Source organism: Mesocricetus auratus, unplaced genomic scaffold (assembly GCF_017639785.1).
Source record: "Mesocricetus auratus isolate SY011 unplaced genomic scaffold, BCM_Maur_2.0 Super-Scaffold_6730, whole genome shotgun sequence".
NCBI lineage: Eukaryota > Metazoa > Chordata > Mammalia > Rodentia > Cricetidae > Mesocricetus > Mesocricetus auratus.
In genome coordinates, this window is record NW_024429184.1 from 68303047 (window position 1) to 68447225 (window position 144179).

The 144179-nt window shown below is 40.5% G+C and overlaps 1 pseudogene; it reads left to right on the forward strand.

Moving 5' to 3' along the window:
- Window positions 1–109109: 109109 nt before the first annotated feature.
- On the forward strand, window positions 109110–109903 carry LOC101831549 (annotated as a pseudogene).
- The last annotated feature ends 34276 nt before the right edge of the window (window positions 109904–144179 follow it).

Sequence of the window (144179 nt, forward strand, 5' to 3'; positions counted from 1 at the left end):
CACGCGTTGCTTTTCGGCCCTTACTCCTCCTTGCCCACATTTTTTTGCATGGCTGGCAGGCACACATTCTGTTTCCAGGTCTCCATGATGCAGTTCTGTGTGACTAAACTCTTATTTCTTTGTGACTCCTGTGTCTTCCTGAAGTGATTTTCATTGTTGTCCAGAGAGCAGGCACATTGTCTACCCTCCCTCTGTGCTGTATACCCCATTCATAGAACAGAGACCAACAGTAAGCAGTTGTTTAAAGAATAATACATGTATGAAAAAGATGAAGCCTTCTCTTGATGGACTCACGCAGCATTGAAATAATAGCCACTAATAAATATACATTTGCTATGTGGCAAACACTTCACACAAATGACCAAGTAATAGGAATATCGGATGAAAATATCCTCATATTCTGTATTTTATAGGTTGAAAGTATAGGTTAATTATTGTTAATTAACTTTTACAAAATAATCAGACAGCAATGCACGAAGCTATATATGAACACAGGCTCCTGGATCCCAAATAACACCTTAACTGAAGGATCCCTCCCTCCCTCCTTCCCTTCTCTTTCTCTCTGTATATCTATCTTTCTGTTATGTCTATCTTCCTGTCTCTATCTTTCTTTTTCTCTCTCCACTTTAAATTAATTTTCTTCTTAGGAATCCATGAATCCTTAAAGCCTGAGTCTTATTTTGATGAATAATAATGATAGCAATCTATAATATTAATTGAATTCATTACAGCTTATATAGCAAATTCCCATGTGTTAAATCTTTGTGGATCATCCTTGCTATCCTGTGAACTAGGCAGAAGAACATTATTATTATCCCGGTCACTCAGTAGAGGAGATAGTCCACATAAAGGAAAAAATTATTTTTGCATGTGAGAAAAACAATGTCACCCTGATTTTAAATGTCACCCCAATTTCTGAAATGGCTTCTGGCTTCTCCGTGAAATCATTGAAATGAATGGAGGAGACAAGAAGTGCTACTCCACATGAATAAACCATGAAATATATTTGACAATAAAATTTTCAATTAATGTGGAAATATTTGTACTGAAATCTTGGCTCTTGAGGATTTAAGTCCTGGCCAAATATTAAAAACACGTTTTATTTCATTGCACAAAGTACACTGCAGACTTTCATATGCCTGAGAAACTACCATTTTTGAAAATTCTGAATATGAGTTAGGCAGGTGAACTCATTCTGTGGGGGGACTAGGTTTTGTAGGGCACCCACAAATGACCTTTAACCAGTACAGTGGGGATATCTTAAAGAGAGAGACACTTTATTCTGACCAGCTTGTAGATGGATATTTTCCAGGCTATCTTGTCACCCATGAGCATTTCTGTAGAATCCTTTCAATTTTGTAAGTGTGCTTTAAAAAAAAGACAAGAAAGAAAAGAAATTGCTTTAAGAATTTTCCTTGGAATTTTATACTTTAGAAAAGATCTTTGTCATGTCTCGGGTGATTACAAAAGCACACTTTCAATTCTTCTTTTATGGAGTTCAGTACTGGCATTTTACACATTGCCTTAGCATATCTTGACAGTGAGAGTGTTGCTTTCCAATGGGTTAGAAATGACTAGTGAGCTTTCTCCAGTTTAGTTTATTTGTAACTCAGCTTGGACATGCAGAGAAGTTCCATGCACCCAACTTTAATACACAGCAAGGGGGAAGATAATGGAATAAAAAGGGGAGAAGAGAGATGTGGGAGGCAGAGAAAAGATGAGTGCTAACTTCACTTACTGTGGTCACTTCTGTCAGCCCAGCATTTCCTCAGGTAAATGCATAAGTATGCAAAAGGCCTTAGGCTTACTAAGAAAACCATGAATACCCTTCCTCAGGACAGGAAGTACCCTATTGCTCTGTGTCACCATACACATTCTTGTTTTGTGTTTGATTCAGTCAGGTATAATTTGAAAACCATACAAGAAATAGGAATCTCAGGACTAGAAACTATTTGAAGGATATTTCACTAAAACATTTTAGCAAAATGGGTATTTTCAAGTTTTTCTTTTCTGAAGTAAAAATGATTCTAAAACACACAGGATCCACCGCATCAGTTGATAACAAAAACATCTCCTAAATCCCCCATTCTTGAAAACCTGGGTTGCTGAGTGCTGGACTAAGTGGATGATCTGTTGCTTCAGCTATTCTGACCTCTGCTGTTTGACTCATGCCACAATCATGCGTTTGTTTTTCTTAATATTAAGCAAATATTTACTATGTGTATCCAGACTGGAGATACATTAGTGAACGAAAAAAACCTCAGACCCAGGTTTAGAGGAAGATGCACACATGTCATTGAAACACAGTATGATTTGTGCTCCCTCATGGTTGTTTTCACACTGGTCAGGGGCTGTGGCCACCTGTGGTAACTGAAGAAATTGATGACCTCTGGATAGAATGATGACATTAGTCGATACAACCAGTTAGAAACAATTAAACTGATAAATTGTGAATGGTGATAAATGTATGTAATTTGTTTATCTGTAGTGTAAAAATTGTCAACTTAGAAAAATTGTGACAAAGTTAGAAATTTAGGTTAAGTCCTGAATAATTCCAACCAATCAAACAAAAATTCCATGACTTTGAAGAATGTCATTTGCCTCAAGGTGTGTTTCACCTCCATCAAAGTTGGCTGTAAATAAAATTCTGAAGATCAGGACTAGACATGGAAATCAAGAAATGCTTAAACTGGATGTTAGAGTTAGAGCTGGACTTTAAACAACCTGTAAGTATTGTTTCTTATTGTATGTATGTATGTATGTATGTATGTATGTATGCATTTACTTTTATATATGTATATATGTATACTTGCAGGTACATAAAACTGTGCATGTGTTTGTAGAGGCTAGAAGTAGATGTCACTCTTTATCACATTTTTGGAAACAACATCTCTCACTGAACCTGGATCTCACCAATTATCTAGAACAACTGGCCAACAAACTCCTGATATTCTTATGTCTCTAGTTTCCAGTGCTGGGACTACTGGTGTGCACTGTCAGGCTTAGCTTTTTCATGGGTGCTGGGGATCTGAATTCAGGTCCTTATGTATATATATATAGCAAGCACTTCACTGAATGAGTCAACTTCTTAGACCAATGATGTCTAGGAGGCATTTAACAGAGAAAAACAAGAAGTGGTGGAAAGATTCTGAGAGGACCATAATCTATAAAGTAATAGAGGAAAAATCAGAATTGGTGTTGGAAACCCTACTTCTCTATAGCAGAGATTTCAAGATGGGAAATATTTGATCTGAAATCTAGGAATGGCATTTTGACAAATGGCCCTCCTTAAGTGTAATAGAAATGAAAATCACAGAGGATAACCTACAAGCATATAGATGTAATCATGTATCACTTAAAAACAGGAAATCATTTAGTAACCAATGAAATCTTTGTGTAGGGATGAATATCCACAAGCATTCTCTCTTCCATATTTGTTGGATCTTTGGTTGATGAGACTTCATAGTTGTAGCCTCTTAACACATGTACTGTTTTAGTTAGAGTTTCTACTGCTGTGAAGAGACACCATGACCAACTCTTATAGATGAAAACATTTAATTGGGACTAGTTTACAGATCCAGAGGTTTAGTCCATTATCATCATGGCAGGACATGGTGGCATGTAGACAGACAGGGAGCTGGAGAAGGAGCTGAGAGTTCTACATCTTTATACACAAGCAACAGAAGCAATTGTGTCACTAGGCATACTTGAGCATAGGAGACCTCAAAGCCTACCCCCACAGTGACATACTTCCTCAAACAAGGCCACACCTACTCAAACAAGGCCATACCACCTAGTAGTGCCACCCCTTATGGGGGCAATTTTCTTTCAAACAACCACAGTAACAAAATTAAAGAAAGAGGCCATGCATTTGAGAAATAGAGATCTATTTACCATTTGAATTCAAGAGGGGGTGGTACGTGGGAGGGATAGGAAGAAATAAAGGGAAGGGGAAAATTATGTTATTGCAAATTTTTTTAAAGAAACATGAACTCAGAGAGGTTGTGAGATCATGCACAGAACCTGTGCAAGTCCAAAGCAGACCAAATCCAAGCTTAGAGAGAGAGGGTGGGCACACAATTCCACCCCAAGCTGTGGAGCTGCTGATAATTGTTACCTGCTGGTAAGGGGAGAGGCAGTTTTCTCTAAGCTTGTAGCCTCTGGTAAGCCAAAAACTCTCCAGTGGAAGATCATGTGACATAGTAAGACAGTGAAGAGCTTTATCCATCTTGTATGCCTGCTGAATCCATTTCAGATTTGAGTAGAATTTAATCTCCTCGCTGAAGAACCTTTAGAAAATTATCCAACTCTATCTAGAAACCCAAGGTCAAGATGTACTAATTAATTTCTGTTAAACTGCCTGCTTGTACAAACCTCCCTCTCTATCTAACTACTCACTCATCTTAGCTTCTGTCAAATTGCTTGCTTATGTGAAGACCCCCTCCACAGCTGCCAATAGAGAAGCCAGGATGAGTTTTTCTGCCTTCAAAAATCTTGTGCTCTGAACACTCAGTGGACACTTGGGTCTTGAATACTTGAGTGTAGTCCCATCTGGGTAGAGTAAAGACTTTCCCTTGGCTCTTAACTGTGTCTCAGGTGGGCTTCTTGCAACAACCACCCATGTAGTAATTCCTGGACAGTACAAATTGGTCTCAAAAAATTAAACAAACAAGCAAAAAAGAGACCAAGTTGAGAGGTTAGGGAAGGGGAACAATGAATTGGGGAAGAGTTGAGGGAGCAAATCTGATCAAAACACATATGGGATTTGTAATTCAATTGCAATATGGTGGTAAGTAGTGGGTAGCTAATCATATATCAATGGAAAAGGTACAGTAAAAAGTACTAGACAACAGGAATCTTCAGCTCTCTTATAATTTTTAGACTGTATTCAATGACTGAGTGCTGTTATGTGGCATGTGCTTGTATGTATATGTTCATAAAACAGCGTATGCTCTTTCATGCCAACTTAACATAAGTTAGAGTCATTTGGAAAAAGAACCTCAATTGAGAAAACTTCACTACCAAATTGTCCTATGGGACATTTTATTTATTGACTATTGATGTGGAAAGATACAACTCACTGTAGGAATTGCTACCCCTGGGCTGGTGCTGGGTGCTATAAGAAAGTAGGTTCAGAAAGCTATAGGGAGCACCCCACACATACAGCCTCTGCTGCCCCCAGATTCCTCCCCTATGTGAGCTCTTGACCCGACTTTCCTCACTGATAAATTGTGATGTGGAATTGAAATAAACCCTCTCCTCCCCAAGTTGCTGTTGGTCATGGTGTTTTATCTCAGCCATAGAAATGCCAGGACACCATTCTACTAACAATGAAAAATTCATCAATAAATTTCAATAATAAAGTAGATTTGGGCATTAAATAATATTCTTGTTCTCTTTTGTAATTCTGAATCCATTGTTAATATTTACTTGGGTAAACCATTTATTTCATCATTTTTAAGTATAAATATCATATTGAAAATTGGAAACATCTGAATTTTTACATTGTGTGTATTTAGATCAGAGACAACAATGGACGTTGTTTCTCAAGGACCATCCTCCTTGATTTTCGTGACAGGATCTCTTATTGTCTTGGAGATTGCAAAGTAGGCTAAGCTTTCTGTGGGACTCAGGCAGCTTCCTGTCTTTTCCTCCACAGCACTGGGATTAGAGCTACTTTTTAAAAAGTAGCTCTAATCCCAATCAAACAAGCAAACAAAGAAACAAATTGAATTCTAGGGCTCAATCTGAGATCCCCATGCTTGCAAAGCAAGCACCTTACTAACTCAATTTTTCAGTATTGCTATAGTACTTCAGATCTTTGTATTAACCAACCTGCCTTCATCTTGGGCTTGAAAGACATCTTATAATAAAAACAAACTAGATTCATTCCTATTTATGATTAACTCTATTTCTCAAGAACTGGCCTATATACCCAAATGGTTCTATTGTTCCAGGCAGTAGTAACCATACCTTTGTTTTAAAAAGGTTATTATGGCTACCTTGTTATGATTATCTTGCTATGACACCTTGCAAACATGCCCCTGTTTTAGGAGGTTGTTATGACCAACTTGTTATGCTTACGTTCCGCTCTGTAACCTCAACCATTTGTCTGCCAAATTCCCCATTTGGAAACCCCCTCCTCCTGAAATATAAAAACCCTTATCTTACCCATATCCAATGCTGATCTTTGAATCTCACCTTTAGGGAGAGAGAGAGACCATGTATATGAATAAAAAAATGCTTGCTTTAATTAATTGCTTGCTCTAATTAATTTGGCTATGCTTTGGTTCAGTGGTCTTTCTCTTCACATTTGTAGAATTAACATTTGGAAGCTTCAGTGAGATAAAGGCCCCGACCCAAATTCCAAAACTGGACCCTTGGCACTCTAGAATTGAAGATATGCTCCCTAGGGGGAATACACCTTGGTCATATTCCAAGGCCCTGGGGCACACCTCCAGTTCAACAGAATGTCTGAGCAAAAGGATGCATCAAAGGAAAGCAGCAAGCACCCATTTACGGAGGCTTCCTCTGGTAAATAACAGATACTTCCTGTGACATCTGGTTCTGTGAGATCCTGATGTGGGGACATGGGGACAGTAGTGCCTGATGAAATCCAACATTCTCTCTTTCAAGGCAATAAGCAAAACATCACATAGCACATCTGGTTACTTGAGAGTAGGGCCAGAGCAACTAGTTCTTTTTGTAAGTGAACTTGCATCCTTGAGGATGCCCTGCTGAGACTGGGAGCAGTGATGGAAATTGGATAGGCACACCCTAACTGAACCAGGGAAGCCCAACACTTAGGAAACACCTGGTGGGTTCGCAATGCCTGGGTTGTGCAGTTAGGAAATAGTTGAGACAAAGGTTCTTATTTGTTGAAAACCTCCTTTGGTTGAACTGGCGGATCTCTGAATGACCCAATTGTTATTTTCATTGTCCCTATCACTACTTTTGTTCTGTGTCTTGTCTTGTGTTTTGCTTGTCTTTGTGTGTTTCAACTTAGACAAAATACATGGGTAACAAGACTAGTAAGCTGGACAGTACTCTGTCTGTGTTCTGTGTATTGGTTTATTTGTTGTTTCCATTCTTTGTACATGTTTCTGTGCCCCATTGATCTTTTCCAGTAACAGGCAGACATGGGAGTTAGATCAAGCTCTAGCTGCCACCAATTCCACACCACCAGCCTGGGACAATGAGGGAACACACCACTCTCTGGCATGTCACCCTGGGCACCTTTGCTCATTCCCCCAACCCAGGCCCAAATCTGCTTCTGACATTTGCCATGGGTACTTTATTATCCAGAGTTAAATATTCCTTATCCTTAAGGAAAGATGCTGGATTTAGTTTAGCAGGAATTCGAATGTCTTTAACTATGGCTAGTGTTAATATTGTTTTACACTATTCCACTGAATTGAAAAGCCAACTGGAGTTGGAAAGTTTCTGTCCTCTGTCAGGCAAGCTACCTGACTTTGTGGCAGAAAAGAAAAGGAAAAAGGTAGAGCTGCTAAAAAAATGGACTATTGGTTTCATTTAACTGCTTGAAACTTTACTAAGGTATAAACTTCATCTCAAGATTTATTATATGACTAATATATGAACTTTTTGCATCTCAATCCTTACAAGAGTATTGTATATAGTTGAAAATCTATAGAACTGTTAACAAAAGTTGACTTGAAATTTATAACAGAGGGTTAATAATTAGAAATTTATATGTAGGTAATATTGCTATTCAGGCTGTAAAAATGAGCACATAGATAGCACCAACAGCCAAAATGAAAACTAAGATCCAATTCATTAAGTCTGCAGTTCTAGAAATATCTCTGAATGTACTAAGCTTGCTTTTTAACTCCTGTAGTACTGCTTCTGGCTAGCTATTCTTGTTAACCAAGATATGTCAACCCAGGATGTAATTTTTTATGCTTAGCAGCACAACTCGAGAAAGGCTCAAGGCTACATTGGGACTCCAAATACCCAGTATAATCTCCAGGTGACTAAAGTTAGGGTCACAACTATAGACACCAAACACTAAACATCGGAAACTGGGATCTACCTATCTTGTGATGCTGCAAGACCTGAGCAATCTGATAAAGGCCTAGAAAGTGCCTCTCCTTACATCTATTCAGGCTAATAGAGGCTAACTTGACAAGTATGTTTAGCTTCTGCTTGCTAATTTTATTAAGCTTTAGCTATTTTGATAAACTGGGCTATAGAAGAAACTATAGTATTCTGCAATGGTACACCATAAAAGTTCCTGAAAAATAAAGTTGTCAGTTTCCCTATGAACTGTACTTATGATTTATACTAAAAGAGCTTCAATTCATGAATTGTATTTTTATTTAAGAAGTTAAGTTTAGAAGGATAAAACTGTAGAATCCTAATTTAATAAAACCTACTAACTTGTGGTAAACTGTCAAAGAAAAATAAACATGTAAATTAAATCATGACTGAGGCCTTACTTTTCGGGAGCTGCTAGTACTCCTGAGAAAGTCAGACAAAGACCATTTACCTTACTGACAGACTTCACTCTGAAAAAGACAAACTCACAAAACTCACTATCTCGAAATCAGCTGAGGACTACAAACGGCCAACCACATTGCATTTCAGCAGAGAAGCAGTTACAGAAGAGAATACATTGCCCCTTACCCTCAAGAGAAAGGTGGAATATTTGATCAAATAGAAACTCTGAGGCAAAGGGGACAGATGGCTGCCTATAATATTTATTGCGATACCAAGATTATATATCCTGTGGTATTTTGAATAGGAATGGCCCCCACAGACTCATGTGTTTGAATGCTCGGCCCGTAGGGAGTGGCATTATTAGAAAATGTGGCCTTGTTGGAGGAAGTATGTTACTGTCAGGGCAGGCTCTGAGGTCTTACATGCTCAAGTTATACCCAGTGTGGCACACAGTCTCCTTCTACTGCATTCAGATCAAGATATAGAACTCTCAGCTTCTTCTCTAACACCAAGTCTGTCTTTATGCTTCCATGCTCCTTGCCATGATGATAATGGACTAAATCTCTGAAATTACAAGCCAGCTCCAATTATGTTTTTCTTTATAAGAGCTGCCATAGGCATGGTGTCTCTTCACAGCAATAGAAACCCTAAGACTTGACCTTATAAAAATTTGTCCTGTGTTAACCAAATAGATGTATGACTAGGCCATGACGCTTTTGATCCATCAAAATTTCGTTTTTTTGCTAAAGAATGCTAAGATCTGATCAAGGATTTGACAGGGAAACATAAGACAAGGAGGTAATGATAAACCAGCATACCTCTGTCTTAGGTTTGGAAGCCTAATAAAATAAAATCAAACTAACTTCATCCCTGTTTATGATTAAATCTGTTTCTCAAGGATTGGGCTATACCCTACCTGTAAGTTTAACTACAAATGGTTCTGTACTGATTGCTCTAGAAAATGGTAATCATGTCTTTGTTTTAAAAAGTTGTTATGACTGTATCATTATGATCACCTTGTTATGACCACCTTGCAAGCATGTCTTTGTTTTAGGAGGTTGTTATGACTCAATTGTTATGCTTATGTTCTGCTTCTGTAACTTTACCTATTTGGAAATCCCTTACTCCTGAACCATAAAAATTCTTTTCTTAACCATATCCAATGCTGGTTTTTTGAGCCCCATCTTTAAGGAGAGTCAGCCTATGTACATGAATAAAAAAAGCTAGCTTTAATTAATTGCAAGCTTTAATTAAGTTGCCATGATTTGGGTCGGTGGTCTTTCTCCTTGATTCAGTGGGATTAACATTATTAACTTCTTATATAGTAAATATATGTTCCCTGAGTCTGAAATTTGCTGGAAACATTTTCTCAGTAAAATATACAGAAGAAAAACATAACTCTATGGGAGTTGTTACTAAAGCATTAGCTTTGATTTATATCTTAATTATTCATTTATTCAGTCCCTCCATTTTTAGTTCATTTTAATAATTTATATGGTAATGTGGACTCTAGAATCAAAGAACAATCTGTTTGAGACTCAGATCTACTGTTTGCCAGATGTCTGACCTTGGGAAATTTACTCAGCTTCATTAAGCCTTTTTTTTTTGGTTTATAAATGAGACTATGATGTAACTCACAATTTGTCATGATAACTAAATCTCAAATAATAATATTATATGTGATTTCTAGTTTATACTTTCTAAATAGTTCAATTTGAAATCAAAATCATGAAGTCAATGGGCTATTATTGATTATATACTGTATAGCATGAATCATGTAAGCTGCCTCCAGGAGTCAGACAGAGTCTGAGGCCACAAGTACATGATGACCAACATGTCCACAACAATGTGTAGCTTCAAGTTATGACAATATGAGGTATTAAAAACATAGTAACCTCTTGTAATCATATACTGGAAGTTCCATAATTTGCATAAGAGCTAGGTAAATCTGTAAGGCTAAGTGAATGTTAACATAAATCAAGAGACCCTGGTAACCTTGGTAACCAAGCCTTTGGGCTTGAGGGCCATTCTTGGGTAGGAGATGAGGCACCAGCACTGTTAGGAATCCTTGGATATCTTCTCAATTAAAACGGAAGCTAAGGTATATTTGGCTATTACACCAGGGATGTGAAGGGTTACATTGGCCTGAGCGTGGAGATGAGATATGAATTAGCTCATATAATTGTGGTCTGAACAGAACCCACAGGACCAGCTTGATCTTGAAGATGAAAAACTGTAATCAAAACATAAAAAGAACAAGCTCACATAGAAAGAACAAAACCTTACTCTAAGTATTTAATTTTTAAGCACAGAAAAAGTTGAAGGAATTTTATGCAGACTAAAATTTTACTGTTACAAATGTTTTCTTATATTTAATTTAAAATGTGTTCTTGTTTATTAAGTTTACCCTATTTTCAGATTGTTTTAGGTTGAGTTGGAGGTATTGATATTCTTTATATCCAAATGCTTCAGAGTATATTCTTTTAATATATATATATGTATATATCATAAAGCACATACACTGTGTTTAATTTTGTACATGTTTTGGATATGATTGTAAATGAAAAGATCTATGGTTTCTTTTTAAAATTAAAACATACATTCAGTGAAATTAACAAATTCTAACTGCATTATTTGATAAAATTTGACAATTGTATCCGGTTGTGTAATAATCAGGGTTTTTTTTTCCTTTCACACCTTTCTTGGAAGTTCCCCACATTCAAACCCACTCCTAATAAATTGATGTTTCTTTTCAGTAAGTCTCCAGGGGGTAAAAGCCCTGAGTCACAGGGTAGGTGCTCATTTAATTTTATACAGAAACTTCTAGGTGTTTCCCAGGAGTACTTCCTCCCAAGTGTGCATAGAGATATTACAGGATAAAACACATCTAGTTGAAGATCCAGAGACATTTGGGAGAATTGGAAGAAGCAGCTGAATTTGTGAATAAATGTCTGAGTGACTTAGATCAATAAAAAGAAAGAGTGTGTACCTGTAAATCCAGCCTCCAGCAGGCAGAGGCAGGTGGACTGATGTGAGCTGGAGTATTTCTTGGGTTCCACAGTGAGTTCCAGCCAACCTCAGCTGTGTAATGAGACCAGACTCAGAGCAGCGGCAACAGAGGAATGGTGACATCTTAAACATGACTGATTGAAAGATTAGTGAATTTGCTAGAGCCAGAAACTATGAAAACAATCAAATGTGAGTTCTGCTATATGACGTTGAACACAGAATCCATACTCCTTGCTATTTATCTCTTTGACTTTATTTTTTAGAGTCAGATTTCTCGTATTAAAAAATAATTCTTTAGTCACATTTGTAGATCATCCTAAGCAGTATTTTAAAATGATTTTTAAATTGTTATAAATTTGAATTTTAAAATTTGAATTTTTCATTATATTTTATTACTATTTCTTTTAGAAAAAAGCTTGCATCATATGTCAATCCCAGCTCCCTCTCCCTCCACCCCTCCCACACCCCTTCACCATCCCCCTGACAGCCTCCCACCCTATCCCCATTTCCTTCCATATAGGGGATATCCAGAGTCTGTCATTTCATTCAGGGCAGGGTCCAGGCACTCCCCCAAGATCCAGGCTGAGAGAGCATTCCTCTTTGTGTTATGGACACACAAAATCCATCTGTATGCCAGGGATAAATACTGATCTATTGCTCAGGGCCCCATAGGTTGTCAGGCCTCTTCAGTGACAGCCACATTCAGAGGGTCTGGAACAGTCCCATGCTGGTCTCCCAGCTGTAGGTCTGGAGTCCAAGAGCCCCCCCCCCCTTGTTCAGGTCAGCTGTTTCTGCTGGTTTCACTAGCCCATTATTTACCCCTTTGCTCATAGCTCCTCCCTCTTTGTCACTGTGTTCCAGGGTTTCAGTTCAGTGTTTAGCTGTGGGTGTTCGCCTTTGTTTCCATCAGTCACTGGATGAAGGTTCTAGGATGGCATATATAAGGTAGTCGTCAAACTCATTATCAGGGTTGGGCATTTATGGTAGCCTCTCCACTATTGCTTAGTTTGCCAGTTGGTGTCATCCTTGTAGATTGCTAGAGATCTCACTGGTGCCAGATCACTCTTCAAACCAATAATGACTCCCTCTTCTATTATGGTATTTCTCATCCCTCCACTGCTGGTGAGAGTGCCAACTCGTACATCCACTTTGGAAATCAGTATGGAGATTCCTCAGGAAAATGGGAATCAGTCTACCACAAGACCCAGCAACTCCACTCTTAGGCATATATCTAAAAGATGCAAATTCATACAACAAGGAAGTCTGTTCCACTACGTTTATAGCAGCATTATTTGTAATAGCCAGAACCTGGAAGCAACCTAGATGCCCTTCAACTAAAGAGTGGATGGAGAAAATTAGTACACTTACACAATAGAGTATTATTCAGCGGAAAAAAAACAATGGAATCTTGAAGTTTGCAGGCAAATGGACAGCACTAGAAGAAACCATCCTGAGTGAGGTAACCCAGTCACAAAAAAGACAAACATGGTATGTACTCTCTCATATATGGATTTTAGACATGGATCAGGGGAGTGCCACCCTACAACTCCACTGACAGAGAGTCTGGGGAACAGGAAAGAACCTAAGAGATATGCATGGTACCCCCAGAGAAAAGGAATGAGGCAAGATCTCCTGAGTAGATTTGGAGCAGGGGGGAGGGGAGATGGAGCTGGGAAAAAGAGAGGGGGAGAAGAGGAGGAAAGAGGAGGTCATGGGGGAGCAAGAAGATTGAGTTGGGGAAAGAATAGGGGGCACCAGGATGAAAATTGAATTTTTAAAACAATTCTTGTATTAAAAGTTTATTTTTGAGGCAGGGCTTCACTATATCCCCAATGCTTGATCATTTTGCCTTGAGTTGAAATGATCCTCCTGCCTTTACTTCACAAATTCTGGGCTTGCATGCATGTTTGTGTCACCATTCCTAGCATTCATGTACTAAGAAAAGGGTGTGTTGTGCCAGTAAGAAGGCTCAGCAGGTAAAGATACTGACCACCAACACTGAAAATCTGAGTTACATCCCTAGGACCTACATAGTAGGGATGTTCAATGAATTCAAATAACTTACTGGGAATAAAGTTGTTAATGTACAATGACAGTATGCTTACATACATTTGATTATGAAATTCTCATGCTTGGGGAAGCAGGACACTAGCAGAATTCACTGTAATTCATTCACTGCACAACTGTTGTCCTACTCAATGGAGGCAATTGTGCATAAGCCAAACAGACCTATCTAAATATTGAAGGTAATTTTTGCTACCAGCCCCCAACCACAACAGATACCTCTGTAACTGTTCACAAGACCAACAATTTGGCTTTATATGTTGGGGGAGAACTAGATTAAAAACTTACTATTTTTTAGTTATATTAGTTATATATAGTTGAGTTCTTCATTAGACTGATGCTAGCTCACCAGGAACAAATCAGGCTAGGCTGGACTTCCTGATTTAAACCCATCTTCTGTTGGGGAAGTCCTGTGTATATGTCAATAAAGTACTGTCTGGCCAATAGGAATCTAGATAGGTGGGGCTAGGAGTCCAGGAGGATTCTGGGAAGGAGAAACACGAGAGAGTTCGAGATGTAATGCCATGGGGTAGGAGGCCGGAACTATTCTCCGGTAAGAGACATACTTAGATTAACAATTATGGGGTAATTACTTAAAGCAGAGCTAGCCAGTAAGAGACAAGCAAAGCCAATAGCTTCATAATGAATATAGCCTCCTGTGTGTTTATTTGGGAACTACAATGCGGCAGAGCCCAGGCGGCTGGCGGGTGATATACCAAATCAGCTATCAAAGATAAAGCTTCTCTTAACAAACTTCACATATTAAGATGTAACAATTGTATGTACTCACAAGGTACCGTGTGATATTTTAGCATAGGAAAACAATACATGCTGATCAAATCATGGTATCCATGGACTACGTACGGTATAATTTTAGTTTTTGAATAAAAACTATTATTGTTCTGAATGGAGCTCAAATTATTGATATATTTATAAACTGAATGAAAGTGGCTTACAGACTTATCTGGAGCTCCTCCCACTCTGTGTGTTTGTATGCCTGAGCATGAAGATCAGAGAACACACTTGTGGAATATTGTTACTTAAGTGCTGCACCATCCACTTTCATTTTTGAGGCAGAATTTCTCATTAGTCTGAGTTCTCAGAGTAGTCAAGAGTGGTTGGTCACTGAGGCCCAGCAATCAACCTCTGTGCCACCCCTGTAGGTTTTTCCACAGGGATTCTAGCTCCAATGGAACCGGAGGTAAGAGAAGGCAACCAGGAACAGGAGAAAACCCTGGAAAAATTTCTTGGTGCAGTGACTCAGACAAGAAAGTAGGATGGAGAGAGAGTTAGAGGTCAGCTTGGACTATGTGGTGAGATGTTTTCTCAAAGAAACAAAGCAAACAAACAAACAAATGAACAATTACCCTGCCTTTTCCTAGGCATGTGGCCACAATGAGAACCAAGATAAATATTGAGTACAGAACTATGGAGCAGCTGTGGGACTACATAGTCTCCCCAATCCAAAGAAGCTTATGTCCTAGGTGGGGCTGACTGAGAAGTAGCCCTGGTGGGCACAAATTTCAGTAGCACACAATTATATCAATGTTAAAGTTAGGGGATAGTCATATTAATAACTATAAACCCAAGTCTCTAGAGATAGCATGATTCAATGTATTTGCTTAAAAAAAACAAAAACCTAACAAAGTATAGTATTTTTATCATTTTAATTAATTCATTGAGGATTTCATACAATGTATTTCGATCACATTCACCCTCCCTTCAACACCTATGTAATCTATCCCTTTCTCTACTTAGCCAATTTTGTGTCTGATTCTTCATTGTGCTGCCCAAATACCCTTCATCCTCACTGGCTTGCTTTCATATTGCAGGAAAATGCTATTATTCTGTCACAGGGAAACATAATCATTAATCTTTCCCAGCTGTGAACTCCAAGAGCTGTGAGGACACCAGGCCCAGCAAGACATACCCACTGGTATAAAAGTGACATGGAAGTAACCAGCTACTTTATGATTAGATGTAAGGTCTGTTCTACAAGATGAAACCCATGCCTGTTGCTATTATCAGGGCCAAGAACCCATTGCTGAGAGAAGCTACCACTCTCATTGTGTTAAATGGCCCCAGTGGTAAACTGACTCCTAGTGACTTACTGTATTTATAGATTAATGCAGCTGTCAGACCTCACCAGAGAAGTTTCTTTCTGTAGCAGATATCTATCTATTAACTCAGAGACTCACATCTGGTCAATGTGCAGAGAATAAGAGACTATGGACTGCTCAGACCCAGTGTGGTGTCTATATTAAAGGATCTCTTCCAAGATTCTGTTGTAAAAGAAGGGGTAGAAACATTGGAACAGGCAGAGGCAGTAGGTGACCACAAGGAACCCCTTTTCTGGACACACTAGAACAGCTGCACATTTGAATTTACAACAGTTGTGAGAATGTGTGTATAAGACCTAGAGAAGAGAAAAGAAGTATGAAGTCCTCTTCTCCATGTGGAAAAGAGAGAATTATTGGCAACTGATAGTTACTGGGAGAGGAGTGTCAGTTTTCTTTAAGGGTGGAAGCTCTGGTAGGTTCATCACATTCCAGTGGAAGGTCACACATCCAAAATTATGGTACATTAAAAAAAATAATTCATTTAATACTCTCTCTCTCTCTCTCTCTCACACACACACACACACACACACACACACCTTGATGTCCTGTTTCAGAAAATAGAACTTGAATAATGTAGAATATTTATACAGAATAGTCCTAATATTATGCATGCCCAAGGCATCCTCATATACAGCATGCAACTAATCTACACTCAGACAAGGAAGTCAGGAGTGGTGTTATATACGAGTAATCCCAGAATTTTGAAGATAGCTGCAAGAAGGTCAGGAGTTCAAGGACAACCTCAGCTACTTAATGAATTCAAGGTTAGCCTGGATCATAGGAAACCCTGTCTCAAAACAAAAATGAAAGAAAAATCCTCACATCAAATTGCTGGATCTTCATTCCTATCGCTTAATTTATTTCCACTCTCTTTGGGAATGGACAGCTTTGATTTGCAATTCATAGAGTTTCTTTGATTATACTTGGGTACCAGTTTGTGTCTGGCAGTGCCTTGATCCTACCCTTCCTGTTTCAGTCTTAATGCAGTCCCCTGACTGACCCTCTGCTGCTGAATGTCTGGGTAGAAAGGGCACATTTCTACCTGTCACATGTGCGCCTGGGGCTTTTTTAAGTAATAAAGTTAAGACCTTTTGAAATTGATGGCATCGGGGCTTCCTAAACCACAGACATCCTGAATCAAGGCTTCCAGTAGCTTGAATTAAAATGTACACTTTCGTTTTGTGGCTTAATTTCCTTGTTAACTAAATGTACCTTCAACACTAGCATTGGGTAAATTGCAGTAAGAGGTTGAAGGATGGGTAAGAACTCTTGTGTTCAGGATTTCCTGTTTTCAAACGCAGGCGTGGATATGCACATTTCATAATGAATCGTTGAGAAATCGCTGTGATGATCTTACACAAGAGGGTCAGCATATAAAAACATTTGTGTATTTTATATGAACGATCATCTTGATTTTGAAATAGGCTAATCAAGGAAATTTCATTACATCTTACCATTGTATTTCTGAGATTTTTAGAGATAAAAAATGACATATGATAAAAGGGCCTGAATTTTGGTGATGAATATTTGGTAATGTTGCCTTTTATGTGCTTTGGTATGGGCCTGAAAAATGGGAAGGCCTGTACCCTGAGGTGCTCACTGGTGCTTCTGAACACCATCAGCTCAGGTTTCATTCAGAGAGCCTTGATTTGTTATTCCATGATGAAAAGGCCCTGTGTTTAAAACTCTGCAGTCTACAATCTTCTAAGCACAGAGAATTGTCATGTCCTAGGCTTCATCTCTCTTAACAAATTTCCCAAACACTGTACCTAAAGAAAATGAACACAGGAGAATAAATGCTGCCTGTGACTTCCAACAAGTGTATCATTTCACTTCTAAAAGAGAATCAATTGATTTTTTAATTTCTCAACATTAAAACCACTGACAATTAGTATCATGAAAGAAAATGTGAGATCAGCTTTCAGTACATGCGTGGAAGTCTGTCTGTTGCTGTTGCCTGGAGATGGAAGTTGCCTATTACTATGTTTTTGATTGGAACATTCCAATTAATTATCATACTCATGGATGGATAATGTCTTTGCTGTGCCGGGCCAACAAAACAGTTACTAATCACATGAAGTTATATAAGGAGCCTTTGGCTTGAAAGTGTCTTTGTGTAAACCTCAAGAAGCAGAAGACCTTTGAAAAGGACCTTTTCAATGAAGTTGTGACATGTTTATCCAGCTTGGCTCTAACACCATTGTTTCCTGAGTGTTCTTCCTTAGCCTCTTGTTAAGTGTTGTTAATCTTACATTAGTTTGTCCAATGTTTAATTTGTACTAGTAATTTCCATATATCATAGCTTGTTCCATCTCTGCCCTCTCTCCTCTTATCCTTTCTCATATTAACCACAAGACTACTTTATAATTTATACGTTTTCTTGTTTCTAGCTTTAATATTCATGGGCTATACACAACTTATCTTATCTTTTCATCTGCTTTACTTCTTGTTAGATTCAAGGACACAGACTAGGCAAATCACAAGTAACAGTGAAGGGAAGGGAAGATCACCAAACTGACTGTTTCCCCATATGAAATGGTTGCAGTCAGTGCTGGGGAAGAGAAAGCAGCATCTTGTAGTCTATAACTTGACTTGAATCTTCCTTATTTTTAATTATTTTTGGAGAGCGATACCATCCTGCTGTATAACACAGGTTGGTCTTGAGCTCTTGATCCTCAAGCTTCACCATCCTGAGAGTTGGATTTAAAATTCTGAAATACCACTCCCAGCAGGGTTCAGTCTTTAAATGCACACATGATGTGTGCTTTGTATACCAGATTGATGGATCACATAGAAAAATAGTAGATTGAAGATTGGAACCCTTAGGCAGAGCTGCACTGCTTCATGGGAGAAAGCAATGAGCACACAGTGTGATGAGAATAAGCAGAGGTATGGGGTGTGTTCTGAAATAGGCAAATATTCAAAACTTGACGTTTGAAAGATGACCCAAGAAGACATACGTCATAGGAACAGTGCTTTTGTGATAATGTGTCCATTAACAGGTACGTTGTTTAACAAATACTAAGTTTCTGCTGAGTCTCTGGAATACACTTGTAGCATGTATAACACACACACACATACACACACTGGGGTGGTGGTGGAGATCTATCTATACTTTCAACTACTCAAGGGACTTAGTCTTATACAATGCTTTGATCTAGCATCAGGAATTCTGTGTTTCTAGGTAAAAGAGATAGCACACTAGGTAAAAGAGATAGCAAGCTTTAGAGAGTTCAGGGACTGTAGAGAGACAAGTATGAATGAGATGGAATAGTAGGAATGGGGCATCAAAGGAACCAGGGTTAGATAATAGTCAGCAAAGCTGGAGGACACAGTCTACAAAGGCCTGGGGGTGGTTACAGGATGGAAAGCTCACTTGAAGCACAATGAGAAATCTTTCAGTGGTTGAAAGGGTTCAATCAGAAGTTTCCAGTGTAGAGTCTGAGAGCTGGGTAACAGGAGATCCCTTTGTGTGGTGATGCCATGAGTAGGGATGAACTCAAGTTTTGTAGAGTTATTCATGTGTGTGTGTGTGTGTGTGTGTGTGTGTGTGTGTGTGTGTGTCGCGCACACGGGTGTGCACACGTGCGCGCCCATGCACATGCTTATAAATGCTAAAGAAGGTCCTAAAGTGTCTTCTTCTGTCACACTGTTCATTTATTCCCTTAAGATGTTCACCAAATCTGAATCTTGTCATTTGGGATAGGCTAGCTGACCAGTGCGATCCTGGGATCTGCCTGTCTCCATGTCCCAGTGCTGGTGTTACAGACAATCCTGGACACAAATGGCTTCTACATGGAAGCTGGAGATTCAGACACAGGTCCTCAAGCTTTTACAGTAAGTGCTCTCATCCTGTGATGCATCTCCATAGCCCCCTGCTGTCCAAACTCTTTAGCTAAACTTGCTTATGACCAGAGACATGGACATGGGAATAACAAGAAGGAATCTGTGACAATAACAAGGCAAGGCTAAATTCTTTTCATTTGGCTCATATTAACACTATTATCCATTCATCAGAGGGAACCAGAAATAGACATATATATAATATTAGCTCTGAGGAGTATCTGATGATATTGTCTGCAAACATTCATGCATGTAAATGGATAAAGATGGTTGGATTAAAATGTGAACACAAATTTAGGATTTTTAACAGATGAATGCACATCAAAGGAGATGTTTTATTTTTCGAATGGAATGTATTTTAAAATTATTTATAATGTGCAAACTTTCCTTCCTATAATCACTACTAATTTAATGACGTTTGCATTTAAAAGGACCTTGTTAGTTCTTTCATTCACTCAAATAAACATTTACTGAAGGCCCATTATGGATAGGAATAAAGCCATTACGTTAGTCAAAGTGCAATTATTCACAAAACACAATTATTACTTACCTAATTTTAAGATTAAATAGTTCTTTCATTCATCCATCCTTTTCTCTGCTTGCCTTTTTCGTATGCTCATTGTCCTTTATTATCTTTGCCAGATGATGGGCAGGAAGAGAAATGAAATCAAAATCAGATCAAATAATCCTGCTACTTCTGTGCAAATCTTGTAGGAAAAGACATTATAATATTTTGTTCTCTTCTTTGTGATTTTCATCATGCTTGGTCTCTGAGTGACTAAATATTTTAGCAACATTGTTACAGCATCATCCTTGTCTCTATCATCTAATGATTTGGTTAAACTCAGACAAGCCAATTCAGATTTTCCTTTTTTGAGTTTAGTACTATTGTAATTATACTGCCTTGGGGGAGGTGTGATAGGACCAGATGCAGACCAAGAGAGCAATGAGAGTGTGATCTGCAAAATTAGTATGGTCTGTCTGCTCATGGTTCTCAAGAATACAGCACAACACAGCATATGGGGTCAAATGAGGAAGCAGCAGGGCTTTCAGGCAGCAGAATTAAGTGTGTATTACCTGTAGGGGCTTCTGTTGTGGCATCTGTGAACTGGAGAGACAGGGCACACAGATTAGAAGTAGCTGGTTTGCATCTTTTGTTAAGAGCTTTTTTTTGGTCATTTGGTACCTGTTAAGAGAAGCTTTTTCTTTGCTAGCCGCTTTGGTTTATCCCCCCGCCAGCCGCCTGGGCTCTGCCGCATTGTAGTCCCCAAATAAACACACAAGACACTGTATTAATTATGAAGCTATTGGCCTTGCTTGTTTCTTACTGGCTAGCTCTGACTTAAGTAATTACCCCATAATTGTTAATCTAAGTATGTTTCTTACCGGAGAATAGTTCCGGGCTTCCTACCCCCATGGCGTCACATGTTGACTCTCTTGTGTTTCTCCTTCCCAGAATCCTCCTGGACTCCTAGCCCCACCTATCTAGATTCCTATTGGCCAGCAGTAATTTATTGACATATACACAGGACTTCCCCAACAGGTACCTGGCTGTCAGATGATTAGTGAGGCTGTACAGTGGTTTAATGTCTGAGTCCTGAGTAGTGGAGATGGTTGCAGGTGTTCTTCAAGAGAGTTACAGAAGAACACTTAGTTCTTAGTTCTTCAAGAGAGGGGTGGCCAGATTGCTAGCCAGGCCTTCAAAATATGAGAAGACAAGCATTTTCAAATCTATATTGTGTACTTAATAAAATATTTTAAAATAGTTCCATATAATGTCCACTCTGCCTGTCACCTTCTAAGCAGTTCTCAACCTGTGGGTCACAACCCTTTGAGGGTCAAATGTCAGATATCCTGTATATCAGGTAATTACATTAGGACTCATAATAGTAGCAAAATTACGGACATGAAGTAGTCATGAAATAGTTTTTGATTGAAGGTCACCACAACATGAGGGAGGGGCTGTATCAAAGGGTTACAACATTGGGAAGGTTGAGAACCACTGCCTAAGTCCTAAGTCCTACCTACCATTTCTATGGTTTGCTATACTTCATCTGATTTTTGATCAGAGGTCATTTGCTCAGTGTTCATTTGGGGCCATTTCTCTACCCTGCAGCCAAAGAGAACTTTAAAATAAAATCCTTCTTTCCGCTTATGCCCTAATTCATTTATGCTGGAAAAGTTTTGTGGTATCCCAATACTTGCAAGACACAACACCTGCTTGGATGAGGCCCGGCATAGCTAGAAACTCATTTTGCCTATCAGTTGACACTGAGATAAAGCTGCCCAACCCAGAGAGAAGACAATTGGCACAAAAGATCTTCGCAGGGATGAAAACAATAGGCTGCTCTAAGGGGAGGTGAAAGGGTCCATCCTACAGAAGCAAATAACTTAATACAGATTCAGAAGTAATTGACATTTACCAGATTCTCTATGTTGCTGTGTCTGAGGGAGTATTAATAACAAGCAGTAAAGATGGCTGAAATTCCCTCTCAGACAAGCTGAGAAGCAAAGAAGTAGAGACCAGCCAAACTGCCTAACTCTGTAAGTGACTCCGGTAAAACCCATTGGTTCACCAAATTAGAATTTGGCAGCTTCCATACTTTGATCTGTGATTGGTTCCTTACCTGGGATAAGCAGTCTCTGAAGGACACAAACAACATGTCTCTAATTTTGTCGGTTCATCCTATACAGCCTTTGTCCTGTTTCTTCTCTCTCTCTCTCTCTCTCTCTCTCTCTCTCTCTCTCTCTCTCTCTCTCTCTCTCTCTCTCTCTCTCTCTCTCTCTCCCACCATCTCTCTCCTCTCTTTCTGTACATCTGGAGCTTTTTTCATACACTGTTCTTTGGTTCTCCAGTACAACTCACTGATCATACTTTTTTTAAGCTGGGCATCCCAGTGATTGTAAAGCACCATTATAGTCCTTCACAGGAAAAAAAAGCCGTTTATTAAACAGTGACCCAGTCTCCCATTTGTAATTCTGGGTAGTACAAAGCTAGTCCTCCCAGCCCATCTCTGTACAAAACTTCTTGCGGTTGAAGGGTGGACACACATACTGCTTTCACTCTTGCGGGTGCTGTGCTATGAGCCAGAGTTTTTCACATTGCTCCACAACAACAAGATGCTCTAGCTTCCAACATGTGTAAGGATCATCTTTTCTTATGTGGTGCATTCTGTTGCTGTTTCCAAAGAAAATACTGATTTACATTGATTCCTCCAGTGGCAACGCTTACTTTGTTAACCCCAGGACATGCAATTCTCCATTGTTTCCATATCTTTCTGTTTTCACAAAAAGCTTTTATTTCAATGGCAGGTTTTAAGCATCTCAAAACATTTCGACACCTGTCAAAACAACCGTTCACACAAGCCAACTAAGAGCAGACAACATGAATACTAACAGTGAGTTCATATGCAAACATGTGATGATAATAATGCTACTGTGGTTTTTTTCTACTTTCCACTGGAACCCATCCTCTCACAACCTTTGTTCTATGGGTTTCCCTTTGTATTTCCCTTTTGTCTTTGATAACTACACTTGTCAATTTGGATGCCATGGCTTTGTAAGGCCTGATCTATGGTAGCCAGCTTGTTATTTAGTAGTCTGGAAGTTGGGGAGTGTTCTCTGACTGATGTGTGAAACTGTTCAAGTAGATGGTTCTAATTAAGGTTTCTCCATATCAAGGTATGTTTTCTTGTTGCCTCTTTCTCATTCAAACAACGCATCTCCTCCTAATACTGTATTAACTGATTTGAGATGGAAAAGGAGTCCTTGTGCAAAATCTCTTATCAGCTAGTTGAAAATCTTTAAAAAAATTATGATACCAAATGATTGCTTTTCTATACTTTCATACTCAGAAGTGATTTTCCTTTATTTAAACAGCTTTTCCCCAATAGGCCATGATTGCATTACCATCACCATCAACTTTAGCACTTCTATGGCATTTGGTACTTTTCAAAAGATTTTAACATATATTATCTCATTATGTGTTCCTTCTGTCCATTTTACACTAGCTAGTAATGGGTATGCAAGAAATGTATCCTGCTGAATAAATGGATGAATGAGCTGATCAATGCTCACCTTTGCAATGTTGCAGCCTTAAGAATCCAGAGGGTTCACTGGCAGGTAGCATCCTCAATGGCATCTTCACCGTGTTACCTCCTTTTGCTAGAACTTGGTCATAATTGGCAATGGGCTTTGAATTAAACGTACTTTACATTGCGAGGCAATGAGAAAACCACACCTTTCTTCCTGGTACTTGCTTTGAAAGTTTGATTTAGGTAAACATAACCATGATCAGAAATGAATAGAAGCTGAAACACTATCCTTAAGATGTGTCAACTTCCATATTACCCATCATCCTCTAGCTTCCATGTGGCTAAACCTGCTTTAGCACATTAGAACATCTGATCTGATTGCATGGCACTTTCTTCTTTCAATGGCTATTAATGACTCCCAAAAGTCATTTCTTTACTGTTTATCACAAAAGGACAGATTCTAGACTTGGTGGGTAGTAGTTCAATCACAAAATTGCTTGTCATATAGGTTTGAGGACCTGGGTTTGATTCCTATAACTCATGTTAAAAATACTGGTCATGGTGGTGTATTCTTGTAACCCAGCAGTGAGTTAGTGGAGACAGGACAATCCCCAGAGATAAGTGACTAGTCAGATTAGCCTACTCCCTGAATTCCAGGCCAATGACAGACCCTGTACCTCCAAATAAGGGAGTATCACCTAAGGAACAATACCTGAGTTTGACCTTGGGGACCCACACACAAATACATATATATATGCACATGTCCTTGCACGTGCATGCTCCTGCACATACATGAACATATACATATGCAGACTGTTCCCCAACCTCACCTCCCAAAGAGATATAAATTCTCTCCTGTGTGCTGTCAGTCTGTTTCAGTGTGCCATGCCTCCTCCTTTGTTTCCATCCTGTTTGGCAAACTGCTTCCCATATGAATTGCTCTTGCTGTCACCCTTGTCTTGAACGGCTGACACTCTGTTTTCAGTGACTCAGTTCCTGCTTATGCACTGAGGCCTCTGTCATTTGTTGCTCTTGGTGAAACCAGAAACCCTAAAGAATCACTGTTAGGCTGGAAGAAACATTTACTATGAGCTGTATAATTTATTGTCTCCTCCATGGGTTTTTCCTGCTGTGGAATATTATTTTAAGATGTGTTACATTCGTTTATTCTATGGAGTATCTGTTTAGTGATAAAAAGATGTGTTGCATTTTTTTTAGGTTGCATTTGTTCAACTCTGTGAAGCTGTGTTACTTTGCCTGTCTAAAAACCTGATTGGTCTAAGAAATAGCTGGATGGTCAACAGCTGGGCAGGAGAGAGAAATAGGTGGGGCTGGCAGTATGAGACAATACATATGAGGAGAAATCTGAGAAGGGGGATTAAGGAGAATGAAAGAGGACACCAGGGACCAGCCATAGAGCCATAAGGCACGTCACAGAGTAAGAAGAGAAGGATAAGAGGCCAGGGGCAAAAGCTAGACGGGATAATTTAAGTTAAGAAAAGCTGGCTAGAAATAAGCCAAACTAAGGCTGGGTATTCATAAGAAAGAAAGAATAAGTTTCTGTGTATTTACCTGGGAGCTGTGTTTCAGGCCCACCAAAAGAGTCAAAGAGCAAGAGACAAAATAGTAAAGAAAAAACAAAACAACAACAACAACAAAAAAAAAACAAAGCAAAACAAGCACAAACACCAACAAACAAAAAACCCCACTACATTTTCCTTCTCTTTTGGTTTCTGAGAGGCAGTTTTGGAAGGCAGAGGAAAAACAATGACTTATTTACCAAAGAGGGCTTCACCCCAGGGATGTGAATCTTGGGAGTAAATGAACCACTTATTGCATGTTTGTTTTTTGCATTAAGAAAGAAAAATTTATAACCTAATAAGTCCAATGAATGCTGCTCTTACCTATAAGCATGGCTGTGAGGTTAGCCACTGGTGCAGGGGGGTATCCAATTGCAATTCCTCTAAGAAAAGTGTCTCTATGTTCTGTAGCATTCAGTAGGTCCTCAGCCAGGGGTGGGCCTTGAAGTGGGAAGGGAGATATACTGGGGAGGAGAGGCCTGGTCATGTGAGGGGAGAGAGCAGGGAATGATTAAGATACATCACTGGATGGTGGTGGCGGTGCAGGTCTTTAACCTCAGCATTTGGGAGGCAGAAGAAGGCCAATCTGTGAATTTGAGGCCAGTTTGGTCTACAGAGAATGTTCCAGGACAGGTAGGGCTACACAGAGAAAACCTGTCTCCAAAAACAAACAAACAAACAAAAATATACATTGCATACATTTGTGAAAGTTTCAATGGATAAAAAGCCGTAACTCTCCAATATTAATAAAAATAAGGAAAGTTATGTTGTTTGTTGTAGAGCATTTGGTACATTCAAAATTTGTCTCTGTTGTCATGGCCTGTACATGGCAATATTCATATGGCATTACACTACTAGTTTTCCTAGATGTTTTTAAAAATCAGAAATACTGTTTGAAGTATTGATGTGTAATACATTACGATTTAATATAGTATAAACTAAATTACTAAAAATGAAATATTTGGGATGCTGATCTTGGTGTTGAATTCAAAACTTTATGTTAGAGATAAAGGTGAAAACGAGTGAAACAACTTCCTTACCCTCCATCCATGATTGTAAGGATTTTTCTGTGACTAAGGGTTTAGAATCCACATATTAGAAAGCCGTCCCCTTTTTTTCTGCAAGTAGTTAAAATTGGGATGAATCAATGACGGATAAGCATTTTAATTGCTAGTCACAGCACCTGCATTCTCAAGGATCTGGCTTCAGGAGCTGTTTCTTTGACTTTCTTCCATAGCATCTTACATTATTTTTACTGAACATTTTGTTTTGAAGTGGCTCTCAATGGAAAGTCCATTCTGTACCCTTGTGATTTAGCTAACCCTCAGCTGTTTCCATACAGCGTCAATGCACTCACTGATTCACTGGGTTGTTAGTTGTGTCTTCATTTGTTTCTGATGTTTGTACATTTAGCTTGCTAGGAAATAAGTTTAGCTTTTTCTCTTCATCTTTCTGTGTTTGCAATTTATGAGGCAATCCACAGGATTTCACTGATGCTATCTACATCACTTACAATTTCACATTTCACTTTCCATGGGTACAATTTTCAAGATGAATTCTTTATGTCCGATTGGCAAGAAAATTGTTTCTCTTGGCACATCTACAATTTCATAACTTGTGTGTATGTGTGTGTGTGTGTATGTGTGTGTGTGAGAGAGAGAGAGAATGCGTGTGTATACAGACATATGCACCTGTGTTTAATTTAAAAACTTTGCTGAAGAGATGGTAATTTAAAATAATCCTTACTTTGCCTTAATTAAAGATTTGAAGGTTTATTTAACAGAGGAATTTCTATAATTTGATGCTGAAGATTTGATTTTCCACAACTGATTCTTATGTGGAAGCAAATGCATGATGCTGACATCCTAAGGTATTCCCAAAGCTCTCAAGTGTGATGACAGAGACGCCTAAGACTTCTATTCGGCCATCATTGTGTTTCCTGCTGTTAGCTCCTGATGAGCTGGACGTTTTAACTGTCTCCATGTAGATCCTGTAAAGTGGTACATTTATAAAACCACTGAGAAGACTATACCTTCTAAGTAACAGTGATGAAACTGTCACAATCACCTCTCCAGGGACACTGTAAAAACATTGCAATTGTTTGATGATATAATAGGTAGCCTTTTCTGTATTAGAAACTTGAAAGAGAGAATATGGCACAGTTATCCGGTGTAGGGTAGATGAAGAGTCACAGGACTGAAAGACACACAACATACTCTGCTTGTTACCTGTCATACAAGTGACAAACTACACATTGGGATGGTTGGTCTTCCTTTTAATATTTCGAGGTATGTGAATTCTGCTCTGCTGCAGGAGTTATATAGGTGGGATGATTTCTCAAGCCTAAACAGAGCACTGAAGTCAAGAAGTTCATGGAATGAGTATTCCCATGCCTCGAGTGACTGCAATCTAGTCAGGGTCTGTTGCTATGTCTTCAGATAAGAGTGCAGGGTCTAGGCCCTGCCCTATATGAAATGACAGACTATGGACACCCCCATGGAGGGCCTCACCCTCCCTGTGGGAATGAGGGGATAAGGGGGGATTGGGGGGAGGGCATGGGAGGAGGGGAGGGAATGGGAGAGGGACCTGGAACTGACTTGTTTAGCAACCTCGTTTCTTATCTAAATTTAAACTGGAAAAAAAAAGAGTGCAGGACACAGGTTGGCCCTGGAAGAGGTTAATTTCCTTGAGGGAAAAATGATTGTATGTATATTTAAAATAGCCCAGTGGAAGAAGTCAGCTAGCACTCCTGGGATCTTTGAAGAGTTTCTTGACTTAATTTTAAAAATACTTTTTCATTTTTGGTACTACATGCCTTTACATCTTATTCTTTAATCCAAATGGATACTTGATGGCCATTAAAAAGGTATTTTGTTGCCCAAGGAATATCTCTTTCCAATAAATTTACATTTTTAGTCTATAAACCAGCCCTTAAATGTTTTGTAAAAATAAGACTTGGTGATGTAGTCCTGTATTGACTGGTTTTGTGTGTCAACTTGACACAAGCTAGAGTCATCAGAGAAGAAGAAGCCTCAGTTGAGGAAAGGTCTCCATGAGATTCATCTATCAGGTATTTTCTCAATTAGTTATCAATGGGGAGGGCCCAGCCTGTGGTGGGTGATGCCATCCCTGGAATGGGTGGTTCTGGATTCTATAAGAAAGCAGGCTGAGCAAACCATGGGAAGCAAGCCAGTAAACAGCTTTCCTCCATGGTTTCTGCTTCAGCTCCTGCCTCCAGATTCTTGCCTTGCTTGAGTTCTTGTTCTGACTTCCTCCTGGTATGGACTTATAATCTCCATGTATAAGCTAAATGAACCCCTTTCCTCCCTAACTTGCTTTTCAGCCATGGTGTTGCATGGAACAAGTAGAAACCCTGACTAGGACAAATCCTAAACATCATCTTATCGTTTCCTGGACAGTAACAACCATCAGCTCAACCTCAAAGTGCTGGGGTCTGTGTTCTCTGGAGTGCTTTCCCTGGTTTTGGTATCAACACAACTTCACTTCCTTTTTTAATGTCTTTATTATCATGAGAAGGGGTTTGTGAGTCTTTGACATTGCAGCTAGATATTCTGTAGTTTTTAATTCTAGTTGCTTCCCATTCAGACTGTGGCTTCCCACTGCACCTGCTGTCACTTCTTTCATCCTCTGCTATGTTAGTCAGGGTTCTCTAGAGAAACAGACTCATAGAATGAATATCTAAATCTCCCCACCCCTCTATCTCTATAAAACATCTTGAATAAGATTGGATCACATGATGGCATTCAGAGGGTGAAGCTCACAGTTATACGTGGAAATTTTAAGCTCACAGTTATATGTGGAAATATTTTTCCAAGCCCAAGTTGGGGTCATGACAGGACATTTGTTCTTTCTGGTTCATTCTACAATGTTGATGGTATGAACTAAAACATTCCAGACCCACAAAGCTTGCTACTTGTAGAAGACGATTATAACATTGGTTCTCCTCACTAACTTTACTATGCTTCTGTCTTCATTAACATGATTTTACTTTTCTAGGAGATGCATGCTTCTGAGCATAAAAAATTTTCCAGACCAGAAACTTTTGGAAAAATACATTTAAACAGGCATCATAGGATCTCTTCAAATGACTGCTTATTATCCACAGTTCTGTTTGTGTGCTAAAGCCCTATGTGTTTGTTCACCAATTTGAAATTATTATATTATGATGTTTATCTAAGTCCAGATAAAGACCCACAGGAAAGCAGCTGTTTTGAATATGAATGCCAGCTTTCCAACTCCATCATGCCACTCAGACTCATCTCTTCACAGTCTGACAGGTCTGTAAAGTGAGCAGTTGGACCTTCCTTGCATTTCTTTGATTCTAAAGTTTCTGGGCTACAAATACTGAGTGGCTATCTATTGGTTACTTATGGAAGAGACCACAAATTTTCCTTTTGTTTCTATTCCTTGATCTTTTTGATTGAAAAACTTGAAGGGAGCTGTTGACCTATAATTTTGTCCTCTGGGAGATGACATGGGGTACATATTGGATGTGATAATTAACTAGACAGTATCTTTGAAAATATCTTTTGGAGGACAGCATAAAGGCAAAACTATGTTATCATTACTGGTATTTTTTCATGGTATACTTACTAACCACTCATATCAAGCAGAATATAGATTTCTGGGTGAGGTCTGTGTGCATTGGTGGTCAAGGTCTTATAACTACAAATGTTTATTTAGATTTCTACATAGTAGAGAAATAAGTTTATGTTTCATTTGTTGCAATAGGAAGGAAAACAAGGAGTGAGAGGCAGAGGTAGGAATGGGAATGGAAATAAGTAATGAGAAAATGTAGAAAGCAAATGATAACTTCCTTGGCATAGAATTAACTACTGAGAAATGAAAGTTTTCTTCAGACATATCTCCCTGCTTCATTTTTTTCTTCTAGGTGATCCATATTCTAAAACTTTGGACATGGCTGGCTAGATATTAAAAACTTGTATCCCCCCAATTCACACCCTGAGACCAAATCTCTTATGCCTTTGTATTAGATATGGTGGTGTGGGGCTTTGGAATATGATTACATTACAATGGCCAAACCTTTATGAATGAGATTATTGACTTTGTAAAAGAAACTTCAGAGAGTACCTTTGCTACTTCCCTCAAGGGACTACATGATGACTCTAGGACCCAGACATGCTGGCTCCTTCTCGTGGGCTTTCAGCCTCTAGAACTATGATAAATAAATGTTTGTTATTTAAGTCATTCAGTCTATGGTATGTTTACTATAGCAGCCTGAACAGACTAAGGCAGATACTAGATCTTTAGTTTGATTTAAGTCCTATCTACCTATCTAGAAATTTCTATTTGACTTTCCCACTGCTGCTTCAACTGTGACCTGTCAAATAATGGACTAAAAATCTCCCTCTTCTAAGTTATCAGGATCAGTGTCCACAATGATCCCAACATTTTCTTTTCCCTCCCTCTGTCTCACATCAGACATTTACTGACCATTTTCAGTGTCTGGTCATTACTTAAGTGTCTGGAGACAGAACCATTAAATCACGCAGAACGATTTCTGACCCCTTGGAGCTAACAGTCTTCAAAACCAAACCAAACCAAACCAAAAAACCAAACCTCTTCATTGTATTTTCTACACTAGCTTTTAAACATTAAGGTGGTGTTTCTCAAAGTGTGTGCCATAGAGACTCAGGTTACTATTAAGTGTTAAAAAAACATACATGGGAACAAAGACCAAGATCATGTGAGATGAGAAATGAAAAGGTCTAATGAATGTGAAGTTTTCTGTAGAGCTGGATTTTCCCGAGTTTTCACTTTGTCTTTGGACTTGACACAGCTTGTCAGTGATATTGGCAGTAGTGCTGAGCTGACTCAAACACAAAGCCTTTGGGGACAGACCACCTAGCAACCATGATATACTTCAGAACAATATTTACAATGTTGCCTTAAAATCTGAAGACACTCATGCCTACTGTGTGCTTGATGTAGGGAGATGAAACGCAAATAAAACAATTCTCAAGGCTTCTGTTTTGAAAGTGTTTTTTCCAAGCTAATTCACAATCACTTAATTCAGTTACTGTGAAATACATATAGAGAAAGGTTTGCATATTTTCATGCAAGAGTATGTGTTGGTGGAATTGCATATGACTATCACTTATTTTGTGGCATATTTTTGTCTAATAATAGGTATAATAGCTATAATTTCTGTATGTATTTTCAGCTTTCATGGACCAAATATCCATATAAGTTCTAGGGGAAGGTGATGTTAAGGCCAGGGCCACATCTTTCAAGTTCACAAAGTTTTAAGGACATGATAATAATTAATTTCAATCCTGGTTACTGTTAGTCTGAAGTTTCTGACCCAGAGCAAGAAACATGTGACCCAGCAGCATGGGCAGAAGACACAGGCCCACACCGTTTTAGTGAAGGCAAAGAAACACACGTAGCTGTCACACACCCCCAGGAAATAATTACTCTAAAATGTTGTTTCAGTAGGAATGATTGCCTCAGTTCTCTATAACATGTTCTAGTTACCGTGAGAGGTGGCTGGCAGGATGGATTAACCATGATTAAATAATACTGAAATAGTTAGATACCAGCCACTGTAAGCTTTTATTCTATCTCCCTTAATTTATTAGGACCAATGGTCTTTGTCCTGAGCTTTGAACAAAACCATTTCTGGTACTTTAAACCATATCTGGTGTTGTGATCTGATGCATGTCTCTGTAAAGTTCACCTGCTGGAAAGCCCCAATGTGGTGGGAGACGTTAGGTCTTGTGGGTTTCCCGCTCATGGATGGAGTTAATACCTCAGGAAAAGGCCTGCAGGACCTCTTTGCCCTCTTCTACTACGTGATGCCCAGGCTGTGACTTATAGCGAGCCCTCCTCAGACCTCTCCCTAATCTGCTGGCAGCACCTGGACCTTCAACTTCCTGGCCTCAAAACTGAGAGCAAAATATGCTGTTTAGAAACTACTAGGTTTAAGGTATCATTGTCATAGCTTCTCTAATGGACTAAAGATGACAATCCACTAGAATACACAATGTTTACTGGGCCATGGTGGGGCCATGATTGATGGGCCTGTGAAGGAAATGCCCATTGCTCTGTCAGGTAGCATCCATCCCTGTCTCTCTTTCCTGTTTTGTAGTCTGTGGCCATAGAAATAGCCCTATTTTACGAATGTTCATTGGTATCCCACAATCATGGAGTTTGAGTGGATTAGCTGTTTCCTTGTTGATTCCTGTATGGTCATCGAAGATTGGGATTGAAGAATAAATTTATGAAGTAGCCAGTCATACTCACTCCCCCAAAGTTCAGTAACTTGAAGCAAGAGGAAAGCTAGAGTCTCAGGTGTGATTCAGCAGTGAGATTCGAAGTAAAGAAGCAGGAAGGCATATTTCCAACAAGTAGGAGTAGGTCAGAGAGAATGGCACACACAGGCTGGGAAAATCACCAGTCACCAATGGAGTGCCTCAGAAGACAAACCGCCCTGTTACTATGTGTTTCTGAGTTCTAACTCTACTTGGGCCTCTTTGTTGTTCCGTGTCCATATTTTTATACCCTTTCCCATCGAAGGACTAGATTATGTTTCTCCAATGTGCAAGTAACAGTGCTGAGTCATGGAGACTTCAAAACATAACCCAAGGAGAGTATTTTAGGGCTCTGAGAGATGTTAGTTCTGGTTGAACTAAATAGGCTTGTTTTACTAAAACAGTTATTCTCTTGTTTGAGTGTGGTGTCATTCCAGGTACTAGAAGATACACAACAGAAGAGTAATTAGATAGGGAGCAATAAGAGGGGAAGGAGTAGGATGGGTTTAAGAAAACCATATATGAAACTATAAAACAACACAGAATAAAATTTGACATGTTTTCAAAGAATATAAAATCTTCGTATGTTGAGATACATTATATCTCAATATATTTATACTTCTTAGGGAATTCCTTGGTTAACTGCTCTTTCCCAAGTTACTTTTGGGATTTTTAAAATATTTTCTTTATTCATAGCTATATCAACATTCCTAGAATATACCTACATAATAATATACTCCTAGATATACCACCCTTTTTTCTTTTTTAATTTAAATTAGAAACAAGCTTGCTTCACATGTCAATCCCATCTCCCTCTCCCTCTCCTCCTCCCCTGCTCCCCCTACCAATGCCTCCCAAGCCTCCATCCCATCCCCTCTCTGCTCCCAGGGAGGGTGAGGCCTTGAGAATGTACATTCTAAGCATCATGCTTTCTGTGTTTTTACACAGATGCATCTTCAACCTCTGCAGAAGAGACATCATTTGATAATACTCTCTATCACATTAATTAAAACCAATTTCAGTCTTTCTCCTGTTTAGCAAGTGGATTCAGTTGTGTATCTCCTTTTGATTTCTAGATATGACTTCAACCTCAGCAGAATTGACTTCTACAACTGATAAGTTCCCCTGTTCTGCTGCTTAAAATACTGAGCTGAGATTCTAATCTGTCATGTTAAATTTAATGATCACTTTGGCATCAAATACCGATCAGTGAAAGATGGTCCACTTTAAAGCACCCTGTTCTCTGGCTTCCTACACAGATACGTCTTCATCCTCAGCAGGAGCGATGAGCTCCTCTGGTAATGTTTTCTGTTGTCACATTTCTTTTTTTTTCATTATATTTTTTAATTTAAACTAGAAACATGCATGCTTCACATGTCAATCCCAGCTCCCTCTCACACACCTTCTCCCTTGCTTCTCCACCAGTCCCAGCCCCCCACCCAATCCCCACATCATTCCCCAGGTAGGGTGTGGCCCTCCATGGGAGATCTCCAGAATCTGTCATTTCATCTGGGGCAGGGCCTAGGCTCTCCCCCATGTGTCCAGGCTGAGAGAGGTTCCCTCCATGGGGAATGGGCTCCCAAAGTTCATTTTTACCCCATAGTAAACACTAATCTACTACCCAAGGCCCCAGAGATTGCCGAGGCCTCCTCACTGACACTGCATTCAGGGGGTCTGGATCAGTCCCCTGCTGGTCTCTCAGCTATCAGTCTGGGGTCCAAGAGCCCCTCCCCCTTGTTCAGGTCAGCTGTTTCTGTGGGTTAAACAAGCCCAGTCTTGACACCTTTGCTCATAACTCCTGGGTTCCAGGAGTTCAGTTCAGTGTTTAGCTGTGGGTATCTGCCTCTGCTTCCATCAGTCACTGGATGAAGGTTACAGGATGGCATATAAGGTAGTCCTCAATCTCATTATCCGGGAGGGACTATTAAGATAGCCTCTCCACTATTGCTTAGTTTGCCAGTTTGTGTCATCCTTTTAGATCTCTGGAAATCTATTGTCAGCTCTCTCCTCAAACCTATAATGACTCCTTCTATTACGGTATCTCTCATCCTGCTCTCTATTCTTCCAACGACTCAACTTTCCTGCTCCCCCATGTCTTCCTCTACCTTCTTCTTCTCCCTCTCTCTTTTTCCTGGTTCCCTCTCACTTTCTCCCATGCTCCCAATCTGCTCAGGAGATCTGGCCTCACTTCCCTTCTCTGAGGTATCATGCATATCTCTCTTGGGAAACTCCCTGTTTCCCGATTTACTGGCAATGGGATTATAGGCGGGCACTCCCCTGATCCATGTCTAAAATCCATATATGAGTGACTCATACTGTGTCTTTTTGTGACTGGGTTACCTCACTCAGGATGGTTTCTTCTAGTGCCATCCGTTTGCCTGCAAATTTCAGGATTCCATTGTTTTTTTCCTACTGAATAGTACTCCATTTTGTATATGTACCACATTTTCTCTATCCACTCCTCAGTTGTGGGGCATCTAGGTTGCTTCCAGGATCTGGCTATTACAAATAATGCTGCTACGAACATAGTGGAACAGATGTTCTTGTTGTATGAATGTGTATCTTTTGGGTATATGCCTAAGAGTGAAATTGTTGGGTCTTGTGGTAGACTGAGTCTGCAAATAAATTTATCATCCCATTATATTCGTCATCTCTTTATTGTATTCTGAATGCAGTGAATCATCTCTCCATTAACTCTAACGTTTTTCAAGTTCCTTTGGTTTTATAGAGGATAATGAATAATAATAAAAAGAAAGCAGAAAAAAGCCTAATTTGTGTATTCATGGATATAGGTATTAGAACCAGAAAAAATTTAAAATCCTACATTATGTACATAAAATTAATGTTTTTTCATTTCTTCTTCTTCCTTCCCAATCCTGTCACATGAAGCTACCCCATTGAGGTAAACTCCCCAAAATATTCCATAGCACACTAACTCTTTAATTCTACTATAGCTATGGTGCTACCCCAACACACGTGCATTTCACACTATACTGCTGATCATATTGTATAACGTAGGTAAGAGATAAATCAAGTTCTCTCTATAAGACCCATCCTAGAATTTGTGTAAGATTTGCTAATCAGTCAGAAAAATCATATATATAAATTAAAAACACTTTAAATTTATAGTATAGCATCCGCAAGCATTCTATACCTTCTTTTCAACAAGCATGGTGGGGGGTTGTGTCTAAATCTAGAATTCTCATGGATCACATGACATGTCACCCCAGGGGGGATGTTCCCTTTGGAACATCTGCTTTTAGGAAATGATGGTGTCCTCAAAGCTCCTCCCTCCATCTTTCTTTGCTACACTCACCTTGATTTTGACTGTGTTTCCACATTGGGAGACAGGATTATGTCTTAAACTAGAAATCAGAGACACAGTATATAACATAACCATTCATTTATTCTGAAAGTACACAGGCTTCTGAGACTTTTTTATTCATTAGAAAGAAGTACAATAACATCTTCCTGAAGTTTTTATGAGACAAAATGTAGCTCTTACTGAGAACACTATTAGTTAAGAGTACTCAGACATGGCAGAAAACAAAGATGGTGGCAGCTGGCAGCACCTGTGTGGAGCTCTGAGGAGTCTGAGAGAACCATGGATGCCCTGAAGAGAGGGAAAGGAGTATACAGAGCCCTCAATAGCTCTGGATGAACTAAGAAAAGTCTTTTAGGGAGATGCTTCTAAAAACTGGACTCATGAAATTAGAAAGAAAGAGCAGAACAGAGCAGGCAGAGAATGAGCAATCTATCCCTTTGCTTCAATGTCTCAGTTGGCGGGCTGCAAGTACAAAGTGCAAGCCCAATGAGCCACTGGGCTTCCAGTACCTACGACAGGGAGATGTGTGGCCTGGAGCTCTGGCAGAAACAGGTCATTACTGAGAAGGACCAGCCCCAGGCCCACTGGTCAGCTGGCCCCCAAAATGGAGCCTCAGCAGCTTTGACCTGTACTGCTCACCCTGCTGGAAGACACAGAGCTTGATGCAATAATGAGGCCCACAGCCTACAAGCTTTTCAGCTGTACCTGGTGAGCCATAGGACTGCTGCACTGAGGACAGGGTGGTGTGCAGCAGCCTTCAGCTTGTACTCTGACTCAGTCTCCAAACACTCTGCTCTGCTACATGATCACCCTAGTTCTGAGCAATCCTGCCTGAGATGAACAGTTGATTTTCCAGACTGAACCTCCTCAAAGATCTCTATGGTCCCTGCTGCCTCTGGAGGCCACTTTGGTATCCATGGTCTGCTGCCCCAGACCACGCTGAAGCTCAAGGCTCATGTGGATGTTTGTGGTCCTATGGTAGCTGGAGGCCCTCTTGATGTTCGTGGCCCAAGATACCAAGAAATGCCATGCAGATGTCTATGCTATCATGTGAGTGGCCTGCATTGCCATCTGGGGCCATGTTGATTTGAGTGGCCCACACTACCATCTGGGGCCATGTTGATGTCAGTGGTCTCTCTTGCTGCCAAAGGTCAAGTCTGGGTCCATGGTGCTACTACAGATGGGGCTGTGTTGATGTAAGTGGCCTGTGTTATCACTGAAGGCCACGTAGATGTCTGTGGTCTGTGCTGTCTCCTAAAGCAATGTGGAAGTCCATGATCCGTGTTCCAGCTGACTGTAAAAACAAGGAGGCTACTTTTTGAACTGGCATGGATAACTGAGACTCAGAGTTGAGGAATATGGACATAGAAGGCTTCTGTGACAACCCCTATCCCCATCCAATCCCCCCACTCTAAAAAGTAACAGCTTAGATAGAAATCCATCGAAGAGAACTCTTAAACATCTTGCTAAGGATGCTGGAGTGCAGCTCTCCACAACTGATGGCTTCTGGCAGGTGTGCAATGGGGAAGGACTCAGTTTTCTCTAAGAGGCTGGTCACTGGGAGTTTGATCATGCTCCAATGAATATATGGCCAACACAAATGGTACTTTTCTTCTTTTTCTTTTTGGGTCACAAGGGTCAGTGGGCAGACCTGGGATGACTGTGAAGTGAGTGTGATTGGGGTTCATGATGTGTAATTCTCAAGTAATCAATAAAAATATTATAAAAAAATCAAGCGAGTGAGGATTACAAATCTGCTTTTAAAGCTTATCACCTAATTTTATGTATGACCTGTATGAGAGTGACCACTGCTAAGGAAGAAAATAAAGTGAATCATTGGATCAGGAAGTACTTGTCTACTTGAGGTAGTCTAGAGTCAGCTCAGGGATCACCCACATCAGGCTGCCTTCGGCATGTCTGTGAGGATTTTCTTCACTATTAACTAATATAGGAGAGTGAAGTCCACTTCTGGCATTGCCATTCCCTAGGCAGATGGTCATGGGCCATACAAGAGAATTAGTTAAGCATGAGTTCGTGAGCTAGATTAAGCAGCATTCCACCATAGCTTCTGCTTCAAACTCCCACTTTCTCTAAATAGTGGATTGTGACCTGTAAACTGAAATAAACCATTTCTTCCCCCTATATTGCTTTTGGACAGAATGTCTTGTAATAGCAGTAAGAATCAAACCAGAACAGTAAGCCCATAGGAACACTGCCCTGATATGATGAGGAATGGAGAATATCATAGGTGAGTCTAGGTCACTGTAAAATTCTTTGACACTTGCTTTGAGGGAACTCTTGAAATATTCTGCACTGGTTTCCTTAAAAGTGCTAAACCAGTTCTGGCAGGTTGTAGGTTGTATTTTATTGAATGAAAGGTTTGGTTTGGTCTTACCCTGGTGTTTCTGTTTCTGCTTCTGTAGGTGCATGAAGGGTTGGGTTCAGGGCATCTTGTATCAGTCACGGTCTTTACAGAGTATGTAGAGTTCGTCTAAACTTTCTGGGAATGCCTGAAGAAGCTTGCTGCTCCTCCCCCACAGCCACCATTTCTGGAAAAGCTGAGAGGAGGTGGTCAATGCTGGCTTAGCATCTGCGACACCATAGATTGATATTTCTCATTAGCACTGGCACATTTTCTTGAAGGGAATCTGATAGCTGTTATATTTTCTCTAGCAGCAAGGACAGGAGCTTGTTAAATCTATTTAGTAGTTTTAGAGCCATTATGTAAGTTAATTATGTGATGCTCAAGAGAGCATAAAAATAGAAAAACAGAGGGTGTTAGCAGTGAGGACAATTCATACCTGCTAGCTTCCTTGCTTGACCTTGGTCTTAGATAGAATTGCAAAGGGAGGGAAATTGTCCTGTCACTTTGAAAGAGGTTTCCACTGCCTCTGTTCACAGATGTTCCTCACCCCTGAGAAAATCCACCCATCCCTGGAGAAAAATCAGAAAAGTAAGGTTAGAGATGTGTTCAAATGAGCACTTGCTACTCAAAACAATAATCTGAGAACTCTCCTGATGCACTCAGTAAACACAAAGCAATGTGACTTCCCTGGCTTTATTAATGTGCATTTTGGAGTTGTTTAACCAGAATTTGCTGTTTCTGAGTCTTACTGGTTAATGATTGCTTGGCCTATTAAACATGACCCCAGTGTAGGCTTTATTTAATATTGTTTGTATTTTTAAACCTTACTCATCACTCTATGTGAGTTCATGCTGTATGTGTAGGCATTGAGTTCCTCAGTACACATGTGGAAGTCTTAGGACACCTACATGGACAACTACATGGGCATGGTTCTTTCCTTTCACCTTTTCCTGGGCTCTGGGGTCCTAACCCAGGCTTACAAAGGCTCACAAAGCAAGAACTTTTAACCACTGTCTTGTTAGCCATAATGTGTCTTTTAATATCATATTGTTAGGAAGGATTCTATACATATAGGTGAACAAACAGCTAAGTGAGAAATAAGAGAATGAGTTTTTGTTATAAAGAATTGGCTACAGGGATGACTAGGTGGTTAAGAGCACTGGCTGATGCTCTTCCTGAGGTCCTAAGTTCAATTTTCAGCAACCACATAGTGACTGACAACCATCTATAGTGAGATCCGATGTCCTCTTCTGGCATAAAGTTGTAAATGCAGATAGAGTACTCATACATAAATAAATAAATCTTTCAAAAAAGAATTTGATATAAAGCAAAGGATAACCAGGCTATAATCCATAACCCAAGAAAAGCCAGGTCAAAAGGGGGACCCTAAGACGGCCACACATAGAGGGCCCCAGAATGGGAAAATAGTTAAGATCTCCTGGGTAAACTGGCAGGTGGAGTAGAAGGAAGGGGATGGGGGATGCGAACTTGAGTGATCAAGAAGACTGAGTCGGGGGAGGGACAGATAGAGGGGGAGAGCAATGAAAGAACTATCTTGACAGAGGGAGTCATTATTGGCTCAGGAAATCCACAAAGATGACCCCAGATAAGACTCCTAGCAATAGTGGAGAGGGTGTCTGAACAGACCTTCCTCTTTAATCAGATTAGTGACTACCCTAATTGTCATCACAGAACCTTCATCCAGTAACTGATGGAAGCAGATGCAGTGACCCCCCAGCCAAGCACCAAGCAGAGCTCCTGGAGTTCAGTTGAAGAAAGGGAGGAGGGGTCATATGTACAAGAGTACGATGGGGAAAACCACAGAGACAGCTGACTCAAGCTAGTGGGAGCTCATGGACTAGGGACTAACAGCTAGGGAACCTGCATGTGACTGAACTTGACCCTCTGAAGGTGGGTAACAGTTATGTGACTTAATCTCTTGTGAAGAGGGAGGCTGGCAGTAGCACCAGGACCTATCCCAGGTATACAAAGGGTCTTTGGAGCCCATTCCCTATGGTGGGATGCCTTGCTCAGCCTTGATACAAGGGGGAGAGGCTTGGTTCTGCCTCAAACTTGGTATGCCAGACTTTATTGAATCCCCAAGGAAGGCCTTTGAGGACTGGATGGGGGATAGGGAGAGAGGGAGGGAGGAAATGAGAGAAGAGGAAATTGGATTTGGTATGTAAAATGAAAAATAAAATTTTTTAAATAAAAAAGAATTGGCTCATCAGATTATATAGGTTGAGGAGTTGCAAAATCTGCTTCTACTGGCTGGAGGTTTGGGGAAGCCAGTGGTATAAATCGAAGTCCAATCCTAAAGTCTAAAATCGGGTTTCATGGCTAGAGACATGGTTCAGTGGTCAAGGATACAAGTTGCTTTTGCAGAGGACTGGAGTTGGCTTCTCCAAACCCATGCTGAGAACATGATTGTAACTCTATATCCAGGGGTTCAGTGCTCTTTTCTGGCCTAACCCTAACCCTAACCTTCCTGTGCATACATATACAGATACAAATATATACACACAAGGAAACAATAAACCTTTATATAAAAAAGAAAGCCAGAATTTCTCTTGGTGGTATAAATCTTTTTCCAAGGACAGGAGGAGGGGAGGGAATAGAAGGAGATGGGAGTCAGAATTCGTCCTTTCTTCTTTTGGTTCTATTTGACTCAATAGATTTGAAGACTGGCTGGTGCACATTGTCACTGCAGGCAGGCAATCTTCTGTTCTCAGATTCCACTCCCTGAAAACACTCTACTACACACACCCCAAAAATTATGTTTATTCAGATATCTGGGCAACCCATAGCCTGTCAAATTGACTCATGAAGTTAACTATCACCCTACTTTTGCTTTTTGATGCACTCTTACTTTTCTCTCACTACTTTCTTCACTTGCAAAACATCAAGAAGTGTTGCCTACTTCATATGAACTTTGTAAACTGTTTTCATAGCAAAGAGTATATTTAAAATAATTTATAATTCAGCCAAAGAGGCTGGATTTCCCAGCTATAATACCTCCTTTTATAATATGACTCAGGGTCCTGGTGACATCACATTCATCAAATGAGTCTTCAGAGAATGGGGAAAATGTCCTTGAAATCACTGTCAGTGTACTTTTTACAAGGTAAACACATTTATTAGGAAAGCCCATGAAAACCATACGAAGTTTCAATGCATTTCTTATTTTTATATTTTCAAGGTAACTGTGGGAAGAAAATTGTTGAAATAGATTGATAAAGAATGAAATTGGAAGTAAATAGATTACAGAGCACAGAAGATGTGAGATTTATATTTCTCTAGACCAGATAATTATGATCTGACTCCGTTTAAATTGAACTGTAAAGGGGTGTCTATGTGAGACTAATTTGTGTTCAATAAATTTTAGCTATTTTTTTCAGTGTCTTTACTTAAAAAAACCTAACTAATTGGGATATAACTGTAATGCAGCATATTGTATGTACGTTTTCTTGGTGAGTTACAACAGGGAGAAATGCATTTGTCTCTTTAAACGTAACAGTAGTTTTTCCAACTAGCCTCCCATTGGCTTGGGAAATCATTGTCTGTCTTATTAGGAAAATATCTTCTGCTACAGGGTCCTGTGGCTATACCATCTTGCCACTGCCTCTCACCATGTCAGAGGACAGGGGACAGTTACTCTATGGTGGGACAGCCATAGTGTCCAATCTTACTGCCTTTGGCCTTGATTTGGGGAAATGTGTATATGACTCATGCTGTCCCAGATTTTTAAAAAATTTCTGTTTGAACTAATGAAACTAATGTGCCCATCTTGGATGCTGGAAGTTGTATGGAAACACATGTCTTGGGTGGAGATGTACAGGGCTGTGTAGGACACAGTGATGAGACTCAGCAGGACAGAGGAAAGAGAATAAAAGCCCTCAACTTGATGTGTCTATGTTCTTTCCAATAGACAATGTCCTTCCTGCTGTGATTAGGAATGAGAAAGGCCTAAGATCGCCATCTTTACCGATTAGTGTCTCTGACTCACAGACATCGAACAATGTTTTTATAGTTAGGAATCGTGGAAAATAAAAAGATAATTTAATCTGCACAGCTGCAGTCCAGTGCTTATATTGCTTACAAATGATACTGTGAATATCTTATTTGTAAACACTGTACAAACTCTCCATTTACCAAAAGAATCTTCCTGCTTAAATCACAATTCTGTTCTTGATCTGTGTTATTTAAACAAGTTTTGAGATGAACTTTGTTTGTCCCATAATTTTGTTCCTTCTCTACTATTTCTAAACTTTCATACAATCATAAAAACGAGCCTCCCCATTTTTATAGGGACATTTTCAAACAATCTTGAGCCAAAAGGCCACAGAATCTCTTCCCATTATTTCCAAGAAACAAAGAAAGGCTTTCAGCCTAGAAATGTCAGGCATCATTAGTCTCTGGATGGTATGAAAATGCTACATCTGTTGATGTCAAAGACACTAGGGCTTCAGATCGAAGTGGTCAAACTAGGAGTTTATTCAACTACAGCAATTCCCTGGGAGTGCTCGTGCTTAGATATGGTGCTGCTGTCAGAACAGATGAGAATCTACTTTTCTGATCTGACAGCTGCCACAGTGTCAAACCACTGCACTCAGACCCCAAGCCTCCAGCACACCTCTTGAATGCTCTGCACTCTGATCAACCCCCATTTCCTAGCCTGCTGTTTACATGTAAATAAAGTGTCTTGAGATGCTTGTTACTTCAAATATTGGTATGACAGGTCTTACTTATAAACAAGAATAAGCAACTGAAGATAGCTGAGCAATGGCCAAGAAAATTCTCTTTTGTTTTCTGAGTGACAAAGCTGCATTTTGGTTCCTTCGGAACAATATGAACGAGAGTGTCAAATGCTGTAAACCATAGAAGCTGACTGACCATGCTGTCTATCTCCATGGTGTAGAGTACTCCGTAGTGGTTGCAACGTGTGGCTGAAGGTACTGAGTACAGTCGGGTATTCCATTTTAATTAACTTCTTAATTAAAATCATGCTTATGTGTGTGTGCTTTGTCTGCATGTATGTCTGTGTATCATGTGTGTGCAGTACCCATGGAGGGCAGAAGATCCCCTGAGCCTGGAGTTACAGATGGTTGTGAGTCACCTTGTGGGTGCTGGCAACTGAGGCTGTGTCCTCTGGAAGAGCATCTAGTATTCTTAGCCATTGCTCCATCTCTCCAGTCCCTTGTTAAGTATTTTTAGTAACTGTATTTGTGACACTATATTGCATAGACTATCTGATGATTAAATGAGGATAGTGGTTAGTATGACTGTCATCTCAAACTCATCAGTTCTTCAAGAGATCATGCCAAATCCAGTCTTATAGCTATGTGAAATAGACATTATTGTTAAAATGGTCACAGTATTGTATAACAGGGTCAGCACTGGTCCTTATATCTAATTATTTGTATTTATGGACTAATCTCTCCTCATGTTGAGAATTAAAATACTTAACTCTTGAATTTTCCTATTCATAAGCCTTAGTTTGTATATTGTAATGTTTTTGAAGTTCACTATAATGTTCTTTAATAACCATTTTATTAATTAAATACATATTTTCTTAATGTTTAGCATACTGGGCTAGAGAGATGGCTGGGCAGTTAAGAACACTTGCTGCTCTTGCAGAGGAGCCAGGTTTAGTTCCCAGCACCTAAACTGTCCCTCAAACCCTCTATAACTGTAGTTACAGGGCCTCCAATGCTCTTTTCTGACATCCCTCTGCCATTGCACTTACATGGTGCACAGACATACATGTAGACAAAATATACAAATAAATAAAATAATTTTAAAAACTATTATTTAGAAATTTAATATACTCAGAAAAGTAAAACTGAGAAAAATTCTGCTCAATAATTCAGGGGCTTTGACTAATGACTAAAGGTTAGCCTTGACTTTCAGTTATTTCCTGTGCAAAGCTTCTCAGTAATATGTGTGATGGCATGGTTTTCTTTTCTGCCTTTCGGATATGATGTTACATGGTAATAACACTATTGTCCATTTAATTCTGGGATAAAGGACCCATAATGGTTACATGATGTTGCATGCTATGAACATCCAAAATTACTGTGATTGTTTCAAAACTGGTTTATGATAACTTGCCATACGAAACAGTGCTGTCATTTATATTTTATGTAAGTCTGAAAATATCTAATAGACTAAACACTGTGAATGTTATATAAGCTTATGGTGTAATTTACTATGGCTAACTGGTCTGTCTAAAGGCTCTGATGTTATACATTTCAGTGAATGTGCGCTATGGCATAATGTGCTGTCTCACAAAGTGAGTGTAACACACAATAAACAGTAGAATAAGTAGATATTAGACAAGCCAGATCCACAAGGAAGTCTCATGGCTGCTCAACGATGGCAAAGTCACATGACTCCACCTTCCCCAACCCTGGCAAAGAAGGCAACCAGCCATGTGGCTGCCTAAAGGTGGTGGCAATACAAAATGGAACCATGCCACATGTTTCCTTTAAAAGTACCCATGCATAGTGTTTTAATTATCAATTCCCAGTGTTACTCTTTTTACTTCTTTTCAAATTTTTAACCATATATGACAAAATAAACTTATAAATCTCAAGGTACAGAATGTTCACACAAGCCAAGTCTACTTTCTTTGGACTGCTTTGCTTTCTTTCCATCACCACTGTGTCAGGCGGTGTAGACAGACGCAATGACATAGAGGAAACTTTTAAATAAGCATGCCTGGTTCTAGTGATGGGAGAGCCATAATACAACTCTAGAGTCAGCTTTCTAATAAAGAACAGCATAAAACAACTTTAATGTTATTCATACCCAAAAGACATCTAAACCACTAACCCGAATCCAGTGACCAGAGAGCTCAGAGATAAATTTTGAACCTTAGCCATCAATGCAGTCATGGCAGCGTTGGTGACTGGATGCTGTCGGCAACAGAGACAGCAAAAATGCACAACCCATTTCTGTCTTAGCCTCATGCTTGCAACAAACCTTACAAGCACACCAGAAAACAGAGAGAGACACACTTCAGACAAAACAAGGAGACAAAACTTTCACGGACACACTAGAAAAAACACAGAGATATTTAAAGTATTTTAAATTTTATACGTTGTAGTACAGTCTTGAAAAGTCCTGTACATTAGTATACATGTCTTCATTTTCTACTCTCTCCTAGATATTTTCTTTAAAATATTTTATTAGTTCTTTGAGAATTACTTGCAATGTGCTTTGATCATATTCAGCCGCCAACTCCTTCAAGATCCTTTTCCACTCCCCTTCCCTCCCCATCCAGCATTGTGTCCTAGAAAAATCAAGCTCAAATTTGTGCTGTCCAAATATTCCTGGATGTGTGGCATTATACTCTAGTGATTGACTTTCCAGGGCCTATACTCTTAGAGAAACTACCCATCCCTTTCCAAGCAGGTATCAATTGCCATGAGCTCCTTAGTTAGGGGAAGTGGGAAGGGAACTTAGTGCCCAACTCCCATGGCCATGCTGGCATTTTGCCTGATGTGAACTTGCACAGGTCTTGTACATGCTGTGATAACTGGTGTGAGTTTATATGTACAGCTGCCCTGCTATATCCGGAAGACACTGTTTCCTTGTAGTCATCCATTGCCTCTGTTTCTTCTACTACTTCTAGTACAAGAACTACTTCTGTTCTTCCATAATGATCCTTGAGCCTTGGCAGGAGTGGGTACAGATGTCCCACTAGGACTAGGAATTTCAAAATCTCTTATTCTGTGCACCATGACCAAGTATGGGTCTCTGTTATGGGTCTGTGTGTGTGTGTGTGTGTGTATATAATATATATATTATATATATATATACTGCAGAAAGTATATATATATTTCAGAATATATATATACTGCAGAAATATATATAATATATATTATATATAATATATATACTGCAGAAAGAAACTTCTTTGAATAGGACTCAAAGACAACTGGAAAGTGGTTGGTTATTCCCACAATGTCCATGCCACTATTTCACTACTGGACATGTATTTCCAGGTCAGTTGTAAGCAGAGTTCTTGGGGTTCATAGCTGGATAAGACTGATAATTATCTTTCTTCTCTGGTAGTATACATAACACCTTCCAAAACTATGAAAACCATATAATAGGGATGAAGTTTCCAAGTCAATACTAGCTTGATATTCCCATGTTCTATGATCAAAGTATGTTATGTCTTCAGCAATACAGTCTTACTGCCATATTTTGGAGATGACCAGGAGCATTGGTTATTACCTGTAATGTTTTGAGATCTATGGGACCTCACTGACTAACAACTCCAAACAAAGTAAGATAGAGCAAACCTATAAATAATAGTTATAGAAGAGATCCAGATTAAGGGCATAGAAAGTATTTTTAACACTACCACAGAAGAAAACTTCTTTAGTTTAAGGAAACAATACCACCAAGGTTCAAGAGGTATAAGGAACAGTAAACATACATTACCAGAAAAGAAACACCTCATGTTATACAGAAATTAAAATACCAAATGTACAGAATACAGGAATGATATTGAAAGCTACAAGAGAGAAAAATTAAGTCATATTCCAAGACAGCTCAATCAGAACAAAAGGTGATTTTTCAGTGGAGATTATGAAAGCCAGAAGATACTGGACCCATGTTTGACAAGTTATGAAAGATCACAGATGGCAGCCCAGTCTAATGTACCCAGCATCACTATTATTTCTAATTGAAGGAAAAAGGAAAATTTTGCATGATAAAACTGATTTAAGGAATGTATATCCACTAAGCCAGTTCTATAGAAGACACTGGAACACAATTAATGACCAGCAGTAAATGCCACCACAAGAAAAATGATGGAAAAGATGACTAAGAATACTCCAAGTTGTGTATCAAGTGAGCAGTTGACATGCCTTAGTTAGTATTCTTCTAGCCTAGCACTATTGTCTATGGCAGTTAGGCAATAATGTACCTCAGCCTTTGACATAAATGTGAGGTAGATATTCTAAGCAGATGGAACTAAGAAGCAAGTAAACATTCTAATATCTGACCAAATGGATCTCAAACCAAAATTTTTCATAAGAGATCAGGAGGAACAGTATATTCATGAAAGAAAAAGTCACCAACAGGGAAGTTTGTCTGGAAAACAACTAAGTGGATAAACTCTAGAGTTAAATTACATCAAAAATAAAATGAATGTAATAGCTATTTAGAGAACATTCTATCCAAACACTTACAAACACAAGTTCTTTTCAGCAGCCTGGGCCTGTGGAACTCTATCCAAAATAGAGCACATATTAGGAAACATACATAGCAAAATTGAAATCACATCCTGCATTCTAGCTGACCACCATGAAATAAATTTGGATAACAACAACAATAGAAATAACATAAAATACACAAACTCATGGAAGTAAAGCAATACACTATAGAATGAAAAGTGGGTGAAGGAAAAAGTTAAGAAGGAAAGTTAAAATTCCTGAAATTGAATGAAAATGAAAATATACTAAAACTTACAGATACAAGGGAGGCAGTCACAAAATATATTTTATTTTATCATGTACATAAATTTAAAAATAAGAAATTACAAATTAATAAAAATGATACACCCAAAGGTCTTGGAAAAACAAGAACAAACACTGTTCTCCAAAAGTAGATGGGGAGAGATAATCAAAATGAAGGCTGAAATTATTGAAGAAAGAAAAATAAAACACAGAAAATCAAAGAAAATAGAGTTTGTTCTTTAAAAAGATTAATAAGTTAACAAATTTTAGCCAAACTAGCCAAAAGAAAGGATACGAAGTAATAAATTTAGAGATGAAACTGAAAACAGTACAAAAAGGTACTGGAGACATTCAGAGAATCATGAAGATATTTTAAAAATATCTATATTCCAGAGGGAGGCCTGAGTTTCAGGCCTGGAGCAGCATCAAAGGAAGATCTGATTCTCAGACCCAGGAGTGAGGAGCAATTGCCAGGTGAGATGATAACTGTTTCCAGCAGTAGCTTCCAGAAACTATCACAAGAAGTTCCTCCGGGAAAGAGCAATTGGATACCAGACAGCATTCACTGTTATTTCTCAGTAGGAGATACCCCACTGATACTTCGACTACTAGATCCTCAGCCCCACATACACTTTCAATGGAAGATGCATACACTGAAACTTTAAAACCACCTGTACCACAAGGAGTGACCATCTGAACCTTGGGTACACTTCCACCAGGAGAAGCGTTCACCAGAGACTCTGCTCTGAAGGAGTGGTCAACAGAATCACATCCCCCAACTATACTAATTGGAGAAAGACAGAACCCCTGAAGAACAAGCTCCACCTATACTGAGCAGAGGAAGAGATGCATAGACAACAACACACTTAACAATCTGAAGAGCAATATGACACCATTAAAAGCTAGTGGTACTACAATAGAAAGACCTGAATATCCCAACACATATGAAGTAGAAGAAAATGACCTAAAAATGACTTTATGAGGATGATTGAGGCACTTAAAGAGGAAATGAAAAATTCCCCTAAAGAAAGAGAGGAAAAGAGAAACAAAAAATTGGAAGATATTGACAAACTGCTTAAAGGAAATCAAGAAAAAGCAATAAAACAACGGAAGAAAATGATTCAAGACTTGAAAACTGAAATAGAGACAATAAGGAAAACACAAACTGAGGGAATTCTGGGAATGAAAAATCTGGATAAACAATCAGGAACCACAAATGCAAGCATAAACAACAGAACATAGGAGATGGAAGAGAGAATTTCAGGCATTGAAGATAGGATAGAGGAAATTCACTCAACAGTCAAAGAAAATTTTAAATCCAACGAATCCCTAACTCAAAACATTCAGAAAACCTGAGGCACCATGAAAAGACCTAACCTAAGAATAATAGGGATAGAAGGAGAAGAAGTTCAACTCAAAGGCACAGAAAGTATATTCAACAAAATCATAGAAGAAAACCTTGCCAACCTAAAGAAGGACATGCCTATGAAAATACAAGAGACTTGCAGAACACTAAATAGATTGGACCAAAAAAAGTTCCCTTGCCACATAATAATCAAAACAATAAACATACAGAATAAAGAAAGAATATTAAGAGCTGCAAAGGAGAAAGGCCAGGTAACATATAAAGGCAGACCTATCAGAATTACACCAGATTTTTCAATGGAAACAATAAAAGTAGGAAGGTCCTGGTCAGATGTTATGCAGACACTAAAGGACCATGGATGCGAGCCCAGACTACTTTACCCAGAAAAGCTTTTAATAACCATAGATGGAGAAAACAAGATATTCCATGATAAAAAACCAATTTTAAATAATATCTATCCGCAAACTTAGACCTACAGAAAGTACTAGAAGAAAAACACCAACCCAAGGAAGTCACCTACATCCATAAGAACATAGACAATAGATAAACTTACAGCAGCAAATTCAAACGAATGGAACTGAAAACACAATGCTAGCAGCAACAACAAAACAAAAACAAAAATAACAGGAACTACCAGTCACTGGTCATTAATATCCATTAATATAAATGGTCTCAATGCACCTGTTAAAAAGACACAGGCTAATAGATTGTATATAGAAACATAATCCATCCTTCTACTGTATACAAGAAATACACCTCAATCTCACAGACAGACATTACCAGGGGGTTTCTGTCCCACATGGTCCCGCAGCCAATTATTCCCAAATAAACACACAAAGACTTATATTAATTTATATACTGCTTGTCCAATGGCTTAGGCCTCTTATTGGCTAGCTCTGTTTTAAATATTAATCCATTTCTATTAATGTATGTATTGTCATGAGGCTGTGGCTTACCCATAATCGGTATGTTACTCCTTGAAACGCATGGCATCTCTTTTTGCGGCCTCCCTCTGCCTTCCTCTCCCCATCCTTCTCCTGGTGTGGTAGCCCTGCCTATGTTTCCTGCCTGACTATTGACCAATCAGTGTTTTATTCATCAACCAATAAGAGAAACTTATATACGGTAGGACATCCCCCATCACATTACTTCAGAGTAAAGGATTGGGAACACATTTTCCAGTCAAATGGACCTAAGAAACAAGCTGAAATAGCTATCCTAATATATAACAAAATAGAGTTCAAACTAAAATCAATAAAAAAATAAAGAAGGGCATTTCATATTCATTACAGGAAAAATCCATCAAGAGGAAGTCTCAATTCAGAACACCTATGCCCCAAACACAAGAGCTACTGCATTTGTAAAAGAAACATTATTAAAGCTCAAATCACACATGAAGCCCCAAACACTAATAATGGGTACTTTAACACCCAACTCTCACTCCTGAACAGATCTGCCAGACATAAGCTTAACAAAGAAATAAGGGAACTAACAGAGTTATGACTCAAATGGACTTAACACAAAAGAATATACTTTCTTTTCAGCACCTCATGGGACCTTCTCAAAAATAGATCACATACTCAGTAACAAAGCAAACTTCAACAGATACAAAAAAAATCAGAATAAACCCCTGTCTCCTATCAGATAACCATAACTTAAAGTTCAACAGCACCATTAATTTCAGAAAGCCCACAAACAAATGGAAATTGAACAATGATCATCTGAACTACTACAGGGTCAAGGAAGAAATAAAGAAAGACATAAAAGACTTCCTAAAATTTAATGAAAATGACTGTACCCAAAATTAAGGGACTCAAGCAGTGCTGAGAGGAAAGTTCATAGCACTAAATGCCTACAAAAAGAAGCTGGAAAAATCCCACACTAGTGAATTAACAGAACAACTGAAAGAGCTAGAACAGAAAGAAGCAAACTCACCCAGAAGGAGTAGATGGTAAGAAACAGTCAAATTGAGGACTGAAATCAATAAAATAGAAACAAGGAAAACAATACAAAGAATCAATGAGACAAAGTGCTGGTTCCTTGAGAAATTCAACAAAACAGATAAACCTTTATCCAAACTAACTAAAAAACAAAGAACACAAAAATTAACAAAATCAGAAATGAGAAGAGGGACATAACAACAAACACTGAGGAAATCTAGAGAATTATCAGGTCATAATTAAAAAATCTGTACTACACAAAATGAAAAACTTTAAGGAGATGGACAAAATCCTAGATAAGTACCACATACCAAAATGAAATGAAGAACAGATAAGCAACTTAAATACACCCATAACCACTAAGGTAATAGAAACAGTTATCAATAGTCTCCTAACAAAAAAAAAGTCTGGGCCCAGATGGTTTCAGCTCAGAATCCCACCATATGTTCAAAGAAGAACTAATACCAATACTCCTCACATTATTCCACACAATAAAAACAGAGGAAACAATGTCAAACTCTTTTTATGAGGCTACAATTACCCTGATACCCAAACCACACAAAGACACAACTAAGAAAGAGAATTACAGTCCAATTTCTCTCGTGAACATAAATGCAAAAATAATAAAATACTGGCAAAGTGAATCTAAGAACACATTACAAAAATCATCTACCATGACCAAGTAGGCTTCATCAAGAGATGCAGGTATGGTTAAAACTTATGAAAATCCATCAGTGTAATCTACCATATAAACAAACTGAAGGAAAAAAAACCCACATGCTCATCTCATTAGAGGCTAAAAAAGCCTTCTACATTTACACAGTGGAGTACTACTCAGTCGTAAGAATCAATGACATCCTAAAACTTGCAGGTAAATGGACAGAACTAGAAAAAAAAACATCCCGAGTGAGGTAACCCAAAACCAGAAAGACAAATAAAGTATGTACTCACTTATAAGTAAATACCAGAAATAAAGCAAAACATATCAAGCTTACAATCCACATCCCAAGAGAAGCTAGAACCCTCTTCCAGAAACAGATGGAAGCTGATGGCAGAAATCCACAACTAACCATTGGGCTGAGCTCCTGGTGTTCAATTGAAGTGAGGGAGGAGCAACAATATCAAAAGCACCACATTAAAGTTGCATAAGACAAACAGAAGAAAGAGAGGCCAAGAGAAGGCCCCCAAATCAGAGACCCATTGTTCACACACTCAGAAGTTCAGGGGTCCCATAAAAATACTGAACTGAAGCTATACTATACATGCATAGGACTTGGCGCAGACCTGTGTAGGCCCTGTGCTTGCTTTGCTGCTTCAGTTCATGAGCTTTCCTCGGTTGATTCAGAGTGCCTTGTTCTCATGGTGCCATCCATCTTCTCTGCCTTTTACACTCTTTCTGCTTCCTCTTCCAATAGTTATTTGAGCCCTGAGGGAGAGATTTAATGGAGATATCCCAACTAGAGCTGTGTGTGCCAAGGTCTCTATGTAATGCCTGCTTGTGTGTCTCTACATCTGCTCCCATTTGCTACAGGAAGAAGCTTCTGTGATGATGGCTAAATAAGCATTTGATCTATGAGTATAGCAGAATATCATTAGGAGTCATTTCATCATTAATTTTCCTTTTTCTCTTTTAGAACAGTAGTATTTGGTTTTACCCTAGGTATATGGGCTATCTAGTTTCTGGTTCTCGGTTATCCAAAAAGTGCCAGATGGGTTCCATTGCTTGATGTAGGCCTCAAGTAGAATCAGACGTTAGTTGGTTACTCCCATAAGCTTTGGGCCACCACTACCCTGGCATATTTTTTTTAATTTTCTCGAGACAGGGTTTCTCTGTGTTGTTTTGGAGGCTGTACTGGAACTTGCTCTTGTAGTCAGTACAGCATTGTAGATCAAAGATTTTGTGACTGGGTTGGTGCTTACATTTTTCTTTTGGTAACATGCAGAGTACCTTTGTGTACCAAAGACACTAGAAAGTAGGGTTTCTATGTCAGCACCAGCTTGACTTCCCAATGTTCAGAGTTGTATGGATGTTCAAGCAATGCGGCCTTGGGTTAGAAATATGTTGTCTAGGCAACAACCTAAGTTGTTTGGGAATTTCTGTGGGACGCCTTTGATTAACAATTCAATTTGATATAACCTAATTCTTATGCTGTAAACTTTATTTTGTGACAAGAGATAGCCAATTATTTGGAGACTTCATTATGATCACCTTCTTATATTTTACAAAGTTTCCACACCACCCCAAAGTTTCTTCCTTTATTCCCTCCTCCAATCTTATCATCTCTCTTCCTCTGCTGTTGTTACTTGGGTATCCCCTGAAAAGACTGAAATGCCTGTGGGGTGATAAAGGGCACGGAGATGAACCACTCTAGAAAGGGCATCTGGGAACATTGTCTACTTTATTGCAAATGAACAACTCCTTATATAGTGGAAGCCTGTCGACTGTGATTGGTTAGCACATTACCCCAGATTGAACAGCGAGTGCTCATACCACCAAGATCTCTATACAGAAAAAACACATTAAAGGATACTTGGAGTGTGCAGACCCATCATCATGTCAGCTGCCATCTTCTCACCTAGTTCTGATTTCTGGGATATTCTGGAGCGTGGTGTGCCATACTTCTTATTTATAAGCAGAGTGTGCCAGGTAGGCGGGCCACTGGGTCATGCCTCCATTTTCTCATACACCCCTCCCAATCTGGTCCTCCATTTCCCATTGTCCCTGCTCCCAGTTCATCCTAAAATCTATCTCATTTCTCCCTCCTACAGAGATCCACTTGCCTCCCCCCCACCCCAGTTCATTGCACTATACCTTCCCTCTCTGGGTCTATGGATTGCACGCTGATTATCATTTGTTTAACTGTTAATATTCCCATATATATGAGTATCATTTAAGGCTATTGTGAAAGGTGTTGTTTCCCTGATGTCTTTCTCAGTTCATTTATCATTTGTACATAGGAGGGCTACACATTTTTGTGTGGTAATTTTGTATCTGCTTTTCTGAGAGTTTTTATCAGCTGTAGGAGTTTCCTGGTGAGTTTTTAGAGGTCATTTATATATTATATTACCTGCCAATAAAGATACTTTGATCTCTCCCTTTCCAATTTTGTTCCCTTTGTCTTGTTCAGTTGTCTTATGCTCAGGCTAAGACTTCAAGTACTATGTTGAATAGACATGGAGAAAGTGGACAACCTTGTCTTGTTCCTGATTTTAGTGGAATTGCTTTGTGTTTCTCTTCATTTAATTTTGTGTTGGTGGTAGGCTTGATATAAACTGCCAATAAACAGGTATGCCTCTTGTAACTCTAATGTCTCTAGGACTTTTATCATGAATGGATGTTGAATTTTGACATAGGCTTTTTTTTAGTCTAATGAGATGATCATCTGGCTTTTGCCTTTCAATTTGTTTATATGGTGGATTATATTTATTGTTTTTGCATATTGTATCATCTGTACATTTCTGGGATGAAGCCTACTTGATCATGGTGGATAATCTTTTTGATTTGTTCTTGGATTCAGTATGCAAGTATTTTTACATCTATGTTCATAACCAAATTTGGTCTGTAATTTTCTTTCTTTGTTGGGTCTTTATGTGGTTTCGGTATCAAGGTAACTGTGGCCTAATAAAATAATTGGGCAATGTTCTTTCTGTTTCTATTTGTGGAATAATTGGAAGAATATTGGCTTTAACTCTTTTTTGAAAGTCTGGTAGAATTCTGCACTAAAACCTTCTGGCCCTGGGTTTTTTTCTTTTGGCTGGGAGACTTTTAATGAACATTTCTAAAGCACTAGGGGTTATAGGTCTGCTTAAACTGCTTATCTGATCTTGATTTAACTTTGGTAAGTGATATTCTTTGAATAAATTATCCATTTTTTTTAGATTTTCCAATTTGGTGAAGTACGGGGTTTTAAAGTATGTTTTTTACAATTCTCTGATTTCTTCAGTATATTTTATTATCTATCCCTTTTCATTTATGATCTGTTAATTCAGATATTCTTTACCACCTTTGATTAATTTGGATAAGAGTTTGTTGAGCTTATTGATTTTTTCACAGAACCAACTCTTTGCTGCATTGATTCGTTGTATTATTTTCTTTGTTTCTAATTGCATTGATTTCAGCCATAAGTTTGGTGTTTTCTTTTTACCTATTCCGTTTGTATGTGATTCTTCTTGTTCTAGATCTTTCTGGTGTGCTATTAAGCTGCTAGTATGATATCCATACTTTAAAATTTTTTATTAATGTAGGCACTTAGTGCTATGAACTTGTGTCCTGGAACAGCTATCATTTTGCCCCATAAGTTTGGGTATATTTTGTGTTATTTTCATTTAATTCTAGAAAGGTTTTAATTTGTATTCTTACCCCAACTGGAACTTCCTGTCCCCCATGTCCTCCTCTCCCCTCCTTTTCTCCTCCTCTCTTTTTTCCTGGCTCCCCCCTCCCTGTGCTTTCAATCTGCTCAGGAGATCTTCACTCATTCCACCTTCTCTGGGGTATCATGAATATCTCTCTTTAGGTCCTTCCTGTTTCCCTGACTATCTGGCAGTGGGACTGTAGACTGGCACTCCCATGATTCATGTTTAAAATCCATATATGAGTGAGTACATACCAAGTTTGTCTTTTTGGTTTTTATCTATTATTTATTTTTAAATTTAAATTTAAATTAGAAACAAGGTTGCTTCACATGTGAATTCCAGGTCCCTCTCCGTTTCCCTCCCCTCCTCCTGTTCCCCTCCCCCAACCCCCCCCCAATATCCCCTCATTTCCCCAGGGAGAGTGTCCGTATTCTTTCATTTCATCCAGGGCAGGGCCTAGACCCTCCCTCAAGAGTTCAGGGTGAGATTGCATCTCTCTTTGTTGGATGGGAGTCCAAAGTCAATTTGTATGCCCAGGTTAAATAATGATCTACTACCCAAGGCTCAATAGATTACCTAGGCCTCCTCACTGACACCCACATTCAGGGGGTCTTGATCAGTCCCATGCTGGATTCCCAGGCATCAGCCTGGGATTCAAGAGCTAACCCTTGTCAGGTCAGCTGTTTCTGGGGGTTAAACCAGCCCAGTCTTAATCCCTTTGGTCATCAGTCCTCCCTCTCTGTCGCTGGCTTTCTTGAGTTCAGCACAGTGCTTAGTCATGGGAGTCTGCCTCTTCTTCCATCAGCCACTGAATGAAGGTTCTGTTTCCCAGACTCTCTAGCCATGGGACTTTAGGCTTGCACTCCCCAGATCTATGTCCAAAATCCATATGAAAGACCCCAATAGGGATACTTTCACGGAAGGGAGACCCGAACCCAAGGAACAACGAGACCACGAGCTTGGATGCAACAGCAAGAGGCTTTATTGGTAACACACGGGTACCTGGGCGTCTCAGTCTCGGGGAACTGAGAGCGCCGAGCTGGGGACTCAGGGGTTCTTTTATAGCAAAAAGCGCAGTACAGAAGCGAGAAGCCTAGTAACAGGACCCTGATTGGGCAATTTAAATGAGGCTAGGGCTCAGAGCGCGGGCAATTGAGGTTTTTCTTGGAACTCAAGTCTTGGCCTTGGCCCTATCTGAGGAACAATTGGTCTCTGTGTTTGCTCAATCCTGCTGAGCTGGCCATCCAGCCACCTGCAGATACCCGACAGCCTGTATCCTTGGGACTGAGCTCCCTTCTGATAGGCAATGACTATGTAGCTGTGTCGGAACAGAATTCTCCATAAGCCTCAGCTGCCTGTTTAAACTGGGCCAGGGTCTTTCATTCCCCCATTACTCTTGTAACTGAATGGAATCTTTCATTCAGGAGTTTCTGCCATCTCGAGATCCCTCTGTTTTAGCTGCTGGTACTGTTGGGTTAAGACCAGGGATTGTACAACCGATAACCTTTCTTTTATGAACTGGGTCAGTCTGTTTAAGATGCATGGCCCAAACATCAGAACCAAGAGTATAATGATCAGGGGTCCCATAATGGTGGATATGAGGGTCGAATACCAAGGGGACCTGTTATACCAGTTCTGAAACCATCCCTGTTGGGACTCAATTAGTTGTTGGTACTTTTGACGTCTTTCTTTTATCTTGGCCAGGTTGTCTCTTACCACTCCTGTATGGTCTGCGTAAAAGCAGCATTCTTCTTTAAGGGCCGCACAAATTCCCCCCTGCTGCAAAAATAAGAGGTCTAGTCCCCTTCTGTTTTGGAGGGCTACTTCTGCCAGGGAGGACAGGGACTTCTCCAGGGCAGTGACAGATTCTTCTAAAGACCGAATATCTGCACGCATTACTTGTTGTAGGAGTTGGAACTGTCTAGTTTCCTGCAGTGCGACAGTACCGGTTCCTATTCCTGCCGCTAGGCCTCCCATGGTTAATCCCCCTAGTAGGATGGCAGTAGTGATGGAGATAGGTTCCCTCTTACTGCGGCCAGTTCTTATTAAGTCATAGTCAGAGGGGTGGTAAATTACCTTAGGCCATAATTCGATCAGAACACAATAGTCAACGGTGGTATTAAGTACTGTGGTGGAGACACAAGGGGTTAATCCAGTGCTGCATGCCCAATATGTCCCATTGGGGGCTATTAAGTAGCGGCTACTTTGGGGCAAAGGCTCAGTAGCATTGCATAGTCCTTGATGCGTGGCGGGGACCCTACCTATACATAGCCCCTTTCCGGACACTTCTGAGATGGTCAATTTATGTTGCATGGCTGTCCCACAAAGAGCCTCGGCTGTGGCCTGATTTGTATATTTGCCCACAACCGCTAAGCCTTCATAATAGGGAGGTTGCGGAGTCAAACAAAGCCAGCATTCCTTAGTCTTATCTGGGCGAGTTAAATTCAGAGTGGCATATGTCCCTTGGATCAGGGCTAATATTCTATTTCCCGTGCCTTTAGGAGGGGGAACCGAGGAGGGTTTGGGAGTGCTTCCTGGGGAGAAGTTGTGCGTGGGAGCGGCTGTGGTTCTAGGCAGGGTCATGGGCCTGGTATCAGCCATGGGTATGAGTAGGCTAGGCCGCTTCTGATCAGCAAGGACCTGGTTAGGGCCTATGGCCTGTGAATTGACAGGAGCCACCTTACATCTGATTTTGAAGATTACCCCCCCCTGTCTGGCCCATCTAGATACCAGCGCAAACCCCAGGTATACCCAGTCTGCCAGTCCGAGGCTTGCTTCCCCTGCGCAGTGAAGGAAATGGCAAGGGGCATACCTATCATTCCAGATTATTCTTTGTCTCAGCCTCTGCGTACTTGTATTTTATCCCAGGATGAGGATGGCCTCCAATATGCATCCCCTGTGGTCTCGCACCCCCAAGATGCACAGAAAAAGTAGTCGTATCCCCCACATTTTTGGGCCTGTTGCCAGGCACGCCCATCTCAGGGGCAGACATAGAAGTCCTTTGAACTTAGCTGCTCTCTGGCTCGTTGATCAACACACCCGGGGGTGGTTTCTCTGGAGTCCATGAGTGCACGTCGACGTCTGTAAAAGTGGGAACCACTGGCGCATGCCTTCGGGTGGCAATGGGGAATGTCCCAAGTGTCCAATCCTGCTACTAAATCACAAAATTCAGGCCACAGAGTAGGCCACCATGTCCCAAGTGCATGTGGTTCCGTGACGGCATAAATGACCTCCCCCCGCTTGGGAGAGAACCTCCCAGGTTAATTTATAAACGGTATGGGGATTGGAGGCCAAACCAGTGTTTGATTTTATGAGGAGGGCTATTAGCAGGAGGGAGAGGAACGGGTAAGTCTTATCTTTAGAGGATTTTGAGTGCGCTGAGCCTTCCATCCTGGGTCCGGATCCTCAGGGGAGGCAGCTTTTACATGCGAGGCGTGTATCCAAGCAGCAATCCCGTCCACCTTGAGAGCAGTAGGGGTGGTCAACAGGACCGTGTATGGTCCCTTCCAGCAGGGTTCAAGGTTCTTAGCCTGGTGGCGTCGGACCCAAACGCTGTCTCCCACGTGATAGGAGTGGGGGACGATAGGGTGTCTCCTCTGGTCTCGGTAGGCTTGGGCCAGGGGCTTCCAGACTTCCTGCTGGACCAGCTGGAGTGCTTGCAGGTGAGCTTGAAGAGAGGGGAATTGGCATGGTCAGAAATATCTTGGTCAAAGAACTGAACAAAGGGAATGGTGGTTCCATATAAAATTTCAAAAGGGGTGAGGCCATGGGGGCCCGGTGTATTCCGGGCACGATAGAGGGCAAGGGGAAGCAAGAGGACCCAGTCTTTAGTGCCAGCTGCAAGCGATAATTTAGTTAGAGTCTCCTTAATGGTTCTATTCATTCGCTCTACCTGTCCTGAGCTTTGGGGTCGGTAAGCACAATGTAATTTCCAATCAATCCCCAACAAGGTGGCCACAGACTGACTTACCTGAGAAACAAAGGCAGGCCCGTTGTCTGTCCCCAATACCTGTGGCATTCCGTAACGGGGGAAGATTTCTTCAAGAAGTTTCTTGGTGACCACCTTTGCCGTCTCATGCTTGGTAGGGTAAGCTTCAGTCCATCCCGAAAAGGTGTCAACAAAAACCAGGAGGTACTTGTATCCATATTTTCCTGGTTTGATTTCTGTGAAATCTATTTCCCAATGCACCCCAGGCCGGTGCCCCCGAGCTCGAGTCCCCATGGGTAGCTTTAGCCTGGTCGCATTTACGCGGGTGCAGGCGTCACATCGCTCAGTCACTTGTTTTAGTAATTCTTCTATTCCCAACAGGTGGCGGGTATTTTCTTCCCGGGCTAATAGTTCTCGCATTTTCCTGGAGCTCAAATGAGTGAGTTTGTGTAGGCTGTTAATCAGATATCTAGCCATTAGGCGGGGAAGGACAGTTTTTCCTTGATAGGTCCAGAGACCATCATGTACTCGGGTCGCCCCCAGTCTTTTCATGGCCTTGATGTCTTCTATCTCATAGTCCCATGACGGAGAGGTCTTCTCGGAAGCCTCATTTGTTACAGGGACTACAGCAGCCTGAAGGAGGTGACTGCTGTTTTCCATGGCCAGGGCAGCCTCCCGGGCGGCCAGGTCTGCCCTCCGATTTCCCCGGGTGACTGGGCTGTCGCCTTTCTGGTGCCCTGGGCAATGTATGATACTGAGGGCGGTTGGCAGGTGCAGAGCTCCCAAGAGGGCCAGGATTTCCTTTTTGTTTTTGATGTCTCTGCCCTCTGAGGTCAATAGCCCCCTTCGCCTATAAATTTCACCATGGATGTGAGCTGTGGCAAAGGCGTAGCGGCTGTCTGTGTAGACAGTGAGTTTCTTACCTTCTGCCAGTCTCAGGGCCTGTGTTAAGGCGATCAGCTCTGCTCGTTGGGCCGATGTTCCCGGCGGCAGGGCCTCGGCCCAAATTATTTCCGACTCAGTCATCACCGCAGCGCCGGCTTTCCGCTCCCCTTGATGTACAAAGCTGCTTCTGTCCGTGAACCAGACATGGTCGGGGTTGGGAAGGGGTTGATCCGTGAGGTCAGTTCTCGTCCCATGGACCTCGGCCAGGACCTGCAAGCAGTCATGAGTCTCTGCTTCCCCAGGAAGGGGAAGTAGCGAGGCGGGGTTTAGGGTCACCGGAGCCCCGAAGTGAATTCGGTCCTTGTCCAGCAACAGAGTCTGGTAATGGGTCATCCTGGCATTGGTGAGCCAGCGGCCCGGTGGCTGCCTGATGACCACCTCCATAGCATGGGGGGCATAGATAGTCAAAGGCTGCCCCAAAGTCAATTTGTGAGAGTCCTTTATGAGAACTGTGGTGGCGGCGATCATGCGGAGACATGGGGGCCATCCTGACGCTACGGGGTCTAATTTCTTAGATAGGTAGGCGACTGGTCGTCTCCAGGGTCCAAGTTTTTGGGTTAGGACCCCTTTCGCATAACCCTCTTGCTCAGCCACGAATAGGTCAAAGGGTTTAGTCAGATCAGGTAACCCCAGAGCTGGGGAACTGAGCAGAGCCTTCTTGATGTCCATGAAGGCTTTCTCCTGGCTCTCCCCCCAGTCAAAGGCAGCCCCCGTCTTGGTGAGGGGGTACAGGGGTGCTGCCATTTCCGCGAACCCGGGGATCCATAGTCTACAGAAACCTGCCGTTCCCAAGAATTCCCGCAGTTTTCGGGGGGTCTTGGGAGGAGGGATGTCAAGGATGGCCTGTTTGCGGGCTTCTGTTAGCCAACGTTTTCCATCCTGGATTCTGTACCCCAAGTAGGTGACCTGGGTCCGGCAGATTTGGGCCTTCTTGGCAGAGGCCCTATACCCCAAGTCTCCTAAAGTCTTTAAGAGAGCTTCTGTCCCCCTAAGGCATTCCTCCTCTGTTTTGGTGGCTATCAGGATGTCATCCACATATTGTAAGAGGATGGCCTCAGGGTGGTGGACTCTAAATCCGGCCAAGTCCTGATGTAAGGCCTCATCAAAGAGGGTGGGGCTATTTTTGAACCCTTGGGGCAACCTAGTCCATGTAAGTTGTCCCGAGATTCCCAGGTCTGCATCCTGCCATTCAAAGGCAAACAGTGGCTGACTGTCTTTGTGTAATCATAGGCAGAAGAAGGCATCCTTTAAATCCAGGACTGAGTACCAAACATAGTCAGGTGGCAGTCCACTCAGGAGGTTATAGGGATTGGGGACCGTGGGGTGTATGTCCTCAACCCGCTTATTGACTTCCCGGAGGTCCTGGACCGGCCTATAGTCATTGGTTCCGGGCTTCTTGACTGGCAACAGGGGAGTGTTCCAGGGGGACCGGCAGGGGGTTAGAATGCCCTGCTCCAGTAGCCTCCTAATGTGAGGTTTGATCCCATCGCGGGCCTCCCGGGACATGGGATATTGCTTAATTGAGGCCGGGAGAGCAGATGCCTTTAAATGGACTATGATGGGAGCCTGTTGGAGGGCTAGTCCCATTCCTCCAGTCTCTGCCCAGGACTGGGGAAAGTCGGTCAGCCAGCGGTCTTTGACCTTAAAAGAGTCATCCTTGGGCTCATGTATTCTATATTCTTCTTCTAAGGCTATGGTCAGCACCGTGAGTGGGGCCCCTTTTGGCCCCGTGACTCTTATGTTGGCTTTCTCGAAATGTACTTGAGCCTTTAACTTCGTTAGGAGGTCTCGACCCAGGAGGGGGTATGGACAGTCAGGAACATGTAAAAGGAGTGCATCACCTTACCGGTCGCTAGGTGGAGCTGGCGGTCCGTGGTCCATCGATATTGCTTCCCGCCGGTAGCCCCTTGTACCCAGGCAGTTCGGCGGCTCAGGGGGCCGGGTGACCGATTTAGAACAGAGTGTTGGGCCCCCGTGTCGACCAGGAAGGTGACCGGACGCCCCCCTACTGGTATGGTTATCCGGGGCTCAGGGGGGGGGCTCCTGGCCCTGACCTCCCTAATCTTTGAGGCTCAGGAGGTCGGAGGTCAGAGAACGGGGTTTGGGTCTTTGAAATGTCCTTCTTTGTTTCTTGGGGCACTCCCTGGCCCAATGTCCTTTTTCCTTGCAGTATGCACATTGGTCTCTTTCTAGGCGAGGCCCCCTTTGTCCCTCTCTCTGCCTATCCTGTCTCTGCTCTGCGACTACTGTGGCTAACAGTTTAGTCATTTCTCTATTATGCTTCTTGTCCCTCGCTATCTCCCTCTCTTCAATTTCCTGTCTCTGACGTTCTGCCCTTTCTTGATCCTCTTTTCTCCATCTCTCTTCCCTCTCTTCCTGTGTTTCTCTCTTGTTAAAGATGCGCTCCGCCTCTCTTAATACATCTGGTAGAGTACAACCCTGTAAATTTTCTAGCCGCTGTAATTTGTTTCTGATGTCAGCGGCCGACTGCCAAATGAAGGACATGGTCAGGCTAGTAGCTTGCCCCGGGGTCCTCAGGGTCATATGGGGTATATATTCTGTAAGCTTCCTTAAGTCTTTCTAAAAATGCGGCTGGCGATTCCTCTGCCTTCTGAACTATCTGTCTTACCTGGGCCAAATTTGTAGGGCGCCTACCTGCTCCTCGGAGACCCGCTACAAGCAACTGGCGATAAAGACGTAGATGGGTCCTACCTGCCTCAGTGGTGAAGTCCCAGTCTGGGCGGTCAAGGGGGAAAGCAGCATCAATTTCATTTGGAAGCTGCGTAGGTCGTCCATTTGCCCCAGGAACATTCTTCCGGGCTTTAAGAAGGACCCGCTGTTTTTCCTCTGAAGTTAGGAGGACCTGCAAAAGCTGTTGGCAATCGCCCCAGGTGGGCTGATGGGTAGTGAGAACCGACTCTAATAGATCAGTCAGTCTCACGGGGTCTGCTGAAAAGGAGGGGTTATTATTTTTCCAGTTATAAAGATCAGAGGCAGAAAACGGCCAGTATTGTAATTGGCCATCGTGGCCCGTCTGGAGGGGCAGGGCGGTAGAATCCGGAGCGGGCTGTTCCCTGCGGCCTCGCAGTCTAGAGGCCATAGGTGAGGGCTCCGGGTCGGAAGGAGGCAAAGGTTGGGCCTCGGCTGCTGCAGCTGCCGGTTGACCTGCCGGAGGAGCCTGGTACGGTGGGGGTTCCTCCGTCAGAAGATCCAACAGGAGACCGTCTTCCGGAGGGAGGACCTTGGGTTCTCCTCTTTTCTCTTTCTGCTTAGTTATGGTGGGGTAAAGGCCAGAATGGGAGGACTGAGGATGCGAGGAGGGGGTCAGAGGGGGCAGAAGGGGGGGGTGCGGATGGGTTGGAATTGGCGGGGGTTAGGGAAGAGGAGGAGGAGGGACCTCCTGGGTGCACAAAGGGGTGCACCCAGGTAGGAGGGTTATAAACTAATGCTTCCCAGGTGACTATGTAGGGTACTTGGTCCGGATGGCCGTGGGGCCCAGGATCCATGACTTTCTCTTTCACCTGGAAGATAATTTGAGAGTTAAAGGTGCCATCTCGTGGCCAGCCAACATTAAAAGTTGGCCATTCGGAAGAGCAAAAGGTGATCCATTCTTTCTTGCGCACATCGACAGACTGGTTATGAGCGTACTCCTGAACCTGTTGCCAATGTGAAAGGGTCAGACTGAGCGGAGTGGTAACTGTCTGGCCCATCTCCTCGAGAGCGATGACTAACGACACTAAGACGGATGAACAAATAAGAAACAAAAACAAACAGATTTTCACTGCGCGGCTTTGACGTAAAGACAAAAGCAACAATTCAGATGGGCTCGGGGACAGGGGCCTCGTGCTCCCGTCCTCGTCCCCTACAAGAATGGAAAATCCCTTGGCCAGCGGGACTTCCCCAAACAGACGGGGCAGATTCCTAGACATCTACCCCTAACCCAGATGAGTCCTTAAGGACTCCAGACGCTACCAGGACGTCTCCTGGAGCTGCGGTCGGGAGTATGAACTCGTCAGTTCCTCCTCGGTGCCGCCAGATACAGATGCATACAGCTGTATACTACAGACGCAGGCGCGAGAAAATAACAGGCAAAGACAGACAGCAGACAACAGAAATTGAGTCTGGACAATTCTTACCTCCCAGAAGTGGGTCGGTGGTCCCTGGGCGGGGGTCTCAAAGTTCCCGGCCACACCAAATGAAAGACCCCAATAGGGATACTTTCACGGAAGGGAGACCCGAACCCAAGGAACAACGAGACCACGAGCTTGGATGCAACAGCAAGAGGCTTTATTGGTAACACATGGGTACCCGGGCGTCTCAGTTTCGGGGAACTGAGAGCGCCGAGCTGGGGACTCAGGGGTTCTTTTATAGCAAAAAGCACAGTACAGAAGCGAGAAGCCTAGTAACAGGACCCTGATTGGGCAATTTAAATGAGGCTAGGGCTCAGAGCGCGGGCAATTGAGGTTTTTCTTGGAACTCAAGTCTTGGCCTTGGCCCTATCTGAGGAAAAATTGGTCTCTGTGTTTGCTCAATCCTGCTGAGCTGGCCATCCGGCCACCTGCAGATACCCGACAGCCTGTGTCCTTGGGACTGAGCTCCCTTCTGATAGGCAATGACTATGTAGCTGTGGGGGAACGGAATTCTCCATAAGCCTCAGCTGCCTGTTTAAACTGGGCCAGGGTCTTTCACATATATGAGAGAATACATGCCATGTTTCTCTTTTTGTCACTGGGTTACCTCACTCAGGATGGTTTCATCTAGTGCCATCCATTTGCCTGCAAATCTCAGGATTCCATTGTTTTTTTTCTGCTGAATAGTACTCAATTGTGTAAATGTACCACATTTTCTCTATCCACTCTTTGGTTGAGGGGCAACTAGGTTGCTTCCAGGTTCTGGCTATTACAAATAATCCTGCTATGAATATAGTGGAACACACATCCTTGTTGTATGAATGTGAATCTTTTGGATATGTGCCTCAGAGTGGAGTTGCTGGGTCTTGTGGTAGATTTATTCCCAATTTTCTGAGGAATCTCCAAACTGATTTCCAAAGTGGCTCAACAAGTTGGCACTCCCACCAGCAATGGAGGAGTGTTCCCCTTTTATCACATCCTCTCCAGCATAAATTGTCTTCAGTGTTTTTGATTTTAGCCATTCTGACAGGAGTGAGATGATATCTCACAGTTGTTTTGATTTGCATTTCCCTGATGGCTAAGGATGTTGTGCACTTTCTCAAGTGGGTTTCAGCCATTTTAGACTCCTCTATTGAAAATTCTCCATTTAGTTCTGCAGCCCTCTTTTTAATTGGATCCTTTGGTGTTTTGGAGACTTGCATCCTGAGTTCTTTGTAAATTTTGGAGATCAGCCCTCTGTCAGATATGGGGTTAGTGAATATTTTTTCCCATTCTGTGGGCTGCATTTTTGTCTTGTTGACTGTGTCCTTTGCCTTACAGAAGCTTCTCAGTTTCAGCAGGTCCCATTTATTAATTGTTGATCTCACTGTCTGTGCTACTGGTGTTATGTTCAGGAAGCTGTCTCCTGTACCAATTCGTTCAAGGGTACCACCCACTTTCTCTTCTGAGAGGTCAGTGTGACTGGATTTATGTTGAGGTCTTTGATCCCTTTGGACTTAAGTTTTGTGCGTGGCGATAAACATGGATTGATTCACATTCTTCTACATGCCAGCCTCCAGTTATGCCAGCACCATTTGTTAAAGATGCTTTCTTTTTTCCATTGTGTATTTTTAGCTTCTTTGTCAAAGATCAGATGTTCATACATGTGTGGGTTAATATCAGGGTTTTCAATTCAATTCCATTGGTCTACCTGTCTATTTTTTGTGCCAATACCAAGCTGTTTTCAGGACTATAGCTCTATAATAGAGCTTGAAGTCAGGGATGGTGATGCCTCCGGACGTTGCATTGTTGAACAGGGTTGTTTTGGCTATCCTGGGTCTTTTGTATTTCCATACAAAATTGATTATTGTTCTTTCAAGGTCTGTGAAGAATTGTGCTGGAATTTTAATGGGGATTGCATTGAATCTGTAGATTGCTTTTGGCAGGATTGCCATTTTTACTACGTTGATCCATTTTCTGAGGGCTTCTTTAATATCTTTCTTTAAAGATTCAAAGTTCTTGTGATACAGGTCTTTTACTTGTTTGGTTAGCATTACCCCAAGGTATTTTATGTTGTTTGTGGCAATTGTAAAGGGAGATGTTTCTCTGATTTCTTTCTCAGCCCTTTTGTCATCTGTACATAGTAGTGCTACTGATTTTCTTGAGTTGATCTTGTAGCCTGCCAATTTGCTGAAGGTGTTAATGAGCTGTAAGAGTTTCCTGGTAGAGTCCTTTGGGTCATTTATGTAAACTATCATATCATCTGCAAATAGTGAAAGTTTGACCTATTCCTTCCCAGTTTGTATCCCCTTGATCCCCTTTTGTTGTCATATGGCAATGACTAGAACTTCAAGTACCATGTTGGAAAGGTATGGAGAGAGTGGACAGCCGTGTCTTGTATCTGATTTTAGAGGAATTGCGTTGAGTTTCTGTCCATTTAGTTTGATTTTGGTTTACTGTATATAGCTTTCATTATGTTTAAGTATGTTTCTGTTATCCCAGATCTCTCCAAGACCTTTATCATGAAGGGTTGTTTGATTTTGTCAAAAGCTTTTTCAGCATCTAGTGAGATGATCATGTGATTTTTGTTTTTCAGCTTGTTTATATGGTGAATTACATTGATGGATTTTTATATGTTGAACCATCCATGCATCTCTGGGATGAAGCCTACTTGATCATGATGAATGGTTGTTTTGATGTGTTATTGGATCTGATTTGCCAGTATTTTTGCATCAATGTTCATGAGAGATATTGGTCTGAAGTTCTCTTTCTTAGTTGTGTCTTTGTGTGGCTTTGGGATCAAGGTTATTTAAGCCCCGTAGCAAAGACCTTTCTACTTCCATTGAGTGGAATACTTTGAGAAGAATTGGTATAAGCTGTTCTTTGAATTTCTGGTAGAATTCTGCACTGAGGCCATCTGGACCTGGGCTTCTTTTAGTTGGGAGACTTTTGATGATTGCTTCAATTTCCATAGGGGTTGTAGGTCTAAGTAGATTGTTTATCTGTTCTTGATTTAATTTTGGCAAGTGATAGCTATTCAGGAAGTCTTCCATTTCCTTTAAATTATCGAATTTTGTGGAGTTCAGGTTTTCAAAGTATGACCTGATGATTCTCTGGATTTCCTCAGAGTCTGTTGTTATGTTCCCCTTTTCATTTCTGATTTTTTAATTTGCATGTTCACCCTCTGCTGTTTGGTAAGTTTGGACAAAGGTTTGTCTGTCTCGTTGATTTTTTCAAAGAACCAACTCTTTGTTACATTGATTCGTTGTATTGTTTTCCTAGTTTCTACTTTATTGATTTCAGCCCTCAATTTGATTATTTCTTGGCGTCTACTCCTCCTGGAGGAATTTGCTTCTTTGTGTTCTAGAGCCTTCAGCTGTGCTGTTAATTCTCTAGTATAACTATTCTCCAGTTTCTTCATGTGGGCACTTAGTGCTATGAATTTCCCTGTAGCACTGCTTCAAAGTTTCCCATAGGTTTGGGTATGTTGTGTCTCCATTCTCATTGAATTCTAGGAAGTCTTTAATTTCTTTTTTTTCTTATTTGATCCAGGAATGATACAGTTGTGCATTATTCAATTTCCATTTTGTGCAATTTGTGTTGTTGTTGAATTCTAATTTTAACTCATGGTGGTCTGATAAGATGCATGGAGTTATTCCAATTTTTTTGCAGCTGCTGAGGTTTGATATGTTACCAAGTATGTGTTCAATTCTTGAGAAGGTTCCATGTGGTGGTGAGAAGGTATATTCTTTTTTATGTGGATGAAATGTTCTATAGATATCTGTTAATCCCAGTTGGGTCATTACTTCTATTAGACCCTTTGCTTCTTTGTTGAGTTTCTGTCTAGCATTCCTGTCTAGTGGTGAGAGTAGCGTGTTGAAATCTCCCACTATAAGGGTGTGGGGCTTTATATGTGATTTAAGTTTTAGTAATGTTTCTTTTATGAATGTGGATGCCTTTGTATTTGGGGCATAGATGTTCAGGATAGACACTTCATCTTGGTGGAAATCGCCTGTGATGAGTATGTAATGACCTCCTTCATTTCTTTTGATTGATTTTATTTTAAAGTCTAATTTGTTGGATATTAGGATTGCTACCCCTGTTTGTTTCTTGGGTCCATTTGATTGGAAAAAATTTTCCCAGTCTTTAACTCTCAGGTAATGTCTGTCTTTTAGGGTGAGGCGTATTTCTTGTATGCAGCAGAAGGATGGGTTCTGTCTTCGAATCCAGTCTGCTAGCCTGTGTCTTTTTATGGGTGAGTCAAGGCCATTAATGTTGAGGGATATTAATGACCATTGATTGCTCATTCTTCTTTGATTTGGAATGGTTGTTGTTGTTGGAATTATGTGTGGAATTTCACACCTTTGTTCTTTTGACTGTTAGTAGAGTGGGATTCTCTAATGCCAATTTATTCTGGTTGTAGTTATCTTCCTTGGGTTGGAGTTTTCCTTCCAAAACTTTCTGTAGGGCTGGGTTAGTGGATACGCATTGCTTAAATCTAGTTTTGTCATGGAGTATCTGGTTTTGTCCATGTATAGTGATTGAGAGCTTTGCCGGACATAGTAGTCTGGGCTGGCATCCATGGTCTCTTAGTGTTGGTAGCATATCTATCAAGGACCTTCTGGCTTTCAGAGTTTCCATTGAGAAGTCAGGTGTAATTCTGATAAGTTTGCCTTTATATGTTACTTGGCCTTTTTCCTTAGCTGCTTTTAATATTCTTTCTTTATTCTGCATATTTGGGTATTTGGGGTTTTGATTATTATGTGGCGAGGGAACTTTTTTTGTGATCCACTCTATTTGGTGTTCTGTAAGCTCCTTGTTCCTTCATTGGCATGTCTTTCTTAAGGTTGGGAAAGTTTTCTTCCATGATTTTGTTGAATATGTTTTCTGCCCCTTTGAGGTGGTTTTCTTCACCTTCTTCCATACCTATTATTCTTAGATTTTGTCTTTTCATAGTGTCGCATATTCCCTGGATGTTTTGTGCTAAGTATTTGTTGGACTTAAGATTTTCTTTGATTGATGAATCCATTTCTCCTAGTATATCTTCAACACCTGAGATTCTGTCTTCCATCTCTTATATTGTGTTGGCAATGCTTGTATCGGTAGTATGTGACCGTTTGCCCAGCTTTTCTATTTCCACCCTTTCTTCAGATTGTGTTTTTTTTATTGTATCTATTTCAGTTTTCAACCCTTGCACAGTTTGCATTGTTTCTTGCAATTTTCAGTTTATCTTTTCATCCATTTGTTGCATTTTATGAATTTTTTGGTTTCTTTCTTCCATTTCCTGAAGTTTTTGGTTTGCTCTTTCTTCCATTTCTTGCATTTTTTTGGTTTGCTTTTTCTTCCAGTTCTTGTATTTTTTGGTTTGATTTTTCTTCCATTTCCTGCCTTTTTTTGGTTTGTTTTTTCTTCCATTTCCTGCCTTTTTTGCTTTGTTTTTTTCTTCCATTTCTTGCATTTTTTGGTTTGTTTTTTCATCCATTTCTTTGAGAGATTTTTCTATATCCTCTTTTAGGGCCTCTACCATTTTCATTAAGGTGGTTTTAAGGTCATTCTCTTCTGCTTCATTTGCATTGGAATGTTGTAATCTTGCTAGTGTGGAGTCTCTAGAATCTGGTGGTGTCATATTTGTTTTTCTGTTGCTGAGTGTGTTTTTGTATTGTCTCTTTGCCATCTCTTCTTCTAGTGGGTGCGGAAAGAGCCCCTTACTGGTCTGATGTTTAGGGGACCAGAGGTCCCTTTCAGTGGGTGCTAGTAAGTCCAACAATCTGGTAGTTCTTCTATTCCTTGTCCTTGTTCTGGTCCCATGGGTGGAGAAGAAGACCAGGAATCTGGGGTGCTTAGCCTCCCACCTGGTCCCCTGGTCCCTTTGCTGGATTTGCTGGTTTCCTGGTTTCCTTGGTGGAAGAGAAGACCTGGAATTTGGGGTGCTTGGCTCCCACCAGGATTGGAAGCTCTGTGCAGTTCCCAGGCAATCCCCAGGCACTGGAACTCAGGCCCAGATGCAGGGTCTATTGTACCTGGTCCTGCCAGACCAGCTGGTCCCCTGGTCTCCCTGGATCTCTCCAAGTTTGTCTTTTTGTGATTGGGTTACCTCACTCAGGATGGTTTCTTCTAGTGTCATCCATTTGCCTGCACATTTCAAGATTCCATTGTTTTCTTCCCCCCACTGAGTAGTACTCCATTGTGTAAATGTTCCACATTTTCTCTATCCACTCTTCAGTTGAGGGTCATCTAGATTGCTTCCAGGTTCTGTCTATTGCAAATCGTGCTGTTATAAACATAGTGGAACAGACATCCTTGTTGTATAAATGTGCATCTTTTGGGTATATGCCTAAGAGTGGAATTGCTGGGTCTTGTGGTAGACTGTTTCCCATTTTCCTGAGGAATGTCCATACTGATTTCCATACTGGCTATATGAGTTGAAACTCCCACCAGCAGTGAAGGAGTGTTCCACTTTCTCCAGCATAAACTGTCATTAGTGTTTTTGATTTTAGCCATTCTGACAGGAGTAATATGGTATATCGGAACTGTTTTGATTTGCATTTCCCTGATTGCTAGGGATGTTGAGCACTTTCTTAAGTGTCTCTCAGCAATTTTAGTCTTCTCCATTGAGAATTCTCTATTTAGTTCTGCACCCCACTTTTTGATTGGATTCTTTGGTGTTTTGGAGACTTGCTTCTTGAGCTCTTTGTAGATTTTGGAGATCAACCCTCTGTCAGATGTGGGGATAGTGAATATCTTTTTCCATTCTGTGGGCTGCATTTTTGTCTTCTTGACTGTGTCCTTTGCCTTGCAGAAGCTTCTCAACTTCAGCAGGTCCCATTTGTTAATTGTCGATCTCAGTGTCTGTGCTACTGATGTTATGTTCAGGAAGCAGTCTCCTGTACTAATTCGTTCAGGGTGCTTCACACTTTCTCTTCTAACAGGTTCAGTGTGACTGGATTTATGTTGAGGTCGTTAATCCATTTAGACTTAAATTTTGTTCATGGCGATAGACATAGATCTATCTGCAGTCTTCTCCATGCCAGCATCCAGTTATGCCAGCACCATTTATTGAAGATGCTTTCTTTTTTCCATTGTATAATTTTAGCTTCTCTGTCAAAAACCAAGTGTTCATATGTGTGTGGGTTAATATCAGGGTTTTCAGTTTGATTCCATTGGTCTACCTGTCTATTTTTGTGCCAGTACCAAGCTGTTTTCAGTACTATAGCTCTATAATAAAGCTTGAAGTCAGGGATGGTGATGTCTCTGGACATTGCCTTGTTGAAAAGGGTTGTTTTGGCTATCCTGGGTCTTTTGTCTTTCTCTTTCAGCCCTTTTATTGTCTGTATATAGTAGGGCTACTGATTTTTTTGGGTTGATCTTGTATCCTGCCACTTTGCTGAAGGTATTTATCAGATGTAGGAGTTCCCTGGTAGTTTTTAGGTCACTTATGTAAACTATCACATCATCTGAAAATAGAGAAATTCATAGCACTCCATGAATTTTTAAACTACTTATTGTTTCTGTTTTCGTTTATATCCAACTTTATGCTGTTGTTATCTGTTAGTATGCAGGGAGGATTTTTTTTTAATTTTCTTGTATCTGTTAAGACTTGCTTTGTGTCTGAGTATGTGGTCAATTTTGGCAAAAGTTTTATGAAGTGCCAAGAAGCCATATTCTTTTTTGTTTGAGTAAAATATTCTATAAATATCAGCTAGGTCCACTAGGTCTATAATGTCAGTTACTACCAAATTTCTGTGCAGTTTTTTCTGGATGACTAGTCCATTGGTGACAGTACAGTACTGAAGTCTCACACTATCAGTATGTGAGGGTCAATATGTGATTTAAACTATAGTAGTGTTTATTTTGCATACTTGGTTATGCTTGTGTTTGGGGGATCAATGTTAAGAACTGAAATATCATCTTCGTGATTTTTATTTTGATGAGTATGTAATGTCCTTTTCTACCTTTTCTTATTGGAATTCACTTGAAGTCTATTTTGTTAGGTATAAAAATGTCTATAACACCTCAATTCTTATATTCATTTGCTTGGACTGTTGTTTTCTGACACTTTGTCTTGAAGTAATGTCTCTCTTTGATGTTGAAGTATGTTTCTTGGATCCTGGTTTTGCATCTATTCTGCAAACCTGAATGTTTTTATTGAGTTCATTAATATTGAGAGATATCAATGAATAATGTTTGTTGATTATTATTAGTCATTGTTGCTGCTGCTAATGTGCTGGTGGTCGTGGTGGTGGTGGTGTGTGTGTGTGTGTGTGTGTGTGTGTGTGTGTGTGTGTGTTTTATTTTTCTGATCTGGGATTATTTATTCCCTGTGTTTTGGTGGTAGTTAAGCTCCTTAGGTCAGAATTTTTTCTCCTAGCACATTTTGTAGAGTTGGATTTTTAGGTAAATAATGTTTAAATTTGGTTTTATCATGTAATATTTTCTCTATTTATGGTTATTGAAAGTGTACTAGGTATAGTAGTAGGGGCTAGTATTTATGCTCTCTTAGAGTATGCAAGATATCTGCCTTACTTTTTTGGATTTTAGAGTTTCCATTAAGAACTTGGATGTAATTTTAATACTCTGCCTTTATATGTTCCTTGGTCTTTTTCCCTTGATTCTTTTCATATCCTTTCTTTGTTTTGTACATTAAGTATTTTGCTTATTATGTGCTGAGGGAATTTTCTTTTCTGGTTTAGTCTGTTTAGTGTTCTGAATGCTTCTCATACCTTTATAGGCATTTCCTACTTTAGATTAGGAAATTTTTCTTCTATGATTTTGTTGAAAACATTTTCTGAGAGTTTGATCTGGATTTCTTCTCCTTCCTTGATTCTATTATTTTTACTGTACTTTTTACAGTATCACAGATTTCCTAGATGATTTGTATCAGGAGATTTTTAAATTTAACTTTTTGTTTAACTGATGTATCCACTTCTTTTATTGTGTTTTCAATGCCTGAGATTCTTTCTCCCATCTCTGTTTGAATTCCTAAAATTTTCACTTAGAATTTATTCAGAATCTTTCATTTAGAATTCCCTTAGTTTGGATTGTCTTTATTGATTCTACTTCTATTTTCAGTTCCTTAATAAATGTATTCATTTTCCTCCACTGTTTATTTGCATTTTTCTGGATTTCTTTAAGGGATTTTTCATTTCCTTTTTAAGGACTTCTATCATATTCATAAAGGCTGTTGTAGGGTCTTTTTCTTGTGCTTAGTTTATAAAATATTTTAACTCATAGAATCTGAGAGGCTTGCTTCCCCACAAGCTTACTACAGACAGACATTGGCCCTGGATATGTGCACCTAAGCTAACTCTCACTCAATCCTGAAATGCAGCACTATTCTTTTTATCTTTCAGATGAGGAAATCAAAACTCAGAGATGTGTGACTTACCTACAGCATTCATCTTAAACTTGGCAAAACAACTTCTTTAATTCCAATTATATCCCATGAAAGTGTTTACTTTTTACCAGGCCTTTGCATATTTGATATATGAAAAAATATTTTTTGAACTATTTCCTATCTGGAAAAATGGTTGTAGGTTTCTGGAAAATTCTATTTCCAGTGTCACTTCAACATAAGTGTTTCTTACCACTGTTTTTCTGCAATACAGTAAACACTTTACATTCTGAATTCTTCATTACTTTTTTCTCCAGTATTTCTGATTATTTTCTATTATAAGATTTGAACAGTATACCAATATTCAGTTGTATTTAGCATTTCCCACTTGTCAAACACTTAAAAAATCTGTCTTCTACTAATATATGACTTATTTGATTTTCTTATTTTAAACAGCTTCTCAATGTAGTTAAGTCCTGATAGTTGAATGCTTCTTTAAGTTGATTTTTATCCCATCCCAGGCTATTTATGTTTCCAATCTTTGTGCTAATTCCATTCTGCTTTCCAATAATATCATCCAATGGTCTCCATGGCACTCTGTTCTTTAGAAGATGATGTTTGCTTATATTTTATTGAAAATGTCATATGCTTATTACAAAATTACTTTCAGGTTCCTGTGGTAAGTTTTTTTTTAGAAGTCATTCAGTGTGCTGATTGACTGTGGTTTATTTTTCTATGGGTGTTTATCTATTTCTCTTGTTGTAACTGTGAAGAACATGAATCAACTTATTCAATGTATCTTGACTTCAGCCTATCCTCTCACTGCAGGATGAACTTCTTCCTCAGACTTGTTCAAAATGGAAGTAGTTGAGCTCAGATCTTTAGAAACCACATAAAAGCTGGGCATGGTGGAGCAAGTCTGTAACCTCATTGTTGGGGTTCTGAGTAGCCAGCTTTAGGTAAGTGAGAGACATTGACTCAAAAATTAAGGTGGAGGTCTCTGAGGAGGAGAGCTGATGTTGATCTCTGGCCCCCACATGCACGCACACCCATACACATCCAAACCCTCATGCATAACTGCATACACCCACACAGACATGTACATACACCACATGCAGGTATACACACAAACACACACACACACACACACACACACACACACAAAGAGACACAGGCATGTCCTTAAGTCAGCATACAATAGAAATATCCTCACACTCATCTTCATTACAAAACTATTAATAATGATTTCGTATTCACACTGGATAGATATATACCAAGAGGTGTATGAAAAGAGAAAACATGGTCAATATCCATGATGAAATTTTATTCAGTAATAAAACAGAATGAAATTATGTCATTTGCAAGCAAACAGCTCAAACTGGAGTTCATTATGTTAAGCCAAATAAGTCAGACCCAGAAAGACAAATATCACATTTTCTCTCATTTGAAGTGTCTGATTTTCATTTTTTAAAAACATAAAAGTTGAAGAGAGACTGTTCAGAATGAGGAAAGAAATGAATGGGAGCAGGGAGAGGGCAACATGAGACGGTGATGAGGAGTGAATACAACTAAGTACATGCCCTATGGGATGGAAATACCATGAAGCCCATGTTTTGTTTAATTACTATATGCTAATAAAGGTGGAAGAAAGGGCTGGGGTGTGGTAGAGTGCTTGCCAAACACGTGCAAGACCCTGGCTTCAGTCTCCAGAACTATGGAGAAAAACAGGGTGATCACAAAGACACACACATACACAGACATACACACACTCACACACAGACACACAGACAGACAGACAGACAGGTACATACACACATACACACAGAGTGAGACACACACATACACACACATGTACACACACGTATACACACACTCATACACACGCACACACACACATACTCATACACCAGCAGAGTAAAACAATAGTACTCACAAATTGTAATCTTTAAACTATATGCATATGGTAATTTCTATTTAGTTACTCCTATTGTTTTTATTTTTGATTTTTCTTTGAACAGATCTATAATACCAATATTTGTGCATATTAACGTATTATTACATGTGTATATTATTCCACATTTAAATTATGTTTAAATATCTTTCTAAGCATTTATCATTGCTTTATGGTGAAAACTTTCAAAATCTTTTCTTCTGGTTCTTAAGTGTGAAATGTATTATCTATAATTATTATAGTAGGACAGCAGAATGGTTTCCTGTTGAATTACAACTGTGCGCAGTGATGAACATTTCTCCATTCTACATAAGGAGGAGTCTTGAAATATTTACAACAATGTTTAAGTAAATATATGTTAAAGGATGAACACAAGAAAAGACAGAAGGGATAGGAAATAGAACCAGATGAAACTTTCAGAGACTCAACATTAAATATACTGTATATAATTTGAAAAACAAAACAAGCAAGCCTTTCAAATGAGCTTGACTCCATAGAAACATAATCTAGAAGGAAGAAAGAGATGGAGGGGTAAAGTGGGTGGTCAAATGATCTGGCCAGGCAAATATGAGCTAAGATCAAATGATCAGAATATGTGCCATAGGGTACCAGAAAGAGAGAGAAGAGACAATGGGCAGAGTTAATGGCCAAAATAGCTTTCAAATTGGATGAAAAGCACAACGTTCAAATCTGTCAGGTTCAGGAATTCAGGATATACAAAAAGTGACAAAATTCATCACAACAAGATAGTTTTAAAACCAATGACAAAGGCAAAAATATGAAAATTATTCTAATTAAAATGGACACACCCACCACAAGGGCCCTCAGTTTCAGCACTGGGGAAAATGGGCAGAGAATTGTTCCCTAATTTTGTACCTTGAAGAAAGCTTAGCAACATCCTTCTTCTTTCCCACTAGATGGCAGTAACAACATCTTTCAGTAAAATCAAAATGTCTGCAGAGGCTGCCAATATCCCTTGGGGAGAAAATTGCCCCCTATCAGGGATCACTGTGCGTGGGAGCAAAGATGAAAATAATTTCAGAGTTCTTATGAAAAATTTGCAATCCATATGACAATAGTACACAGTTTCAAAATGTCAGGGGAGGGGACTGTCAAACTGGAATTCTGTATTTCCCTAAAATGTTTCTCAAAAAACCCATTTTTATTTCAATAAAACTACAGCTGAGAGAATTCATTGCCAATAACCTTGCTCTATAAGCAGTGTGGAGGAAAGTTCTCCTGGCTAGAGGGAAATGATACCAAGTGGAAGCACTTTTATAAAGAAATAATGCCAGAAATGGTAAATATGAGAGAAAAATATAAAATACCATTTCCTCTGATGTTTTTCATTTCCTTAAAATGCCCTTGTCAATTTCAATAAAAAGCAATAGTGTACACTGTAACATCAATGGCAAAGGGACAAGGAATGGGATGGAGGCAGGGATGAGTGCTGTGTATGAAATGGTGCTCACTTGAAAGCACCTTGGGATAAATTTATTATAGATATTCATGTTACAAACTGTGCAGCAACCAGCCACATTAATAAGCACATACATCGATTAAGAAAGGTCAAGGATGAGAAGTGATGAAAAGAATTACGAAGTTAATACAAAAACTAGGTAGAGACTAGGACTGAAAATAGATCATGTAAGAAACTCATGAAGATATATCCAAACATGTTGATAATTATGTGAAAGAATGTAGACTAAATACCCCAGTTTAAAGACAGAAATAATTAGACTGAATGAAAATCAAGGCTTGGCTATATGTTTCCTATACAGTAGCATTTTCCTCCAAACAAAGGTATTTTCCACTGAATCAAAAATATGGCTGTAATGTGGCAGGATACAAGATTATCCTAAAAAAAATCAGTAGCCCTACTATATACAGATGATAAATGGGCTGAGAAAGAAATCAGAGAAACATAACACTTTACAATTGCCACAAATGACATAAAATACCTTGGGGTAATGGTAAACATACAAGTGAAAGACCTGTATAACAAGAACTATGAGTCTTTAAAGAAAGAAATTAAAGAAGATACCAGAAAATGGAAAGATCTCTGATGCTGTTGGATACGTAGGATCAATGTAATAAAAATGGCAATCTTTTTTTTTTTTTTTGGTTTTTTACGAGACAGGGTTTCTCTGTTTTGGAGGCTGTCGGTCCAGCCTGGCCTCGAACTCACAGAGATCCGCCTGCCTCTGCCTCCCGAGTGCTGGGATTAAAGGCGTGCGCCACCAACGCCCGGCCAAAAATGGCAATCTTACTAAAAACAATCTACAGATTTAGTGCCATCCCCATCAAAATCCCAGCACAATTCTTCACAGACTGTGAAAGAACAATTCTCAATTTTATATGGAAAAATAAAAGACCCAGTATAACCAAAACAACTCTGTACAACAAAGAAATGTCCTGAGGCATCACCATCCCTGACTTCGAGCTCTACTATAGAGCTATAGTCCTGAGAACAGCTTGGTATTGGCAGAAAAATAGACAGGTAGACCAATGGAATTGAATTGAAAACCCTGATATGGTTCCACACACCTATGAAAACCTGATTTTTGACAAAAAAGTTCAAATTAAATAATGGAAAAAAGAAAGCATCTTCAACAAATAGTGATGGCATAACTAGATGCTGGTATGTAGAAGACTGCAGACAGATCCATATCTATTGCCATGCACAAAACTTAAGGCCAAATGGATCTAAGACCTTAACATAAATCCAGCCACACTGAACATCTTAGAAGAGAAAGTAGGTGGTACCCTTGAACAAAGTGGTACAGGAGACTGCTTCCCGAACATAACACCAGTAACACAGACACTGAGATCAACGATTAATAAATGGGACCTGCTGAAACTGAGAAGCTTCTGTAAAGCAAAGAACATAGTCAACAAGACAAAAAGACAGCCCTCAGAATAGGAAAAGATGGGCCTGGCTAGTGACGTAGTTCACCGCCTATGTCCATATATGTCTTTAGTCATGCCTAAAGTGGGTGTGGTTAGCCGTGCAGTAAACTGCCCTTTTATTACCTCATCTGTATGCACCTCTAATAAGTCACATGGTTAATGCCGGAACATGTTTTCTCTTACAAAGTAGGACCCTAAGAGAGACATACATGGTCCCCCCAGAAGTGGAAATGGACAAGATCTCCTGAGCTAATTGGAGCATGGGGAGAGGGGGGAAGGAGTTAGGAGAAAGAGAAGAGAAGAAGAGGAGGGGAGAGGAAGCCATGAGAGAGTGGGCAGATCGAGTCAGGGAAAGAATAGAGGAGAGCAAGAAAAGAGATGACTACTTTATATGCCATCCTAGATCCGTCATCCAGTAGCTGATGGAAGCAGAAGCAGACACCCACAGCTAAACACTGAGCTGAATTCTGGAATCCAGTTGCAGAGAGGGAAGGGTGATGGGCACAGGGTTCAAAACCAGACTGGAGAAATCCACAGAAACAGCTGACCTGAACAAGGAGCAGCTCATGAACTCCAGACTGATAGTTGAGAAACCAGCATAGGACCAATCCAGACCCTCTGATCATGGATGTCAGTTTGGAGGTCTAGTTAATCTGTGGGACCTCTGGTAGTGGATCAGTATTTATCCCTAGTACATGAATGGACTTTGGGAGGCCACTCCACATAGAATGATACCCTCTCAGCCTTGACACATAGGGGAGAGTCTAGGCCCTGCTCCAAATGATATGACAGACTTTGAAGATCCTCCATGGAAGGCCTCACCCTCCCTGGAGCAGAAAAGAGGGTTGGTGGGTGGCAGGGGAGGAGGAGAGGGAGAGGAAACTGGTATTTTCATGTAAAACAAGCTTGTTCCTAATTTAAATAAAAAAGAAAAAATAATATATCTGATATCCTGAAGATTTTTTCTATCACACTAACATTTTATTTTTACATTAAGATGTTTTATGCCTATCACACTTTTAATGTTTGAGGCTAACCAATATAGCCATATTTGCAAAGATATAAAACCAAAGTGAGTAATGGGAAGAGCTGCAAGGAGTAGAGGATTTTCAAAGAAAAATGCCTCGCTTTGCCCCAGAGGATCAAGCTCCCTGAACTGGCTTTTGTGAATAATGAAACACCATTACCCAAGAAGAGTACATGTGTGTATCTTCCTTTATTTTTTAAGTATTTTTTATAACATTTTCCCCCATCTCCCAATTCCTCCTACTCCCCGAACTTCATGTTCTTTCTTTCTCTCTTTCAAAAACCAACAAATGGACAACAAATAACAAACAAAAAACTCCCAGATAACAAGAAACACAATCCTTCCCACAAAACAGAAAAATGAAACTCAAAACTAACAAAAGACCCATAAGACAAAACATGCCAAACAAAGCAAAATGAAACAAAATGTCCACAAAAAATACCACGAGACTCCTCTTGTGTTGGTCAACCACTCCTCTGCAAGGGGCCTGCCCTAGGGTGTGGTTGATACATCCAGTGTCACCCCACTGGAAGAAACTTGAGTTTCCCTCTGCAGGCAGATGCCTGCTGCTGCTGCCCATGTTTACTTCCCCTTCCCAGTGCTCCTACCCCATCTGACTTGAATCAGTGCAGACAAACATATGCTACCAGTCTCCCAGTTCATATGTGCGTCAGTCTCGTTTTGTCTGCAAGACAGTTTCTTTGGAGCCCTCTATTACGTCTTATAATTTTCTGCTTCCTCTTCAGAATAGAGGCCTCAGCCTGAGGGGAATACTTGGATGAAGACATCCCATTTAGGACTGAGTGCTCAAAGTCTCTCGCTCTCTGCACGTGTCCAGTTGTGAGTCTCTGTGTTAGCTTTCATCTACTGCAAGAAGAAGTTTCTTTGATGATGCCAGAATGAGTCACTGTTCTATGGTTATAGCAGTATGTCCTTAGTAGTCATCCTGTTGTTATGTTCCTTTAGCGGAATTGTAGTATTTAGTTTCCCCTTAGTCCTGGGGCCTATCTTTAATCACGTTCTTGGCTGCTATAGCAGTGCCTGGTATGAGTTCCATCTTATGGAGTGGGCTGTAAATCCAACAAGAATATGTTGGGTTACTTCCATCACATTTGTGCCTTTAGTATATTTTACAGACCAGTCACTGTTGTAGGTTGCAGGTTTTTAGCTTTCTCCTCTGGTAGCACTCAGAGTACCTTCCAGTACCATGAAGTAGGGATGAAGTTTCTAGTTAGGCACCAACTTAACTTCTCTGTGTTTGATAATTAAGTATTGTCTTCAGTAAAAGGTCTTACCACCAGGTTGTAAAAGTATTTTAGGAAGTATATTATGCAGATCTTTAAGAATTGGGTAGAATTCTGCTGTGAATTCATCTGGGCTTTTTTTGTCAGAAGACTTTTTAAAATTGCTGTTTCAATCTCCCTATCTCTTATCAGTCTATTTAGTATGTTGATCTCTTCTTGGTTTAACTTCAGTGGTTTGGATGAATGTGGACATTAATCAATTTCTTCCAGATTTCCCAATTTAATAGAGAATACGGCTTAAAGCATTCCCATCTAATATTCTGAATTTCTTTGGTATTTGTTGTAATGTTTTCCCGTTCATTTCTGATTCTGTTAATTTGGGTGCTCTTATTTTTTTTAATCTTTGGCTTATTAGTCTAAGGGTCTGCCAATCTTGTTTTTCTTCTCAAAGAGCTATCAGATTCAGTGTATTATTTTCTTATTTTCTCTTGATTTTATTTTTTCTTGCTGTCTACTAGAATTGGATTTTGGTTATTCTTGTTTTTCCAAATTCTAGAGTTGTATCTTTTAAGTCATTCATTTATGATTTTTCTGTTTTTTTTAATGTAGGTGCTTAGAACTATACATTTCCTTCATAGAACTTCTTTCAAATCCTGGAGGCTATGATGGGTTTGATTTTCATTTACTCCCACAATATTTTTATATTTTTTATTACTTTAATTTTAAATAGCTTGATTCACATGTCAATCCCAGTTCCCTCTCCTGCCCCTCCTCCTGCACTGCCCACCATCCCCCACTCCCAGCCTCCTACCCTATCCCCATTTCCTTCCACATAGGGGATATCCAGAGCCTGTCATTTCGTTCAAGGCAGGGTCGAGGCACTCCCCTGAGGGTCCAGGCTGAGAGATCACTCCTCTTTGTGTTATGGACACACAAAGTCCATTTGTATGCCAGGGCTAAATACTGATCTACTGCCCGGGCACCATGGTTTACCCAGGCATCCTCACTGACTCTCTTACTCAGAGGTTCTGGAACAGTCTCATTCTGGCCTCCCAGCTGTCGGTCTGGGATCCAAGAGCTCTCCCTTGTTCAGATCAGCTGTCTTTGCTGCTTTTGCCAGCCCATTCTTTGCCAATTTGTGCATAGTTCCTCTGTTTCTGTCACTGGGTTCCATGGGTTCAGTTCAGTGTTTAACTGTGGGTGTTTGCCTCTGCTTCCATCAGTAACTGGATAAAGGTCCAAGGATGGCATATAAGATAGATGTCAAGTTCGTCATCAGGAATGGGCATTTAAGGTAGTCTCTCCACTATTGCCTAGCTTGCCAGTGGGTGTCATCCTTTTAGATGGCTAGAGGTCTCACTGGTGCCAGATCGCTCTTCAAACTTATGACTCCCTCTGTTATGGTATTTCTCATCCTGTTCCCCCCCTTTTCTTCACCCCCACTCAAACTTCCTGTTCCCCTATGACCTACTCTCTCCCCCTTTTTCCCCCTCTCTTCTTCCTAGCTCCCACTCCCCCACCTCCAGTCGTGTTCCCAATCTGTTCAGATCTTGCCTCATTCCTCTTCTCTGGGGTACCATGTGTATCTCTCTTAGGTTCTTTCCTGTTTCCCAGACTCTTTGTCAGTGGAATTGCAGACTGGCACTCTCATGATCTATGTCTAAAATCCATATATGAGTGAGTACATACCATGTTTGTCTTCTTGTGACTGGTTTACCTCACTCAGGATGGTTTCTTCTAGTGCCATCCATTTGCCTGCAAATTTCAAGATTCCATTGTTTTTTTCTGCTGAGCAGTACTCCATTGTGTAAATGTACTACATTTTCTCTATCCACTTTTCAATTGAGGGGCATCTAGGTTGCTACCAGGTTCTGGCTATTACGAATAATGCTGCTATGAACATAGTGGAACAGATGTCCTTGTATGAATTTGCATCTTTTGGATATATGCCTAAGAGTGTAATTGCTAGATCTTTTGGTAGATTGATTCCCATTTTCCTGAGAAATCTCCATACTGATTTCCAAAGTGGAAGTACGAGTTGATATTCCCACCAGCAGTGGAGGAGTGTTCCCCTCTCTCCACATCCTCTTCAGCATAAATTGTCTTTGGTGTTTTTGATTTTAGCCATTCTGACAGGAGTAAGATGGTATCTTAGAGTTGTTTTGATTTGCATTTTCCAGATGGCAAGGATATTGAGCACTTTCTCAAGTGTCTCTCAGCCATTTTTAGACTCCACTATTGAGAATTCTCTATTTAGTTCTGCACCCCACTTTTTAATTGGATCCTTTGGTGTTTTGGAGACTTCTTGAGTTCTTTGTAAATTTTGGAAATAGCCATCAGATGTGGGGTAAATGAATATCTTTTCCCATTCTGTGGACTGCCTTTTTGTCTTGTTGACTGTGTCCTTTGCCTTACAGAATTTTCGTAGTTTCAGGAGGTCCCATTTGTTAATTGTCGATCTCAGTGTCTGTGCTACTGGTGATATGTTTAGGAAGCGGTCTCCTGTACCAATTCGTTGATAAGTATCTCTCACTATCTCTTCTAAGAGTTTTAGTGTGGTTGGATTTATGTTGAGGTCTTTGATCCATTTGGACTTAAGTTTTGTACAAGGCAATAGACAGGGATCTATCTGCAGTCTTCTGCATGCCAATATCCAGTTATGCCAGCACCATTTGTTGAAGATACTTTCTTTTTTCCATTGTATAATTTTAGCTTCTTTGTCAAAAATCAAGTGTTCATAGGTATGTGGGTTAAAATCAGGGTTTTCAATTCAATCCCATTGGTCTACCTGTCTATTTTTGTGCCAATACCAAGCTGTTTTCTGAACTATAGCTCTGTAATAGTCCTGAAGTTCCTTTATTGTATAGGGTTGTTTTGGCTATCCTGGGCCTTTCGTTTTTCCATATAAAGTTGACTTTTGCTTTTTCAAGGTTTGTGAAGAATTGTGCAGGAATTTTGATAGGAATTGCATTGAATCTGTAGATTGCTTTTGGCAAGATTACCATTTTTATTATGTTGATCCTACTAATCCAAGAGCATTACTCCCACAATTTTTAATACTTTTTTATATAATTGTCATTCATTATAATGTCTCCATGAGTTTGTGTACTTACTAAGGATTTATTTGCTATCAATTTTAAGTTTTATTACAAGTGTATGTTTATTACTTTTTTTGAATTTTGTAGATACTGCATGACACCTGAACACACTTACATAACCTGGGAAGCTTGAGGATATCTGTATCTTATTTGCCATGATACAGAAATGAGAAGGACACATGCAGGCACAGAGGACAGTCCCATCTCCTTCTTAAAATTCTCAAGGATGTGCCTGTGACAATGACATCTTTCCAATCTTATTTGATTTCTGTCATGTTGTGAATTGAACCCGAGCCTCATCCATGCTAGGGAAGAACCATACCACTGGGCTGTATCTCTAGCCTTCTTTGTAGTTTTGAGTCAGAGTCTGGTTATATTTCTCAGAATAACCTTTAACTGGTTAGTCTTGAGTGTGTGATCTTCCTGCCTTAGCTTCTTGGGTCCTGTACCATTGGGTATAGAGGCAGTGACATTCCAGATTCTTCCACTCTTCTGCCGTATTTACTGTGATTGGAATAGAATAAGTGACATTCTGTATAAACATATTATGCTAAGAGTTTAAATTTTTGCTTAACCAGGAGGGATAAAAAACTATGGAGACTCAGTGAGACTGTGTTGAAGAAAACTTTGTCAGTCTAGTTTAGAGGATTTGGTGACTGAGATCCTCATTAGTTATGCACTGAGAAATCTCAATAAAGGATGCCCAGAGTAAACAGGGAATAGCAGAAATCTCCAAAGAAGCATGTTCAGTTGGGTATAAAAGTCAGTTCAACCTTCACAGCCAATAGAAGCCCCATGAGCCTTGGTGATATTAGATTTCCTTGAGAAGTCAAAGGACACTTGTATCCATATTTAGACTGTTTTGTAGAAGGGGCATTCTCTTTGGGATTAAGTCTCATAAAGGTAGACTGAGAAAGGTTGATTTCTTGGGTCATTGTCTTTTGTAGAAATTTAGTTACTTAAAGGTTGCTTTTGAGGACTGGAAGCATCAGAGTAGCAGGGTATTTAAAAGAGGTTGAATGATGAGAAGGAATCAAGGGGAAGAGTTACTAGATTCTTTAGCAAAAATGTATATGAAAGTACTTCTGATATCTACTTTTGGTCATAGAATTTTACACTGTCTTAGTAAGAGAGGGTGCCATACCACACTCTAGCTGGGTTGGTGCTTTAAACATTAGAAATGCTTTTTTTTTCTCTTAATCCGGAGCCTGGATGTCCAGAAGCATGGTGACAATATTGTTAGGACTTGGTGACACCTCCTTTCCTGTAACTTAAATGAACATCTTCCTATAGTGTCTACCAATGATGAAGAGGAAATGATGGCACTAAACATGTCTTGACAAAAGTGAAGTGTATTTTGCTTCAGCTAGGACAAGTAGAGAAGTTAGGAAGGAATGGATTTACAGCTTCACAAGGTCTTTCCTGAATACCCTGAAGACAGAGCTGTAAAAGCACTACAAATGGAGGGATTACTTCATGCTTACCATAGGAAGCAGGGAATGGAGAGTAAGGAGTATCCAGGAGATCTGTGAAAGCCTCTCTGTGACCACACCAGGATTTCTTCTATAGACTGAGTTGTTACTCAGAGATTTCCACTGCGAAGCAGGTTCTCTGGGAGGTCTGGAAATCTGTTGATCAATAGAGTCATGATCCATATTTCACCCTTCCCTACCCATGTACCATGTTCTGTCTTCTTGTCAGCTGGTCCCATTAAAAACATAGCTCTCTCAGCCGGGCGGTGGTGGCACATGCCTTTAATCCCAGCACTCGGGAGGCAGAAGCAGGCGGATCTTTGTGCGTTCGAGGCCAGGCTGGACCAATAGCCTCTGAAACAATACAGAGAAACCCTGTCTCGTAAAAACAAAAAAAACATAGCTCTCCAGATTTAAATACATAAAACTACAACACAACTGAATTTTTCATTTGGTCTTTGGTGCTTACAGCATAATGTCTTGGTGGCATTAGCTCAGAGTGGTCAAGTGTTCTCAATTTTCATGTCACCAGATATAAAAATAACCATAGATTAATACATGCTAATTTTTTTGCATTATTGTCCTCAAAACTAAAGGCAGAATAAGAAATAATTACTTTATGTTAACATCAAAGCATTAGTAGTAGCACGAACACCAAAATAATTGTGAAACACTGACTTTTAATTTTAGGAGCTATTTATTTGCAGCTTGGCATTCTGGGCCTGTGATCCTCAGGGATTCAGGATGCTCTCCAGTGATCAGGATGTAGTATATTTAGTATACTTACTCATAGATTTCAAAGTCGATGTTTATGTGAAGTGGACTGGATTTAGTCTCCTTTTCCTTTCCAGGAGAGCTTGGAAATTGGAAGGGAGAGCCTCACAACAGAGAAGCATGTTTGGGTTTTGTCCCTCTCCCTCCTACCCACCTTGCATTCATGTCTGACTAATGCTTTTCATCAGCAACAGTACATGAATATGTAAGGGCAAGCACTGCTCATTGTGAACTCAGAACAAAGACTAGTGCTGGAGATTTCAATGAATTTGGACCATAATGTGCTGCTTTCTTGATAATGGGCTCTCTTGGCATTGAAATGAAAAGCAAACATATCATTAAGAAGGAGCTCCATAAAATGTGTCTGTCATATATCTTAAGCTTCATTAGTTCAGATTAATGCCTCACTTGATATACATGACAATAGCTGAACCAAATCTTTGTTTATTTATTGACAATTAAACGTGGGGCTGACATGTATAAACAGGCTTCCCCCTGATTAGTTCTGTGTTTTAAAGTAACTTTGTATTATAGAACTTGTTAACTACAGCATCATTTTATTGAGCTCTGCCTGGTGACTGATGTGATCTACGTTGAAAGACATCAATATTGCAGCCATTCCTGGCAGCCACTGGAGCATTGTGCTTACAGATTGGAGTTGATATCTTATTGTACGAATTCAGGGACCCAGAAAATGCCCAGTTATTGAGCCTCTGCCCTGCAAGGACAATGTTCTATTCATGGAATGTGGGTGGAAGGTCACAGAGCAAAGTCTTGATGCAAGGGAAGATTCAAATCCATTTCAGGGTTTTTCTGGGGACCTCCCTGAAATGCAGCTTTGAAAGCTCAAAGCTTTTCCCAGAGTGTCAAAACAGTGCAATGCAAAGGAGTGCGAGGGTATGTATATGTCTGTAACTAAGAGCAAACCTTCCTCTAAACACATGCTGATAAAGCGTCTGTGATGTTGATAGCAAGAGTCTCCGGAGAACACTTGGGATAGAGGAGCTCAGAAGGTAGGGAATAGAAGAGAGAGGAGCAGGGTAGAAGGCCAATGGGGCATACAATTTATCTGCATGCTAGGCTCACTGAAAGATTCATGATTTTCCTTTCCAGGAATTCAAGAGTTAGTGACTGTCAGAAATGATCAGTCCCCAACACAGACACCCTGTGGTTCTGTTAATAGCTTCCTTTTATGTGCCATATTCAAACATATATTTTAAAAAAAAGACTTATTTAGAAGGAGGCATGAAATAAAATTCATGTTGCAGTTGAGTTTGACAAAGATTCCCAGTTCCACACTCTGCTAGAGACTGTCCATAGAATTTCCATACAAAGTAAGGAATAAATGCTCAGCTACCCTGAGAGAATTCATTTGGCAATAGAAAGCAGCATCTATGCAGCACTCATAATGGGACGTGGGAGTGACTGTTCACTGAAACATTGATGTGTTGTTGAGTTGTAGATTTTCCAGACATCCTGATGCTCATCTTCCACTCCTGCTTGGGATATCCTGGTAGGTCATTGTAGTTCTCACATGGTAATCTCTACTATTGTGAGTTGATGGCAAAAGGCACTAGGGTGTCCAGCTCCTTCTGCTTTCTCACAGTGTCACTGGAGTTTTTAAAGCAATGCATGGGTTCTGGAATCCCCAACTAGACTAGGCCACCTGTGCCTAGTATACCAGCTAAAGACATATATAATGGTGAAATGCAGATAGAGATTTATTCAATGAAGCCATATTGGGAAGAAAGACCAGATAAATAAATCCAGTTAGTACCTGCCCCAATCTGTTTGTGGGTACTTGCATGAGTTTTAGTTTTACATGGAAAGCAAGAGGGAAGCAGTCTTGGCAAAGACATGGTTTCACCCAGCAGTGACCCATCACTGTCCCCCATCTGGTCATTTGTTAATCATTAGGTTGCTCATTTGTTAATCACTTATGGTGCAGTTCTGGTGTGTGTGTCTGTTTGGAGGGGATGTCTATCTTGTGAGGTTTTTCTTTTCCTGAAATTCAAGGGGTACTCAAGAGGAAAAGTTAAAGACAATAATTTATTTCTGTGTCTTCAGCTAAGGTATGGACACAAAACACAGCAGGGATGCTGAGTGTTCATTCTACTTTTAGATGCCTTGTAGATTCAAGTGAAGAATTAATGCTTTAATGGCAGAGCTCATTCTGTGGGTTGCAATCCGTTTGATATGCAGATATCCTGCATATAAGATATTTACATTGTGATTCAAAACTGTAGCAAAATTACAGTTATGAAGTAGCAATGAAATAATTTTATGAGTAGGGGTCACTACAACATGAGGAACTGTATTTAAGGGTCCAGCATTAGGGAGACTGAGAATCACTGTATTAAAAGGTGACAGCATTAAGGAGGCTGAGAATCACTGTGTTAAAGGGCCTCAGAGTTAGGGAGACTGAGCGCCACTGTATTAAAGGATCACAGCATTAGGGTGACTGAGAACCATTGTGTTAAAGGGTCACAGCATTAGGGAGACTGAGCACCACTGTGTTAAAGGGTCACAGAAGGGTCTCAATGTTAAGGAGGCTGAGAACCACTGGGTAAAATGGCCTCAATGTTAGGGAGGCTGAGACCACTGGGTAAAAGGGCCTCAATGTTAGGGAGGCTGAGACCACTGGGTAAAAGGGTCTCAATGTTAGGGAGGCTGAGACCACTGGGTAAAAGGGCCTCAATGTTAGGGAGGCTGAGACCACTGCTTTTTGACAAAACCAGCTTCTGTCTCAGTTGTGCTTCAGTGCTTTTTTTTAAATTTTCCTTCTGATTGCTTGAGAATTCAGTATATATGTTTAATGTGTTTTGATAAAATCTATGCCTCCACTTCCTCCCTTGCCCCCTCTACCACTACTTCCTCCAAATCTTATTTGCTTTTTTTTAACACTCACCAGGTTCACTTAGTGCTGCTGGTATGTACATGGGTGTGTGGTCTTCTGCTGAAGCGTGGGAAACTTCTTGGGGGCTCCAACCCTAAGCAAACACACTCCTTCCAACAGCAATAACTTCTTAGCTAGGTGGGACTTCATGACCCCTTCCTTCATCCTTGCTGATATTTTGTATTGCTTGACTTGAACATAGTTTTGTATACAGTTACAGAAACTGAACTCACGTATGAAACTGGACTGTTGTGTCTGAAAAACATTGTTTTGCTGCAGTCACTCACTACCTTTAGCTCTTAAAGTCTTTCTGCTCCATCTCCTGCAATGATCTTTGCACCTTTGGAGGAGGGGTATGATAAAGATGTCTTACTGAGGATAGAACAGTTCATAATCTCTTATTTTCTGAATTCTGACCAATTCAGAAGGTCCCTTGTTAATTGCCAACTACTACATAATGGAGCTTTCCTGATGAGAGTAGAGAGATGCACTAGTCTATTGGTATAAGAAAGTAATTACCATGTCAAATTTGCAAAATAACAGGAGCATGTTTTTTTCTCTAAGGTCTATGTCCCAGCCATGTGTTCTTGGCCCCATTAGTGGTGCCAGACATGCATTCCCCATTCTACGGAATACACTTCAAGTCCAATAAGTAGGCTAGTTATTCCCATAATATTTGTGCCACTACTGCATGAGTTAGCATATCTCCCCAGGCTATTGTAGTTTCCAAGGCTCACAGCTTGGTAAAACTGTTGACTAAAAAAAAAAAAGAAAAAAGAAAAAATGCTGGGCAGTGGTGGCACACACCTTTAATCCCAGCACTCGGGAGGCAGAGGCAGGCGGATCCCTGTGAGTTCAAGGCCGGGCTGGACTGACAGCCTCCAAAACAATACAGAGAAACCCTGTCTCGTAAAACCAAAAAAAAAAAAAAAAAAAAAAAAAAAGAAGAAGAAAAAAAACCTGTTGACTACTTCAATGACACTTTCCAAATATAAAATGCCCATTTATACTTACAATAAGAAAACATGGTTATTAGAAGAAACCATCCTGAGTGAGGTAATGCAGTCACAAAAAGAGAAACATGGCATGTACTCTCTCATATATGGATTTTAGACATAGATCTGGGGAGTGTCAGCCTACAATCCCATGGCCAGAGAGTCTGGGAAACAGAAACTTCATTCAGTGGCTGATGGAAGAAGAGGCAGACTCCCATGGTTAAGTACTGAGCTGAACTCAAGAAAGCCAGTAACAGAGAGGGAGGACTGATGACCAAAGGGATTAAGACTGGGCTGGTTTAACCCCAGAAACAGCTGACCTGACAAAGGTTAGCTCTTGAATCCCAGGCTGATGCCTGGGAATCCAGCATGGGACTGACCAAGACCCCCTGAATATGGGTGTCAGTGAGGAGGCCTAGGTAATCTATTGAGCCTTGGGCAGTAGATCAGTACTCATTCCGAGTATACACACGGACTTTGGACTCCCATCCAACAATGTGAGATGCACTCTCACCCTGAACTCTTGGGGGAGGGTCTAGGCCCTGTCCTGGATGAAATGACAGACTATGGACACCCCCATGGAGGGCCTCACCCTCCCTGGGGAAATGAGGGGATAATCGGGGGTGGGGGGAGGGCATGGGAGGAGGGGAGGGAAAGGGAGAGGGACCTGGAACTGACTTGTGAAGCAACCTTGTTTCTAATCTAAATTTAAACTGAAAATTAAATAAATTAAAATTAAAAAATAAAAAAAAATGGTTAAAATTTCTTAACCCAGAAAGATCTGCATCATCACCATATACTTCCTGTAGATTCATTTCTGTTCTTAAACACTGTAAACATTTACAAGTGTTGTATCAATATCTTTTATGGAGAAATTGTCTTCCTAGGCTTATTCCAGGTTTTCCAGGTTTTTTAAAAACATAACTGGGAGCTGTTAGACTGTAATATATGTCTATATTGATAGAAAGTAACAGTTCAAAAATAATTGTTGAGGGCATGATTTCTCATTGACCTATGGTATTAAAGATAACATAGAACTATATAAGAAAGCTAATGTGATAACATTTTATGTCAGGAGTGGAGGTCAATTACTAACCTTGATAGTTATTGAACCACTGAATTAAATATAAAACATCTGTTACTTTACAGAACACACGTTCTTCTTTACAAAAGACACAGATGGCCAGGTTAAACTCTGCTAAAGCCACAGCCAGTGGGAGTTTTCGGGAACCTTTTTTTGGACGTGCAAAGCTGCTCTGTCTGTCCATGTCCCAAGCCCCATGTCAGCAGGCTAGATTGTTCCATCAGGTCACCTTCTCCTGTGTAGCCAGAAGTTCCCAAAGCACTAATTCTTTTCAGAGAACACTCTGACTAATTTATTTGGCTCGCCTTTGTTCACAAGACAGCTTTTCTTTAAAAAATTGTACCCTCTTTCCTCTGTTCTGAGGATTAGAATACAAATCATCATTTACAAATTGAAGGTTAACACAGAAATGCATTGTGCTTGGGATTTGATGAGTGAGAAAGTAAGAAGCGATGACGGCATTATTCCATGGGAAAGAGCCCTCTGTATTGATCTATTATTGCCCAGCGTGAAATGTGCCGGTGCCGTACTTCCACTTGATCAGGAGCTCTTTATTACGTCCCCTCTTGATTCAACTTGAGGACTTCTGATGCTTGTAGTTCCTCACACATTCTGCTGAGCAGCAGGGGAAACCTTGTTAATAAAGAAATAACAAGCTGGAGATTTGAATAAATATTTAGCTGATTAAGAGGAGGGACAGAGTTAATTTTTCCCAGTGCCAGCAGTGGAGGAAACTTGCTAACAGGACAGGCTTATGCTGACTAAAACCAGGTTCTTACAGAGTTCTTTATCACACCACAGGCCACTTTCATTTCCTGATTCTATTATAGACTAAGTGGCCACCTGAACCTGCCAATGAACTTGCTCTATTGTGTTTCCTATTTTTAATCCTGAAAGAGTAAACACATTTCTCATCAGATGTATTGCAGACTGCCATGCTTTGGAGAGATTGATGAAGGCGCTGTTGCATTATCACATGCCCATTCATTTGTAAGTAAGTGTCCATTCTGAAGGGAGGTATAAATGATGGCAGCATTTTCATCAGTTCACAAATCTGTTTTATCCGAGAATGTAGGATTTTAAACATACTTGCTACAGCAGCATGACAACAGTTTGGATTTTATACTTTTAGGCTATGCTTTTAGTCTTAACATGTGATTCAAGCTCTGATATTAGAATCACAGTGATTGTGTTATGCGGCTCCCAGTGGGTGCTGTGGGAAAGATAGCAATTCTTTGGGATTCATTGACTAATTAGGAGATAACCTGTGAACCGGTTCTTGGTGTTGAAGATCCAGAAGTCCAATAGTAGCTCACAAGTTTTCCAGGTTTAGCTCCTGGGATATGGCCTCCTATGTGTTCTCCTTTTTATTTCTCATGTTTTAGTGTCTTGCACTGAAGATTTTGTAAGTTATTTTGCAAAGAACAATCCATATGCCTAAATCCTCCTTAGACCCATGCCTTAAGAGTACATATGGGAAGAAGTGAGTGCATTCATGAATGTGTGTCCTGTGAGAGCTATGATGTCCAAAATTGGTTGACACCTCAGGACTGGAAAGGACTGTCAGGATTCTGATGTGAAGCACTCCCTTGTATATTCATGAGGATGCTCTAGTTAAATTGAAATATCATAAAAATGAAAGATAGACAACTGTTTCCCGAAGAAGTCTTCATAAATGTTTCACAGAACAGTTGATGTAAATTCCTTTGTATTGAGGAGAAATTTGCCTCCTGTCACTTTTACTCAAGCTCTGTGTCTGTCTTTGGGGCATAGACACACCAGTGTGCTCTGACTGTGCACCCCCTTTACAAAGGCTTTATGCCAGATGTTCCACATATGCTGGTGCCTCCAGCCCAGTTCTCTCCCATCCACTGGTGCCTCCAGCCCAGCTCTCTCACATCCCCTCTGGTCCCTCCATCCCAGCTCCTTCTCATCTGCTGGTGCCTCCAGCCCAGCTCCCTCTTATCTAGTGATCTCTCCAGCCCAGCTCTCTCACTATGTACTCTTCCAGTAGAATCACTGGCATGGAGGGAAATGCAGGTGATTTTCCTTTCTAGAGAACTAGAGTCAATAGATTGATATTAGCACCCAGAAAACATGCTCCAGGAAGTAAATGCACTGTTACAATCTGTTCCCAAAATATGGAGAATTATTTCCCCAATTGTTATTGGCAGAGTTAGAACTGGAACTTCAGAGCGTGATCAGTGCTCCACCTGGTACTAGTAAGGGAGAGAAAATTAGAAAACTGTGAAGAGTATAATCTCATATATAACAGAATAAGAACTTTGAACGTAATCTGTCATAACAGCTATGGATAGTAACACAGGGTAAATCTTCACTGGGTTGAATGTTTATTTGTGTCTATTTTAAGACTTACAAAAGTAGCATTTACTAAGTTTCCAAAATTCAAATTTTATAGCTATTTTGTTTCCCATAAAAAGGAAGTCCATATTTTAAACAATTTTTCAGAATAGATTTTTATTTTCAACTTGAGCATATGTCTTAACTTTAGAACTACCAGAACTTTTTACATGGTAATATCCATTTCACATTCAAGTACAGAATTTATTACGTAGGGGTTTTCCAACATTTTGGCAATTCACCTGACCCCACCTTCCTTCCTTGTGACCCAAGGAAATTATCTCTAAAAAATTACTTTGGAAGATGTTCTACTAAGGTAGACGTTGGCCATCACAATGCAAGAGTCAACTTAGTTCACCTGCTTAGGTATCTAATGGACATCAGAGTGCAAGTATCGTCACGTTGTTGTTCACCTGTTTAGGTGTTTAACTTCTACCTTTATTCCAGGTTCTCTGAAAAGATTAATTTCTCAGCAACATTGGAATAGGACAGAATTTATTTATTTTTTGTTAAAAAAGTTACTTAAAGTCATTTTTTAAAGCCACCTTATAAGCCTATGGGTAGACAGTACTGGGGGTGTTTCAGAGTAGGACACAGAGGTTAGCTATGCTGTGCATGAAACAAAATGCCCAGACAGGTCACTGATCAAAAGCTGCTGTTGCTGGCCTTCCAATACAAGATTGGCATATGGCGTTAAAGGAAACAGAGACGTGTGTTTGTGACATTGGGAAGATGACAAGTGGGACATGCTGAAGACTGCTCATTGGTAGTGACAGGTTGGGAAGAGGGGCTGGGGTGCAGTATTAATGCTAGAGGAGTAAGAGTGTTTGGCAAGTTACACCAGGTTTGAGGGTGCAATGAGGAAGGAGGGGGGAAAAGAGAAGGTTGTTCCACACCTACCATGTGCTCAACATTTAATTTCCTTTAGCAAAATGGATAGTTACTTTAGAGGAAATCATTACATGTAACGTATGAAAAAAATTTTCCTTTCAAGCAGTTGAGAGAGGCTCATGTCTACTCAATCACCCCTTATTCTCTGGTGTCCCAGCTACCTCTGAGAACCTTCTAGCCTTTTTCAGGCTTAGTGACTGACTCCAAGTCAGCATGTTTGAGTTTAGCCTGACAGTGGACTATTCAAGTGACACTTGCTTTCTTGTGAGTTACACATTTAACATTGTGTTCCTAAAATTGTCTATGTGATTCAAAATGCAGTCAATGTTGACGACCAATTAGTGTGCAAACAAATCCATTTCTTGAAAAAGCTTTATCTAGCAGAAGTGGTACTTTGAAATTAACACACGAGACATCTAGTATTAAAGAAACAAATCTGTTTTACATATGAAAAACACCATGTCCCATTCTGGCTAAACATGAGATTTCTGTGTTCTCATCTAATGGAAACACTTAATTCAGGCCATGTATGGGAGGAAATGTTGGGAAATAGATTTGGAACTGTTGATGGATCCTGTTCCTAGGCTCATCTATTGGCAGATGTTAAGTGAACCACAAAAGCATTTAGCTACACCAGTCTATGAGCTGTGGGAATTATCAGATTGAAAATGGAAGTATCCCCATTACCGAATCAACATTGTGTGTCGACAGAGCTTTCTAGATCATGGATAGGTATGGATATTATCTTGGTTGGGGAAAAAATGACTGACTTATTTCAATAGCCAATGTTGAGAAAAAGTTCTGGCTTTTGTTCTTCATTCTGTTCATAATCTTTGCTGGTGAAACCCATGTGGTACTGACATTTCTTTATGTCTCATTAAGACATGAGATTCACAATTGCAAGGACTGTGCTAATTTTTTTTTTTTTGGTATTTACGAGACAGGGTTTCTCTGTATTGTTTTGGAGGCTGTCGGTCCAGCCTGGCCTCGAACTCACAGAGATCCGTCTGCCTCTGCCTCCCGAGTGCTGGGATTAAAGGCGTGCGCCACCACTGCCCGGCAAGAACTGTGCTAATTCTTAAGATAGAGAGAAAGATGACTCATCAGGCTTAAAGAAAATATCCCTGGAGAGTAGCCGGCTTCCATTCTTCCAAATTTGGGCTCATAAAGAGACCTCTTGTTTTGTATTCTGTTTTTCTGGGGGGTTGTTTGTTTATAAGGATTGAGTTGGTATGTATCTTACACAGATACACGAGCTAGGTCTGTCTTTGTAAGCTGCTGAACTTGTATCTGGCACCTGTCTATTTTCATTTTGCAGTCCTGACAGCCAAGCCTAAGACCCTGTAATTGTAAGGCAAGAATCCTACCACTAAGTTGCCTTGTTGTTTTGTATCAGTTCAATTTTCCTTAGTTCTCCCTTTGAGATTGTTCAATCATGGGTGGTCATTTTTTTGGCAATTCTTTTTATTGAGCTATACATTTTTACCCACTCCCCTCCTATGGTTCCCTCTCCCCTCACACCCTCCTGCTTGGTCCCCACACTCCCAATTTACTCAGGAGATCTTGTCTTTTCTCCATTCCAAGGTGGATCCATGTGCGTCTCTCTTAGGGTCCTTTTTGTCACCTAGGTTCCCTGGGGTTCTGGGCTGTAGTCTCGTTGTCCTTTGCTTTATGTCTAATATATAATATGTACTCACTCATAAGTGAGTACATATTATATTCACAGGCGTTCTTAGTAAATTGAACTTTGAGTTCTGAAATCACAAGGGATTTTTGCCTGTCTATGCAGATTACTCTAGTGAGAAGTCAAATGACGATTTTTCCTGACATTTTATACTCTTTGTCAGCATCATTTGTCATACTTATAATTTAGTAGGAAAAGGAGGTGCAGGGTTGAGACACTTCAAATGCATATGGAGTTTGGAGAGTTTCTTATACTGTGTTTGCAGACCTGTGGATCCGTTTCTAAACCTTTTGTGATGTTCCATCCTGGCCTCTCATGTAATCTCTCCCATGAGTTAGCCAAGACAATGAGACACCAGCCTGAGGAGGAAAACAGAGACCTTATACACATGTAAATGATGGGTCATAGTTTGCAAGCCAGTTTCCAAGCTATGCTGTAATTTATGTGGAAGCCACATGGGGCCATGATCTGAAAGCAGCTACAGGAACAAGCTTCCCTCTGCCCTGTGCCACATAAGATCACTTCAGAAGAGCCTGGCTCTGAGAAACCAACCCTGGGAGCTGTGATTGACAATAAATCAGAAATTTTAAAAACACTATGTGTTGACGAGTGGTTGTAGCATAACAGCAGCTAAATAGCTCTTTTGCCATAGCAATGGATCTGCTGACAAAGATACTGGGTGGTACTTATCCAAAGTCCCGTGGGCCCATTGTTTTTCTTTTTAAAACCTTAATGGTATTCTACTGCCATCTGGTGGCAAGACTAAATGTACTGGATGTTTCATGAACTCAGATGCACTTACCTAGGAGCATTTGTGAAAACATTGAAATATAAATAGGAAATGCCCTGGGGAACCAGCACTAAGAAGGAAAAATATTGAGAGAGAGTGGGGGAGGAAAGCTAACCAAATGTACACAAAGCAAGAGGGCTTTCTCAATCTGTTCTGTTGCTCTTACCTCCTCCGGGCCATTCTTGGAGGGGCTGTAGGCACTAGGGAAATGCTGTGTTGTGGAAAGTAGTCTGGTCTGTCTTTCTACATTCAGGAAGAGAGGATACTCAGAAGTGAAAGGATACATTTCACTCTCTTTCTTTCATGATGTGTGTTTGAAATTATGAAACACCCTCCAGATTCTCAGAGCTTTGCTAAGCCTTTCTGATGTGGGCTCTGAAGGCTGTGGATTGGGAGGGAAGTGGGCAGGCCATGGGAAATGCAAGTGCTCAGGTGCTGGTCTTGTTTGAGTTTGCACCCATCAGCAGGACCCAAACCACCAGGAATGAAACAAAAGACTGCCAAATGACTCAGCAAACATGGCTACCAGAGTCCAGCTTCTCAAGGCTCTGGCAAGAGGCCCAGGGAGGGTGAGATCTAGGGTTTGCCCACTAGGAATGAATGTCCTTTCTTCTCCAAAACAGATTATGGGAGCAACCAAAATGCAGAGAGGGCTATACTAAATAAGGACAAATTCAATTTATTTCCAGAAATAATTTTACATCAAGGAAAAGTCAGCAGCTGTCTTTTCTTTGTGTGTTTACCATGAAGACACATCAACATACTTACTGTAAGGGATGGGCATATATATACAATAGGAAGAAAACTTTCTTCCAAGAAAAATGATTTTCCCCTGAACTTACATTGTTGAAAGAAACACAGCACTTGTTTCATTTTCTCAGGTTGAAATAAATTTCTCTTAACATAATATGTATTACAATAATAACATCTAGTTAAGATTTCATTATGACATCTCAGCTCAATGTAGACCACATCCCCTGCCATGTTTTTATAAAACATTACTCCGTATGAGATGCTCACATTAGCTACAATTGCTGAAATGACTGATGTTTAACTCCAGACACTTTCTGTCATTATTAAACTTCATTATAGAATAAAGCATGTGGGTGGGATTGTGGCTTGATGCTTCTGTAATTTCCTCTCTACCTTTTCCATGTGCTTTTCAGTTACATCGACTGAGTCATTTTATCTTGTAGATGCAAAGATGAAGGAAAAGGAACAAAAATGTGGCCATTAAGGGAAGCAGTGCGAATGTGCATAGTTAATGGAAACCATTTTGACATTCTGTATTTGATTCCATGGTGTACCTACTCAAACAATTTCAATAGCATATTAGAACAAAATGCTACATTGTGCTGTGCACTAAGAATGCGAGTAATAGACTTCAAAAAATTACCTTTTCACTGAAAGTATTATCTGCTGGAAATGAAGAAATGTTTTTACATTATGAGAAGCTAACAGCAGCAAAAGGGAATGAGGGCTGGCACGATAACCGCAGGGGGGAGGGTTGACTCTCCAACAAGCACGCTTTCACTGACTGAAGGGCAATCATGGTATTCACTTTCAGTCACAGGCCTCTAATCATATGGATTCTCATTTTCTACATTTTTGATGATGTTATTATTAATCCAACTGCAGATTTACGCTAGTTAAAAATGGGACTTAACTGTTTACTACAAGACCAAATGAAAAGCACAGTGCCTACTTGTGAATGTGTTCATTTTGATACCCAGAATGAGACTTCCTTTGTAAAACCAGACGGTAAGAAACTATGCACACAGGACAGTGTCTTCTTGCTTCCTAGTGTGTATATTCGTGACAGTGCTCTCACTGTAGAGAGAGTTAGGCCCTGTGGATGCTATTGAAGATGAGGGCTTTAGGGGCTTTTGAGGCAGGAAAAGGAGGATGTTTGCTCATGTGAGGAAGTAGTTCCAGCTGTGAGATCTGTGTATATGTGTGTATATACTATTCATTAGGTACTTTCACAAATATCTTACTTGATTCTGGTTAACAACTTTTAGAAGCAAGCACTATTCCCATCGTTTTGTTTTTTCCTCATATAAAACTTGAAGTTTAGAAACAATATATGGATTGCCTAAGAGCATACTGCTCATACAAGACACATCAGAAAAAAATAGGCTCTGTCCCTTTACTTGGGGAAGCTGGGGGTGTGGAAAAACAAGGGGAGGTACATCAGTTTTACAAGACTGAGTGTATGAGCATGTTAGCATTGACCTCACAGGTGTACTCTGGATGCTCAATCAGCCTGGAAGCATGGATTCCCAGAGAGAAGGCAATGGTGAAACATGGACTTGATTTTGTCTGTAGAGCTCTGGATAGTGAAATAATCAGTTAACAAGTGGCTTAGTGTCTGAAAGCTGGTTCTAGGAGAAAGAAAGATCTAGACCAAATTTCCAGACTCCTTGGCACTTATTCTATAGCTGACCACATCAATGTGGACACACACTGTTCACCCAGGACAGAGGCCCAAAGCTCACCTCAATGAATCTCTGCCCTGATGCCTTGGGAATTTGATGGTAAGGGCTTACATGAACCAGGCGTAGTGACCTACCTATTTGCACAAAAGAGATGAATGGCTACTTACTTATGCCTGTAATCTCAGCAGTTGGGAGGCTGAGGCAGGAGGATTATGTGCATCCTTAACTACATAGTGTTTCTCCCCTCAGTGATGCCTCAAAGAGAGAAAAGTGTTTTTAATAAACACAGCAAAAGATTCAAAGGCAGCTGTAACACCTTTGTACTACTGTCCATATTTTGTGACTCAGCTTCAGTCCGAGGCTTTGGCTTTTGGCCCATCTTTAGTGTGTGACAGGCATCAAGAGGTGAGGGTTGCATGTCTTGCCCTCAGGAGGAGGTCTCATATGAGTTTTCACCCTCTTCACAGCTGCTGTGGTAGTCACAGGTTGTCAGCAGCGTATGAAGTATGGAAGAAAGCAAGAGGTCTAAAAAATCAGCTTGCTTCTGTGGGATTGGAGATAAAATAATGAAGATCTCCAAAAATCCAGTGTACCCCAAAGCGTATTTATGGGGTAGTAGGGGGCAATCAAAAATCAACAAAACAAAAACTTGGCCAATTAACTGGCCAAGCCTGTCTTAAAGTTAAAGAAAGGAAATAGTCTTATTAGGCAGATTAAAACTGCAAATCTTGTGTTCCAGCCAACACATAAGGGAGGTCTGGGCTCTAGTGCTCCAGCCCCAGGGACAGCTTTGTGATTGTTTATCTGGGAACTCCAGGGAGCCAGGCAGGCAGGTGGGTGGGCAGAAGAAGACCCTTCAGCCTCTCATGGGTGTGTGCTCCTCTGTGGCAGCAGGTGGGCGTGGTTCTTATTCTCACTGTTACTCAGCCAACACATACACCCATTTTTGCTGCCACATCTATGTCACGGTTCACCTGTAACCGATGTCTCAGATTTATCTACTAAGAAACTGAAGTGTTAGCTAAAATGTGAAACAGCACTTGACTGAAATGTACTCTAGAAAAATCTGCCATTGGATTGTAGTGTAAAAAGACTAGTTTTTTTTAACCAAATAGTACTTTAAAACAGGAACTGTCATTTAAGCCAATAAACCAATATGAAGTTCAGGCATATGTGCTGGGAACTATATACAATGAGGAAAAAATATTAAAAGGATGATCACCTGATGTGTGAATAAAGATAGACAATGGTGCCAGGTGGTGCTTGGTACATAATAGCGAGAACAGAGGGTCAGAGCACAGCAATCAATACCAAAGAGAAATCAACACATTCAACACCATCCCCACAGTGCTAAGCTGATTATCCACTTCAAGCAATTGAAGCAGAAAGATGAATGTGCGAAGCAGCCTTTATTTTCTTTTTCAGAATGGAGAGCTAGGAATGCAAGTTAACTGGTGTCTTATGCTGCTCATGGCTGCCTATCTCAAACATAGATTTCCAAGGAGAGAGCTACCTTTCTCAATGACTAATGCCTACATCACTTTTATTACCTTTAACCATGGTTACCTGTGTAAAACAGTGAATTCTGGGCTTTTTCACTTGCACAGACATACTTAGACACACACTGAACATAGATGCTCAGCTAAACATACACAAATGCATATCAATCATTTTATTTTGTCCAACAACTTCTGGCACCATCTTCACTGAATGGTCTCATTTGTGTTAGACTTCTAATGGGAGAGGGGAGGAGGAGAAGAAGAGAGGAGTGACAGAGAGACAGAGAGAGAGAGAGACAGAAAGACAGAGACAGAGAGAGAGAGAGAGAGAGAGAGAGAGAGAGAGAGAGAGAGAGAGAGAGAGATGCTCTAGAAAAGGAGCTCACATGTCTAGCCCCACAGTGAGGACTTTTCTAGTTTTCCATGGCAGTTGGAGAATGCTGGTTTCCCCAGTCTAACTTCCCTGTTGAAATGCACTGTTAGTTCATCCATTTCATCATTGTGGAAGCTTCTTAATCTATGATTTGTTATCTGGAGACTCTTGCTTTCTCTCCTCAAGGTTCATAAGCACTCCGCACAGATTAGCTTTTCTTTCTAAGAGACCAGGGATGCCAGACTGCTATACCCAGCAAAGATTTCAATCACTATAGATGGAGAAAATAAGAAATTCCTTGACAAAACCAGATTTAAACAATACATATCCACTAATCCAGTCCTACAGAAAGTTCTGGAAGGAAAACATCAACCTAGTAAGTTAACTAGACCCACAGAAACATATTCAATAGATAATCCCACTTTACCAACAGCCAAAAGAAAAGAAGGGGTGGAAATCCACACACAATTCCACCACCACCATCACCAAATCCAAAACGAACAAGAATTAGCAATCAATGGTCATTAATATCCCTTAATATTAATGATCTTAACTCACCTATAAAAAGACACAGCTTACAGAATGGATACGAAGACAGAATCCATCCTTCTGCTACAACATCCTTCAGAGTAAAGAGTTGGGATAAGATTTTCCAATCAAATGGACTCAAGAAACAAGCTGATCTATCTATCTTAATAGCTAACAAATTATAATTCAAATTAGAATCAATCAAAAGAGATGAAGAAGATTATTTCCTATTTTTTTAATTTATAATTTTTTATTTTTTTATTTTATTTTTATCATTTTTTATTTTAATTTTAAATACCTTGTTTTACATGTCAATCCCAGTTCCCTCTCCCTCCCCTCCTCCCGCACTCCCCTTCCCCCCCACCCTCCCACCCTATTGCCAAATCCTTCCACATAGGGGATATCTAGAGTCTGTCATTTTACTCTGGGTAGGGTCCAGGCACTCCCCTAAGAGTCCAGGCTGAGAGAGCATCCCTCTTTGTGCTATAGGCACATGAAGACTGTTTGTATACCAGGGATAGACACTGATCCACAGCTCAGGGACCCATAGGTTGCCCAGGCCTTCTCGTTGACACTCACATTTGGGGGGTCCAGATCAGTCCCATGCTGGCCTCCCCACTGTCAGTCTGGGGTCCAAGAGCTCTCCCCTGTTCAGATCAGCTGTCTCTGCTGGTTTTGCCAGCCCATTCTTTGCCAATTTGCTCATCACTCCTCTCTCTCTGTCACTGGGTTCCTTGGGTTCAGTTCAGTGATTAATTGTGTGTTTGCCTCTGCTTCCATCAGTCACAGGATGAAGGCTCCCAGATGGTTATAGACACCAAGTTCATTATCAGGAATGGGCATTCGAGGTGGTCTCTCCACTATTGCTTAGCTTACCAATTGGTGTTATCCCTTTAGATCACTCGAGGTCGCTCTGGTGCCTGATCTGTATTCGATCCTATGATTCCCTCTTCCCCCTATTCTACCCCCACCCCCTCAACTTCCTGTTCCCCATGACCAACTCTCTTCCTCTTCACCCCCTCTCTTCTTCCCAGGTCCCACTCCCCCCCCACCCCTCGCCGTGTTCCCCATCCATTCAGGGGATCTTGTCTCCATCCTCTTCTCTTGGGTACTATGCATATATGCATATCTTTTAGGTTCTTTCCTGTTTCCCAGACTCTCTATCAGTGGAAGTGCAGACTGGCACTATCCTGATCCATGTCTAAAATCCATATATGAGTGAGTGCATACCATGTTTGTCTTTTTGCGACTGGGTTACCTCACTCAGGATGGTTTCTTCCAGTGCTATCCATTTCCCTGCGAATTTCAAGATTCCATTGTTTTTTTCTGCTGAGTAATACTCCATTGTGTAAATGTACCACATTTTCTCCATCCACTCTTCAGTTGAGGGGCATCTAGGTTGCTTCCAGGTTCTGGCTATTACAAATAATGCTGCTATGAACATAGTGGAGCAGATGCCCTTGTTATATGAACTTGCCTCATTTGGATATACGCCTAAGAGTGGAATTACTGGGTCTAGTGGTATAATAATTCCCATTTTCCTGAGGAATCTCCATACTGATTTCCAAAGAGGCTGTATGAGTTGGCACTCCCACCAACCGTGGAGGAGTGTTCCTCTCTCTCCACATCCTCTCCAGCATAAATTGTCTTCGGTGTTTTTTATTTTAGCCATTCTGACAGGAGTAAGATGGTATCTCAGAGTTGTTTTGATTTGCATTTCCCTGATGGCTAAGGATGTTGAGCACTTTCTTAAGTGTCTCTTGGCCATTTTAGCCTCCTCTACTGAGAATTCTCTATTTAGCTCTGTACCCCACCTTTTAATTGGATCCTTTGGTGTTTTGGAGACTTGTTTCTTGAGTTATTTGTAAATTTTGGAGATTAGCCCTCTGTCAGATGTAGGGTTAATGAATATCTTTTCCCATTCTGTGGCCTGCCTTTTTGTCTTTTTGACTGTGTCCTTTGCCTTACAGAAGCTTTTTAGTTTCAGAAGGTCCCAATTGTCGATCTCAGTGCCTGTGCCACTGGTGTTATGTTTAGGAAATGGTCTCCTGTACCAACTCGTTGAAGAGTATCTCCCACTTTCTCTTCTAAAAGTTTCAGTGTGGCTGGATTTATGTTGAGATCTTTGATCCATTTGGACTTAAGTTTTGTACAAGGCGATAAACATGGATCTATCTGCAGTCTTCTGCATACCAGTACCCAGTTATGCCAGCACCATTTGTTGAAGATGCTTTCTTTTTTCCATTGTACAGTTTTAGCTTCTTTGTCAAAAATCAAGTGTTCATAGGTGTGTGGGTTAAAATTAGAGCTTTCGATTCGGTTCCATTGGTCTACCTGCCTATTTTTGTGCCAATACCAAGCTGTTTTCAGGACTATAGCTCTATAATAGAGCTTGAAGTCAGGTATGGTGATGCCTCCTGAAGTTCCTTTATTGTATAGGGATGTTTTAGCTATCCTGGGCCTTTTGTTTTTCCATATAAAGTTGATTAATGTTCTTTCCAGGTCCTTGAAGAATTGTGATGGAATTTTGATAGGGATTGCATTGAATCTGTAGACTGCTTTTGTCAAGATTGCCATTTTTATTATGTTGATCCTACCAATCCAAGAGCATGGGAGATCTTTCCAGTTTCTGGTATCTTCTTTGATTTCTTTCTTTAAAGACACAAAGTTCTTGATATACAGGTCTTTAATTTCCTTGGTTAACATTATCCCCAGATATTTGATGTTGTTTTTGGCTATTGTAAAGGGTGATGTTTCTCTGATTTCTTTCTCAGTCACTACATCATCTGTATATAATAGGGCCACTGATTTTTTTAGTTTACCTTGTATCCTGCCACATTGCTGAAGGTGTTTATCAGCTCTAGGAGTAATCTTGCAGAGTTTTTTGGGTCACTTATGTAAACTATCATATCATCTGCAAATAGTGAAAGTTTGACTTCTTCTTTTCCTATTTGTATCCCCTTTATCTCCTTTTGTTGTCTTATTGCTGTAGCTAGAACTTCAAGTACAATATTGAAGAGATATGGAGAGAGTGGACAGCCTTGTCTTGTTCCTGATTTTAGAGGAATTGCTTTGAGTTTCTCTCCATTTAGTTTGATGTTAGCTGTTGGTTTACTGTATATTGCTTTTATTATATTCAGGTACATTCCTGTTATCCCTGATCTCTCTAGGACCTTTATCATGAAGGGGTGCTGGATTTTGTCAAAGGCTTTTTCAGCATCTAGTGAGATGATCATGTGGTTTTTCTTTCGCAGATTGTTAATATGGTGGATTACATTGATAGATTTTCTAATGTTGAACCATCCCTGCATTCCTGGGATGAAGCCTACTTGATCATGGTGGATGATTTTTCTGATGTGTTCTTGAATCCGGTTTGCGAGTATTTTATTGAGTATTTTTGCATCAATGTTCATGAGGGAAATTGGTCTATAATTCTCTTTCTTAGTTGTGTCATTGTGTGGCTTGGGTATCAAGGTAATTGTAGCCTCGTAGAAAGAGTTTGGCAGTGAGCCTCCTGCTTCTATTGTGTGGAATACTTTGAGGAGTATTGGAATTAGCTCTTCTTTGAATTTCTGGTAGAATTCTGCACTGAAGCCATCTGGGCCTGGGCTTTTTTATTTGGGAGACTTTTGATGCCTGCTTCTATTTCATTAGGGGTTATAGGTCTGTTTAGATTGTTTATCTGTTCTTGATTTAGTTTTGGCAAGTGATATCTATCCAGGAAATTGTCCATTTCCTTTAAATTTTCAAATTTTGTGGAGTACAGATTTTCAAAGTATGCCCTGATGATTCTCTGGATTTCCTCAGAGTCTGTTGTTATGTCCCCTTTTTCATCCCTGATTTTGTTAATTAGCATGCTCTCCCTCTGTATTTTGGCTAGTTTGGACAGAGGTTTATCTATTTTGTTGATTTTCTCAAAGAACCAACTCTTTGTTTCATTGATTCTTCTCAGTGTTTTTCTGGTTTCTACTTGATTGATTTCAGCCCTCAGTTTGATTATTTCCTGGCGTCTGCTCCTCTTGGGGGAGTTTGCTCCTTTTTGTTCTAGAACATTCAGCTGTGCTATTAATTCTCTAGTATGACTGTTCTCCAGTTTTTTCATGTGGGCACTTAGTGCTATAAACTTTCCTCTCAGCACTGCTTTCAGAGTGTCCCATAAGTTTGTGTATGTTGTGTCTTCATTCTCATTGAAATCGAGGAAGTCTTTAATTTCTTTTTTTATTTGTTCCTTTACCCAGGGATGGTGCAATTATGCATTGTTCAATCTCCATGAGTTTGTAGGGTTTCTGCGATTTGTGTTATTGTTGAATTCTAATGTTAATGCATGGTGGTCTGATAAGATGCAGGGAGTTATACCAATTTTTTTTGTATCTGTGGATATTTGCTATGTTTCCTATTATGTGGTCAATTTTAGAGAAGGTTCCATGTGGTGCCGAGAAGAAGGTATATCCCTTTGTATTTGGGTGGAATGTTCTATAGATGTCTGTTAAACCCAGTTGGGTCATAATTTCTATTAGTTCTTTTGTTTCTTTTTTAAGTTTCTGTCTGGAGGTCCTGTCTAGCGGTGAGAGCAGAGTGTTGAAGTCTCCTACTATTAGTGTGTGAGATTTTATGTGCATTTTGAGCTTTAGTAATGTTTCTTTCACGAATGTAGGTGCCTTTGTATTTGGGGCATAGATGTTTAAAATTGAGACTTTGTCTTGATGTATTTTTCCTTTTATGAATATGAAGTGTCCTTCTTCATCTCTTTTGATTGATTTTAATTTGAAGTCTAATTTGTTAGATATTAGGATTGCTACACCCGCTTGTTTCTTGGGGCCGTTTGATTGGAAGATCTTTTCCCAACCCTTTACTCTGAGATAACGTCTGTCTTTGATGTTGAGATGTGTTTCTTGTATGCAGCAGAAGGAAGGGTTCTGTCTTCGTATCCACTCTGCTAGTCTGTGTCTTTTTATAGGCAAGTTGAGGCCATTGACATTGAGGGATATTAATGACCATTGATTGTTGATCCTTGTTTGTGCTTGATTTATTGTTAGTGAAGTTATTTTGTGTAGTTTCTCTTCCCTTTTTCTTTTGGTGTTTTGTAAAGTGTGATTATATATTTCCTGTGTCTTTGTGAATGTAGTTATCTTCCTTGGCTCTAGGTTTTCCTTCTCGCATTTTCTGTAGAGCTGGATTCATGGATACGTATTGTTTAAATCTGGCTTTGTCATGGAATATTTTGTTTTCTCCATCTATGGTATTTGAGAGCTTTGCTGGATATAGTAGTCTGGGCTGGCATCCTTGTTCCCTTAGCGTTTGTAGGACATCTGTCCAGGATCTTCTGGCTTTCATCGTTTCCATTGAGAAGTCAGGTGTAATTCGGATAGGTCTGCCTTTGTATGTTACTTGGCCTTTTTCTTTAGCTGCTCTTAATATTTTCTCTTTACTCTGTAGGTTTGATGTTTTGATTATTATATGGCGAGGTGACTTCTTTTTCTGGTCGAGCCTATTTGGTGTTCTGTAAGATTCTTGTACTTTCATAGGCATATCTTTCTTTAGGTTAGGGAAGTTTTCTTCTATGATTTTGTTGAATATGTTTTCTGTACCTTTAAGTTGAATTTCTTCAACTTCTTCTATACCTATTATTCTCAGGTTTGGCTTCTTCACGGTGTCCCATATTTCCTGGATATTTTGTGTTAAGGATTTTTTGGTTTTGAGATTTTCTTTGGTTGACGACTCTATATCCTCTAATGAGTCTTCAACACCTGAGATTCTCTCTTCTATCTCTTGTATTCTATTGGTGATACTTGCATCTGTAGTTCCTGATCGTTTACCCAGCTTTTCTATTTCCAGCATCCCTTCATTCTGTGTTTTCTTTATCATTTCTATTTCAGCTTTCTATCCTTCAACTGTTTGAGTTGTTTCCTTCATTTTTTTGGTTGTTCTTTCTTGGTGCTCTTTAGATTCTTTGAGAGATTTGTTTATTTCTTGAATTTTTTCTCCCATTTCATGGATTTTTTTGTTTGTTTCTTCTTCTATTTCTTTAAGGGATTTCCTCGTTTCTTCTTTGAGGGTCTCCATCATCTTCATGAAATAATTTTTAAGGTCTGTCTCCTCTTCTTCGTCTATGTAGTGCTTTTCGGGTCTTGCTGGTGTTGGATCCCTGGATTCTGGTGGGGTCATGTTGGTGTTTCTATTGCTGAGTGATCTCTTATTCTGTCTTCTTCCCATCTCTTCTTTCAGTGGGTGCTGTTGGGGTCTTTCCGTCTCCACTGGTCTCCTTCCTTCCTGCAGCTGAAGCTGGGGATGCTGACACGGAGTTTGGGTCCTGGTAGGGCTGATGTCTTTCCTGAAGCTGGTCTCACTGGGGTTGGGGTCTTGGAATTGTTGACTTCTTTGCTGTGTGGGCAGGTCTCCTGAAGCTGTACTCACTGGGATTGGGGTCTTGGAAGGGCTGATGTCTTTCCTGAAGCTGGACTCGCTGGGGTTGGGGTCTTGGAAGGGCTGATGTCTTTCCTGAAGCTGGACTCACTGGGGTTGGGGTCTTGGAGGGGCTGATGTCTTTCCTGTGTGGGCGGGTCTTCTGGATGCCAGGAGTGGCCCTGAAGATCAAGGGGGATGGGGGATGGGTGGGCGGTCCCCGCCAGAGACCCAATCTCACCTGAAGCTGGACTCACTGGGGTTGGGGTCTTGGAGGGGCTGATGTCTTTCCTGTGTGATTATTTCCTATTTGTCACAGAAAAAAATCCATCAGGATGAAGTATCAATTCTGAACATTTATGCCCCAAATACAAAAGCACCCACATTCATAAAAGAAACATTATTAAAACTCAAATCACACACAAAATCTCACACACTTATAGTGGGAGACTTCAACACTCCACTCTCACCACTAGACAGGACCCCAGACAGAAACTTAACAAAGAAACAAAGGAAATAGCAGAAGTTATGACCCAATTGGTTTTAACAAACATCTATAGAACATTCCATTAAGCATAAAAGAATATACCTTCTTTTCAGCAAACATGGAACCTTCTCTAAAATTGACCACATACTCAGCAGCATAGCAAACCTTGACAGATACAAAATTTTGGAATAACTCCCTGATTCTTATTAGACCACCATGCTTTATAGTTAGATTTCAACAACGACACAAATTTCAGAAACCCTACAAATTCATGGAAATTGAGCAATGAGCAATTGCACCATTCCTGGGTGAAGGAAGAAATAGAGAAATTAGAGACTTACTAGAATTCAATGAAAATGAAGACACACATACCCAAACTTATGGGACACTTTGAAAGCAGCCCCAAGAGTAAAGTCTGTATCACTAAGTGCCCACATGAAGAAACCAGAGAATAGTCAAGCTAGAGAATTAACAGCACAACTGAAAGCTCTATAACAAAAAGAAGCAAACTCACCTTGGAGGAAAAAAAAAAACACAGAAAATAATCAAATTGAGGGCTGAAACCAATAAAGTAGAAACAAAGAAAACAATACAAGGAAGTAATGTAACCAAGAGTTGGTTCTTTGAGAAAATGGATCAATTTTGACAAGATGTAGTGCTGCAGCATGCCAGATCGTATATGTTCAGTCATAGCATCTGAACTTTGTCAGACGATCTCTGTGGCCGGGCTTGAAAAGCACAAGAATTTGTTCTGAAATTACAGGAATATCCACCATTTCCCATTGGAGTTACTGAAAGATGAAGGGCTGCAACATCTGGAGGGGCTCTATGTGAAAAGGCACTCACTCACAACCTTGCCAGAAAACCTCCCCCAGAAGCTGCCAAACATTGTGGAACTGCTCCTTCACTCAAATAATATAGTTGTGGTTCCGGAAGCCATGGACTCCCTTGTGAAAACTCCAGTGTGTGGGTCTTAGGGACAATGCCTTAAAGACTGTTTGCCTGGAAATTGGTCATCTGAAAGCATTGTCGTCTTCCATTAGCTAACAACCAAGTACAATTACTACCTCCAGAGTTTGGCGATTTAAAGGAACTGCAGACACTAGACATTTCTACCAATCATTTGCTAGCTTTTCCCAAGACAATTCACCTGTGTCTTTCTCTTCAGTACCTCACTGTGGACCGCAATCAGCTATGGTGTGTGCTGCGCCATCTCTGCCAGCTGCCCAGCCTCAACGAGCTCTCTATGGCTGGAAACCGTCTTGCCTTTTTGCCACTTGAGTTAGCTCACTCTTGAGAACTGCAGTATATGTATGTGGATAATAACGTCCACCTGAAAGGCCTGCTGTCCAATCTCTACAACAAAGTCATTGGGTGCAGTGGCTGTGGAATCACCATTCAGGTGTCTGAGGTGAAGCTTCTGTGCACCAGGGGAGGACAACTGTTGTCAGACTTTTGACCTGCTGAGTTGCTAAACACTCAAGATCCTCAGGAGCATTGCCAACTAACTCTGCAGCTACCTGCTGCCACCAGCTTTTGTGGCAGGGCCAGGAGAGTGCAGCCAGGCAGAACAGATCCTTCCATCCCATCCAGTCCTGTCCTGTCCAGTATTGAAAATGTCCTGATTGGACTACACAACTGAAAGGCCTTCACCCTTCTTCAAATTGGAATATATCCTCCCCTAAATTAAAAGGAAAAAGAAAAACCACATGATCATCTCATTAGATGTTGAAAAAGCCTTTGACAAAATCCAACACCCCTTCATGATAAAGGTCTTGGAGAGATCTGGGATAACAGGAACATACGTAAACATAATAAAGATATATACAGCAAACCAACAGCCAACATCAAACTAAATAGACAGAAACTCAACGCAATTCCTCTAAAATCAGGAACAAGACAAGGCTGTCCATTCTCTCCATATCTTTTCAACATTGTACTTGAAGTTCTAGCCATTGCCATATGACAAAAAGGGGATCAAGGGAATACAAATTAGGAAGGAAGAGGTCAAACTTTCACTATTTGCAGATAATATGATAGTTTACATAAATGACCCAAAGAACTCTACCAGGGAACTCTTACAGCTGATTAACACCTTCAGCAAAGTGGCAGGCTACAAGATCAACTCAAGAAAATCAGTAGCCCTACTATATACAGATGATAAAAGGGCTGAGAAAGAAATCTGAGAGAAACATCACCCTTTACAATTGCCACAAACAACATAAAATACCTTGGGGGTAATGCTAACCAAACAAGTGAAAGACATGTATCACAAGAACTTTGAGTCTTTAAAGAAAGAAATTAAAGAAGCTCTCAGAAAATGGAAAGATCTCCCATGCTCTTGGATAGGTAGGATCAATGTAGTGAAAATGGCAATCCTGCCAAAAGCAATCTACAGATTCAATGCAATCCCCATTAAAATCCCAGCACAATTCTTCACAGACCTTGAAAGAACAATAATCAATTTTGTATGGAAAAACAAAGACCCAATGTCTGGAGCCATCACCATCTCTAACTTCAAACTCTGTTATAGAGCTATAGTTCTGAAAACAGCTTGGTATTGACATAAGAATGAACAGGTAGACCAATAGAATCAAACTGAACATCCCAAGAACACCTGATCTTTGACAAAGAAGCTAAAATTACACAATGGAAAAATGCATCTTCAGCAAATTTTGCTGGCATAACTGGATGCTGGCATGTAGAAGACTGCAGATAGATCCATATCTACTGCCATGCACAAAACTTAAGTTCAAATGGATCAAAGACCTCAACATAAATCCAGCCACACTGAACCTCTTAGATGAGAAAGTGGGAGGTACCCTTGAAGGAACTGGTACAGAAGACTGCATCCAGCAGCACAGTGAGGTCAACAATTAATAAATGGGACCTACTGAAACTGAGAAGCTTCTGTAAGGCCAAGGACACAGTCAGCAAGACAAAATGGCAGCCCACAGAATGGGAATAATAATCACTATCCCCACATCTGACAGAGGGCTGATTTCAAAATATGCAAAGAATTCAAGAAGGTAGTCACCAAAACACCAAAAAATCCAATTGAAAAGTTGGGTACAGAACCAAATAGAGAATTCTCAATAGAGGAATCTAACATGGATAAAAGACACTTAAGAAAGTGTTCAACATCCTTAGTCATCAGGGAAATGCAAATCAAAACAAATCTGAGATACCATCTTACCTGTCAGAATGACTAAAATCAAAAACATCAATGACAGTTTATGCTGGAGAAGTTGTGGAGAAAAGGGAACACTCTTCCACTGCAGGTGGGAGTGCAGACTCATACAGGAAATCAGTATGGTGGATCCTCAGGAAAATGGAAATCAGTCTACCGCAAGACCCAGCAATTCCACTCGTAGGCATATACCCATTCATACATCAAGATGCACATTCATACAACAAGGACATCTGTTTAACTATGTTCATAGCAGCGTTATTTGTAATATCTAGAACCTGAAAGCAACCTAGATGCTCCTTAAGCAAAGAATGGATAAAGAAAATATGGTGCATTTACATAATGGAGTACTACTCAGCAGAAAAAAACAATGGACCCTTGGAATTCACAGGCAAATGGATCGTACTAGAAGAAACCATCCTGAGTGAGGTATCCTAGTCACAAAAAGACAAACATGCTATGTACTTACTCATATATACATTTTAGACATGGAGCAAGGAATTGCCAGCTCATAATCCCACCTGCTGAGAGTCTGGGAAACAGGGAGGACCATAAGAGAGATATGCATGTTAACCCTGGAGAAGGGGAATGGGACAGTATCTCCTGAGTGGATTGGGAGCATAGGGGGAGGGAAGAGGGAGCTGGAAGAAAGACAGGGGGAGAGGAGGACATGGGGGAGCTGAAAGGTTGAGTTAGGGGAAGAATACAGGAGAGCAGGATGAGAGATACCATAATAGAGGGAGTCCTTATGGGTTTGAGGAGAGATCTGGCACTAGTGAGATTTCCAGAGATCTGCAAGGATGATACTAACTGGAAATCTGAGCAATAGTGGAGAGGCTACCTTAACTGCCCTTCCCTGATAATGAGATTGATGACTACCTAATATGCCACCCTAGATGCTTCATCCAGTAGCTGATGGAAGCTGAAGCAGACACACACAGCTCAACACTGAGCTGAGTTCCTGGAACCCAGTTGCAGAGAGGGAGAAGTGACGAGTAAAGGGTTCAAGACCACAGAAACAGCTGACCTGAACAAGGGGGAGCTCATGGGCCCCAGACCAATACCTGGGAAACCAGCATAGGACCGACCCACACCCTGAACATGGCTGTAAGTTAGGCAATGTGGGGCCTCTAGTAGTGGATCAGTGTTTATCCCTAGTAAATGAATGGACTTTGGGAGCCCATTCCACATAGAAGGACACTCTATTAGCATATGACAGACTTTGAAGGTCTCCATGGAAGGCCTCACTGTCCCTGGGGAGTAGAAAGGGAATAGGATAGGGGGTTGGTGGATGGCAGTGGAGGAGGGGAGGGAGAGGGTTCTGGTACTGTCATTTAAAACAAGCTTGTTTCTAATTTAAATAAAACTGTTGAAAATAGAGAGACTTGGGATAATATAAATTATGCTTTCTACTCTACTGGCTTTTAAAACCTTTGAAGACAGAGCCAGACTGTAAGCAGTCTCCTTCGTTTGCTATGATAGAAGGTCATAGAGGAGAGTGCATTAACAACAAATATATGTTCTCTGAATTCTGGAGCCTGGAAGTCCAAGATGAAGGGGATGGCTTGATTTCTCAAGAGATCTTTCTCCTTGGCCTGTGGATAGCTGTTTCACCTGTGTACCTGTGTGTACATATGGCACTCTGTGCATTCCTCCTGTGTATCCTGTGTATACACATGACACTCTCTCTGTGTGTTCCTCCTGTCTATCCTGTGTGTACACATGACACTCTGTGCATTACTCATGTGTATTATGTGTGTACACATGGCACTCTCTGTGTGTTCCTCCTGTCTATCCTGTGTGTACACATGACACTTTGTGCATTCCTCCTGTGTATCCTGTGTGTACACATGACACTCTCTTTGTGTGTCCCGCCTGTGTATCTTGTGTGTACATACGACACTCTGTGCATTCCTCCTGTGTATCTTGTGTGTACACATGACACTCTCTTTGTGTATCCTCCTGTGTATCCTGTGTGTACACATGACACTGTCTCTGTGTGTCCTGCCTGTGTACCTGTGTGTACATATGACACTCTCTGTGTGCATTCCTCCTGTGTAGCCTGTGTGTACACATGACACTCTGTGCATTCCTCCTGTGTATCTTGTGTGTACCCATGACACTCTTTCTGTGTGTCCTCCTGTGTATCCTGTGTGTACACATGACACTCTCTGTGTGTTCCTCCTGTGTATCCTGTGTGTACACATGACACTCTCTTTGTGTGTCCTCCTGTGTATCCTGTGTGTACACATGACACTCTCTGTGTGTCCCACCTGTGTATCCTGTGTGTACACATGACACTCTCTTTGTGTCCTGCCTGTGTATCCTGTGTGTACACATGACACTCTCTCTGTGTGTTACTCCTGTGTATCTTGTGTGTACACATGACACTCTCTTTGTGTCCCGCCTGTGTATCCTGTGTGTACACATGACACTCTCTCTGTGTGTCCCGCCTGTGTATCTTGTGTGTACATATGACACTCTGTGCATTCCTCCTGTGTATCCTGTGTGTACACACGACACTCTCCTTGTGCTCGCTTCCTTCGTGTTCCTTGCTCTTCCTAGGACACCATTACCCAGAGTTATGATGCTACCCAATGACTTTAACACAAGCACCTCCTTAAATGCTCTATCTGTAAATATAGGGGTGTGGTTTTATTATGCAAATGGGAGGACTTAATCCATAACAGAATTTCTGTTCTGTTGAATGTGGGCTAGCTGCAAGGATGTCGTTTTACTAAGTGTGTTGGACTGTTTATAGCAGGTTGCCATGGGAAAGTGAACGGGGGACAGACAGGGCACATCAGAAGCTACCATTTCTCTTCAAAAGTCTCTGGGTTCAGGCAAACTTGAAGGATTTCTTATAGGATATTTACAAAGATCCTAGAAGAGGAAATACTAGAACTACTCTGTTCTTTCAGTGAGCTGACTGAGAAACACCTTAGGAGGACAAAAGGGAAGGACATGGGACCCATGGTAGACAGTATGAGGATGCAGATTTAAAAATACCCAAGGTGGGTTGTGTTTGGCATATAATCCCAGAAATCATCATATCATACAGCAGCCACTGGAAAACAGAAACAAAGACTGGCGTGAAAGCCTGGTATGGTAGCACATGCCTTTAATCATATCACAAGGGAGACTGAAGCAGAAGGGCCAGAAAAGATCAGTCAGGGCTGCATAGCAAGTTATAGGCTAATCTGAATTGCATAATGAAGCCTCATTGTAAAAAGAAAAGAAAAAATGGGATTGGTATCTATTGATTTTAATATAGCTTTTATAATCCAGAACTGTTAATCATACTTGATGACAACATCCTAAAGGAATAATTTCAAGATGTTCTTTGCAGGGTTATTTATAAAGTGGAAAAGCCAGTAGAGACTGCTTGTTCAGTGTCTGGCAATTGGCCTAGTCACATGTTAGGAGCATTTTTAGACAGCTATGCAATTTTTAAAATCATGATTATAAAGTAATTTTCACTAATACATATAGTGCTCTAGTCATCACATTAGAGGGTCAGTGCCCCCCCACACTTACATAGTCAAAGAGCTTTGTAAAATTCACATAAGAAAGCCTGAAAGAGTCTATGCCACGTTCCAAAATTTAAGAAGGATCATCTTAAGTAGTAAGACTCTGAGAATTTTTAACACAATTTTGTTCTTTTCTGATATCATAAATAATGAGCTTGTAGTATCATTATAATTAAGTGGAGTTAAGCGATATGTACTTGAAATATATGTGGTGCTAAGTTATTCTATTCAATATTTTATTTACTCCAGAAGGCTGCTTGGAAGGGAGCATTTTCCCACATTACAGTGATGACGGTCACATGCAGCTTCCCAGTGCTTTTTCCGGAGTCCCCATCTTGCTGATCTAATGTATGCACATCCTAAGACATGTCTGCAGTTAGCGTCTTGCCTTCCAGCCCTCCAGCACCTGCTTGCCCTTCCCCTTGCTTAGCGGTTTCCCAGGGCCACTGCCTCATCTCCCTGGAACTCATTTCTTACTGCTCAGCAGGGCCTAATTTTGTTTCCTGAGTAAATAAGTGGGAGTCTCTGAACCTCAGCTTTTAATTTTAAAATGGAAAGTATGAAAAGTTGTCAGGTGCTCGAAAGACATGAACAGCAGAGAGAAGAGCAAAGAAATCCAGGTGACGGTCCTGGGAGATACCTCCAGCGCCAGGCGGACATGCCTTCTGTGCAAATGGAGGGAGCTTGAAAACAAAGGCAGCAGAAAACAAATCATTTTCATGCCTATGGGGCTGGAAAGAAGTTAAAGATAAGTAAAAGACAGTCCTGGAAGAAAAGGAATGAAGTAAATCAAGATTAAAATCCCCGATTTTCTCTCCTCCACAGAATACATTCATGGTTTCTTTATGCTGCAATAATGTGCCACAGAGCCTCCGGAACACGACGAGATAGCAGACAAGAATATGAACAATGAACTGATTTTTTTTTCCTCGGCTCTTCTAAAATTGGTCTTCACGAAAGTGAAAAGGAAGCTTTGATTGCTGCAGCAGAGCATCTCTCTAGAATTCAAACGGAGACTTGCCTTCCTGCTGAATGATCTAAAAAGTGAAAAACCACAGCTTACAGGAGACAATGGTTCTGCCTTTAAAAATAAGATTGTAATGAGGTTCATGGAAATTTGAAGTGTACCGGCTAAGCATTAATCCTAAACAGGCTACATGATTAAGAACTTAAATTTCACTGAAATTTAACTGATACCTCTTGTTGAGTATAATCTTAGATCAAGAATTGTTATAGTTTGCTTTGGAGACTTTGGTGTGGTTGCTATGACAACAAAACTTTAGGGCATTGTAGTCTACATGGAATCACAAAATGACAGATGGCCCATTATGGAACTGTACATATTTGGAGATGAAAAGAAAATACATCAATCTGAAGTTCATTCATTCATTGTGCTGATGCGGAAGAGCTGAGCTATGATAACAGTGGGGGTAAGAACCAGTCACCAGAAAGGGAAGGTTAAAATAAAGCTTTATTCATCATGAGCATATGTTAACTGCCTGGAAGGCAGCTGACAGATCACTATCTCTCCCGAGCCATGCACAGAATTCTAGATTAGTAGATTTTGTTCAGCACCATTCAGGGGCGTTTCCCCCATTACTGTTAGTTAGGATCCAGAGTGAGGCTGACTGAAGATGAGAACAGAAAGGTGATAGAGTCTAAACGGGCAGGGTGTGTTTACTCTGCTTTTCCACATGTTGGGGGTTCAGATAGGTGCCAAGAGAGGAACATGAAGCTGTGTTCAGAAAGGGTATTAGACTTAGAAGTCAAATTGAAGAACTCAAAAATAAGATGCATTGTGTGAAGTGTGGCGCTGGGATGGTCCTTAGAATGACCACTGTGGGTTTAGCAATATTCTGCTGAAAGTTTTGCTTAACTGACAAGTTTACATCTTAATTCTAAAATATTAGTTATCAGGGGAGTAAAAGAACTCTAGAGGGCCCCTGAATGTGGCTGTCAGGGAGGCCTAGGTAATCTATTGAGCCTTGAGCAGTAGATCAGTATTCATCCCGAGTATACACACAGACTTTGGACTCCTATCCAACAATGTGAGATGCACTCTCCCCCCTGCAGTCTTGGGGGAGGGTCTAGGCCCTGCCCTGGATGAAATGACAGACTGTGGACACCTCCATGGAGGGCCTCACCCTGCCTGGGGAAATGAGGGGATATTGGGGGGGGGTTGGGGGTGGGCACGGGAGGACGGGAGGGAAACAGGGAGGGACCTGGAATTGACTTGTGAAGCAACCTTGTTTCTAATCTAAATTTAAACTTAAAAATAAATAATAAAAAAGAAAAAGAAAAAAAGAACTCTAGAGGGACTCTGACAAAGTAGTGTAGTTTTCTACTCGCCGCCTCTCTCTTCCTCTCCTCTCCTCTCCTCTCCTCTCCTCCCCTCTCCTCCCCTCCCCTCCCCTCCTCTCCCCTCTCTTCTCCTCTCCTCTCCTTTCCTTTCCTTTCCTTTCCTTTCCCAGACCTGTCACATTCTTCCTGTCTATTTATAAATAGCTCAACCCCTGACAGTGAGTGAATCTTACACCATGTCATAGGCTGTGTGTTAATGAAATGGGACATATTGCTCTGTTTTTAAAAGGAAGGAGGTACAGAAAAAGTCTTTGTGGCCTCAAGGAGAAGGTCAAGAAGAACCTTATCAGCTGAGGTCTGAAAACTACTGAAATGTCAGTCTTTGTTGAGATACCATGCTGGCTTAAAAGGCAATAGACACCTTTTATTAGAAGTCATCAGGCCTCAGTGTTTGGCCTTATAGTGGATATCTTTGCAGGAGACTCAGTTATTCAGTAAGAACCTTGGCTAAATGGCTGTGAGGCCTTATCCAAGAGGCCCCTGCTGCGACCTGTTGCTCTGCCATCTCTGAGTTGAGCTGAAGATGTTCTCCAAATTCTGTATAGGAAACCCCCTTATTCTTTAGACCTGAAAAAAAATGTGGTAGAGTCAGCAAACCATTCACCAAATTGAACACTGTAACTGAAGATGTGTGAATACCAGGAACAGAGCTGGTGTGACCACATTTATTCTCTTCCATGGCGTCTTGGTATAATTTGAGCCTTGGCCTTTAAGGATGGAAAGCCAATACATTAACCTCAGTGACATTGCCTCTTTCCCAAAGATTCCCACTTAATTAATGGGAACATAAAGGTTGTCAAAACAAGTAAATGAGGCTATATCTCCTTTCTAAAGGGGTCCTGAGGTAAATTCAAACATATGTTGCTAAAGAATTTTCACATTTTAGCAGCATAGCATGGAAGTTTTGCTGGTTAGACTTTTTGTCGCATGCCTTGAAATATTAAGGAAAAAAACACTTTAACCATGGGAAGCTATTTGTATACATTTGTATGTGGTATATCTAACACACACACACACACACTATTCATTTTTCAAATGCTGGTGTGTTGTAAAATTCTGTTTTCTTTTCATTCCTGGGTGTTGTAAATAAATTGATCTGTACAGTAGGCTTTTGTCAGACTTCCAGAATGACAATTTTATTTTATAGCACATCCTAGAGTGACAGCCAGAAACTGTTCTGCACCACCACAGTACAAATAAAATTAGCTTTTCACAATATTTTTGCAGATGTTAAAGGTCATTAATAGAATGAAACCAGACGGCTAAGGCAATGCATTCAGAATGACTGGCCTTCATTTTTCTTCCCAGCTTAAAGACACAGAGACTCCCTTTCTCTTCTGCTTGGCTACATTTCACATATTTTCTTGTTATTTAATGGCTTCCAAAATCATAAAAGTAAAAGTAGGAGGGTATGTATTTCTTGGCATATTCCTTTTTCCTTGTTTGACAGAAGTAGAATTTTATTACACAGAAATAGTGTTAACTGTTTAAAAAATTCTGTGAGCATTGCCAGAGCTCTCTGTTTTTGCAGAGTTAAGCTTTTGTTATGAATTACATGGAATCCTCATTCTCCATGAAAAGAATAGAAGAGGCAATTAACTGGATAAAATGCTACTGAGTTTCCCTCTCAGAATATAAGTAGGGAAGCACTAATCCAGTCTCATGGTTTGGAGATGCTGTATGCTTGTTCAGGCTGCTTGCATGCTGGGCGACCATCTCATTCCTGACCCATTTGTGGTGTTTGGAGTATAGGTAAGGAAGCTACAGTTAAAATAAGTGGATGTACCTATGTCAACCATAGCTACATATCAATTTGGAATTAGTATACCTTCTAAGATGATCCTTTAGTATTCAGTAGGGAAATATTTGGAAACCAACACCCATCATATGGGTAACAGAGCAAAATAAAATACAACTAACTGAATTTCTTAGAGAAAATGAAATGGCAATGTAAACATGGTTTGTGTTTTCCAGATATTACAGTTTAAATTAGAAATGTCCTCCAAAGGCCCATGTGTTAAAGGCTAGGTCTTCAGAGTGACCTGGCTAGGCCTAGTGAAAGGCAGGTTATTGAGCATATACCCTCTAGGGGGTGGCGGGGTTAGGACCCTGTCCCCTTCCTTTCTTCCTTTTTGTCAGCCACCATGAGACAGGCAGTGACAGGGTCTAGAATGCAGTCTTGGAACAGTGAATCACACTGAACCTTGGCTCTATTTAAGTTGTCTATCTCAACTATATAGTCACGATGATGGGAAGCCGACCAGAGAGTCAGATTTCCACGTGGGCATGCAGTGCAGTGGTACAGGCTGAAGGAGGGCTGTGTGGTCCTTCCCTCTGGTGAGGTTATTTTTCTATACAGCAAGCCATTCAATGAGGCTGTCTCATCTTCAGTGAATGGAAGGTGTCAGGATACCATTGCCATGAGTAGGGTTTCTATGATATGTGAAAGATGAAAATATTAGATGAATAAAAATGAGAAAATGAGCATCTTTTCATCTTTAGTTTCCAGATGCCATGAGCCAAGCTATGGAATCCTGAGAGAGCAAGCTATATCGTCACTGCTAATTTTTTTTATTTAGATGCTGCTGCATCCCAACCTCTTTTTGGGTTGCTCAGTGAAGCACTGAGCACAAGGAGCTTATATTTCAGTAAGGAAGAGAAACAAGCAAATAAAATGAATAACAGAAGGTTGTATTCCAGGTGGAGGGAAGAACCAGTAGAAAGGATTTGTGGTCATCTTGCTAGAGAGTAGGTGTGCTGGTTTACAGAGCAGAATCAAGGTCTTTATTTGTGGTTGGTGAGGACAACAAGAGGAGTGCAGTTAGAGCTTGTTGTAGGTGTCAGTCCACATGGATCATGGGGATTATGGGCCTAAGTTTAGATCTTTTCAGTAGGGGGCATGATCCAAAAAAGGGAGGAAGACATCTGACAAGGGATCGGAAGACCAATTGGGCCACTCTAAAGAGAAGTTTTAGGAGTCTAGAACATAGACCAAGACAAAAGATTCATGATACCATTGTAGGTTTTGGTTTGTTTGTTTTGTCAACTTGTTGAAGTTAGGGCTATCTAGGTAGAAGGAACCTCAATAAAGAAAATGCTTCCATTGTTTGGCCTGTAGGCAAGACTGTGTATCATTTTCTTGATTAATGACTGATGTGGAAGGGCCCAGCTCACTGTGAGCATTGCTACTCCTGGACAGACAATACTAACAGCATAGGAAAGTAAGCCAAGCAAGCCATTGAGACTAGTGAGCAGGATTGCTCCTGGACCTCTGCATCAGATTCTGGATCCAGGTTCTTGCTCTGACTTCCCTTCATGATGAACTGTAAGCTGAAATAAACCTTTTCCTTCCAAATTTGCTTTTGATCATGGTGTTTATCATAGCAACAGGGAGCAAACTCAAGCACATGACAAGGTGGTGGCAATGGGTATGGAGAGAGCTGGTGTGAGATTCCTTTTGAGGGACATGGGAAAAAAAGAATTTGTTAACAAACTGGAAGTAATGGTGAGGGTTAGGGATAAGATTACTTGATTATCTAATACCAAGTGTCAGCCTTGAAATCATATACATAGAAGCAACATTAAATGAACTCATAGGTTGTATTTATGGACTTATATATTATATGTATATATACACAAATATACATATATATGTATTAAACATAAAATTTTCTAAAAAGCCATGAATTATGAATTTGATAGGGAGTTGGGGAATGTTGGAGAGACCAGAGGGAGGGAAATGATATAACTCTATTTCAACTGAATGAATTCCAAGAAGAAGAGATGATAAGGTACGTGCCTTTTCCAAATGTGAGGAAAGTCTATATATTCAAGGCTTGGAGTTGAGTAATGGACTCCAGTATTCTTTTTTTCTGTACCTGGAAATGTCCTCCCCCAGCTTCTGTTTCTTGAGACAGGAGCTCTTGTATCCCAGACTGGCCTCAAACTTTCTCTGTGGCTGAGGCTGGCCTTTAAAATTCTGATCTTTTTACTTCCACCACCACCCAAGTGTTGAGATTATAAGCACACAGCACCATACCCAACAAGATCTACTTTCTTATTAAGAGATGTTGTTAACTTTTTTCTGGTAGTCTTTGTCTTCTTGATATTATGGTTTGAGAGAGCATGGCTAAAATCTATATTGTCACTATTATGTCACCTTCCCACATTTTCCATTGAGTTTTCTATTTAAAAAAAATGTTTTTGCTGGACAGTGGCGGTGCATGCTTTTAATCCCAGCACTCAGCGGAAAGAGGCAGCCAGATCTCTGTGAATTCAAGTCCAGCCTGCTCTACAGAGTGAGTTCCAGGACAGGATTCAAAGCTACAGAGAAATCCTGTCTCGAAAAAAAATAATACATGTATTTGAAGTATGTTTCAAATTGCAGAAAGTTCTTTATTGCAATATAGTTTTTCTTGTCAATGTAAATTATTCCTGTTGGACTATGTCTTGGTTAGTTTTTATTGTTAGTTTGACACAGGCTACTGTCTCCACATGAGAAGAGGAGTCTCTGTTGAGGGGTTACACAGATCATATTAGAGTGTTAGTGTATGTGGAGAATTACTTTCAGAGTTGATAGAGGTGGATGGGCTCAAATCTCTGTGGGTAATACCACTGGTGGACAGGTGGTCCTGTATGGTATGAGAAAGCAGGCTGGGCATAAACCAGAAGTATTTTAACCCCTAACCTCCCATCCTTTGATAGTTCTCAGATTACAGTCATGAACACCATTGTTCAACTTACAAAAAAAACCAGTATTGATCTAAGTGGACTTATTTTTGGCATTTTACTTTATGTTTTGCAGTACTACTTTGGGAGGTACCCTATTATTTTACTTTCTAAAGAATTAATCAAATTTTGTCAGTTTTCAGCTCACTGAAGGCTGTATGTTATTTGGTAATTCTATTAGCTAATGAGTCCTGGAATATATTTAGATTTGGAAACCCATCATTCTTTCAGGATGTATTCACAACTTTGAAGAGTTTCAATAGTTAATGTCTATTTGCTGTTTGTCAGTTATTGGGAAAGCTTATTTTGGCTTACAGCTTCCAGAACATTGTTGGTTGTTGCTTTGGGCCTGTGGCAGGGCATCGCATGAAGGTGGGGAGTAAAAGTAGAGAAAAATTGCTTTCACAATTTTGCTCATACATTTTTGTTGATAGACTAAACACATTTCTCCATTCTACAGCTATTTTCTTTGAAATCAAATTTTCTTTACTTGTTTTAGCTACTTTCCCCCTTGCTATGGAACAATAAGTGGCAAAAGAAACTTAAAGGAAAGAAAGGTTTATTTATTTTGGTTCATAGTTCAAAGGTCTGGTCTACCATGGCAGGGAACATGTGCCATCAGGAACATGACACACTGGTCACATGGAAACACAGGCAAAGAGCAGAGGGAGATAAACGCCATTACTCAGCTAGCCTTCTTTTTATTCAGGCCAGCCCGTGAACAGTGGCAGCTCAGGTGTTCTTATTTAGATAGATACCTCACAGATATGATTAGAAATTTGTTTCCATGGTGATTCTCAATCTTATGAATTGAAATTCAAGATTAACCATTACATTCCTGGAGACAAGAGGAGCTCATAAGCCTCAAGAGCCTAATGAAACCTAGACTTCCTGAGAAGCAAATAGTTACAAGATTCAAAAGGTTTCTTCTTGAGGTTATATAAGCAGCAAACAACTGCTGGGGCAAGGAAGCCTCTTCCATAGAGCTGCCATCAATTTGGGCAAAGAGAACATCTGTGACAAAGCTTTCAGGCATTGTCATCATGCTGAGATGCGTGTTTTGGTGATTCAATTACTCCTGAGTCATCCCTGTTGCCTCACCCATGGTTTCCATAAACAAGCTTAATAAATTCATTGGTTCTCTAAGTTGGGCTTAAGGGAATTAAGTAGAATAGTCTTTGTTCGCATATCCACTGGGAAGGTCCAAAAATGCCTAACAGCAACCAACAGAACCAAAGATGAGCTGAAGATGGGCAGTTGCATAACTCCACAGAACTGAGGTTGACCCACATTAGGGTGGGGCATCTTTGTGGGTAATCCTGCTATGGCTACCTTTCCTTATGTGGCATGGTATAGTGTATCTCCTTGGTATGGTAAATGTTGCATGCTCCCTAACATGGATAATAAAACATGTTAGACGATACTGATTTATATGACAGTGGAGTGCCCATGCGGAGAATCTCAGGGTGACTGTCTTCATCTCTGTAGTATGTCTTCTTGATGAATGGAGCTATCTATGCATGTGTAAGTATATGGTCAAATATTTCACCGACTAGATAATATATTTCAGTCATTAAAAGTAGCACATATGCTTCAGAGCCATTTCCCTCTGAGTCTCACCCCTGGGGAGTGAGAAAGCGTTGTCATTTGCCTCTTGGGTCTGAGGCTCTGGGGTCCTTGGCATGACCATGTCAACAGTACACTTCACTAAGACTGTCATTAACTCATGGCTTCCTTTCCTCCCTACAATAGACACTGACAATTGGCACTATAGGCTCCCTTCTTCCTCTGTTACCTCTTGTTCTTCATTGCCCTCCATTCCACGGAGGAGGGATTAGGGCCTTGGGGGGTTGGGAATCTTTCCTGAAGGCATTTATGTGGCAAATATTGTATCATATGATTTTAATCTACTGTCTTCCATTGGAATCAATCCTTCTTCAGGGTGCCCTTTTTATTTCATTTCCTCCTGATGCCTTGCATCCTACTGTGCAGTAGTACTTCTCACAGTGACTCTTCATCATGGCTGAATTGCAATGTTACCAAAGCCAAAGTGCTTTGTCAAACTTCTGTCTGTCCCAGACAGTTTCCATGTACCAGATCAATATTTCATAATCTTCCCTATGTGTAGCCTCTATTTTACTGAGGCTCTACTCTTACTGAAGCCATCATGCCATGGCCTGTTCCTCCAGGATATTAATATGTGGATCCCTGCCTTTCTGTCCTCCAGAAAGGCATGTTTTGTATGGTCCTGTATGCTTGCCATCTTCTTCATTCTCATTTCACTGATTTGTTGTTTCCCATCAATGCATCATTTTTTGATTCCTACTTTATAGATCACGATGCCTAGAGTATTAAGTTCAAACTATTGAGTTTAATATACTAGGAAAGTGAATATACAAAATTTAGTATCATTAATCATGACTGAGTATGTAATAGCAATATGGGGCTCAGGAGGAAGACATTAAACTTGCATTGGTAAGTGGAGGTTGGTCTACCTGTGGGTATGACACTGATGTCTTGTGGTGGTTAATATTGAATGTCAGTTTGAGAGAATCATGAATCATCTAAGAGACAAACCTCTGGGCATGTCAGTGAGGGAGTTTCTAGATTGAGTTAACTGAAGTGGGAAAACCCATCTTAATTATGGATGCCACCACTCCATGGGCTGGGGTCCTTGACTGAAAAAAGGCAAAGGTGATCTAATTATCAGCATTCATCCCATTATTGCATCATCGTGATAGCTGTGATGGACCATGTCTCCAAACAGTCAACTGGGATAAACACTTCTGCCTTTAAGTTACATTTCTTAAGTGTTTGATGACAAAGGCAAGAAGAGTAACCAATGCCAGTTCCCACTAGTGAATCATAAAGAGACCTGTAAATAGAGGCATGGTGTCAGACATTATTATGGAAGTGTAACAAAAGGTAAGAGTAGCTGAGAATGTTTAACACTACAGAAGAACAAAACTGGCCTTCAAGAATTCCAAAACCCAATGGGAAAAATAGAAGGACAAAGTTGAGTAAAGAAAGCTGTGGGCAAGGGGATGCAAACAGGAGAGGGCATTATTCTCTGAGCACATTCTCACTCTTTGGAAGCAGGTATTCTGATATTGTGTTATCTTGAAACACCAGGTAGATGCCCAAGTATATGTCCTTGGTTATGTCTATCCAAGAGCATTGCTTGCACAGAAAAATGTGACCATACTTCTGGAGTTGCAGAGGTATCAATGGAATCCATGTAAATATACTGTTTCAACTCCAAATGATAAATTGTAGAACAAAATAAAAACTTCCTTAAGCATTATAAATGGAAGGAGTATGCAATTTAAAATGTCATACTTCAGGTGTAGTATATGAGCAGGATTCCTATAATCAATCAGTCAGAAACTATTATTTTGGGACTATTTGAAAGTAGATAAGCTGAAAATATAATATTTTAAGACTAAGAGGAGAGTGATGATATATGAAAAATTGCCTTTTATATCAACATATTGGGTTCCCAGTAAAATTTAGTGTTATTTTCTTTATAGAGTCATAACAAGTTAGAGGCTTCAAATACCTCATGAAGGCAATAAATACTGGTGAGGAAATCTTCCATTTATCTGAAGCTGTTTTAATATTTTTCAAACTATCTGTATAAAGCCAAACAAGAATTCTTTTATTAAATGGTAGGGGCTTGGGTTATTGCTTTAAAATGTTTAAATAATAAAACTCAGCTGCCTTATACTTTTCCATTACATACCACATGCACTATAGTATACAGATGTACATGTAACATTGTAATGTAGAAGACAGTGTCATGGACCTGAAATTCCCATGTTGTAAATGGTAAGTTTAAAATATTTAAATATCAAGTAGTCTAAGATATTAGAAGTTAACTACTGGAAGGATATGTCATCACAATTGAGGAAATACCAGTAATAAGGAATAATGACAATATCATAGCAACAGTGACAACTATATCATTACTTCTGCAAACTACTGTGTTACAGGTGATGTCCTAAATCTAACATATCAGTTTATTTATCTCTTGCCAGAAAGAATATCTTGTTCTGTTTAATAGTTGATGAAATTTGCACACTGAGAGATGAAATCATTTTATGCCCTAGTTTAATAAGGCAAAGATGAATTTCATGGTTTCCTTTTGTGGCATTAAAATCCAGAATAGAAAATTATGATAAAAATAATTTCAGAAAATATGACAATGTTTCTTTTTGTCCCAGTGTTGCCTCTATCTTCAGGGTCCCTACTTCATCTAATGTGAGCCAACTTGGTATCTTACATCTTGGAAACTTGAAGCTTGTTCTTTCTTCTGGAAAATTTTACTGAGCTTCAGACACCACATTAAGTTTTTAAAAAGACACAATGATAAAAAGACAATGCCTTGTTCTCAGGAAAACTGTGTTTGATATGAGAGAGACAGAGAGAGAGAGAGAGAGAGAGAGAGAGAGAGAGAGAGAGAGAGAGAGAGAGAGAGAGAGAGAGAGAGAGAGAGAGAGAGAAGCCCCAGGCCAGGCCCAGGGAGGACAGGAGGTGAATAATTGTCTAAGCAACAGCTCTGAGGCAGAAGATCCTAGAGTGGGTTTGAGCACGAGGCTTAGTCAACTGGCCTTTTATCACAGGTCAGTGGATGTGTGAGACGAACTGATAGACTGTCTTTGGAGGCATAACATCCTTTCCTGATATATAAACTACTCTTTGGTCATTTCACACCACCATGGCAAGGTGAGTATTCAATTTCAGGACCCCCTTTTTTCATTCTAAGCCTCCCATCTTCCATCAAAGAACATTCCATGACTCTCTTTTACTCATCTACCACTTCACTGGGTGTAATGGCTGACAGTGACGCCAAGCGCTGCTAGGTCATCTCAGTCTTAAACATGACACACACCAGCCTGATAAAAATCAGCTTGTCACTCTTATTTGTTATCGTGGGATCATTTGAAAGAAGCAACCCTTTTAGGGGGTTATTTTTATCATTTAAGTGCGTGTGTGTGTGTGTGTGTGTGTGTGTGTGTGTGTGTGTGTGTGTGTGTGTGTGTGTGTGGGTGGGTGTGTGTGTGTGGGTGTCCATAGAGGCCAGAAATGTTGGGTCCCTCTGGAACTGAATTTACAGGCACTTGTGAGCTGTTTGAGTTGGTTGTTGGGAATTGAGCTTGAGTCCTCTGTAAGAGCAATATGAACAATTAACCACCAAGTCACTTCTTCAATCCCTGAAAGGAAAAATTCTTATTTTTCTTGAAACACTGAATAATGAAAGCATGTCAGACTGACTTTGAGTTTACATCTTTAGGGACACTTGCCACTTGGAACTCTGTTTTGTCACTTCCTTGCAGTATTTATGTGGTGAAATTCTTAGGGCTTTTTAACTTCAATGTTTTCTTTATTAAATGAGATAGCAATGCTTTTAGGCTTGTGGTAAGAATAAAATGAAGTAACCTGAATATGTTTTATTGGCAAGTGGTATCTACACATCTGCTGGATTAGGGAATGGAATGATTTTAACAGAAGCAAGAGAAAAGGCCCTGCAACATTGAGGAATACGTGGAAGGATGGTGTTAGGGCAGAATACATTTTGACCTCATTATTACAGGCATGGATGTTTCCAGAAGACTCCCAGATCCCACAAATGTTGAATATTTTGCAAGTTGGAAAAATCCCAGCTGCACCATCAAGCTTAATTTAGTCACAGATCAAATGCCATCACACATTTGTCTCTTCCCAGCTGCTCTTGCCGTGGGCTGGGGAAAGTTATAGCTGTAGTGCACATATCCCCCGCCATCCAACTGTGAGGCTGGGGGGCTGTTCAGTGAGTTACTTCAAGCTTGAGCTAATGAGGATGCTTAGCAGAGTCCTTAGCAATTTGTCAACACCTTGGCATTCTAGAACCATTTCCCAGGGCACCAAGTAAACATTTAAGTGCGAGTGACAACACAGGCTTCTCATTAAGAATCATGTTATATGCTCGCTGTGTGCTTTATCCTGCTAGTTTAGAAGCAAAAGCAGAATTTCTTTCCTGCTACTGCTCCCAATTGTGAGCACATGTGAAGCATGTGTGTGTTGGTTTTTGTTTTTTGTTTGTCTTTTTGCAATTATGCTGTAACTTTTAGTCTGATGTGTGAGTGTGTGTCTGTGTGTTTAGTCTGATGTGTGAGTGTTAATCTGTGTATGTGTGTGCAGGGCCCACAAGTTGATGTCTGATACATTTCTTTATTGCTCTTCACTCTATGCTTGAGGCTGGATCTCATGAATTTGTCCAGGTTGCTTGGTCAGTGAGTTCCTGGGAAACTATCTGCCCTTTGCGTCCTCTCAGCAGGGGGATCACAGACCTGTCGCTGTGCCCTGATCTCTAGGTGGGTGCTGGAGATCTCAAGTAGGTTCTCTTGCTTAGGCGGTGTACATTTTGCCAATTATGCTATCTCTCATCTACATAGTCTAGATTTTAGCATATATATGGAATAAGACAGAATTAGTAATGATTGGTATTATTCAAGTTAAACATCTTCAGGCTTAAAGAAGAAAGCATTTGTGCTCGTCATCTGACATCAAATCATCACCCAAACCTCAACAGAGTCAGGAATGATCCAAGAAAGCTTTCAGGTTAAGTTTCACTGACCACTTGCTTCCATGTGAGAATTTACAACCTTCACAACCTCACTGATTTCATCAAGTTGAACATTTTAGCTGTTGGATAGAAAACAGAGAAAAACACTGGAAGACACCATGTGAGAAAAGTAAGCTCTGGCAATTAAGAGAAGATACAGTGCCAGCAATAAAAATCAGGTTAAAGTCAACTGATTTACTTGTGAAAACTGGGGTCTGCTTTAGACAAAAATGTTAACCTTCCTATGGAATCAGAGAAAAACCTCCTAGGACTCAGGAGATAGCCAAACTGAAGAAGGCATAAATCTCCTGATGACTAGGGATGACTTTAGATAAGATTACAAATTCATTTTTGAAAAGCACGCATATGCAAATGCCTGAAGGGTTCATGTCAGCAGTTTCTTTCGCAAAGCTGACCCAACTTTCACAAGCTAGAGCTGTTGGAAATACCCAGCATAATCGCTGGCTCTGCACTTCTGAAAGTCTCAGACATGTGCTCTGAGGGTGAAGAACGGGATTGCTTTGGACCAGTATCACTGTCAGGAGCTGGAAGGGGAGACCCTGTCCCTCGTCAGGCCACCTGTGGGTAGAGTCCAGTTTCTCAGCTGGAGGAGTTTCTTGGAAGGGTGGTGAGCCTCCTTCCCTGACCATCTGTCACCCCTGGCCTTCAGAGGGGCTGTCACTTACCTCACAGGTGGTTGTTTTTCCTAGTGAGTGAGTCGAATGACAGCTGTGAACTGATACATTGCATTTTGTTGTTGTTTTTGTCTGGGGTCAGCGCTTCTACCTATCTCTCAGAGCCTTGTCACAGCTTCTGTAGGAAGCAAAGCAGTAGCTGGCCTTAGGGATGAGGCTTCTTACAAAGGACCAAATACTTCGGAAGAAACCCACTCAATTCTGTGACTTCTTTCCCATATTCAGTTCTCATGAAAATGTAAAAGAACAATTCAGTTCAAAACAATGCAAAAAGTAAGATCCTAGCTGAAAATTATTTTTGAAAGCCCAGCTTCATACCATCTCCTTCTATGTGCTTGGAGTCCAAGAAGGGGACAGAGCCCCCTTATAAGAACTCCCTGTCCTTGAGCATCTCTAGAACATTCCAAGGTTGTCTTTCTGTCCTCCAGTTAGGGGCAAAAGCCTTGGTTTTGATGAAACTACATTACATTCAAGCTGATCCAAAGGCTAAACTATTTTAACATTTCTCGGCAGGATTTACCAAACTTGATGAGTTGGCTGGCCTTCAGCTGGGCTGTTGCCACTTTAGCATTATTTAGAAATATATTTAGCTCTTTGTCATCTGTTCCTGATCACCCGAACCAAAATGGCTTTTCTACAACCACAGAGGAACACGGTCTGTGTTCAGGACCATGATTCTGAACATATGCAAAGAAATGCCAAGCACGTACAGCTTTTTAGGGCCTACTGCCTTTCTTCCCAGAGTTCACTGCAGAATTGGTATTAGCAAGGAAGCTTGGGTGCATTGAATATCTCACTGATGAAAGCAATGACATCAAGGGACTTAGATTTATAGTACTGACTCAGACTCTTCCAGAGTTACTGTTGACTATTTCCTGACATTGTGTTTTGAAATAATCTTTCCTCAGACATTTAAAAATAGATAACTCCTATGTTTACTAGCAAGAATGTCTTCTATTCCTCCTTTAAAAATTACAAAGAATTGGAACTCGAAGTCCCTCTTTGGAGACAGGATATCACTATATGGCTCAGGTTGTGCTTCGGCAGAAGACCTCCTGCCCTTAGCCAAGCAGTGGGTTTACTAGTTTGGCATCATGTTCAGCCAAAGCCATTTATTTTGAAGACAACAAACTTTGCTTTATTAGCTGTGCTCTTGACCAGAGAACATTTGTTGTCACATATGAACAGTTCCTTGGAAAACACTTAGTCATTTGATTTTATGAACAGCACTAGACAGTGAAGGTCCGGGTTATAGAACATGTTCAATTGTTGCCTACCATTTACCTTTGAGGGAGTCAGAGTCACAAACTTACAGAGGAAATTCATTTATAAAATTAGAGCGTTGAGTAAATGAAGTCACAGGGTATTTAGTAAATGTCTGTTTCAGATTGCCTGTAGGCAAGTCTATGGATACTTTCTTGACTGATGATTGATGTGGGAGGGTCTAGCCCACTGTGGATGATGCTGTACTTGGGCAGATGCTTCTGGGGGTGTATAAGAAAGCAGGATAAACAAGACATGGAGAGAAAACCATAAAGTATGGATTTTTCATGGGTCCTACTTCAAGTTCCTGTGTCCCGCTTCCTGTCTTGAGTTCCAGTTGTGACTTACCTTCATTATGGACTGTGCATGGAAGCTGAAAGAAGCCCTTCACTTTCCAAATTACTTTTGGTCATTCAACAGCGAGCCAACTGGAACACAAGTGGACCCCCTTTTCACCTGACAGCAGATCCCTGGGTAAAGTATGGGGACAGATTGCATTTAGCAAGATTTTGGCAACATCTGTCTGGAATTCTGTGTTGTATAAAAGAAGTAATGTAGTCTCCTGGAAGAACTTGGCTTTGGAGCCAGGAGACCAGGCTATAATCCTGCCCTGCTATTTGCAACAGTTTCCCAATGAGATCATTTTACCATTTACTCTAGCAAATTCTCTCTTTTCTTGTATTAGGTCCTGGTGGCAGTAGCTCCACTAAGTGTCTTGCTGTGTTTAAGGAGCCTAGAGCTGTGCCTGGTAGATGATGAACACTGGCAAGTGTTAATCGCCTTGAGAGAAGGGATAGTGCAAGGTGATCCTAATTTAGCCACTGATTAGCCAGCCCACCAAGAGGAAGTGTGTTCATCCTTTCAAGCTTTAGTTTACCAATCTAATGACTTTTTAACTGGTGTTGAAATCATGTCAGGTCATTCTTTTACTAATTACTGCTGCCTCTTGCTTTTCTGTTACTCTCCTTTTTTTCTGCCTCTGGACTGAGAGATGCCTCCAAAGTGGGCTGACTGTTCTGACAGTGCCTCAGGTGTGGTCTTCGCTCCCAGGCACATCACCAGGCCCAGAACTCCTCTTCCTTCCTCCTTACATGATCAGGGAGCCTCTGAATTTCCTGAAGTGTGAGGGCAGATTGCATTCATTGAGATTTTGGCAGCATCTTTCTAGAATTTTATGTCATGTTGCTTAAACAGGGACGGCTTTGTTGACACACATTAACCATATGGGAGCGATTTGGACGGTGCTGCTGACAGCCATGTCTGTGTTGCGGTTTATCTTTTTTACCCCCGTCCTGAAACAGTTCAGGGCTGGGAGATTCCATTGACTCTCAGTGGAGGCATCATTTTCTTTATTCTCACACCTTTCCTCTTTGCACAACTTGCTTCTCATTTACAGATGCAGGTGAATCTGTGAGCCTATTAGAATTGACCACGTTACGTGTGCAGCACCTTCTATTTTAAGAAACATGCTATTAGTTTCCACTGATATGGCTGTGAAAAAAACCCAAAATGACCAAAAAAGCCAACTGTGAAAAATCAGCTAATAAGATGAGTCAGAGGGAAAAGTTTCAAAGCTAAAAACAGAACTATTACAAATATAATGACAGTAATAGTAGGAGGGTCTCATGGACCGTTTGGCTAAGTCAGACAAGAAAACCTATTCAAATTTTAATTACAAAACATCACGGTCACATATTCAAACAAATTGCAAATGCTTAGTATAATTATTTCTTCTGACCAAGAAGTGGAAATTTTGATCAAGTTTTGGAAGGAACAAGTGATTAAACATTTAGACAGTTTCTTACTTCTAAGTTTTTTGGGTGACATAGTGAATTTGAAGATGTTCTCCATGTGAAGCATCTGCAGCAAATTGACTATGTTGTCAGAAAACACTGTTGGTGGAAATGATGCTAAATATGTTCAATATTCTGAATATGCAACTATTTCCATGATGAAAACCACTTGGCAATTATAGAAGTAGAGTAGGGAGTGCCATTAATTTTTTTACATATAAAGAACACATTTATTGTATGATCTACTGATAAAAAGTGTGAAAGCAATCCGAGTTTAATGAATTTATTAATAATAGGCTTCAGGTCTGACTTGTGGCTTAGAGTCAGAGAGATTACCTGGGAAGGCCCACAGGGGGTTTCCTAGGATGGTCAAAATCTCCCAGTCCTTTCTCATTTCCTCCCTATATATGGTATAGTACGCTAATGAGCCTTATTGATACAATTTAGATCTTTTTACTACACAGTCACAGTGATAATACACAAGTTCAGAATGTTATGGGGCCTAATATTAGCTTTGAGCTCAGCCTTAAGTTTGAAATTGGTAGAATGATAGAAAATGGGGATTCTTAGTCCACCCAGTTAACTCATTCTCTTTGAGGATGAGGATCTTTTGCTATGAGAGCTTTCAGAACACACCCACATTGGAAGATTGCTGCTCTCTTGTGATGAGTCTCTTGGTGGTAAAGTAGGCCTGAAGGGTCTGTGGATGGCGGGTTAGCAGTAGGGAAGTTTCTGGACTATTTGCCAACGATACTTAATGTCTTAACTGGGATAGCAGCCAAAAGCACATTTGTCAAACTCATTAATTGTACTTTTAAAATAAATGTGCAACTTATTATCTGTTAATTATACTTCAATAAGATTGAATGAAAAATTGATTTTTACTAAGACAGAGCATAAGTATAAATTAGGAAAATTATTGAGTTGAAGACAATTATCAGATATATAAAATAAGAATACGAATAGATGTTGAACTTTTCAAAAAATTAGAATGTTCATCCTATGAAAATATAATCTCTAGTTGTTGATTAAATTCAACATCTTTACTCTGAGAATTGCATGTTTTTTCTTTTTTGTCATCATTCATTTAATTACTATTGGATCTGAGTAACAATGTTCAGAATCCAGAATCCTCAGGATTTCTCTACAGCCTTTGACCATAAAAAGACACAATATTTGAGTAGAGTAAAAGAAGTCCAGATATTACCTTAAATGTGCAAAATCTATTTGCTTTGTATTTTATTTTTCTCTTGGGTGTCTCGAATAAGGTTATAAAAAGGTGAAGATTGCAGCTTTTTGCTTTTGCTTTTGTTTCCTTTGGGGGTGTGTTTCTTTGTAGGTTGCTCTTTACCTTTAGATGAAAGTCAATATGCATGTGTACTTAGTATCAAACGTGACCATGGGACTGCTTTTCCTACTCTCTCAAGCATGGCTGCTGATGTCCAACAGGAGAGCTGGCATCAAATCTGAGGGGTACTGTGCTAGGACCCCTGTCTAAATGGGCATCTGGTGTAGCCAATGCTCAATCACTTTTAGTAGCTGTGCTCTAATTTTTCCCAACTTATTTATTCCTTTTAAATCATGTGTATGCTTGTGTTGGGAGGTGTCTATGGAGGTGTTAGTTTTCCTGAAGCTGTAGTTATAGGCATCTGTGAGTCACTTGACATGATTGTTGAGAATGGAACTCAGATCCTCTGGAAGAGCAGTACATATCCTGAACCACAGAGCCATCTCTCCAGCCTTGACTTAGTCAATTTTATTTCCTATTTGAAATACCATAAAGAGCTAGAAATGTCCCTGTTCTTTCTAGTGCTCTGAATTTATTTCAAAGTTACAACTTTATTGGACACCTAATTATAGTGTGCAGTGCTAATTTACTATCTGCATAAATGAAAATAAAATGGGGGTTTCTTTTGCAGTCATTTCTTATCTCAATGAATCATGCAAAAATCAAAAGATTGTCGCATATTCTCTGGTGGACTTGAAATTCTATACAGGATAAAAATGACAATTTATTCAAGTTAGAGAAAAGCTTTTCACATTAGTTGGACCCTCCCATAACATTTACTATGATTTGGGGATCTAATTTGGCCTCATTTGTTCTGCTTCAAGTAATGCCAGTTTAATGATCCATTATTGTAATTGTAGGATAATAAAAATGCCTAACATTTTTAAGACCCCATGTGATCCAAAATGTTTCTCATGGAAAGCTAATATCCCATAGAGTGAGCTGAGGGAAGACAAGGAGTTCATGTTAGATAACTGGAGAATGCTTTACAGTGTTGTGGTGTCATTGTATCCCATTTAGAAAATGAGTGCCTTATTACAGTGAAGATCCACAGCGGACAGAGATTAATTCAGTGCTGCTCAATTATCCATCACACCTCCTCGTGTGGTAAGAAAAATTGGTTCTCAGAAAAAAAGGTTGGAAAACAATTTTTGGTTAAAAATATGTATCAGCTTTACTTTACACACAACTAAAGCACTTATAAAACCTAACTTACTTTCCCCAACTAACTAGTAATGTAAGAAAGAACATATCTAGTCATCCAAACCATTCAGCTATCCATTCATCTGCTCATCTACCTGTCTTCCCACCAACCCATCCACCCACCCATCCACCCAGCCATCCACCACCCATCATACATCCATCTATCCACCCACCTACATACTCCCATCCATCCATCCATCCATCCATCCATCCATTCATCTATCCCCATCCATCCATCTCTACCCACCCACAAACCCACATTCCCCCATGCATGCATGCATCCATCCATCCATCCATCCTCCATCTATCCTTCTCTCAACAAAATGTGTTTGCCTCTGTTTTAAGCTTTCTGTCTATGGAGTTAAACTGAGTAAAGCTGATTCCTATCATTAAAGAATTTACATTATTGTGAGAACAGGATACATTCATTAAAGTTTTCATGCAGTGGTGTCTATAATGATGCAAACCATTGGTGCTAGTAGTACTAGTATGGACCTGGAGTAGGTACTTTGGCATGGGTGATGATGTGAGGGCTCCTCATGGGTAGAATTCTGGTAGTTGTATCCTCTGGAGACATGGAATAAGTGTGGTTAGTGAACTTTTATTATGGCTAAATATGCCAGGAAAAATAACACAGGATATAATTCTCTCTTTAAAGCGATACCAGTTGTGTTCTTGAAAAATATTTGTATTATAAATTGTGATCACCCTTAAGACTTTCTGGAAAGTTAAACTTGTCCAAATGAGCATCAGTATGTTCTGCAGACTACTGCAGAAGTTGACATCTAAGTGGCATATGTTCTTATTTGTGTGCATTGGGTGACTTTCAATCTAGGACATCACACATGTTAGACAAGTGTTCTACTACTCATACCACTTTTTCACAACAAGTTGTTTCACTGTTCTTGAACTCATTTTATTACCTAGACAGGTCTTGAATACACTTGCTTCTGCCTCTGGAATATAGGATTATATAGGCCTTGCAGAAGTCTCTCAGTGATAGGAAATAGCATCACTTTTTCCTAGTTTGCTTCAGAATTGCGTAAACATTCTTTCACCAAACTTACTTCTTGCAAATAAGGTGCAAACGTATCTGGACTCTAGGGGAGGGGTACAGTGTCCTTCTGCCATCAAAAATCATTGGTCATGGACATCATTTCTGTGGTCATCTTTGCAAAACAAAACTTGCCAAAGTCACTCAAACCTTAGGATGCAGCTTATGGGAGAGTCTATTGGTCATCCTCAAGTGTTCATGCCACAAAAGGGGCAGGAGGAGCAGGTATGCCCTGTACCCTTGGCTGAGCAAATGGTGTAACTAGATTGTGGAGGTGAGAGAGCCCAACCTTTCCAAGAGCTGGAGAACAAAGGCCTTTCACCTGATTGAACTTTGGCTTTGTTCAAAGACTGAGAGAAATTTACAGGGTCCAGAACAGTCTTGTGATGTAGGGCTTAGACAGACTACCTGATTTGTTGCTGCTTGAATGATCAGGAAGATTCTTAAAAGGTGAGTGGGATGGAAGGAAGTGCATTATGGGTAGTTGTAACACCATGTCCTAAAACAAGGGGATGAAGCAATAAGGACATGGTGAGGTTAGCTGCAGGGTCATCAGGGATAAGATGTTTAGCATTGTATGAACAAGGCACAAGGAAACACTGGTGTTTATTATGGGTGATGCTGATTATCATGGGAAATTAAACGAAGTATTACTTTAGGTTTGTCAGTCTCTGCTATATAAATAGGAAGTGATTTTGGAAATAATTTTATCCCATCTAAGAAGCAGACACTGAATGTGTCATATTTGGACTGAGTGACCTTCAGAAATTTCACCACAAAATCTTGTGTAAAAGAAGGTCAGCTGGGGGTCATGAATGAAGTTTTGGTCTGTGGTTTAAAAAATCAGGAATTTCATCTAACTCCTTGGAAGGTTCTAGAGACTTCAAATTGTAATTTCTGCAAGGCAGCTGCAGGCTCATTTATAATCACTTGGACTTCCACAAGGAAATGCAGTTCTTGGTTATGAAAATACAATTTCTCCCCTAATGGGCTGCCCTTTCTTCCCAAGCATGCTTGCTTTCATTGTTCAGAAAGGACAAATGTGCTCAGGCCGAGGAATGAGAGTTGCACATTGAATTCAGTAGAGAAAAAAACTGCTTCAGCTTGCAGGCAGTGTGCCCACTTTGAAAAAGATCAGAATAAATAAGACATTATTAGAGACCTGCATGAATGCTCTCTGAATGGAGTGAAGGCCTGTATATACAAGTCATTTTTCTGACTTTATATGTATAAACATTATTCTATACATACACGGCCACCTTCAATTATTCATTAAGTAAGTATCTGCAGTCCTCTCTCTCTGTGGCCTCCATGTCCTCAGATTTGACCTACTGTGCATGAAAATACAGTTAGGCCTATGATGGGTGAAGCTGTGGTGGATGTGTGCAGACAACTTCCTTTGTCATTATTCCATAATGACAGTCTGACTACTGCTTTCATGGTATGTATGATGCATTAGATATTAGGTACAATCTTGAGATGATGAAAGAACATGGGAGGACGATCAAGTCTGATTCCAGTTTATATCAGCAACCTGAGCATCTGCAGTGCAGTTTGCTTTCTGTGGGATCCTGGAACTATCCCTGGCAAATGTGGTTGGAGAACAGATCCTGCTAAAGATGACAATGACATGGAAGATACAAGTCCTGCAATGAGCAAATGAGTTCAGACAAAGATTCTTTCTCTTTGCTTCCTTCTGTATATATGTTTCTCTTATTGGTTGACAAATAAAAGACTGTTTGGCAAATAGAGGCAGGAAAATAGGCAGGGCTAGGAGACAGAATACTGGGGAGAGAGACAGAGAGGCACTGCAAGAAGACGCCATGTAGCCGCCAAAGGAGTAACAGTTCGTGCATTCTCCAGTAAGCCAAGACCACTCGGAAATACACAGATTTATAGAAATGTGTTAATAATTAAGACAGATTTAGCCAATAAGAAGCCCTAGTCATTGGCCAACATTTTAGTAATTAATATATAGATTCCGTTTGCTTATTTGGGGCTGAAGGGTTGTGGGACCTGACTGGAAAGGAAAACTTTAGCAACATTCTGTGAGTTGCTGAGGCATTGGAGTGTACAACAGCCATCTGAGCCACTTCTCAACTACAGATTTCCAATTCATTGTCAGGAGTCCCAACTCACTGCTCCACAGCAGATTCTTTTTCATACTGTCATTATTAATAGCACCCACCTCTGTAGAGGTCTCAGGGGATTCTACTAGCTCAGAACCTCAGTAGACAGCATTGCAAACAGGTAGTTTTCTTAAAATCCTTCAAATAAAGACACAGACAGTTTTAAGCAGAATTCTCCCAGACCATTGGTCAGTCCAGGCTCACTGACATGTAGCCTTCCCATATGTTTCACTTGGGTGTGAGAATTTATCTTGTTTAAAAGAGCCTCATTTGCTCAGGAGATCTTGTCCCTTTCTGCTTCTCCGAGGGACCCTGTATGTCTCTCTTTGGGTCCTCCTTGTTTCCTAGCATCTCTGGTGGTATGGATATAAGGCTGGTAATCCTTCACTCTATGTCTAATATCCATATATGAGTGAGTACATACCATGTTGGTCTTTTTGTGAGTTGGATACTGATGGGGGAAGTCCTGTGTATATGTCAATAAAGCACTGTTGGCCAATAGGGAACCAAGATAGGTGGGACTAGGAGTCCAGGAGGACTCTGGGAAGGAGAAACACAAGGAAGTCAAGATGTAATGCCATGGGGTAGGAAGCCCAGAACTTCTCCGGTAAGAGACATACATAGATTAACAATTGTGGGATAAATACTTAAGTCAGAGCTAGCCAGTAAGAAACAAGCAATGCTAACAGCTTCATAATTAATATAGCCTCCTGTGCGTTTATTTGGGACTGATGCGGCTCTGGAACCAGGCTGGCAGGAAGGCTTCTCTCAAGGAAAAGGCTTCTCTTTACAGGTTACCTTACTCAGGATGGTTTCTTCTAGTTCCATCCATTTGCCTGAGAATTTCAAGATTCTATTGTTTCCTTCCCCTCACTGAGAAGTACTCCACTGTGTAAATGTACCACATTTTCTCTATCCTTTTTTCAGTTGAGGGGCATCTAGGTTGCTTCCAGGTTCTGGTTATTACAAATAATGCTACTATGAACATAGTTGAGCAAATATCCTTATTGTATGAATGTACATCTTTTGGGTATATGCCTGAGTGGAATTGTTGAATCTTGAAGTAGACTGATTCCCATTTTTCTGAGGAATCTCCATACTGATTTCCAAAGTGACTGTACAAGTTGCCACTCTCACCACCAATGGTTGGGAGCATGGGGAGAGAGGAGAGGGAGTTAGGAGAAATAGAAGGGGAGAAGAGGAGGGGAGAGAAGGACATAAGGGAGTAGGAAGGTTGAGTCAGGGGAAGAACAGAGAAGTGCAAAATAAGAGGTATCATAATAGAGGAAGCCATTATGGGTTTAAAGAGAAGTTTGGCACTAGGAAAATGTTCAGAGATCTACAATAATGACACCTACTAACAATCTAAGCAACAGTGGAGAGGCTGCCTTAAATGCCCTTCTCTGATAATGAGATTGATGAATACCTTATATGCCATCATAGAGCCTTCATCCAGTAGCTGATGGCAGTAGAAGCAGACAACCACAGCTAAACACTGAGCTGAACTCCTGGAATCCATTTGCAGAGAGGGAGGAGGGATGAGCAAAGGGGTCAAGACCAGACTGGTGAAACCCTCAGAATTAGCTGACCTGAACAGCTGGATCCCAGACTGATAGCTGGGAAACCAGCATAGGGCTGATCCAGATCCCTGAACGTGGGTGTCAGTGAGGAGACCTAGGCGATCTATGGGTCCTTGGGTAGTAGATCATTATTTATCCCTAATATATGAATGAACTTCGGGAGCCCATTCTACATAGAGGGATATTTTCTCAGCCTAGACACATGGGGAAGGGCCTAGACCCTGCCCCAAATGATATGACAGACTTTGAAGATCCCCTGTGGAAGGCCTTACCCTTCCTGGGGAGCATAAAGGGGACTGGATAGAGGATTAGTAGGGGGGAGGGGAGGAGGGGAGGGAGAGGGACCTGGGATTGACAAGTAAAACAAACTTGTTTCTAATTTAAATAAATTAAAAAGAAAAACCTGGTTTGTGCTTGAGAACACAGTCCTGTTCTCAGAGATCATGTGTGGATAGCTGCACATATGGCAGCTACACATGCTTCATGACTTCCATGCTCCTTTTTCTAGAAGTGAGGGTTTTATCAGACACAAGTCCCATTCCCACCTTCCTGGCTCCTCTTCCTGGCTGCACAGGTCCCTGTTCCTGGCCATTTTGGCTCAGCATGACCAGGGATGTGTGATGCCTCCATGTTGAGTACCAGTGTCTCCCTGTCATTGATGAAGTGGGGAGTCACCACAGAACCATGCAGCTGTTTCTCAGGCAGGAACCTTGGGGAGTAGCACTTTCTTGTCATAGAATATATGCACAGAGGCTTCTCTTTGTTTAAAATACACTTTCATATGTTTTGTTCTCTCAAATACAACTCAGTGATATATCATTAAAAACCAGACTATCCATGTGTGTAAAGTGTCAGTTTTTAGTATATTTGTGGGGATGTGTAAGCATTGCTAGGACCTAAGTTATTGAACATTTTCACCCCACTAGAAACAGCTTTCATACCCTGGCAATAGTTGTGTACTCATACATGACACTAATCTACATTCTGCTCCTGTAGACTCTCTTCTGGACTTGTAATACAGGTGAAGTCATAAATGTATGCTAATTCATGGCCAGCTTCCTCTCTTCAATATAGTGTCTTATGATTCACCCTAGTTGTGTCATATATATCAGTCTTTTTAGTGCTGTATAATATTGTACTACATGATAATATTATAATTGTACTCATCTGTTTAAGTAATGAGCATCTGCATTGGTTCCAATTTTGTACTAAGCAATTGTAAATATTCATGTACTTTTTGTTTATTTTTTTTACGGAATTTTTAAAAATTTTATATTAGAAACAAGCTTGTTTTACATGTCAAATGGAGTTCCTTCTCCCTCCCCTCCTACCCTGTCCCCCACCGGCTTCCCTATCCCATCCCCTTTCTGTTCTTCTGGGAGAAGGAGGCCTTCCATGGGGGATCTTCAAAGACTGTCATCTCATTTGGAGCAGGGCCTAGACCCTCCCCCATGTGTCTAGGCTGAGAGAGTATCACTGTATGTGGAGTGGGCTCTTTTTATCTATTTTTAGCATGATCATATCCAAGTCATCTTTTATGATCCAACCCTGACAGCCACACTCTCAAATTCTCCTGATCTTTCCCAGTTGCTTTCCTTTCTCCTCCTTTCCTTCCCTTTTTTTATATTTTTCTGTTTTTACAAAATTGCAATATAAAAGCATCATTTTCTTCTTCCCTTTCCTCCTTCCAACCCCTACATTGAACTCCATTTGTTGTCTCTCAAACTCATGACCTCTTCTTAGTTTTTAAAAGGATTTTTTCTTTTTTAAAAAGTATGCTTTTAATTAAAACAAGTCGTATCACTCCCACCCCTCCAGCTCCATACTCTCTACTTTAGCCCCTTAAGCCCCCCCTTGTCTCCTTCCCTTATCCTCTCCATTTTATACCCTCTGCTTCAACTCCACCCTTTAAAAAATTAGACCAAGGACGACCTTAATGATTCAGTTAAGGAAATTGGAAAAACAAGGTCAAACCAAACTCAGTTCCAGTAGATGAGTGAGAAATAAAAATCAAGGACGAATTTGATGAAATAGAAACAATAAAAGTAATGCAAGCTGTCAGTGACTCTAAGAGCTCGTTCTTTGAGAAGATAAACAAGAGTGACAGATCCTTGGCCCAACTGGCTGAAAGAAAGAGAGGGCCCACATGAATAGAAACAGAATTGAACAAGGTGTTAGCATCCAGGCACACCTTGGCCCTGCCCTTTGGTGAACTGGCAGAGTGTGTACCCCTGAGCTCATGGCAGGCAGTACCCTAGCAGCCACAAAAGGCACCCTCAAGAGACAAATGACAAACTCCACCTACTCCCACTCTCTTTCCCCTTGATCCTCCGAAGAGGCAGACAGGTCTTTGCCTCTCTGTTTCTGTCTCTCGGTGTGTGTGTGTGTGTGTGTGTGTGTGTGTGTGTGTGTGTGTGTGTCCCCTCTCTCCCTTGACTTCCTCTACTCACTTTCCTCAATAAAGGGTCCCACATAAGCTCTTGCTGCTTGCTGTTTGTCTCTCACCCACTGTGGGGCTTCCTGCTAAGAACATTATATGGCACTTCTTTACAAAACTTAATGTGGTATGCCACATTAAGTTGAAAATCTAACAGAAATGAATGGATTTATTGACTCATCCAAACTACTAAGTTAAACTAAGAAGAGACTACCAAAACATTCCATAACACAGGAGGAGAGTGAAACAGTAATAAAAAGCCTCCAACTAAAACAAGTCCAGGCCCAGGTGAACTAAAAGCAGAGTTTAGCCAGTTTCGAAGTAGAACCACAACCAAGCCTTAAACTCTTTAAAAGAAATCTGAGGCTACATACTTCCCTTCCTTCCTATTGCCAATGCCTAGCCCATGCCTTAGTGTGCCACAGGCTGTCCTCTGCCTTGCTTCCCAGCGGTCCTGTCTCACCACTCTTCATATCTGCTCCTGCTGACTGGCATAGTTCCTACAATAATCAGATACATGCTGTCTATCTTAAGAGAGGTAGAAACAATGGAAGGGAGGGAAAGAAATATAGATGAAGGTGTTAAGTTTTAAAACCGCCTTCTTAAAGAATCATAGTGCTATATTTTCTCAGTTTTTTCTTTTATGTGTGTGTGGGGAGGGCCTGGGAGTCCAGGTCTTGCTGTGTTGCCTGAGCTGACTTCAAGTGTGCAGACCCCTTGGCTCAGCCTACTGGGTACTGGGATGACAGGCTGGTTTCCTCATGTGACAGTTCTGGATTCTTGGTGTTAGTAGACAAATTTATTATTGGCGAAAAGGGCTCTTTGGGAAGAAATATTGTCAGTAAAAACTCAAGAGACTTGAACAAATTTATCTAATTTCTATTTTTCAAGACAAAAAGAAAATGTGAAACCAATAACGCACAAAGTCAGAAAATTAAATATACAGCTGGAAACAGACAATTTTGTAAGGCAGTGATTAGTCATAATAACACCATTTAATTTGTTTGAGAAAGATGCATTTTTCAGTCATGTGTTTTCTTGGGTAATTACTTATCTTGTAGCATGCATTATATAATTGGGAAATTGTTTATAGCAATGAAATATGTAGAAAAATATATATAATTTAATGAGAGAATATATACATGTATTCATATAGTTTGACAGGGTAGGAGGGAACCACTTTTTAAGAAGTAAATTATACATTAAAATGCAGACACATAGGAGTATCTTTAAATGCAGATGTGAAAAGCATTCACTTCCATGGACTGGAGAAGAGAGGAGTCTCAAAGCTCTGGGATCCTGCTCCAGACTCTCTGAAGGCAGGTGGGCTGGGAGCCCATGCTGTTCTCCACTGAACAGCACCCAGGTATATATTGGCTTTTTATGCTGCACTAAGAGGCACATGCTGGAGCTGGAATGGGGACAATTGCCCATTTACAGGAAAAGCTGAGTTCTTTTTCAGTCCTCCAAGAGTGACAAGCAGAGTAGTCAACAAAGGCGCATCTTGTTCTTTGATTACATCTGGATGGTGTCAAGGCCTTTCTGTCATTCTTTCAGTCAGTTGTACAGCTACAGACCTGGCTTGGTAAAAATACAGAGGTGATCTCAACAATAACCAGGACTAATGGGTGCTGAGTTCCAATATTGAGACCTACAGGTGTGAGGCAGCTCAGGGTCAGGCTCTTTGCCACAGGTGTTGTGTGACTTTGGAAGTCCAGACTCACGTAGCAGTTACTACAGTGCCCACTGAAATAGTCATTTCTGTTCTGTTTTTCCGAAAACACACACACAAACACACACACAAACACACACACAAACACACACACACACACACACACTGACCACTGAATCTTTTTCTTGTTTGTGTGTATATGGTGTCA